We start from the raw sequence: 134,979 nt of genomic DNA, 5'->3' as shown, positions 1-134,979 counted from the left end.
ACTGTATCTGTATCTTGCTGTTCTTCTTACCAAAGATTAGGGGCAGATCATACATGGTAAAGTAGTGCAATTTGATAGCCATTTACTTTAAAATAATGAGGTTGCAGCCACTTAAAAGTAAAGCAAGAAGAGATGAATTTCTGAATTTCCAGTGTACATGGTCTAATTATTTCAAAAATAGCTTGTAACATTCAACATCCTGAGGCTCTTAGGATGCTCAGATGCTTCTGAGAATAATGCAATAGACCTCATACAAAGTGGATAACAAAGGTTAGGATCTATTTCAGCAAATACATAAACTACTGCAAAAGTGAATGTGGGATGTGAGAAAGTATGTGTGTGTTATTGTATAGAAGGGAGGGTAGATAACTTAGAGAAATGGTTAAAAAAAAAAAACAACTGAAAAAACTGACATTCCATTTCAGCTGACTGAAGAACTATTAGAGTAAATGGGTCATTAAAGAAAATATACGAAAACAATGTATTATGTCATGGCAGTTAATATGTTGATGGCAAAAGAATCTCCAGACACGTAGTATCACAGAAAGGAGTAGGTTTATTAAGAATAAAGGGTAGAGAGAATGTGGACGCTGCAAGCACAGAGGGCTGACCTCCTGACAGGCTAGCGAGAGTTGATTCTTTTAGTGGGTTAGGAGCCAATTTTTATAGCCTCAAGATAAAGAAAATTCCTGCAGAAGGTTGGGTGATTGATTAGGGTGTTATAAGGTGAGTACCAGAGTGAGCATTTTTGCCTAATATGGGTCAGGAAGCTTGCTGGTGATGTTCAGCACAGCTTTGGCCATGGTTCCAAAGGGGCTCAGTCAGTTCGAGAAATGACTCTGGATATGGCTCAGCCTCTGTGGCCTTGGTGAAGGCCTTGTGGCTTTGGGGAAGGATTCCACAAGATGTGGGGATGGGAGTACGACATTCCATAAAAGTTTTTGTTCCAGAAAGACACAACTGAGATTTGGTAGCAGAGTTTTCCTTATGTAACACTGGCATTCAGATTTTGCTGCATAGGATTGGGGTTGTGGAAGTTGTGTTAGAGTCACTGTCATCTAGCCAGTATGATAGCACCTCTCCTAGCATTTTGAACAACCAGTTACAGGGAGGCTCTTTCAGCCAAGACACACTTATGGGCAACTAACTGCAAAAGATATACTAGAATAGCTGCTATGCTTTTAGAAATAAAAACAGGAAGTATGCAGAGGATATATTTAGCTCTCCTTATCTGATGAACACACAAAGCTGAACGGTTTCTTCATGATTTTCTTGAATTTAAACAACAAAATATTTCTATTATTGAGATATTCTTAGCATATCTTATGGTAAAGATAGCATTAATGATGATTGCCACTTTAAAGGATTTATACTTATATTTGTACCATGCTACCCAAACCACAAATCATTTACATTTTTTATTCCTTCTTAATAAAATGTGTCAGAGTTATATATGTCCCCAATAAATCTATTTCAGTATTATCTACATGGTTTATATCATTAATAAAATATGAAAAATGTAGTAATTTCATGAATATTAAACTTGCTGATTATTCCCAATAAGAAGATAAAGTTATTAAAAACATTTGGAATCAATTTGGTATTGCTTTATATACAAAAGAAGTGTGGAAATGAAAGAGAAGAATGATTCTCCAACTTTATGTAATATAAAACAACTTGAAAAACTTTCAAAACTGCAGATTACCAGCTCCCAGCACTAAGAAATTCTGATTCAGGAAATCTAGGATATGACTCCATAATCTTCACCGTTAAAGGACACCCCAGGTAATTTTAATGTAGGTTTCCCAGTGGATAGGCTAATTTGTTTTATGCGGTTAATTTGACAGCTTTGCCCACTAATTGAAACTTTATAGGCCCCAGAATGGATTATCTGGCCTGATTACACTTACAAACACACACATACGCACACACGCACATATATATACCCTTCTTTAAAGAGCAATTTTAGGGTCAGGGAAATTGAGTGGAGAGTACAGAAAGTTCCCATATGTCCCCTGCCCTCAAACAGGCACAGCCTCTTACATCATCAACATCCTGGTCTAGAGCAGTACATTTATTATAATCAATGAATCAACCCTGATACATCAACCAAATTCCATAGTTTACATTAGTGTTTCTTGGTGTTGTAACTCTTCGTGTCTGACAAATGTATAGTGAAGTATCAGTCAGTTCAGTTGCTCAGGCGTGTCTGACTCTTTCAGACTCCATGGACTGCAGCATGCCAGGCTTCCCTGTCCATCACCAACTCCCAGAGATAACTCAAACTCATATCCATTGAGTCAGTAATGCCATATAACCATCTCATCCTCTGTCATCCACTTCTCCTGCCTTCAATCTTTCCCAGCATCAGGGTCTTTTCATATGAGTTAGTTCTTTGCATCAGGTGGCCAAAACATTGGAGTCAGCATCAGTCCTTCTAATGAATATTCAGGACTGATTTCCTTTAGGATGGACTGGTTGGATCTCCTTGCAGTCCAAGAGACTCTCAAGAGTCTCCTCCAACACCACAGTCAAAAGCATCAATTCTTTAGCACACAGCTGTCTTTATAGTCCAATTCTCACATCCATACAAGACTAATGGAAAAACCGTAGCTTTCACTAGATGGACCTTTGTTGTCACAGTAATGTCTCTGCTTTTTAATATGCTGTCTAGGTTGGTCATAACTTTCCTTTCAAGGAGTAAGCATCTTTTAATTTCATGGCTGCAGTCACCATCTGCTGTGATTTTGGAGCCCCCCAAAATAAAGTCTGTCACTGTTTCCACTGTTTCCCCATCTCTTTGCCGTGAAATGATGGGACCAGATGCCATGATCTTAGTTTTCTGAATGTTGAATTTTAAGCCAACTTTTTCACTCTCCTCTTTCACTTTCATCAAGAGGCTCTTTAGTTCTTTGCTTTCTGCCATAAGGGTGGTATCATCTGCATATCTGAGGTTACTGATATTTCTCCCGAGAAACTTGATTTCAGTTTGTGTGTCATCCAGCCCAGCGTTTCTCATGATGTACTCTGCATAAAGTTAAATAAGCAAGGTGACAATATACAGCCTTGAAGTACTCCTTTCCTGATTTGGAACCGTCTGTTGTTTGTTCCAAGTTTAGTTCTAACTGTTGCTTCCTGACCTGCATACAAATTTCTCAAAAAGCAGGTCAGGTGACTAGGTATTTCCATCTCTCTCTCTCTCTTTTTTAGTATAGATTTATTTATTTTAATTGGAGGTTAATTACTTTACAATATTGTATTGTATTCATCAACATGAATCCACCACAAGTATACACGTGCTCCCCATCCTTAACCCCCCACCTGCCTCCCTCCCCATACCATCCCTCTGAGTTGTCCCAGTGCACCAGCCCCAAGCATCCAGTATCATGCATCAAACCTGGACTGGTGATTCATTTCATATATGATATTATACATGTTTCAATGCCATTCTCCCAAATCATCCCACCCTCTCCCTCTCCCAGAATCCAAATGACTGTTCTATACATCTGTGTCTCTTTTACTGTCTCACATACAGGGTTATTGTTTCCATCTTTCTAAATTACATATATATGCATTAGTATACTGTATTAGTGTTTTTCTTTCTGGCTTACTTCACTCTGTATAATCAGCTCCAGTTTCATCCACCTCATTAGAACTGATTCAAATGTATTCTTTTTTAATGGCTGAGTAATAATCTATTGCATATATGTACCCACAGCTTTCTTATCCATTCATCTGCTGATGGACATCTAGGTTGCTTCCATGTCCTGGCTATTATAAACAGTGCTGCGATGAACATTGGGGTACACGTGTTTCTTTCAATTCTGGTTTCCTCGGTGTGTATGCTCAGCAGTGGGATTGCTGGGTCATAAGACTTCACTTTCACTTTTTCACTTTCATGCATTGGAGAAGGAAATGGCAACCCACTCCAGTGTTCTTGCCTGGAAAATCCCAGGGACGGCGGAGCCTGGTGGGCTGCCGTCTATGGGGTCGCACAGAGTCGGACGCGACTGAAGCGACTTAGCAGCAGCAGCAAGGCAGTTCTATTTCCAGTTTTTTAAGGAATCTCCACACTGTTCTCCATAGTGGCTGTACTAGTTTGCATTCCCACCAACAGTGTAAGCGGGTTCCCTTTTCTCCACAGCTTCTCCAACATTTATTGCTTGTAGACTTTTGAATCGCAGCCATTCTGACTGGCATGAAATGGTACCTCATTGTGGTTTTGATTTGCATTTCTCTGATAATGAGTGATGTTGAGCATCTTTTCATGTGTTTGTTAGCCATCTGTATGTCTTCTTTGGAGAAATGTCTATTTAGTTCTTTAGCCCATTTTTTGATTGGGTCGTTTATTTTCCTGGAATTGAGCTGCAGGAGTTGCATGTATATTTTTGAGATTAGTTGTTTGTCAGTTGCTTCATTTGCTATTATTTTCTCGCATTCTGCAGGCTGTCTTTTCACTTTGCTTATAGTTTTCTTTGTTGTGCAGAAGCTTTTAATTTTAATTAGGCCCCATTTGTTTATTTTTGTTTTTATTTCCATTACTCTGGAAGATGGGTCATAGAGGATCCTGCTGTGATGTATGTTGGAGAGTGTTTTGCCTATGTTCTCCTCTAGAAGTTTTATAGTTTCTGGCCTTATGTTTAGATTTTTAATCCATTTTAAGTTTATTTTTGTGTATAGTGTTAGAAAGTGTTCTAGTTTCATTCTTTTACAAGTGGTTGACCAGTTTTCGCAGCACCACTTGTTAAAGAGATTGTCTTTAATCCATTGTATATTCTTGCCTCCTTTGTCAAAGATAAGGTGTCCATAGGTACATGGCTTTATCTCTGGGCTTTCTATTTTGTTCCATTGATCTATATTTCTGTCTTTGTGCCAGTACCGTACTGTCTTGATGACTGTGGCTTTGTAGTAGAGCCTGAGGTCAAGGCAGGTTGATTCCTCCAGTTCCATTCTTCTTTCTCAAGATTGCTTTGGCTATTCGAGGTTTTTTGTATTTCCATACAAATTGTGAAATTATTTGTTCTAGCTCTGTGAAAAATATCGTTGGTAGCTTGATAGGGATTGCATTGAATCTATAGATTGCTTTGGGTAGTATACTCATTTTCACTATATTGATTCTTCCAATCCATGACCACGGTATATTTCTCCATTAGTGGCCTCTTTGATTTCTTTCACCAGTGTTTTATAGTTTTCTACATATAGGTCTTTAGTTTCTTTAGGTAGATATATTCATAAGTATTTTATTCTTTTCGTTGCAATGGTGAATGGAATTTTTCCTTAATTTCTCTTTCTATTTTCTCATTATTAGTGTATAGGAATGCAAGGGATTTCTGTGTGTTGATTTTATATCCTGCGATTTTACTATATTCATTGATTAGCTTTAGCAATTTTCTGGTGGAGTCTTTAGAGTTTTCTATGTAGAGGATCATGTCATCTGCAAACAGTGAGAGTTTTACTTCTTTTCAAATTTAGATTCCTTTTATTTCTTTTTCTGCTCCGATTGCTGCGGCAAAAACTTCCAGAACTATGTTGAATAGTAGTGGTGAAAGTGGGCACCCTTGTCTTGTTCCTGACTTTAGGGGAAATGCTGTCAATTTTTCACCATTGAGGATAATGTTTGCTGTGGGTTTGTCATATATAGCTTTTATTATGTTGAGGTATGTTCCTTCTATCCCTGCTTTCTGGAGAGTTTTTTTTATCATAAATGGATGTTAAATTTTGTCAAAGGCCTTCTCTGCATCTACTGAGATAATCATATGGCTTTTATTTTTCAATTTGTTAATGTGGTGTATTACACTGATTGACTTGTGGATATTGAAGAATCCTTGCATCCCTGGGATAAAGCCCACTTGGTCATGGTGTATGGTCTTTTTAATGTGTTGTTGGATTCTGATTGCTAGAATTTTGTTAAGGATTTTTGCATCCATGTTCATCAGTGATATTGGCCTGTAGTTTTCTTTTTTTGTGTGGCATCTTTGTCAGGTTTTGGTATTAGGGTGATGGTGATTAGAATGAGTTTGGAAGTTTACCTTCCTCTGCAATTTTCTGGAAGAGTTTGAGTAGGATAGGTGTTAGCTTTTTTCTAAATATTTGGTAGAATTTAGCTGTGAAGCCATCTGGACCTGGGCTTTTGTTTGCTGGAAGATTTCTGATTACAGTTTCAATTTTCATGCTTGTGATGGGTCTGTTAAGATTTTCTATTTCTTCCTGGTTCAGTTTTGGAAAGTTGTACTTTTCTAAGAATTTGTCCATTTCTTCCACGTTGTCCATTTTATTGGCATTAATTGCTGATATTAGTCCCTTATGATCCTTTGTATTTCTATGTTGTCTGCTGTGATCTCTCCATTTTCATTTCTAATTTTATTGATTTGTTTTTTCTCCCTTTGTTTCTTGAGGAGTCTGGTTAATGGTTTGTCAATTTTGTTTATCCTTTCAAAGAACCAGCTTTTGGCTTTGTTGATTTTTGCTATGGTCTCTTTTGTTTCTTTTGCATTTATTTCTGCTCTAAGTTTTAAGATTTCTTTCCTTCTGCTAACCCTGGGGTTCTTCATTTCTTCCTTTTCTAGTTGCTTCAGATGTAGAGTTAGGTTATTTATTTGACTTTTTTCTTGTTTCTTGAGGTATGCCTGTATTGCTATGAACTTTCCCCTTAGCACTGCTTTTACAATGTCCCACAGGTTTTGGGTTGTTGTGTTTTCATTTTCATTCATTTCTATGCATATTTTGATTTCTTTTTTTATTTCTTCTGTGATTTGTTGGTTATTCAGCAGCGTGTTGTTCAGCCTCCATATGTTGGCATTTTTAATGGTTTTTCTTCTATAATTGACATCTAATCTTACTGCATTGTGGTCAGAAAAGATGCTTGGAATGATAATTCAGTTTTTTTGAATTTACCAAGGCTAGATTTATGGCCCAGGATGTGATCTATCCTGGAGAAGGTTCCACGTGCGCTTGAGAAAAAGGTGAAATTCATTGTTTTGGGGTGAAATGTCCTATAGATATCAATTAGGTCTAACTGGTCTATTGTATCATTTAAAGCTTGTGTTTCCTTGTTAATTTTCTGTTTAGTTGATTTATCCATAGGTGTGAGTGGGGTACTAAAGTCTCCCACTATTATTGTGTTATTGTTAATTTCCCCTTTCATACTTGTTAGCGTTTGTCTTACATATTGTTGTGCTCCTATGTTGGGTGCATATATATTAATTGTTATATCTTCTTCTTGGATTGATCCTTTAATCATTATGTAGGGTCCTTCTTTGTCTCTTTTTACAGCCTTTGTTTTAAAGTCTATTTTATCTGATATGAGTATTGCTACTCTTGCTTTCTTTTGGTCTCTATTTGCATGGAATATCTTTTTCCAGCCCTTCACTTTCAGTCTGTATGTGTCCCCTGTTTTGAGGTGGGTCTCTTGTAGACAAATATATAGGGGTCTTGTTTTTGTATCCATTCAGCCAGTCTTTGTCTTTTGGTTGGGGCATCAACCCATTTATGTTTAAGGTAATTATTGATAAGTATGATCCCGTTGCCATTTACTTCATTGTTTTGTGTTCGAGTTTATACACCCTTTTTGCGTTTCCTGTCTAGAGAATATCCTTTAGCATTTGCTGGAGAACTGATTTGGTGGTGCTGAATTCTCTCAGCTTTTGCTTGTCTGTAACGTTTTTTATTTCCCCTTCATATTTGAATGAGATCCTTGCTGCGTACAGTAATCTGGGCTATAGGTTATTTTCTTTTATCACTTTGAGTATGTCTTGCCATTCCCTCCTGGCCTGAAGAGTTTCTATTGAAAGATCAACTGTTATCCTTATGGGAATCCCCTTGTGTGTTATTTGTTGTTTTTCCTTGCTGCTTTTAATATTTGTTCTTTGTGTTTGATCTTTGTTAACTTGATTATATGTGTCTTGGGGTGTTTCGCCTTGGGTTTATCCTGTTTGGGACTCTCTGGGTTTCTTGGACTTGGGTGACTATTTTCTTCCCCATTTTAGGGAAATTTTCAACTTTTATCTCCTCAAGTATTTTCTCATGGGCTTTCTTTTTGTCTTCTTCTTCTGGGACTCCTATGATTCGAATATTGGGGCATTTAACACTGTCCTGGAGGTCTCTGAGATTGTCCTCATTTCTTTTAATTCGTTTTTCTTTTTTCCTCTCTGATTCATTTATTTCTACCATTCTGTCTTCTAATTCACTAATCCTATCTTCTGCCTCTGTTATTCTACTATTTGTTGCCTCCAGAGTGTTTTTTATCTAATTTATTGCATTATTCATTATATATTGACTCTTTTTTATTTCTTCTAGGTCCTTGTTGACCGTCTGGTGATGTCCATGTGTAGAGTCTTCTCTTGTGTTGTTGGAAGAGGGTGTTTGCTATGACCAGTGCATTTTCTTGGCAAAACTCTATTAGTCTTTGCTCTGCTTCATTCCGCATTCCAAGGCCAAATTTGCCTGTTACTCCAGGTGTTTCTTGACTTCCTATTTTTGCATTCCAGTCCCCTATAATGAAAAGGACATCTTTGGGGGCTGTTAGTTCTAAAAGGTCTTGTAGGTCTTCATAGAACCATTCAACATCAGCTTCTTCAGCGTTACTGGTTGGGGCATAGACTTGGATAACTGTGATGTTGAATGGTTTGCCTTGGAGACGAACAGAGATCATTCTGTCATTTTTGAGATTGCATCCAAGTACGGCATTTCAGACTCTTTTGTTGACCATGATGGCTACTCCATTTCTTCTGAGAGATTCCTGCCCGCAGTGGTAGATATAATGGTCATCTGAGTTAAATTCACCCATTCCAGTCCATTTTAGTTCACTGATTCCTAGAATGTCGATGTCCACTCTTGTCATCTCTTGTTTGACCACTTCCAATTTGCCTTGATTAATGGACCTGGCATTCCAGGTTCCTATGCAATATTGCTCTTTACAGCATCAGCTCTTGCTTCTATCACCAGTCACATCCACATCTTGGTATTGTTTTTGCTTTGGCTCCATCCCCTCATTCTTTCTGGAGTGATTTCTCCACTGATCTCCAGTAGCATATTGGGCACCTACTGACCTAGGGAGTTCCTCTTTCAGTATCCTATCATTTTGCCTTTTCATACTGTTCATGAGGTTCTCAAGGCAAGAATACTGAAGTGGTTTGCAATTCCCTTCTCCAGTGGACTACATTCTGTTAGACCTCTCCACATGAACATCACCAGATGGTCCACACCAAAATCAGATTGATTATATACTTTGCAGCCAAATGGAGAAGCTCTATACAGTCAGAAAAAACAAGACCAGGAGCTGACTGTGGCTCAGATCATGAACTCCTTATTACCAAATTCAGACTGAAATTGAAGAAAGTAGAGAAAACCGCTAGACCATTCATGTACGACCTAAATCAAATCCCTTATGATTATACAGTGGTAGTGAGAAATAGATTTAAGGGCCTAGATCTGATAGATAGAGTGCCTGATGAACTGTGGAATGAGGTTCGTGACATTGTACAGGAGACAGGGATCAAGACCATCTCCATGGAAAAGAAATGCAAAAAAGCAAAATGGCGGTCTAGGGAGGCCTTACAAATAGCTGTGAAAAGAAGAGAAGCGAAAAGCAAAGGAGATAAAGAAAGATATAAGCATCTGAATGCAGAGTTCCAGAGAATAGCAAGAAGAGATAAGAAAGCCTTCTTCAGCGATCAATGCAAAGAAATAGAGGGAAAAAACAGAATGGGGAAGACTAGAGATCTCTTCAAGAAAGTTAGAGATACCAAGGGAATATTTCATGCAAAGATGGGCTGGATAAAGGACAGAAATGGTATGGACCTAACAGAAGCAGAAGATATCAAGAAGAGGTAGCGAGAATACACAGAAGAACTGTACAAAAAGGATCTTTATGACCCAGATAATCATGATGGTGGATCACGCATCTAGAGCCAGACATCCTGGAATGTGAAGTCAAGTGGGCCTTGGAAAGCATTGCTACGACCAAAGCTAGTGGAGGTGATGGGATTCCAGTTGAGCTATTTCAAATCCTGAAAGATGATGCTGTGAAAGTGCTGCACTCAATATGCCAGCAAATTTAGAAAACTCAGCAGTGGCCACAGGACTGGAAAAGGTCAGTTTTCATCCCAATCCCAAAGAAAGGCAATGCCAAAGAATGCTCAAACTACCATACAATTGCACTCATCTCACACACTAGTAACATAATGCTCAAAATTCTCCAAGCCAGGTTTCAGCAATACATAAACCGTGAAATTCCAGATGTTCAAGCTGGTTTTAGAAAAGGCAGAGGAACCAGAGATCAAATTGCCAACATCCCCTGGATCATGGAAAAAGCAAGAGAGTTCCAGAAAAACATCTATTTCTGCTTTATTGACTATGCCAAAGCCTTTGACTGTGTGGATCACAATAAACTGGAAAACTCTGAAAGAGATGGGAATACCAGACCACCTGCCTGCCTCTTGAAAAATCTGTATGTAGGTCAGGAAGCAGCAGTTAGAACTGGACATGGAACAACAGACTGGTTCCAAATAGGAAAAGGAGTACATCAAGGCTGTATATTGTCACCCTGCTTATTTAACTTATATGCAAAGTACATCATGAGAAACGCGTGGACTGGAAGAAACACAAGCTGGAATCAAGATTGCCGGGAGAAATATCAATAACCTCAGATATATAGATGACTCCACCCTTATGGCAGAAAGTGAAGAGGAACTAAAAAGCCTCTTGATGAAAGTGAAAGTGGAGAATGAAAAATTTGGCCTAAAGCTCAACATTCAGAAAATGAAGCTCATGGCATCCGGTCCCATCACTTCATGGGAAATAGATGGGGAAACAGTGGAAAAGTGTCAGACTTTATTTTGGGGGGCTCCAAAATCACTGCAGATGGTGACTGTAGCCATGAAATTAAAAGACGCTTACTCCTTGGAAGAAAAGTTATGACCAACCTAGATAGTATATTCCAAAGCAGAGACATTACTTTGCCGACTAAGGTCTGTCTAGTCAAGGCTGTGGTTCTCCCTGTGGTCATGTATGGATGTGAGAGTTGTACTGTGAAGAAAGCTGAGTGCCGAAGAATTGATGCTTTTGAACTGTGGTGTTGGAGAAGACTCTTGAGAGTCCCTTGGACTGCAAGGAGATCCAACCAGTCCATTCTGAAGGACATCAGCCCTGGGATTTTTTTTGGAAGGAATGATGCTAAAGCTGAAACTCTAGTACTTTGGCCACCTCATGCGAAGAGTTGACTCATTGGAAAAGACTCTGATGCTGGGAGGGATTGGGGGCAGGAGGAGACGGGGACGACAAAAGATGAGATGGCTGGATGGCATCACTGACTCGATGGACATGAGTCTGAGTGAACTCTGGCAGTTGGTGATGGACAGGGAGACCTGGCATGCTGCGATTCATGGGGTCGCAAGGTGTTGGACACGACTGAGCGTCTGAACTGTACTAGGTCCTTGTTAAACCTTTCTTGCATCCTCTCAGTCCTTGTCTCCAGGCTATTTATCTGAGATTCCATTTTGTGTTCAAGATTTTGGATCATTTTCACTATCATTATTTGGAATTCTTTATCGGGTAGATTCCCTATCTCTTTGTCTTTTGTTTGGTTTGGTGGGCATTTATCCTGTTCCTTTACCTGCTGGGTATTCCTCTGTCTCTTCATCTTGTTTATATTGCTGAGTTTGGGTTAGCCTTTCTGTATTCTGGCAGTTTGTGGAGTTCTATTTATTGTGGAGTTTCCTCACTGTGGGTGGGGTTGTACAGGTGGCTTGTCAAGGTTTCTTGGTTAAGGAAGCTTGTGTCGGTGTTCTGGTGGGTGGAGCTGGATTTCTTCTCTCTGGAGTGCAATGAAGTGTCCAGTAATGAGTTATGAGATGTTAATGGTTTTGGAATAACTTTGGGCAGCCTGTATATTGGAGCTCAGGGCTATGTTCCTGTGTTGCTGGAGAATTTGCGTGGTATTTCTTGTTCTGGAACTTGTTGGCCCTTGGGTGGTGCTTGGTTTCAGTGTAGGTATTCAGGCATTTGATGAGCTCCTGTCAATTAATGTTCCCTGAAGTCAGGAGTTCTCTGGTGTTCTCAGGGTTTGGACTTAAGCCTCCTGCTTCTGGTTGTCAGTCTTAATTTTACAGTAGCCTCAAGACTTCTCCTTCTATACAGCACTGTTGATAGAACATCTAGGTTAAAGATGAGAAGTTTCTCCACAGCGAGGGACACCCAGAGAGGTTCACAGAGTTACATGGAGAAGAGAACAGGGAGGAGGGAGTTAGAGGTACCCGAATGAGATAAGGTGGAATCAATAGAGGAGAGAGCAAGCTAGACAGTAATCACTTCCTTATGTGCACTCCACAACTGGACTGCTCAGAGACGTTCACAGAGTTATACAGAGAAGAGAAGAGGGAGGAAGGAGACAGAGGTGGCCAGGAGGATAAAACCGGGGGGGGGTGGCAGGGGAGGAATCAAAAGGAGAGAGACAGATCCAGCCAGTGATTAGTCCCCTAAGTGTTCTCCACTGTCTGCAACACACAGAGATTCACAGAATTGGGTAGAGAAGAGAGGGGGTAGGAAGGAGACAGAGGCAACCTGGTGGAGAAAAAGGAGAGTCCAAAGAGGGAGAGAGCAGTCAAGCCAGTAATCTCGCTCCCAAGTAAAAATGGGTACTGAAGACTGGGTTCTTAAAGGTACAAAATTGATAACAAATACCAAAAAGCAAAGATTAAAAATCTAGAGTAGAGTTCGGAATTTCAAAAATACAATATTAAAGAAAAGAAGAGAAAAAAGAAAGAGAAAAAACGAAGTCACAAACATTGTAAAAAAAAAAAAGTATACATATATGAAGACTGTTTTTAAAAAATAGGGTGGTTTTTTTTTGCACAGTAATAGTAGGTTATAAAAGTGAAAATTAAAGGAGTAATAGAGGACTTAAAATTTTTTTAATTAAAAAAAGAATGATCATAAAAATAGTAAAAATATATCTAGAACTTTCTCTGGTGTTGTTGTGGGTATTGTGGGGTCAGTTCATTTTCAGATAGTTCCTTGGTCCGGCTTATATTTCTCAAGATCTATAGGCCCCTTCCTATGTAGTCAGTACTAACAACAGGGTTTTAATCTATTGCACCTGCCACTTCCAAGACGGTTCCCTCTGTTTTAGCTTCTTCTGTTTGCTGGTCTCTTCAGTGTCTGATTTCTGCCCTGACACAAGTGGGGCGGTGGTGGACACTTTTTTTAGGCTCACTTGTTCAGTTGAGCTGTGGGGAGGGAGGGACGCTGCAAACAAATAACACTGGTGTGTGCTCGCAGTGCCTCAGCCACACTGGGCCTGCTCCTGCTCAGGGTGTGTGTGCCCTCCCTGCCCACACTGCTCAGGCTCTAGGTTGCTCCACCGGGAACCATCCAAACTGGCCCTGGGCTGACACTGGGCCTGCCCCTGCTCATGGTGCGTGTACCCTCCCTGCCCACATTGCTCAGGTTCTAGGTTGCTCCACCAGGAACCATCCAAACTGGCCCTGGGCTGACACTGGGCCTGCCCCTGCTCACGGTGCGTGTACCCTCCCTGCCCACATTGCTCAGGTTTTAGGTTGCTCCACTGGGAACCATCCGAACCGGCCCTGGGCTGCAGGCACCTCCCAGGTCTAAGCTGCTCAGGTTCAGGCACTCGGGTAGTCCTCAGAGGTGCAGACTCGGTTGGGCCTGTGTTTTGTGCCCTTCCCAGGTCCGAGCAGCTCAGGTGATGAGGTGTTTGGTGAGTGCAGTCGCTGTGACTTATCACCTCCCCCGTCCATGCCGCTCAGTTTTCTGGGTGTACAACCAGTGCACCCTCTCAGGCAGATGTTAACTGTCCAGAACCCCAAGAAGTCTTAGTTAGCAAAGAAGCCTGCTTGCAGTTTGGTAGATAATGCCTCTCTGGGGCTGCAATTGCCCCCTTCTGGCTCTGGCTGCCTGTCACTGGAGGGGGATGGTCTGCAGCCGGCTTGTTCTGTTCAGTCCTTTGTTCTGCGTGCGGGCCTGGTGGTATCTTAGGGCTTTTTGTGTGGTAGTTATTCCACAGTCCGGTTTGCTAGCCCAAGTTAGTTCGCTCAGATTGCCTTCGGGGCATTCAGGCCAGATCCTTACTCTAAGCAATGCAGCCCACACCTCCCTGCCCAGACCCCGCTTGCTAGTGGTGGGTGCAGGCGTCTGTGCTGCTTCTCTGTTGGGGGAGTTACTGTTGGGCTTGTAACCTGTGGGGTTTAATTATTTATTTATTTTTACTCCCCTGTTATGTTGCCCTCTGTGCTTCGAAGGCTCGCCACAGACTCAGCAGTGAGAGTTTCCTGGTGTTTGGGAACTTCTCTCTTTTTAAGACTCCCTTCCTGGGACGGAGCTCCATCCCTACCTCTTTTGTCTCTTTTTTTTGTCTTTTATATGTTTTCCTACCTCCTTTTGAAGACAATGGGCTGCTTTTCTGGGTGCCTGATGTCCTCTGCCAGCATTCAGAAGTTGTTTTGTGGAATTTACTCAGCGTTTAAATGTTCTTTTGATGAATTTGTGGGGGAGAAAGTGGTCTCTCCATCCTATTCCTCCTCCATCTTAGGACCGCCAGACTATTCCCATCTCTTTAAGAGTTTTTCCACAGTTTGTTGTGATGCACACAGTCCAAGGCTTTGGCATAGTCAATAAAGCAGAAGTAGATGTATTTCTGGAACTCTCTTGCTTTTTCCATGATCCAGCAGATGTTGGCAATTTGATCTCTGGTTCCTCTGCCTTTCATAAATCCAGCTTGAACATTTGGAAGTTCATGGTTCATGTACTGTTGAAGCCTGGCTTGGAGAATTTTGAGCATTACTTTGCTAGTGTGTGAGATGAGTGCAATTGTGAGGTAGTTTGAGCCTTCTTTGCCATTGCCTTTCATTGGGATTGGAATGAAAACTGACTGCTTCCAGTCCTGTGGCCACTGCTGAGTTTATATATCTATATCTATATAGATAGATAGACGTATATATATATAGTGATGTATATACTTTATTATAACAATGCACAGAATAGTTTCACTGCCCTAAAAATCTCTTTGCTCTACTGCTTCATCCTTCCCTCTCCCCAAACTCCTGGCAACCATTGGCACTTCCCATAGTTTTGCCTTTTCCAAATTGTTGCTTAGTTGGAACCATATAGCATGTAGCCATTTCAGGCTGGCTTCTTTCACTTAATCATATGCATTTAATGTTCTCCCAGGTTTTATTTCTTGTGTGTGTGTGTCTTAATAGCTCAGTTCTTTTTAGCACTAAATAATATTTCATTATCTGGAAGTACCAAAGTTTATTTATTTAATCACCTATTGTAGGACATCTTGGTTGTTCCCAAATGTTGGCAATTTTGAATAAGGTTGTTGTAATCATCTGTATACGGGTTTTTGTGCAGAAATCAGTTTTCAGTTTATTTAAGCCAATACTAAGGAACTTGATTGCTACATCATTCAGTTTGTTTCAGGCTTCCCAGGTGGTGCTAGTGGTAAAGAACCTGCATGCCAATACAGGAGACATAAGAGATTCATGTTTGATCCCTGGGTTGGGAGGATCCCCTGGAGGAGGGCATGGCAACCCAGTCTTCTTGCCTGGAGAATCCCATGGACAGAGGAGCTTGGCAGGCTACAGTCCATAGGGTCACAGAGAGTCAGACATGACTAAAGCGACTTAGCACACGCATAGTATGTCTAGTTTTGTAAGAAAATTTCTTCTGCCTTCCAAAGTGGCTATGTCATTGTGCATGCCCATCAGCAATGAATGAGAGTTCCTGTTGCTCCACATCCTCACCAGCATTTGGTGTTTTCAGTGTTCTGGATTTTGTCCATTCTAATAGATGTGCAGTGACATTTTATTGTCTTGGTTTGCTTGGTTGCATCTGACGATGTGATGTTGATCACCTTTTCCTATGCTTATTTGTCATCTGTGTATCTTCTAGGTAAGGTATCTGCTAAGGTCTATGGCCCATTTCTTAACTGGGTTGTTTCTCTTCTTACTGTTGAATTTTAAGAGTTCTTTGTATAGTTTGGATAACAATTCTTTATCAAATATGGCATTTGCAAATATTTTCTCCTGGTCTGGTCTATGGCTTGTCTTCTCATTCTGTTAATGATCTTATCATTTATAGAACTTATATGTTACTATGCTTGCTGCCACATTAGGCTATATGTTTCTTATGAGTGAGGATTATGCACATTCCTCTTTCATTTCTTGGCTCAGTGTTTGACACATAGTAGAATGTTTAAGGAATAAATGATTGTGTTTGTGTGGTGTCATCTATACTCTCACTACTCAAAATCTGACCAAGTCAAACAGTTGGATAGGCATTCTACCACACAAAGCTGTGCATCAAGAGAGCCTCAAGCATCTTCACGGTGCATCATTTGTCTGGTTTAAGTGAATTATTTGGTGAAAGAGAAACATTTATTTCCTAAGTAACTCATTTTCTTTATATTATATCTTTTTTAAAACCTCCAAACCATTAAACCAACACAATCCACTCAAGTTACACTCTTAGGATAATGAAAAAATTGAAATTATATACCAAAGAATTTTCTGACCACGTCTCTTGATTAGTGGTGTGTGGTAACCTGTGATATGAGCTTTACCCTGTGAATCATTTATTTGCAATGTCAGATGAGTTGATGACTACTCATTCATTGTTAATTTTTATCGCTATGACTTTAACCTCAGAATTCTTGAAACACAATACCTCAAAGAGCTATGTGTCAACTATAGAGAGGGCAAAAAGCAGAAATTTTTACTTTTCAGCTATTCAGGAGAAGATTTGATTGACATGTGAAATGCACTAAGTAACTAAAAATTAAATGGTGACTTGATGAATAAATGCACAAGGCTCAGAATAAGAGAAACTACACTATGAAATATGGGAGAAAAAAAGAAGCAGAATACTTGACAGATTTATAAAGGATTAGAACAATATGATAATTAATTTCATTTATCAATTTGTCTAGGCCATGATATTCAGAAGTTTTGTCAAACATTGTTTTAGAAGTTTCTGTGAAGGTCTTTCCTAGATGAAATTAATGTTTAAGTCAGTAGACTTTGCATTAAGCAAACTGCCCTAATAATTTGAGGATAGGTCTCATCCAGTCAGTTGAAGGCATTACTCAAAAAGACTGACCTCCCTAGAAGAAGGATTCCAATGGCCTTTGGACAAAATTTCAATGTCAATTCTGGGTCTGCAGCCTACCAACTCACCCTGAAGATTTTGGACTTGTCAGCCTCCACAATCATGTCACACATATGTGTGTGTGTGTGTGTGTGTTTATATATAGTACTGGAGTGGGGTGTCATTGCCTTCTCCATATAGATATACAGATATATGGATTTATAAATATATATAGATACATGTATGGCTTCCCAGGTGGCTCAGTGGTAAAGAATACACCTGCCAATGCAGGAGATGCAGGAGATTCAAGTTTGATCCCTGGGTCAGGAAAATCCCCTGGAGGAGGAAATGACAATGCACTCTAGTATTCTTGCCTGGAAAACCCCATGGCCAGAGGAGCCTAGTAGGCTACAGCCCAGACAGTTGCAAAGTGTCATACACTACTGAGTGACTGAGCATACACACGTAGATATATGTATATCGTCTATTGGTCTGTTTCTCTGGTGAACACTGAATAATACAGGCGAGTTTCCAAGAATAAATTACTTTTTCATTGTAACAGAGCTTCTGCTTCACTGAAGGAAAAACTTGTTCATAGTTTATTGTTAAAAAGAACACTCAATATTGTTACTTAATTTCTGTTGCTCAACAATTAAAATCCTTGCTTTTTTAGGTCTACTCAACTATAATGCAGTGTCAATAACCCTAAAAGCTTTTCTGTCATAATTATATAAATTATAATTTTTCATTATTTTTTATTTAAAGAATAAATAAATTACTGTTTATATTTTCAAAGTATTTATTTTTGCCTGGACTGAGTCTCATTGACATATTTCCAGATTTACCTTTTTCCCTTTGCATTTGAGAATCAAACCATCCTAAGAACTCAACTTTGCCCTAATAATTTTTTAAAATTATTTATTTGGCTGCACTGGCTTTTAGTTGCAACACTCAAGATCTTCAATTTTCATTGTGACATTTGGACTCTTAGTTGTGGCAAGTGGAATTTTAGTTTCCTGACCTGCTGAGTTCTCTGCTTAGTTCCCTGAGCAAACCAGGGCCCCTTGCATTGAGAGTTTTAGCCACTGGACTACCAGGGAAGTCCTGCCCTAATAATCTTGAGGAAGTGAAAATAGGATAAATTACAAAAACTGAAACTCCCTCTGTGAATAATGATGCATAGTTACTAAAAGAGAAGCAATCACTCCCTGAGAAATTGTACCCTATTGATCCCTATTGTACCCTGGGATCCCACACACATCTCCATAGTAACAAAGACTCTTTGCTGGCGGAACTAAGGATCCATAGAACATTTCCTCAGTATTCTATTCATCTCTTCATTTATGCAACAAAAGTATACTGACTTTCACCTGGCAACTGGAAATAAAGTAGGAAGACGTGTAAGACACCGTCTACCTTTAAGGAGATTAAAGACCTAGAGAGGAGAGATATGCAGACAAATTAGTACAGAGTCTTAGAGGTATAGTGATGGAAGTATTTGTAATATATAATAAATGTGTATATTGGAGGTCAATGAAATGCTGGCCCCAGATTTTATTCCTGTGCCTTTATACCTGTGTCTAGGAAATGGCAACCCACTCCAGTATTCTTGCCTGGAAAATCCCGTGGACAGAGGAGCCTGGCAGGCTACAGTACATGGGGTCACAAAGAGTCAGACACAACTAAGCGACTTCACTTCACTTCACTTCAGGCACAGGGAGGAGAAGGGGACGACAGAGGATGAGACGGCAGATGGCGTCACTGACTCGATGGACGTGAATCTGAGTGAACTCTGGGAGTTGGTGATGGACAGGGAGGCCTGGCGTGCTGCGATTCATGGGGTCGCAAAGAGTTGGACACGACTGAGCGACTGAACTGAACTGAACTGAACTGAACTGAATGATTATTCAAAAGGAATTGCTGCTAAAAAATTCAAATAATATGTTTCCTGTGACTTTTTTTGCCACTAGAACTTTAAAAATTCTGCTCTAACTGGTGAGCACCCATACTTACCCTTACTAAATCTGTGTAACTCACTCATCTGAAAAGACTCAGACTGTAGTCTATTTCATTTTACAAAGTACGCCATCAACTTCCCTCATGTTATATACCCATCACCTCAATGACATTTATAGACTATTTTCAGTTTTGTTTTTAATACATTTTTAGGATTCTCAAGCCAATTATATGTGAGAAATTATCAGAATAGAGATGGTGTTGCCACCCCTCCCAAATTGTCTCTGCCAGCAGTTTCATCCCAGGCTGTTTTAAGCATGGCCTGTTAATGGCTCACAGCTGCCTACCCGCCCACTTCCTTGGACAACTGCCCTCAGATGAACGCCTGTCACCTGTTGGGGGGACTACCAACTTCACCACTGCCTACAGCCAATGACGCACTGACTAGTCAACATTGGGTATGATAGAACCGCCCCTTATGTCAACAGGGAACAGCTCTGTGGTGCATTTATGTTCCTGTGCACCCCCATCCCGAGAGATCCAACCGCCTGAGATTTATGCTCCTGGGCACCCCCATCCTGAGAGATCCAGCCGCCTGAGATCCTGTTCACTTCTTTCCACTTCCCTCTTCTGCTTCACACTCCTCTTAGAGAATTCATCCTGAAGAGCACTCTCTCAATAAAACTTGGGCATAAGAATCCCTTTCTTAGGCTCAGTATTAGGAAATCTAACCTAACCTTGTTAATCTCATAATGGATGGCTATGTTTTATCTTATACAGTAGCAGCCTGTGGGAGTGGGCGGGAGGGAGGGAGTGGAGAGCAGCTCATGATTTCAGTTTAGGAAGGAAATGATTAAGCAGTGGAGCTATAATCCATATTCTCTTTTTACTAGTGGACCCCTAAGAAAGATGGTAGGCACAACAAATCCTCTGACAGTCATAGGAGACAGAAAAGGTGCACTAAAGGTCCTGAAGATAAAATTGGGAGGGTATAAAAGGGCCACAGATGGAGGGAACCAGCGCGGGGGGGGGGGGGGGGAGGGGGGCGGGGGGAAGTTGCGCAGTGACTGGAGAGATTGTTTGGTGCTTATCACCCCAACCTGAGTGCCTCAATGCATGATACCACTGGAATTCTCTTAGCTGTCCTTCCTAGTAAATATTAAGTAACACAGAATTGCAAGAAGCAAGAGATAACTGATAAAGAAAATAATTGAGGAGGCAGTTTTGATTTCTATTAACTCCCTTAAGAGTCCTGCCTAGCTTCAGAGCATAAGGCAGACGGTTCTTGAAGGTTGATAGTAGACTACAGAAAATTAAAAAAATGGTTTGTCTGATAGCTTTAGCAATGTCTGATGTGGTAAAGGCTAAGTATAAAGGCTAAAGGAGATTGTTGTGCCATTTTAGGCCTTGTTAATGATTTCTTTTCAGTAAATTTCTGGGTCCAGCCAAACACAGTGGCGTTCTCATGGAATGAAATCCAGAATGCCTTTACTATTTTTGGCACAAAAATATTTGAATTTGCTTACAGATCGTCAGTCTAATAAGATGAGATTAGATTTGGTAACCATTAAGAGCAAGTTTGGAGAAGGCAATGGCAACCCACTCCAGTACTCTTGCCTGGAAAATCCCATGGATGGAAATGCCTGGTAGGCTGCAGCCCATGGGATCGTGAAGAGTCGACACTACTGAGCACCTTCACTTTTCACTTTCATGAATTGGAGAAGGAAATGGCAACCCACTCCAGTGTTCTTGCCTGGGGAATCCCAGGGACGGGGGAGGCTGGTAGGTTGCTGTCTATGGGGTAGCACAGAGTCGGACACGACTGAAGTGACTTAGCAGCAGCAGCAGCAAGAGCAAGTTGGACCACCATGGGGCTTACCAGGTGCTTCAATGGATGAAGAATCCACCTGTAGTGGAGGAGACCCAGGTGATGCTGGTTCAATCCCAGGATCAGGAAGATCCCCTGGAGAAGATCATTACAACCCACTCCAATATTCTTGCCTGGAGAATCCCATGGACAGAGGAGCCTGGTGGACTACAGTCCATAGGGTGGCAGAAAGTTGGACATGACTGAGCAACTAAGCACAGCACAGGCAGTTGTTTGGATACTTACTGTGTGGCTGCAGTTAGTAGCCTTACTATGTGGTCAAGGCAGATGAAACATAGATGAACACAAGGAAAATCCCTGTATGAGGAACTTGGTTTTTGAATTCCCTGTAGAAACTTGGATCAAAAATTAAAGTGACTCACTATGCCCAACAAAAAACCCCAGTTGCTTGCTCACAAGGGGATTGGAAGACCAAGGTGATTGCCTTAATCATATCACTAGCTAGAAGTTATTAATATCTTGAAATGAATAGGTGTGAATGAACTCAGGTCATGTGTTAATGGGCTTAAGGATTTCCTTTGTACCTGCTGACTAATGTGGTAAGAAACTATACCTTTGTCTACAAAAAAAGAAATTCCTTGAAATGGCTCAAGTAAGATTAAGGTCAAGGACCTCTACACAGCTGGCATGTGGATTGCATTCTACCATTACTGGCAGTCCTGGGGAGCTACAAGTGGGTTTTAAATGGGATTCAGACTATACTATAATAGGTTTGCTTATCTTGTTCAGTTCAGTTCCGTCACTCAGTCGTGTCCAACTCTTTGCAACTCCATGAATTGCAGCACACCAGGCCTCCCTGTCCATCACCATCTCCCGGAGTTCACTCAGACTCATGTCCATCGAGTCAGTGATGCCATCCAGCCATCTCATCCTCTGTTGTCCCCTTCTCCTCCTGCCCCCAATCCCTCCCAGCATCAGAGTCTTTTCCAATGAGTCAACTCTTCACATGAGGTGGCCAAAGTACTGGAGTTTCAGCTTTAGCATCATTGCTTCCAAAGAAATCCCAGGGCTGATCTCCTTCAGAATGGACCGGTTGGATCTCCTTGCAGTCCAAGGGACTCTCAATAATCTTCTCCAACACCACAGTTCAAAAGCATCAATTCTTCAGCACTCAGCCTTCTTCACGGTCCAACTCTCACATCCATACATGACCATAGGAAAAACCATAGCCTTGACTAGACAGACCTTTGTTGACAAAGTAATGTCTCTGCTTTTGAATATGCTATCTAGGTTGGTCATAACTTTTCTTCCAAGGAGCAAAAGTCTTTCAATTTCATGGCTGCAGTCACCATCTGCAGTGATTTTGGAGCCCCAAAATTAAAGTCTGACAGTTTTCCCATCTCTTCGCCATGAAAAGATGGGACCAGATGCCATAATCTTAGTTTTCTGAATGTTGAGTTTTAAGCCAACTTTTTCACTTTCCTCTTTCATGTTCATCAAGAGGCTCATTAGTTCTTCTTTGCTTTCTGCCATAAGGGTGGTGTCATCTGCATATCTGAGGTTATTGATATTTCTCCCATCAAACTTGATTCCAGTTTGTGCTTCACCCAGCCCAGAGTTTTTCATGATGTACACTGCATATAAGTTAAATAAACAGGGTGACAATATACAGCCTTGACATACTCCTTTCCTGATTTGAAACCATCTGTTGTTCCGAGTTTAGTTCTAACTGTTGCTTCCTGACCTGCATACAGATTTATCAAAAAGCAGGTCAGGTGACCAGGTATTCCCGTCTCTTTAAGAATTTTCCACAGTTTGTTGTGATGCACACAGTCCAAGGCTTTGGCATAGTCAATAAAGTAGAAGTAGATGTATTTCTGGAACTCTCTTGCTTTTTCCATGATCCAACAGATGTTGGCAATTTCATCTCTGGTTCCTCTGCCTTTTCTAAATTCAGCTTGAACATCTGGAAGTTCACAGTTCATGTACTGTTGAAGCGTGCCTTGGAGAATTTTGAGCATTACTTTGCTAGCATGTGAGATGAGTGCAATTGTGCAGTAGTTTGAGCCTTCTTTGCCATTGCCTTTCATTGGGATTGGAATGAAAACTGACCTTTTCCAGTCCTGTGGCCATTGCTAAGTTTTCCAAATTTGCTGGCATATTGAGTGCAGCACTTTCACAGCATCATCTTTTAGGATTTGAAATAGCTCAACTGGAATTCCATCATCTCCACTAGCTTTGTTCATAGTGATGCGACCTAAGGCTCACTTGACTTTGCATTCCAGGATTTCTGGCTCTAAGTGAGTGATCATACCATTGTGATTATCTGGGTCATGAAGATCTTTTTTGTATAGTTCTGTGTATTCTTGCCACCTCTTCTTAATATCTTCTGCTTCTGTTAGGTCCATACCATTTCTGTCCTTTATTGAGCCCATCTTTGCATGAAATGTTCCCTTGGTATCTCTAATTTTCTTGAAAAGATCTCTAGTCTTTCCCATTCTATTGTTTTCTTCTATTTCTTTGCATTGATCGCTGAGGAAGACTTTCTCTCCTTGCAAAGGAGGAAAGGAAAGATATATACCCATTTGAATGCAGAGTACCAAAGAATAGCAAGGAGAGATAACAAAGCCTTTCTCAGTGATCAACCCAAAGAAATAGAGGGAAAATTGTGATGTAATCTGAAATCGTTGTTTCTCAAAAACTGCTGAAAAAATGTTTAAGGGGTGGATTTTTTTTTTTTTTGATGTGGACCATGTTATCAAATTTACAATATTGTTTCTGTTTTATGTTTTTTTTGTTTTTGTTTTTTTGGCCCTGAGGGATGTGGAATCTTAGCAGCCTGACCAGAGATTGAACCTATACCCCCTGCATTGGAAGAAGGGAAAGTCTTAACCAATGGATCACCAGGGAAGTCCCAAGGGTAGGATTATTCAAATGATTGAATATGAGGGAAACGAAAGTGAGGACTCCATTGGAACTCTCTCTATAATTTGGAGATGGGAATAGTGGGTGGGGGAGAATATAATTATAGTACTTTATAAATTTCCCATCTTACATTTTTCCATTTTGTTTATCTAGTGGTACCAGGCTTGGGTTTAAATATACATGTGCCCAAGAAAGGTGATATAAATGAACAAGATACAATATCTATGCTATTAAATTTGACAGTACTTTTGGGGAGGTCATAACTTCACCCCATATAACAAAATTGTGGCTAACTGTAAATATGATTCATTTCTAATCAGCAGGGCATATTATCTTACCCCTTAAATACTATGAAGTAGGAAACAGATGTTAAAAAGCTGGTTTCATAGGTTGTTCCCAACTTCAGTCCCCCTCGCAAGAAGACCAACTAGCTGCTATCCACAGACAAGATATCAAGAGAAAATTCCAGCACACGGAGATGAGACTGAAGCATCTCCCTGAATCATAGGAACCTAGAAGGCCCACATTAGAAGGGCAAGGGAAGTGGCTACATCTCTCCTCCCGGTGGCTGGCACTGAATCTCTGGCCCCTCTGAGTCTACAGTCTATGCAGTGGGAAAAAGAAAACCCAAGTTTGCATTGCTCCTCCAGTGTTGTAGGACATGTCCTGGGAGTCCTACAACTCCCTAAAGTCTCATCTCAGACACCACTGAGGGAATCTATGGAACTTGGTCACTGGGAATCAGATAGACACAGAGAAGGAGGACAAGGCTTATAGTAACCAGTGCTCAGATCTTAGGGGACAACATTCTTACCTGTGGTGGTGCCCAAGCAGAGATACCAGCCAGTGGCTCTGCCCATCTGCAGAGCTGAGCCAGTGATCCTGTCTAGCCAGGGAGCTTGGTAGGCAGTTCTGTCTAATTTAGGTCCCCAGCTTCTGAACAGTGGTGTTGGAGAAGACTCTTGAGAGTCCCTTGGACTGCAAGGAGATCAAACCAGTCCATCCTAAAGGGAATCAGCCCTGACTGTTCTTTGGAAGGACTGGTGATAAAGCTGAAACTCCAATATTTTGGCCACCTGATGCAAAGAACTGACTCATTGGAAAAGACTCTGATGCTGGGAAAGACTGAAGGCAGGAGGAGAAGGAGATGACAGAGGATGAGATGGTTGGATGGCATCACTGACTCAATGGACATGAGTTTGAGAAAGCTCTAGAAGATGGTGAAGGACAAGGAAGCCTGGTGTGCTGCAGTCCATGGGGTCGCAGAGTCAGACACAACAGAACAACTGAACAACAGCAACCAGCCAAAAAGCCACAAGGGCAGTGGAGCCTTTTATACTGTCCTTCCCAGGCAGATAAGAAAATTTGCAGCCCTACCACCTGCTGAGTGTAGCCTCTAGTCCCATTTAATCAGGAAGCCTGACTAGAGAATCTGGGCAGCTGCAGAGTCCATCCTACAGCTATGCTCAGGCAGGAAGCCAGGAATAGTGGGTGGGGGAGTACCGCCCAACTATTAAGCCCAGCCACTGGCTCTGCATAATGAGGGAGCCTGAGCAGTGATCGCTGTACCTAAAATTGATAAGAAACTCATACAGCTTAATAGCAAAACAACCAAATAATCAGATTTTTTAAGCGGGCAAAGGACCTGAATAGACATTTTTTCCCAAAGACATAGAAACAGCCAAGTACACAAAAATGTGCTCAGTGTCATTTGTCATCAGAGAAATGCAAATCAAAACCACAATCAGATACTCCTTACACTTGTCAGAAAAAGACAAGAGTAACAGGTGTTGACATTAGTGCAGAGAAAAGGGAACCCATGTGAACTGCTGGTGGGAATGAAAATTGGTGCTTTCGCTATGAAAAACAGTATGGAGGTTGCTCAAAATGTTTTTTAAAAATATAAATAACATATGATCCAACAATTTAACTTCTGGATATATAATGGAAGGCAACCAAATCAGTATCTCAAAGAGATGTCTGCAACCCCATCTTCAATGCAGTATTATTCATAGTAGCCAAGATACCTAAGGAAACAGCCTAATTTTCCACCAATGGGTGAATGGATAAAGAAAATGTAGTTTACATATACAGTGGAAAGTGACATAGCCATAAAAGATGGAAATCTTGCCATTTATGGTGATATGTTTGAAACAGCAAATGTGAAGTGAAATGTCAGACAAAGAAAGATAATGCTGTATGATCTTACTTATGTGTGGAACCTAACAAAAACAAACTCATAGAAATCCAGGGCAGATTGATGGCTGCCACGGGCAAGAGGGCAGGATTGGGGAAATGAGTGAAGATAGTCAAGGTGGCTTGGTAGTAAAGAATCTGCCTGCCAAGCAGGAGATGTGAATTCGGTCCCTGAGTTGGGAAGATGTCCTGGAGAAGGAAATGGCAACCCATTCCAGAATTCTTGCCTGGGAAATCTCATGGACAGAGGATCCTGGTGGGCTACAGTCCATGGGGTTGCAAAATATCAGACATGAGTTAGCAACTAAATTTAAAAAAAAAGACAAAAATCAAAGTATACAAATACCAGGGGAGAGTGCAATCATGCCGTTTCTATTATAACCTTTCAGAGCAATAAAATAATATTCTTAGCTATCTCTCCAGCTATCTCTCCCATTGCTGCTAGCCCTGGCTGGTGCTGGGAGGATAAATTCCTGCATAGATCTATTTATTAAAAAAGGAAAAAATTTCCTGGAAGCCACTCAACACAATTTCTAATAGCTGGTGCCACAAATAAGCAACAGAGTTGAGGGAATTCAACTCTGTCTTTAGAGTGTTAAGGAAAAATGGAGTTGAAAACGGCTGTGGGTTTGCCTTATTAACAGTGTGTTCCACCAGGAGTGATAGGGTGGTGACCAGATTTATATTTTTGAAATGTCATTATACCTATAGAGTAGAATCTGGGCAAAAAGGGCAGGGCTCTGGAGCTAGAAAAATTAGGATATTGAGAAAATAGAGGGGATGAAGGCTGACACTAAACTTGTGATTTAGGCCCTGAGAAGGAGGCACTATATGAGAGATAAAATGGTATACATGTCAGCACTCAATCACTGGATGGGAGAGATTAGGAAGCAAGACAAATGACTCCCAGGATCTGACCAGGGTGAGGACTGATGCTAAGGCAAGAGGTGAATGTCAAGGATAGAGAGGATTCATTTACTTAATTGTGTCTACCCATTTCCACTTATTGTTCATCATCTACTTTTCATGTGTCTTTTTATTTTTTGAACCATACTGTCCAAAAGTGAAATGGCTCTGGAATGTTATGACAGTTGTGACATTTATTGAATCCTAAATCTTTTAATAGTTGTGTCATGGGAATCTGTGTTTAGATTTTAGAATTACAAGGCTCATAGTTTTTTATGGAATTCTTGTTTCAAGTCCTCAACTTGCTGCTTTCCAGAACTCTACAAGGGCCAAATGAGATAATTATGAGAAAAATCCTTTTTTTGTAAACTGTAAAATGTCATGAACATGCACACTGTTGTAAGAAATCATTTTGGATATGCTGGTTATCAATGGGAAGATAATCTCTGGTTCTTATATTTATGAAAATGGAAATGAATTTTGACTCCATTCAACAGGGAGCCTTATGTAAAACGCTTGTAATTCTCTACCTCTTCCTCAGACCTTCCTACAAGAAGAGGGGTGATATATCCACCTGCTGGATTTGTGAGAAGAAATTGAACTACGTTTGCTCTCACTGTGGCTCTGCCTGGCTGCAGATAGCCTCATTCGAATCTGCTCTTCTACTCCTTGCGGAGGGGCAGGTCTGGGCACTATGAGAGAAGCTGACTCTTTTTATGACTGCATCAGCTTCTTTTAATCTTCATTAAGGGTATTCAGTTCAGTTCAATTTAGTTGCTCAGTCGTGTCCGACTCTTCGCCACCCCAGGCCTCCTTGACCATCACCAACTCCCGGAGCCTACTTAAAATCATGTCCATTTAGTCAGTGATCCAACCATCTCATCCTCTGGCATCCCCTTGTCCTCCAGCCTTCACTCTTTCCCAGCGTCAGGGTCTTTTAAAATGAGTCAGTTCTTCGCATCAGGTGGCCAAAGTATTCGAGTTTCAGCCTTAGCATCAGTCCTTCCAATGAATATTCAGGACTGATTTCCTTTAGGTTGGATCTCCTTGCAGTCCAAGGGACTCTCAAGAGCCTTCTCCAACACCACAGTTCAAAAGCATCAATTCTGTATGCGCGTTTTTTGCATATGTATTTATATGTTTCCCATTTCTCCTATAGTAAATAACCACAAACTTGGCAGCTTAAAACAATAGAAATTTATTCTCTTACATCTGGAAATCAATTTTAGTGGATCAATATCAAGATATTGGAAAAGATGTGATTCCTCTGGAAGCTCCAGGGGCAATTTGGTTCTTGCTTCTTCCAGATTCTGTTGGCTCCCAGCAATTCTCAGCTTGTGGCTATATCACTTCAGTTTCTACTCCCATGGTTTAGCTTGTCTCTTCCTCTTCTGTAGGTGTCAAATCTCCTCTTGCCTCCATCTTACAAGGATATGTGGGATTGCATTTAGGGTCTACCTGGATAATCCAGAATATAACCACATTTCAAGATCCTTAACTTAATCACCTGCACAAAGATTATTTTTTCAAACAAAGCAATAAAGATAATTTTTCCAAATATAATATTTATAGGTTCTAGGGATGAATGAAGTGACTTAGCAGCAGCAGCAGCAGCAGGGATGAATATTTGATAATTTCAGGAACCATTTTTAGACTATCACTATACACGTGTCAGTCAGTTCAGTCGCTCAGTTGTGTCCTACTCTTTGCGACCCCATGAATCATAGCACGCCAGGCCTCTCTGTCCATCACCAACTCCCGGAGTTCACGCAAACTCATGTCCATCGAGTCCGTGATGCCATCCAGCCATCTCATCCCCTGTCGTCCCCTTCTCCTCCTGCCCCAATCCCTCCCAGCATCAGAGAGAGTCTTTTCCGATGAGTCAACTCTTCACATGAGGTGGCCAAAGTACTGGAGCTTCAGCTTCATTCCTTCCAAAGAAATCCCAGGGCTGATCTCCTTCAGAATGGACTGGTTGGATCTCCTTGCAGTCCAAGGGACTCTCAAGAGTCTTCTCCAACACCACAGTTCAAAAGCATAAATTCTTAGGCGCTCAACCTTCTTCACAGTCCAACTCTCACATCCATACGTGACCACTGGAAAAACCATAGCCTTGGCTAGACGGACCTTAGTTGGCAAAGTAATGTCTCTGCTTTTGAATATGCTATCTAGGTTGGTCATAACTTGCCTTCCAAGGAGTAAGTGTACCCCGCCCCAATTTATCCCCAGAAAGATAAAAAAATATATATGTGTGTGCGTGCACTATATGGATTATATCATTTACGTAGATATATGCGTATATTTATCTGAACATTTACGAAAAGTTTTCCAGAGTTTATAGCTTTTATCCCAAAGGTACCAAACTCAATTCATATTCAACAAGAGAGCTTTGAAAATGCTGAAATCTACTGATACTACCTGAAGGATGTAATACGATTGATAAATCCAGACCATGTTTCTTTTCAGTTATCTTAGAAATAGCATATGTTGTGAAAGTTTGGAATTCGAAGAATCCCTAGTAGCAGTTTATGCTAATCAATACACAAAAAACCAAGCATGGAGTGGAAAGAGTATCACATTCTTTGGCAAAGGCAAGAGAAAGAAGGGGAAAAACAACTTATAATGAAGAGGGCAGGGACCCAAAGCACACATGAAAGCGTGGACCTTTGGCAAAGCCCTGAAATAATTCTTTTAACAGATGGTCTGTTTTGCATTTAGAAACAAAATAGTGATCAACAAGTCTGAATGTAGTCTATGCATATATGTGTACATAGGTGCTTACATATGTACATATTTTAGTCTTTTTTCTAAGAAGCTAATTTGAAAATAAAGTTTATTAAACTTCCAGTTATAAGATGAATAAGTTCTGACAACCTAATATACACCATGGGGATTATAGTTAACAAAGCTATATTTTATACTTGAAAATTCCTAATGTTCTCACCACAAAAAAGAAATTTTAATTATATGATGTGACGGAGGTGTTAACTAACCTTGCTATGGTAATCATTTCATACACAAGATAAACATATACCAAATCATCACACTGTATACCTTAAACTTGCTCAATGTTACGTCAATTGTATCTCAAAAACACTGGAAAAAAATAAAATTAATTGTAAATCTAATAATATATAATGAAAATGATCCTTACAAAAATACAACTTAAAAGACTTAAAATAGGTCACCAACGCATAAACCTTTGGTCTTTAATGATGGTGGTGTTTTCCCCTTTTCTTTCTTCAAATAACATCTTTTTCAAGTTTATAAATTACTGTTTCCCCTCACTTTCCTTAGGTTCCATGTCTGTGGAGTCAACAAACTGAGACTGTGTAGTACTATATTAACAATCCATGCAATGTAATGTTAATTGCAGCACTATTTAGGATAGCCAAGACATGGAAGCAACCTAAGTGTCCATCAACAGATGAATGGATAAAGGAGATGCAGTATATATATGTATATATATTCCATTTTGTATATATATATATATAATACAGAATATTAGCCATAAAAAGAATGAAATAATGTCATTTGCAGCAACATGAATGGACCTAGTGATTATTATGCTAAGGAAAGCAACCCAGAAAAAGCAAATAAATGATATTGCTTATACGTGGAATCCCCCCCCCCCACAAAAAGAATAAAATGAATAAAAATGAACTTATTTACAAAACAGAAAGAGATTCACAGACTCAGAAAACAAACTCATCATTAGCAAAGGAGAAAGGGAGTGTGTGGAGGGGGGAATAAATTAAGAGATTGATATTAACATATTTACCCTGCTATGTGTAAACAGGTAACCAAAAAGGACCTACTGTATAGCACAGGAAACTATACTCAATGTTTTTTAAATTAAAAAAAAAAATTTAGTTTGTATTGGAATACAGTTGATTAAAGATATGTTGTTGGTAACTATACTTAATATTATATAATAATCTACAAGGGAAAAATAACATATATATGTGTATATATATACACCTGAAACATATGCTATTATAAATCAATTATATTTCAGTTAAAAAATTAAAAAGAAAAATTATAGTCGAAAGACTCTTGCTCTTCTAAGAAAGTTAAATGAATTATTTGCTTTCTCATTTATTCAACACACTTTCTCCTGTGCTAATCTCTGTGTAGGGCTTCCCTGGTGGCTCAAATGGTAAAGAATCTGCCTGCAATGTGGGAGGATCTGGGTTTGATCCCTGGTTTGGAACGATCCCCTGGAGAAGGGAATGACAACCCAATACAGTATTCTTGCCTGGAAGAATCCATGGACAGAGGAGCCTGGTAGGCTACAGTTCATGACATCTCAAAAAGTCAGACATGACTGAGTAGCCTTAGTCTCTGTGTATGTGCCAGGCGGTGAGTACAATAAGCAAGTCTTTGCCCTTGTAGAATTTAAAGTCTAGTTTGGCAAGGAAGCTTCCCTTGTGGCTTAGGTGGTAAAGAATCCGCCTGCAATGTGGGAGACCAGGGTTCAATCCTTGGGTTGGGAAGATCCCCTGGAGAAGGAAAGGCTGCCAGTTCCAGTATTCTGGCCTGGAGAGTTTCATGGACTGTATAGTCCATGGGGTCGCAAAGAGTAGGACACGAATGAGCACTTTTCACTTGGTCAAGAAAAAACGTTTTTAGTTCTACCATATTGTACATCTTGGAGAAAGCAAAAAGCAGAAGATATCAATATAGAAAAGTCTAGTCTTTAAGTATTCATCCATTTTCCAGCCCATTTTTATTAAAAAGCAGATTTTATTCCAAGTATGTTACTCTAAGTTGTTATAGCTTCAGTTAGGTTCAATCCAGACCGGTGAGTGAAAGATGTATTCATTTTTTCCCTCAAGAATGAGGTACAATTCACAAGCCATAATATTCACCATTTAAAAATGGGCAGTTCAGTGGTTTCTAGTATTTTCACAAAGTTGTACACTCATCACCACTGTTATCACCACTATTTCCATCACCCCAAGAAGAAACTCTGTACCAATTTGCAGTCACTTTTCCTATTTCCTACTCAGTGCCTGGCAGCCACTAATGAGCTTTCTAGGGATATGCTTATCTTGAATATTTTATATCAGTAGAATAGTTACAATGTGTCTGGCTTCTTTTGAACCCATGGGTGAAATCCATTTCACCTGCTTTTGCTAATGGAGGTTTTAAGACTTTCATGTCCTCCAAAGACCTGGTAGCCTGAACAACACGATTTTGCCTGAGTTGTTTTCCAAGAACTTGGAGTCGGCTGCATCTAGTTCAAGCAGAGCGAAGTCAGCTGTGTCTAGTTGAAGTTGAGCTCATCAGGACTAGAAAGAACCATTGACTCTTGAACTGGGCATGCATGTGCAGGCAAGTACATCCGTGACCTTTAGATGTGCAGAAGCCTGTAGCTTTGTTATGTGCTGTGCTCAGTTGTGTCCAACTCTTTGTGACCCCCTGGACTAGGGTCCTCTCTCCATTCAATTTCTCAGGTAAGAATGCTGGAGTGGGTTGCCATTTCTTCCTCCAGAGGATCTTCCCCACCCATGAATCAACCTGTGTCTCCTACATTGGCAAGAGGCCCACCTGCACCACCTGGGAGGCCCGTCACTTAGATGCCTGCGTAGAAAAATGAGTATCTTGCCTTCTCGGAGCAGATGAGACCTGTTTTCCTTGCTTCACTGCTCACATCAGTGACTGATCATTTTGGCCTGCTGTAGGCACACTGGGCAAAACAAACCCGGTGAATAACACCTTCACTTAGCATAAAGTTTTCCAGATTGATATATGTTGTGCTTGCTGTGCTTAATTGCTAAGTCGTGTCTGATTCTTTGCGACCCTGTGGACTGTATTGCAGCCTGCCAGATTCCTCTGTTCATAGAATTTTTCATAGTCTCTGGCATTAGCAGGCGGATTCTTTACTACTGACATATGTCGGATCATGGAAAAGCACTTCATTCTTTTTGTGGCTGAATAATCCATTATATGGATATATTATACTACATTTATTTATCCTTTTAATTTTTTGGCTATTATGAATAACGTTGCCATAAAAACTTACCTACAAGTGTTTGTGTGGAGCCATGTTTTGTTTGTTTGAACTGGTACCAAATAAAGCCCATAAATGTGGTTAGTTGAGAAATCTTTTTTTTTTTTTTTTTTTTAAATCTTTTAAGTCTCTATGGCTTCTCCTCTACAGCTTTTTCAAATTTGTTGAAGAAACTGAGTCATTTGTCCTGTACAGTTTTACAAAATCTGAATTTTACTGATTGCATTCTTTTGACATAATTTAACATGTTTTTCTAACATCTGCAGTTTCATTAATTGATAGCTGGATGTAGAGATTTGATTGGATTCAGACTTGATGGGAGAAGGAGAGCTGACAGATTATACTATACTCTTGTTATTCTACAAGGGGAATGCCTGGTTGTCTGTGTTAGCAGCCATTGATGATCTTTGCCTAGATCCATTATGGAACGAGAAGTAGAGACAGTTTGGTTTTGTCACTTCTTCTTTATTCATTAGCTAGAATATAGTATATAGGGAAAAAAATGCCCTCAGATATTTTGTTTTAAAAGAGATTCTTTTTAACTTTCCCTTTTCAATATTTCATTGAAATATTGAACTCTAATAATGCAATGGATTTCTATATGATAATCTTGTTTCCTGCTACCTCACTGAATCTGTTTAGCAGTTCTAGTAGTTTTATATTAAATATATATTTAATTTTTAATTGGAAGATAATTGCTTTACTTTGTTGCGTTGGTTTCTGCCATACAACAACATGAATCAGCCACAAGTATACATATGTTCCGGAGCAGGCAACAGCACCCCACTCCAGTACTTTTGCCTGGAAAATCCCATGGACAGAGGAGCCTGGAAGGCTGCAGCCCATGGGGTCGCTGAGGGTCACACACGACTGAGCGACTTCACTTTCACTTTCATGCATTGGAAAAGGAAATGGCAACCCACTCCAGTGTTCTTGCCTGGAGAATCCCAGGGACGGGGGAGCCTGGTGGGCTGCTGTCTATGGGGTCGCACAGAGTCGGACACAACTGAAGTGACTTAGCAGCAGCATACGTATGTTCGCCCTTTCTTGAAACTTCCTCCCACCCCACTAGGTAGTTACGGAGCACCAAGTTAAGTTCCCCATGTCACACAGCAACTTCCCACTAGTTATCTATTTTACATGTAGTAATATATGTGTCAATGCTACTCTCTCAGTTCATCCCACCCTCTGCTTCCCCTGCTGTGTCCACAAATCTGTTCTCTATTCCTGCCCTGAAAATAGATTCATTAGTACCATTGTTCTAGATTCCATATATGTGTTATTATATGATATTTGTTTTTCTCTTTCTGACTTACTCTGTTTTTCTCTTTCTGACTTACTCTTTCTCTCACTCTATTTTTAACAGGCTCCAGGTTCATCCACATCACTAGAACTGACTCAATTTCATTCCTTCTATGGCTGAGTAATATTCCATTGTATATGTGTACCATAACCTCTTTATCCATTCATTTATTGATGGACATATAGGTTGGTTCCACGTTCTAGCTATTGTAAATAGTGTTGCAATAAATTTGGGGGTACATATGTCTTTTGAACTGTGGTGTTGGAGAAGACTCTTGAGAGTCCCTTGGACTGCAAGGAGATCCAACCAGTCCATTCTAAAGGAGATCAGCCCTGGGATTTCTTTGGAAGGAATGATGCTAAAGCTGAAGCTCCAGTACTTTGGCCACCACATGCGAAGAGTTGACTCATTGGAAAAGACTCTGATGCTGGGAGGGATTGGGGGCAGGAGGAGAAGGGGACAACAGAGGATGAGATGGCTGGGTGGTATCATGGACTCAATGGATGTGAGTCTAAGTGAACTCCGGGAGATGGTGATGGACAGGGAGGCCTGGTGTGCTGCGATTCATGACGTCACAAAGAGTCAGACACGACTGGGCTACTGAAATGAACTGAACTGAATGTCTTTTGAATTATGGTTTTCTCAGGGTATATGCCCAGTAGTGGGATTGCTGGGTCATATGGTAGTTTTATTCCTAGTGTTTTTTTTTTTATTAAAGAAATCTCCAATAAATTTCAATAAGATCTCTATGTTTCACCTCCTAGAGTAATGGAAATAAAAGCAAAGGTGTATTCATTTTAATGTCTTCCTTTTATTGGGGAAACTTAATCATTCAGCTAGATTATGTTGGAACTTAATAAGAAAGAAGGGCATTAGGGTGATTTCTCTCAGTTCAGTTCAGTCGCTCAGTCGTGTCCGACTCTTTGTGACCCCGTGAATCGCAGCATGCCAGGCCTCCATGTCCGTCACCAACTCCCGGAGTTCACTCAGACTCACGTCCATCGAGTCTGTGATGCCATCCAGCCATCTCATCCTCTATCGTCCCCTTCTCCTCCTGCCCCCAATCCCTCCCAGCATCAGAGTCTTTTCCAATGAGTCAACTCTTCACATGAGGTGGCCAAAGTACTGGAGTTTCAGCTTTAGCATCGGTCCTTCCAAAGAAACCCCAGGGCTAATCTCCTTCAGAATGGACTGGTTGGATCTCCTTGCAGTCCAAGGGACTCTCAAGAGTCTTCTCCAAAACCACAGTTCAAAAGCATCCATTCTTTGGTGCTCTGCCTTCTTCACAGTCCAACTCACATCCATACATGACCATAGGAAAAACCATAGCCTTGACTAGACGGACCTTGGTCGGCAAAGTAATGTCTCTGCTTTTGAATATGCTATCTAGGTTGGTCATAACTTTTCTTCCAAGGACTAAGCGTCTTTTAATTTCATGGCTGCAGTCACCATCTGCAGTGATTTTGGAGCCCCAAAAAATAAAGTCTGACACTGTTTGCACTGTTTCCCCATCTATTTCCCATGAAGTGATGGGACCGGATGCCATGATCTTCGTTTTCTGAATGTTGAGCTTTAAGCCAACCTTTTCACTCTCCTCTTTCACTTTCATCAAGAGGCTTTTTAGTTCCTCTTCACTTTCTGCCATAAGGGTGGTGTCATCTGCATATCTGAGGTTATTGATATTTCTCCCGGCAATCTTGATTCCCACTTGTGTTTCTTCCAGTCCAGCATTTCTCATGATGTACTCTGCATATAAGTTAAATAAGCAGGGTGACAATATACAGCCTTGACGTACTCCTTTTCCTATTTGGAACCAGTCTGTTGTTCCATGTCCAGTTCTAACTGCTGCTTCCTGACCTGCATACAGATTTCTCAAGAGGCAGGTCAGGTGGTCTGGTATTCCCATCTCTTTCAGAATTTTCCACAGTTTATTGTGATCCACACAGTCAAAGGCTTGGCATAGTCAAGAAAGCAGAAATAGATGTTTTTTTCTGGAACTCTCTTGCCTTTTCCATGATCCAGCAGATGTTGGCAATTTGATCTCTGGTTCCTCTGCCTTTTCTAAAACCAGCTTGAACATCAGGAAATTCTCTGCTCATGTATTGCTGAAGCCTGGCTTGGAGTATTTTAAGCATTACTTCACTAGTTTGTGAAATGAGAGCAATTTTGCGGTAATTTGAGCATTCTTTGGCAGTGCCTTTCTTTGGGATTGGAATGAAAACTGACTTTTTCCAGTCCTGTGGCCACTGCTGAGTTTTCCAAATTTGCTGGCATATTGAGTGCAGCACTTACACGGCATCATCTTTCAGGATTTGAAACAGCTCCACTGGAATTCCATCACCTCTACTAGCTTTGTTTGTAGTGATGCTTTCTAAGGCCCACTTGACTTCACACTCCAAGATGCCTGGCTCTAGATGAGTGATCACACCATCGTGATTATCTAGGTTGTGAAGCTCTTTTTTGTATAGTTTTCTGTGTATTCTTGCCACATCTTCTTAATATCCTCTGCTTCTGTTAGGTCCATACCATTTCTGTCCTTTATCAAGCCCATCTTTGCATGAAATGTTCCCTTGATATCTCTAATTTTCTTGAAGAGATCTCTAGTCTTTCCCATTCTGTTCTTTTCCTCTATTTCTTTGCATTAATCGCTGAGGAAGGCTTTCTTATCTCTTCTTGCTATTCTTTGGAACTCTGCATTCAGATGCTTGTATCTTTCCTTTTCTACTTTGCTTTTCACCTCTCTTCTTTTCACAGCTATTTGTAAGGCCTCCCCAGACAGCCATTTTGCTTTTTTGCATTCATTTTCCATGGAGATGGTCTTGATCCCTTTCTCCTGTACAATGTCACGAACCTCATTCCATAGTTCATCTGGCACTCTATCTATCAGATCTAGGCCCTTAAATCTATTTCTCACTTCCACTGTATAATCATAAGGGATTTGATTTAGGTCGTGCCTGAATGGTCTAGTGGTTTTCCCTACTTTCTTCAATTTAAGTCTGAATTTGGCAATAAGGAGTTTATGATCTGAGCCACAGTCAGCTCCTGGTCTTGTTTTTGTTGACTGTATACAGCTTCTCCATCTTTGGCTGCAAAGAATATAATCTATCTGATATCGGTGTTGACCATCTTGGGATGTCCATGTGTAGAGTCTTCTCTTGTGTTGTTGGAAGAGGGTGTTTGCTATGACCAGCGCATTTTCTTGGCAAAACTCTATTAGTCTTTGCCCTGCTTCATTCCGCATTCCAAGGCCAAATTTGCCTGTTACTCCAGGTGTTTCTTAACTTCCTACTTTTGCATTCCAGTCCCCTATAATGAAAAGGACATCTTTTGGGGGTGTTAGTTTTAAAAGGTCTTGTAGGTCTTCATAGAACTGTTCAACTTCAGCTTCTTCAGTGTTACTGGTTGGGACATAGACTTGGATAACTGTGATATTGAATGGTTTGCCTTGGAGACCAACAGAGATCATTCTGTCATTTTTGAGATTGCATCCAAGTACTGCATTTCAGACTCTTTTCTTGACCATGATGGTTACTCCATTTCTTCTGAGGGATTCCTGCCCACAGTAGTAGATATAATGGTCATCTGAGTTAAATTCACCCATTCCAGTCCATTTTAGTTCACTGGTTCCTAGAATGTCGATGTTCACTCTTGACATCTCTTGTTTGACCACTTCCAATTTGCCTTGATTAATGGACCTGGCATTCCAGGTTCCTATGCAATATTGCTCTTTACAGCATCGGCTCTTGCTTCTATCACCAGTCACATCCATAGCTGGGTATTGCTTTTGCTTTCTCTAATGGTAAGCAATCCACCTCAGCACTCTCTACCAGCCACTTTGTTATTGGAATCACGGGATCTTTTTAAGATCCTTGTAAATAATGAGCAATTGTTGTCTCTTGGGGCCATCAGCTTTCTTATCTAATTTTTACTCCATCCACCATTTTTATTTCAGAGACATTGGAATAACATTTGAATGTTTGGTAAGGAGAATTTTTATATTTGCCTCCAAAACATTTTGAATCGGAAATAAGTAGCCTTTAAAAAATTTTTATTTGAGTATAACTGATTTACAATTTTGTGGTAGAGAAATAGTCTTTTAAAGTCAGTGATTAGTCTGAAAGTCCAATTGTGAGCAACTGAAGAGCAGTAACTGGTGAAGTTCAGACCATCATTGTTTATTCTTTATACTAGAGGAGGCTGAGAAAAGTGTTTTGTTTTGGTGTACACCACAAGAATGTCAAGGATGAAAAATGCTTTATTCTCTATTGTTGTCACAGGACTTAGCACACATTTTGTCAACTCAACAAGTTCAACAAACTTTTGTTGGAGAAATAAAGCAAGTGAATATATAGAGCTCCAAGGAGATCCGTGATGAGGGTCCTTTGAGGGCAGGAACCACTTCTCTTTTATCTCAATATTTCTAGTTTCTACCACAGTAGATTCTTAAAAGATGGTTGCAGATTTCGATTCAATATAATTGAGTGGGTCCATTATTTTTCATTGTAGATAGCAGGCCATTTACACGACAAATGGTCTCAAGGAAGCTTGTAGATTAGATCTAAGTAATTTTCTCTTTACTGTCCATGTGTCTGTGTTTGTGTTCCTACACAAAGACCACACTGACAATGCATGGAAACCGATTATCTGTAGTGTCTACTGGTTGTGTTTTTCTGTGCATATTCTCATTGAATTATTGTAACAATCATGTAGATAGGAATCCTGATCTCCTTCTTATAGGTAACTAATCTGAGACTTAGAGGGGACTGGTATAAGAGCATATTCTGGAAAGCAACAGATGGGCACAAGTCTTTGGTGACAAATCAAGTACGCCATTTCTATATGAAGCTGTAAACATACTTTCTTAGTCCTGAAATACACCAGTCTAGGGCAGATAGTCAGTAGACTTTTATTAAAAAGTTAAAAACCAAATTCCCTCAATTTTAGAGTGAGAGAAAAGAAATAGGAAAATGAACAAAATCAAGTATAATACATAAAGCAATTTTAGATTTTTTGTGGGTGTTTTTACATATATATCTGATTATATGTACTTCATGATCCAGTCTCTTCAAAATGTTGCTTTGTTACTGAGTGAAAACTTTTTCTCTTATTTAAAATTTCCTGTGGAAACTGTTTTGATTATTAGTATGTTACGCCCTTGACTGCCGGTCCCAGGTGTCAAGGGAAAATATTACTAAATGGAATAAAAATTCTTCTCAGTTCAATCAAGTTTCCATGACTATCCACTTATGTCAGTATTTTCACTCTTTTAGAAATGGTATACCAAGTATGTTGGAACCATTTCTAATCTTAACACTTATAAAAAACTTTTCATTTTATATTGGAGCATACTTGATTAGGGGAAAGATTGAAGGCAAAATGAGAAGAAGACAGCAGAGGATAGGATGGTTAGATAGCATCACCAACTCAGTAGACATGAACTTGTGCAAACTCCAGGAGATAATGGAGGACCGGGAAGCCTTGCGTACCATAGTTCATGGGTCACAAAGAGTCAGACACAACTTAGCGAGGGAACAGCAACAGCAACATAGATTAACAATGTTGAGTTAGTTTCAGATATGCAGTAAAGTGATTCAGTTATGCATATACATGTCTATATATATTTTCAAATTATTTTCTCATTTAAGTTGTTACATAACATTGAGCAGAGTTCCCTGTGCTATGCAGTAGGTTCTTGTTGCTTATCCACTTTAAATATAGCAGTGTGTATAGGTAAATCCCAAACTCCTTCACTATCTCTCCCCTGTTCCCACTGTTCCTCTCTGGTAACCATAAATTTGTTTTCTAAGTCAATGAGTTTGTTTCTATTTTGTAAATAAGTTTATTTGTATGTTTTTTTAGATTCCACATATAAGTGATATCACACAGTATTTCTCTCTCTCTCTGACTTACTTCACTCTATGACAATCTCTAGATCTGTCTGCATAGTTCCAAGTAGCATTATTTCATGCTTTTTAATGGCTGAGTAACATTCCATTGGATATATGAACCGCATCTTTTTTATCTATTCATCTATCAGTGGACCTTTAGGTTGTTTCCAAGTCTTGGCTATTGTAAACAGTGCTGTGATGAACATGGAGGTGCACGTATCCTTGCGGACATGTATATTTTTTTTTCTCCAGATATATGCCTTGGAGTAGGATTTCTGGATCATATGGTAGCTCCATTTTTAGTTTTTTAAGGAACCTCCATACTGTTCTCCACAGCGGCTATACCAATTTACATTCTCACCAACAGTGTTGGAGGGTTCCCTTTTGTCCACACCCTCTCCAGCATTTATTTTTTGTGGATTTTTCCATGATAGCCACTCTGACTAATGTGAGGTGATGTCCTACTGTAGTTTCGATTTGCATTTTTCTAATAAGAAGCAATGTTGACATTCATGTGCCTCTTGACAATCTGTATGTCTTTTTTGGAGAAATGTCTATTTGGGTCTTCTGCTCATTTTTTGCTTGGGTTTTTGTTTTTATGATATTAAGCCACATGAATTTTACTATTTGTAAATTTCAGAGACTAATCTCTTGTTGGGCTTCCCTGGTGATGCCAGTGGTAAAGAATCCACCTGCCAGTGCATGAGATGCAAGAGATGTGGGTTCAGTCCTTGGATTGGGATGATCCCCTGGAGAGGGAATGAAACCCGCTCCAGTGTTCTTGCCTAGGAAATGCTATTGACAGAGCAGCCTGGCAGGCTACAGTCCATGAGGTCATAAAGAGTCAGACATGGCTGAGCACGCATACACTTAATCCCTTGTTGGTCACATCATTTGTAAATATATTCTATGGTTTATCTTTTCATTTTGTTTATGGTTTCCTTTGCTGTGCAAAAGCTTTTGAGTTGAGTTAGGCCACACTTGTTAATTTTTGTTTTTATTTCCGTTATTCTGGAAGACATAATAGAAAAAGATACTGCTGTGATTTATGTCAAAGAGTGTTCTGTTTTCCTTTAAGAGTTTTATACTGTCTGTTCTTACATTTTGGAGAAGGCAATGACAACCCACTCCAGTACTCTTGCCTGGAAAATCCCATGGATGGAGGAGCCTGGTAGGCTGTAGTCCATGGGGTCACAAAGAGTCGGACACTTACTGAGCAACTTCACTTTCACTTTTCACTTTCATGCATTGGAGAAGGAAATGGCAACCCACTCCAGTGTTCTTGCCTGAAGAATCCCAGGGATGGTGGAGCCTGGTGGGCTGCCATCTGTGGGGTCCCACAGAGTCGGACACAACTGAAGCGACTTAGCAGTTCTTACATTTAGGTCTTTAATCCATCTAGAGTTTATTTTGTGTGTAGTATTAAAGTGTGTTCTAATTTCATTTTTTAACATGTAGCTGTCCAGTTTTTTCAGCACCATTATTGAAAAGACTGTCTTTTTTTTCATTGTGTAGTCTTGATTCCTTTTTTGTAGTTTTATTGACCATAGGTGTATGGGTATATATCTGGGCTTTCTGTCCTATCTCATTATATATTCTTCCATTTTGTGCCAGTAATGTACTGTTTTGATGCCTATAGCTTTGTAGCATATGGTAGTCTGAAGTCAGGGAGCCTGATTCCTCCAGCTCCATTTTTCATTCTCAAGGTTACTTTGGCTATTTGGAGTCATTTGTTTGTCTCCACACAAATTTTAAGATTTTTTTGTTCTAGTTCTGTGAAAAAATGCCATTGATAATTTGGTAGGGATTGCACTGAATCTGTAGATTGCCTGGGGTAGTATAGTCATTTTGCCCTCATTGATTCTTCCAATTCAAGAACATGGTATCTCTTTCCACCTTCTTTGTCATTTTCTGTTTCTTCCATCAGTATTTATAGTTTTCAGAATACAGCAGAGGTCTTTTATTTCCTTCAGTTCAGTCGCTCAGTCGTGTCCAACTCTTTGCGACCCCATGAATCGCAGCAAGCCAGGCCTCCCTGTCCATCACCAACTCCCGGAGTTCACTCAGATTCATGTCCATCGAGTTAGTGATGCCATCCAGCCATCACATCCTTGGTCATCCCCTTCTCCTCCTGCCCCCAATCCCTCCCAGCATCAGAGTCTTTTCCAATGAGTCAACTCTTCACATGAGGTGGCCAAAGTACTGGAGTTTCGGCTTTAGCATCATTCCTTCCAAAGAAATCCCAGGGCTGATCTCCTTCAGAATGGACTGGTTGGATCTCCTTGCAGTCCAAGGGACTCTCAAGAGTCCTTTCCAACACCACAGTTCAAAAGCATCAATTCTTCAGTGCTCAGCCTTCTTCACAGTCCAACTCTCACATCCATACGTGACCACAGGAAAAACCATAGCCTTGACTAGATGGACCTTAGTCGGCAAAGTAATGTCTCTGCTTTGGAATATGCTATCTAGGTTGGTCATAATTTTTCTTCCAAGGACTAAGCGTCTTTTAATTTCATGGCTACAATCACCATCTGCAGTGATTTTGGAGTCCCCAAAATTAAAGTCTGACACTGTTTGCACTGTTTCCCCATCTATTTCCCATGAAGTGATGGGACTGGATGCCATGATCTTCGTTTTCTGAATGTTGAGCTTTAAGCCAACCTTTTCACTCTCCTCTTTCACTTTCATCAAGAGGCTTTTTAGTTCCTCTTCACTTTCTGCCATAAGGGTGGTGTCATCTGCATATCTGAGGTTATTGATATGTCTCCCAGCAATCTTGATTCCAGCTTGTGTTTCTTCCAGTCCAGCATTTCTCATGATGTACTCTGCATAGAAGTTAAATAAGCAGGGTGACAATATACAGCCTTGACGTACTCCTTTTCCTCTTTGGAACCAGTCTGTTGTTCCATGTCCAGTTCTAACTGCTGCTTCCTGACCTGCATACAGATTTCTCAAGAGGCAGGTCAGGTGGTCTGGTATTCCCATCTCTTTCAGAATTTTCCACAGTTTATTGTGATCCACACAGTCAAAGGCTTGGCATAGTCAAGAAAGCAGAAATAGATGTTTTTCTGGAACTCTCTTGCTTTTTCCATGATGCAGCAGATGTTGGCAATTTGATCTCTGGTTCCTCTGCCTTTTCTAAAACCAGCTTGAACGTCAGGAAGTTCACAGTTCACGTATTGCTGAAGCCTGGCTTGGAGAATTTTGAGCATTACTTTACTAGCATGTGAGATGAGTGCAATTGTGTGGTAGTTTGAAGATTCTTTGGCATTGCCTTTCTTTGGGATTGGAATGAAAACTGACCTTTTCCAGTCCTGTGGCCACTGCCGAGTTTTCCAAATTTGTTGGCATATTGAATGCAGCACTTTCACAGCATCATCTTTCAGGATTTGAAACAAGGTTATTTTGTTCCTGGTATTTTATTGTTTTTGATATGATGATAAATGGGATTCTTTAATTTCTCTTCTTGATCTTTCATTGTTAATATATAGAAATGCAATAGATTTATGTATATTAATTTTGTAACCTGCAACCTTACCAAATTCATTGATCAGCTCTAGTAGTTGGCTGATAGCACTCTTAGGATTTTCTATGTATATTATCATGTCATCTGCAAACAGTGACTGTTTAACATCTTTTCCAATTTTGATTTCATTTATTTCTTTTTCTTCTCTGATTGCCATAGCTAGTACTTCTAAAACTATGTTGAATAAAAGTGGTGACAGTGGACATCCTTGTCTTATTCTGTTCTTAGAGGAAATGCTTTTGATTTTTCATCATTAAGTATGTTACCAGTAGGTTTGTTGTATATGGTCTTTATTATGTTGAGGTATGTGCCCTTTTAAGATAAATGGGTGTTGAATTACATCAAAAGCACTGGAAAAACCCAAAGGGATGGGATGGGTAGGGAAGTGGGTGGGGGATTTGGGATGGGGAGACACATGTACACCCATGGCTGATTCATGTCAATGTATGGCAAAACCCACCACGATATTGTAATTAGTCTCCAATTAAAATAAATAAAATTAATTTTTAAAAAGTTTTTTCTCCATTTATTGAGATAATCATATGGTTTTTATTCTTCAATTTGTTGATGTGGTGTATCACACTGATTTGTGGATATTGAAAAATCCTTGCATCTCTGGGACAAATCTCACTTGATCATGGCGCATGCATGCTCAAACATATCTGACTCTTTGCAGCCCTATGGACTGTAGCCCACCAGGCTCCTCTGTCTATGGAATTCTCCAGGCAAGAATACTGGAGTAGGTTGCCATTTCCTCCTCTAGAGGATCTTCCAGACCCAGGGACTGAACCCACCTCTCTTGCATTGGTAGGTGGATTCTTTAACGCTGAGCCACTTGAGAAGCCCATGATCATGGTGCATAATAATCCTTTTAACGTATTGTTGGATTCAGATTGCAAGTATTTTGTTGGGTATTTTTGTATCTATGTTCATCAGTGATATTAGCCTGTAATTTTCTTTTTTTGTGGTATCTTTGTCTGGTTTTGGTGTCAGGGTGATGATAGCCTCATAGAATGAGTTTGGAGTGTTCCTTCTTCTGCAATTTTTTTTTTTTTTTTGGAGCAGTTTCAGAAGGATAGATGTTAACTCTTATCTAAATATTTGATAGAATGCACCTGTGAAATGATCTAGTCCTGGACTTTTTGTTGGAGGTTTCCTAATCACTTTCAATTTAGGTAATTATGACTGGTCTGTTCTTATTTTCTATTTCTTCCTGTTTCATTCTTGGGAGATTGTGCTTTTCTAAGAATTTGTCTGTATTTTCCAGGTTGTCCATTTTATTGATATATAGTTACTTGTATAGTCACTTATGATTCTTTGTATTTCTGTGGTGTCTGTTGTACCTTTTCCTTTTTCTTTTCTAATTTTATTGATTTGAGTCCTCTTTCATTTTTTGTTGATTAGTCTGGCTAAAGGTTTATCAATTTTTCTTATCTTCAAATAACCAGCTTTTAGTCTAGTTTCTTTTAATTTCAAGTTGAATGGAATAGCTTTTCCCATTTCTTCACTTTCAGTCTGCAAGTGTCCTTAAATCTGAAGTGAATCTCTTGTAGACAGCATATCAGTTCAGTTCAGGTCAGTCACTCAGTCATGTCTGACTCCTTGCAACCCCATGAATCACAGCATGCCAGGCCTCCCTGTCCATCACCAACCCCCAGAGTTCACTCAAACTCATGTCCATCAAGTCGGTTATGCCATCCAGCCATCTCATCCTCGGTCGTCCCCTTCTCCTCCTGCCCTCAATCCCTCCCAGCATCAGGGTCTTTTCCAGTGAGTCAACTCTTTGCATGAGGTGGCCAAAATATTGGAGTTTCAGCTTCAGCATCAGTCCTTCCAACAAACACCCAGAACTGATCTCCTTTAGGATGAACTGGTTGGATCTCCTTGCAGTCCAAGGGACTCTCAAGAGTCTTCCCCAACACCACAGTTCAAAAGCATCAATTCTTCAGCGCTCAGCCTTCTTCACAGTCCAACTCTCACATCCATACATGACCACTGGAAAAACCATAGCCTTGACTAGACGGACCTTTCTTGGCAAAGTAATATCTCCGCTTTTCAATATGCTATCTAGGTTGGTCATAACTTTCCTTCCAAGGAGTAAGCATCTTTTAATTTCATGGCTGCAATCACCATCTGCAGTGATTTTGGAGCCCCCCAAAATAAAGTCTGACACAGTTTCCACTGTTTCCCCATCTATTTCCCATGAAGTGATGGGACCAGATGCCATGAACTTCATTTTCTGAATGTTGAGCTTTAAGCCAACTTTTTCTTTCTCCTCTTTCACTTTCATCAAGAGGCTTTTTAGTTCCTCTTCACTTTCTGCCATAAGGGTGGTGTCATCTGCATATCTGAGGTTATTGATATATCTCCCGGCAATCTTGATTCCAGCTTTTGCTTCTTCCAACCCAGCGTTTCTCATATAGTTGAGTCTTTTTTTTTTTTTAAATCCATGTAGCCACTCTATGCCTTTTGGTTAGTGTATGCAATTTACTTTCACTTAGAGTAATTACTGATATGTTAGGACTTGCTAATCTGTTCAGTCGCTCAGTCGTGTCTGACTCTTTGTGACCCCATGGACTGCAGCACACCAGGCCTCCATGTCCATCACCAACTCCTGGAGTTCACTCAAACTCATATCCATCGCGTCGGTGATGCCATCCAACCATCTCATCCTCTGTCTTCCCCTTCTCCTCCTGCCTTCAACCTTTCCCAGCATCAGGGTCTTTTTCAAATGAGTCAGCTCTTCACATCAGGTGGCCAAAGTATTGGGGTTTCAGCTTCAGCGTCAGTTCTTCCAATGAATATTCAGGACTGATTTCCTTTAGGATGGACTGGTTGGATCTTCCTGAAGTCCAAAGGACTCTTAAGAGTCTTCTCCAACACCACCGTTCACAAGACTTGCTAATCCTGTCTTATTAATTGCTCTGTGACTCTTTTGTAGTTCCGATCTAGATTTGTGCTTTGTGATTACCATGAGGCTGACATAAAACATCTAATAGATAAAACAGTCCATTTTAACTTTGAAGGCATACAAAAGCTCCACCCTTGTACTTCCTTCCCCCTTTTATTTTTCTGATGTAACAATTTACCTTTTTCCATATTATATGTTTATTAACCAATTAAATTAGCTTCAATTATTTTAAATACTCTTTTTCTTTAACCTTTAGACTACAGTTAGGTGGTTACCACACCGTTCTAATAATTCGAATTTTCTAAATCTGACTGTGTATTTAACTTTACCCATGTGTTGTATGTTTTTGTACATTTTCATGTCACTAATTATCACTTTTTTATTTTAGCTTGAAAAACCCCTTTTGGCATTTCTTGCAAGGCAGGTTTAGTGGTGATGAACCCCCTCAGTTTTTCTGGGAAGGTCTTTATTTCCCCTTCATGTTGGAATGATAACTTTGTTGGATAGAATATTCTTGTTGTGGCAGTTTTTTCCTTTCTTCGCTTTGAATATGCATTCCACTCTTCTGGCCTAAAGGGTTTCTGCTAAGAAAACTGATGATAGCTTGAAAGGAATTCTTTTGTGGGTTACAATATTTTTTTCTCTGACTGCTTTTAGGATTTGTCTTTGTCTTCGATTTTTAACAGTTTCATGATACTGTTTTGGAGAAGATCTTTAGCACTGAGCTAAAAAAATGATCTATAATTTTATGAACTAGAATGCCCAAGTCTCTCCCTAGGTTTGGAAAGTTCTCAGATATTTTCTTTAAATAAAATTTCCTCTCCTCTCCTCCTTTTGGAGTCCAAATTATTCTAATACTTGCGTGCTTGATGGAGTTCTATAAATCACATACACTTTCTTTACTTTTTTAAATTTTTTATTTTGTTCTCCTCTGGGTTATTTCAAAGCTGTTATCCTCTAGATCATTGTTTCTATCTTCCATTTATCTACTCTGCTATAGATACTCTCTGGTACATTTTTTACTTTACTCGAACTCTTCAGTTCTGAATTTCCTTTTAGTTCATTTTTATGACTGTTATCTCTTTGTTAAATTTCTCATTTTGTTCACATATTGTTTTCCTAATTTTGTTGGATTATCTTTTGGTATCTTCTTATAGATTGCTAAGTTTTCTCCTTAAAAGCTATTTTGAACTCTTTATCAGCTAGTTGGCAAAATTCCGTATCATTGAATTCAGTTATTGGAGAATTATTGTCATCTTTTGATGATGACATATTTTCTTAATTCTTCATGTTTCTTGGAGTTTTTCGTTACTGATTTCACATTTGAAATAGCAGCCACCTCCTCAAAGCTTTACTGATTGCCTTTGGGTGGAATGTACAGTTGGTCCTGGTATAGATGATAATTTCTCTGACCTGTATGAATACACCTATTTCACACTTCTTTCTCCCTCTCAAGGCAGAATTCTTAAGTGTTTATATCTCTTGTTCTTACATCTCAAAATGTTGGCAGCTGAAAACTCTTTTATTTTCCAGGGAGTAGTGCTATAATTCAAGTTTGTGATTTCTCCCTTATCACAGATCCTGATCCGATTTTCTGAGAACACTCTGTTTATCGGAGTTCACGTTTGTCCCCACACTCGGTAGCCTGCAGAAGAGTTGGCCACAGAGTAGCAGAAGTTTGGATTTGGCACTTGGGACATTTGGGGTGTCCATAGGCCTGGGGGTGAAATCCTAGAGTGAAGTGCTCCCAGAAGCTCACAGGTAGATCTTCTGCTGAAGTTCTGAGCACAGTCAGGAGGAACCATATCCTTTAATGCCCTCTTATATTCTTCTCTCTCTCTTTCCCAGTCTACCCTTTGCTGTAGTCATGGATGTCCCACCTCAGTACTTTGGGCGCTGCTTGAGAGAAATGGGTTTCTTCTGCAGTGTCCCACAGCTGGGATAGCCAAACACTCCCTCACCCTCTTCCTTTTCCCGTCAGTGATGTCTCCAGCAGCTAGTTTAGTCCTGTGCTGTGTAGCCTTGGGGAAGGGATGGCCTTTAGCAATGTTTCTTTTACCCTAGCCAGTGCATTCTTTTGCTCCAATGGCATGCTGTAATTTTCCCTTGGGAAGGCTGGAGTTCCACAGACTCTTTGTTGCCCATGAGTGTCTGCCAGTCGGCACTCTCCGGGTTTTCCCTGTTCATGGCCAAGAGGGGTTGGTGTAGCTTTGCAGGCTCCTGCTAATTCTGCAGACTCTACTGATGTTTATCTGCTTATTTCCAAATGCCCCGGTGGGAGAGACTCTTCCTCGGGCTCTTGGAACATAATATTGGATCCACAACTTCCACAGAGGTGCTTTTGTTTGGGGATGGATGCCTATTTGGTTGTTTAAAAGGTAGAAAAGAAAAGAGGATATCTATGCCATGATGTTGCTGACATCACTGATATTTATAGTCTTATAGGCAGACTTAACATGAGGAAAAGAAGCCAGTAGAGAGACTGATACAAAATTCAGGAGAAGAAATAATGAGTGGTGTGAAGTCCTGGATAATGGAGACAAGGAGTGAGGAACAAAAAAAGAAGGAGCATCCTTTTGAGTCATGAGGGAAAGAAGAGGGGATGGAACAGGGACAAGGGAAAAAATGGGAAACTGGATCTGGGCTTGAATATTTCTACTGTGGTTTCCTCCTGTGTCATAAATATAAACACTCTGTTCTTCATTCCCCTCTGTGACTGATAGTGTCAGAGAAAAATAAAACCATGCTGCAAGACATATAGATGCCTCTATAGTTAGATCCTGAGCTGTGAAATCATTATATCCTTGAAAGTTCCAGTCAGAAATGTTTGGAATACATACCTGTTTCTGCAGGCACCTCTTGCAGAAATGTAGCTAAGAGGAACTATGGATCGTGAACCTGAAGGGGGGTACAGCAGTTGGTTTAATATCCCTCAAGTTTTGCAGCTTTGGGAGCAGCAGGAGATAGGACCCAAGGCAGGGGGCACTGTTCTCACATGGAGGATTGGCAAAAGTGGTCATGGGAAATGTCTCCCACAAGCGAATCTTGGGCATTAGTCTCAAAGGACATGCGCTCCTGAGCACATCTGAGAAACTTCCTAGAAATGCTTCAAGAAATAACTAGAAGATATTTTAACTGATGAGACACAGAAACAGGGCCTGCCAAAGGTCCTGATTCAAGCACCAGGAAATGAGTTGACAGAATCTAGACTGTCGTTGTTAATGTTACATTTTTTGTACCCATAGGTTCATTAGATTAGAAGACATTTAGACAGCATGAATTTCAGCAAGTCATTTTTATTTCTTTCTTAAATATGTAAGAAGTTAATCAACAGAAACTTCAATTAATTAAAATTGGGAGATGGGAGCTCTCATACCCTGAGATCTCCTTATCTTTCCTGACAATAATTCAACCACTGACAAGCCATGGGCTCTTTATTTATTATTGTCCTCCCAACTTCCTTTCCTGCCCTATAAAACAGTTCTCCTTCCCTTGCTGTGCAAGGACTTGCATGTGGTTTGCCATGTGCAAACCAATTAAAAAGTATTTTAATTGGAGGATAGTTAACTTCATAATATTGTGATAGCTTCTGCCATACATCAACATGAATCAGCCATAGGCATACATATGAACCCCTCCCTCCTGAATCCCCCTCCCACATCCCTCCCTACATCATCCCTCCAGGTTGTCACAGAGTACCAGCTTTGGGTTCCCTGCATTATACATCAAACTCCCACTGGCTGTTGTACATATGATATTGTATACGTTTCAATGCTATTCTCTCAAATCATCCCACCCTCTCCTTCTCCCACTGAGTCCAAAAGTCTGTTCTTTATGTCTGTGTCTCCTTTGCTGCCCTGCATGCAGGATCATTGGTACTATCTTTTGATTCCATATAACTGAACTGAACTGATATGTGCTAATATATGATATTTGTCTTTCTCTTCCTGACTTACTTCACTCTGTGTAATAGGCTCTAGGTTCATCCACCTCATTAGAATGGACTCAAATGCATTCCTTTTTATCACTAAATAATATTCCATTGTGTATATATACCACACTTCCTGACCCATTCATCTGCCAATGGACATCTGCTTGCTTCCATGTCCTAGCTATTGTAAACAGTGCTTCAATGAACACTGAGGTACACGTGTCTTTTTAAAGTATGGTTTCCTCAGGGTATACGTCCAGTAGTGGCACATACCCAGATTGCTGGGTTGTATGGTAGTTTTATTCCTAGTTTTTAAAGGAATCTCCATACATTTCTCCATGGTGGTTGTATCAGTTTACATTCCCACCAACAGTGGAAGAGGGTTTCCTTTCCTCACACCCTCTCCGTAATTTATCGTTTTGTAGACTTTTTGACTATGGCCATTTGGACCAGCATGAGATGATATCTCATTGTACTTTTGATTTGCATTTCTCTAATAATGAGCAATGTTGAGCATCTTTCCACGTGTTTATTAGCCATCTGTATGTCTTTGGAGAAATGTCTGTTTTGGTCTTCTGCCCACTTTTTGCTTGAGTTGTCTGCTTTTCTGGTATTGAGGGGCATGAACTGCTTGTGTATTTTGGAGATTAATTCTTAGTTGTTCCATTGGCTATTATTTTCTCCCATTCTGAGGGTTGTCTATTCACCTCACTTATAATGTCCTTCATTGTGAAAAGGCTTTTAAGTTTAATTAGATCCTGTTTGTTTATTTTTGCAAAACACTAGTTTGCCAGGAAAACAGCTAGCAATCTATTTGTTTTAGGTCAACAATAGAAATCACCCTCAGTAGTATCAGCATTTAGCTACAGGGGTTTAAATCCTAAATTAGAAACTGGAGCACAGATAGCACAGCTCATGTGATAGCCATGTATAAGATATGAAGACATTTCATTTTCCTGAAGAGATGCTATCTCAGTTCATGGTCTGGGGACATGTGTGCTCTCTGGACTAGGGAGAGATGAGTATCACTGAATGTGCAAGACAGTGCCATTGTTCAGATCATACACATCTGTGTATGTGTTTATTCCTGTCAAAATTATCCATACACTCTTATCTTTCACTTCCTCCTAAATTACAGTGCTCAAGTATTCCTCCTGTTGTCATTATATTGTCAAAAAATATAGCAAGTTGAAAGATAACATTCTTATTTCTTTTTAAAAAGCGGCCCAACATATCTTTTTATTTGTGTTGCTTCACATGATATAACTTCAAGCATGAAATGTGTTCATTATTGCAGCATTCCAAGAATTCAATTTATAAGTTGTCCTTCTAAAGGCATACCCTTCATATGCCAATAATTCCCCAGCTTATATCTCTAGTCTTCATCTAAACCCCACACTCACACATCTAACTCTGTAACTGATAGCTCCACTTACATATCTGATATAAATGTCAAACTTGGCATGTCTGACACAAAACTCTTAACTTCCTTCCTCTTCCAAGCCTGCTTCTGATGCCTTTTTATCTTAAGTGAATATCGCCTTACCCTTTTAGTTATGCCAAAACCTTAGAATCACCCATGACTTCTGTTTCATTCTTTCTGTTACATCAGTCCATCAGCTCCCTCAAAAATGTGTCCTTATTATACCCATTCATCACCATACCCTTTGAAAAAAGTGAAAGTGTTAGTTGCTCAGTCATGTCTGACTCCTTGCAACCCCACAAACTGTAGCCTGCTAGTTTCTACTGTCCATGGAATTCTCCAGGCAAGCATGGTGGAGTGGGTAGCCATTCTCTTCTACAGGGGATCTTCCTGATACTCTTTACTCTTGACCCTATTTATTTATTTTTAACTTTTTGTTTTATATTGGAGTATAGTCAATTAACAATGATGTGATAATTTCAGGTGGGAAGGATGGGGGGAAGGGATAGTTAGGAAGTTTGGGAGTACACGGGAGGTACATGGGAAACACATGTACACAGTGCTATATTTAAAATGGATAGCCAACAAGGACCTACTATATAGCAGAGGAAACTCTACTCAATGTTATGTGGCAATCTGGATACAAGGGGAATTAGGGGAGAAGGGTATATCTGTGGCTGAGTCTCTTTGCTGTCAACTACCACCCTATTTAAAACCACTGTAGTAAGCTCTCTCCAGACTCTCTCACCTTCCCCCTTGACTATCTAAGACATGTCTTCACTCAGCCGCCAGAGTTACCTTTTAAAAACAACCTTCCTTATGTCACTTCTCTATGTAAAATCCTCCTATTGGGAGTTTAGGGAGATAAGAAACTACTCTTCCTTTTCAATCCCTAAGTCTGGATTCAATTGAGAGACAGACATATTTGGACAGATGAGATGGAAATACTAGTTTCATAATTGATAAATTCTTCCTTCCCACTTCCTTCTCTCTCTCTCTAGCTCTCGCTCGCTATTTCCCTTTCTTTGTCTTTTTCCTTTTTAAATCATCTAAATATTTTTTATGTAGTGGGTATTTTCTTAAAAAACACATATACATGCTGCTATAGACTGAATGATTATGTCTTTCCCCCGCCCCAGTTCACATGTTAAAATCTAACTCGCAGTGTGATGGTATTAGAAGTTGAGGCCTTTGGAAGGTGATTAGATCGTGAAGGTGGAGCACTCATTAAATGGAATAAAGTGTTAGTTGCTCAGTATTGTCTAACTCTTTGCGACCCCGTGGACTGTAACCCTGTAGGCTCCTCTGCCCATGGAATTCTCCAGGCAAGAATACTGGAGCCATTTTCTTCTCCAGGGGATCTTCCTGACTTAGAGACTAAACCTAGGTCTCCTGCATTGGGCGTGGATTCTTTACCATCTGATCCACCAGGGATGCCCATGAAATGGAATGAGTGCCCTTATAAAAGAGATCCCAGACAGGTGGCCAACAGTCACATGAGAAAAAATGCTCAATATTGCTAATTATTAGAGAAATGCAAATTAAAACTATAATGAGATATCACCTCACACCAGTAAGAATGGTCATCATTAAAATGTCTACAAATAATAAATGCTGGACAGGGTGTGGAGGAAAAGGAACCTCCATACAGTGTTGGTGGGAATATAAATTGGTGCAGCTATGATGGAGACCAGTATGAAGGTTCCTTAAAGAACTAAAATAGTTGTCATATGATTCTGCAATCCCACTCCTGGCATATATCCAGAGAAAACTCTAAATCGAAGGGATATATGCACCCCTATATTCATAGAAGCACTATCTATAATAGTCAATACATGAAAGCAACCTAAGTGTTCATTTTGATAGATGAATAGATAGTAACAATGTGGTATACATATATGCAATAGAACATTACTTAGCCATGAAAAAGAATGAAATAATGCCATTTGCAGCAACATGAATGGCCCTAGAGATAGGTTGTATTAAGTGAAGAAGTTGGGGAGAAAAAAACAAATATCACTTACATGTGGAATTTAAAAAATGACGCTAATGAACTTATTTACAAAACAGAAAAAGACTCACAGACATAAAACAAACTTACCAAAAGGAATAGTGGGGGTAGGAGGATATAAATTAGGAGACTGGGATTAACAAATACACATTACTATACATAAAATAGATCAACAAGGGCCTACAATATATAACACAGGGAACTATATTAAAATCTTATAATAACTTACAATGGAAAATAATCTGAAACTTAACAGATTCACCTTGCTGTACACCTAAAACTCACACAACATTGTAAATTAACTACAAGAAAAAGGGACCCCAAAGACCTCCCTTACCCTTTACACCACATGAAAACGTATGAAGACAAACAAGAAGACAGCTGTATATGAAGCAGGAAGCCAGATACTGAATCTGCAGGTACCTTGAACTTGAACTTCCAGCCCTCAGAACTATGAGAAATGTTGTTTAAGCCACCCAGTCTATGGTATGTTTGTAATAGCATCATGAAAGAACTAAGACACATATATTGTTAATATTATGGTTTATTATTAATAGACTTTTTTAAAGTCTTATTTATTATTTTTATTTAATTATAGTTGATTTTACCATATTAATTAGTCTTAAAACACCAAACTAGATTTTAAGAGGGGTTTAAGCTAAATAAAGGTATCTGTAATTACTCTATTATGTAATAATATCAACTAACAATCTATTATATTCACCTGTTTGTCAACTTTTTGGACAGTCTATATTTTGATATGTTTACCATCTTTTGAATCTTGCAAAGCACATTTTAAGTATAAACAAGTGACTGATAAAAGCACATCTTATCTCAGTACCTAACCACTATTTCTTCTAATCTATGTGACCAAAGTATACTTTCTGCCTCTCATCTATTCATGTTCATCAGTTTATATCTGAAAAGAGCTGGACAGGTTTTCACCAAGATTGAAAATTGCATTTAACGTGGTGAATTGATTCATCAGTAAATGAATTTATAAGCTCACATAATTGAAAAGCCTAGAATAGATCATCCTTGGAGAAGCTTGATGAGAAGCTGATATTAAACGTACCAGAATCTGTATATTTTTATCTATCTCCTGGTTCTTCTCAGTCTATTTTGGGTCAGGCTCTGACTGCAGCAGCTCCAGTCACCAGGGGCAGCAAAGGAGAAAGTCCTGGTCTCGGGAACCTCATAGACTGATAGTCCAGACTTACTGTATCATTGTCTATATCTGATTGTCTCATGTCCCTATGCACATTTGTGAATCAAGCTATGACCAGACCAGACTGTGATGCTCAAATGTATTGTCTGATTTAGGATTTGGCTATAAGCAGATCCCCAGAGCCAGGTATAGAGTCAACTTCACTCCAAACATATGGACAGAAGCTTGGCAGAAGGGTGACTTTCCAAAACCAAACCAGGGTTCTGTGCCCACAGGCTTAGGAGTCTTGACTTTGATAACAAAACCAGCAAAGACCCATTATAGATGTTCTGCTACATGATACAGTCTCTATAGTACATGCAAACATTTCTTTGAGGGCTTCACAGAAAGAGGCAGTCACTTTTCAGCAAACAATACATTGATGTTTGGAAAGATACCCGTAATCTCTGATCTGGAAAGACCATTCCTATCAAAAGGCAATTAACAAATAAAGAAAACACTGCTTCCAATAGGAGCCAAAAATAACAAATCATAAAAGCAGATGCTTCAGCTTTCCATTCATGGTACTGCCTCTTAAGAGAGCTATTTCCTGACTGAGCAGCAACAGAATTTATTTAATTTCACAACTGTTAACATTCTGAAAAGCAATGCCTGGGGGTCAGCTAGGGATCAGATCAAATTATGCATCCTGAAATTGTTCGCTTAAACTCTCTGCAAAAGTTTTCCAGTTCACATATCCTGGCTGTGTTCCACATTACAGAGAGCCTGACAGGAAAGAAGGGAACCTCTCTAGTCATCAGTCTGAGGAGACTGATGGGATATGAATGACTTTCTTTTTTTTTTTTTTTTTTGACTTCTATTTTCATTTATTTTCTTATACATTTAATATATTTTCTGGTTTTTTTTTAGTTTTTTATTTTTTAAATTTTAAAATCTTTAATTCTTACATGCGTTCCCAAACATGAACCCCCCTCCCACCTCCCTCCCCATAACATCTCTCTGGGTCATCCCCATGCACCAGCCCCAAGCATGCTGCACCCTGCGTCAGACATAGACTGGCGATTCAATTCTTACATGATAGTATACATGTTAGAATGTCATTCTCCCAAATCAATGCATGACTTTCTGAAGCACTTCTCTGTCATGGTACAAGGGACTGCTGTCCAAATGTAGGAGGAAATATGCTTTCTTTGCCACCATAATAAAGTATTTATTGAACACTTAACATTGTTTTAGTCCTGCTAGAGCAAACTTAGTAAGAGAGTGCCTGCATGCTTGCTCAGCCATGTCCAACTCTTTGCGACCCCATGGACTGTAGCCTGTCAGGCTCCCCTGTCCATGGGGTTTTTCCAGGCAAGGATACTGGAGTGGGTTGCCGTTTCCTACTCCAGGGGATCTTCCCAACCCAGAGCAGGGGTTGCTGCTCAGGGGTCAAACCTGCAACTCCTTCATCTCCTGCATTGGCAGGTGGATTCTTTGCCGCTGAGCACCTGGGAAACCCTAGTAAGAGAGTGACACCTGTTCAAATTCATACTTCTTGTTTATGTCATTCATAGTTACTTTGAGTTTTTAAATTCTTTCATTAATAAAATTTACATACATACATAATATACATTTTTTATTTTTTTTAATTTTTTTATTTTTTTTGTTTGTTTGTTTTTGGTTTGTTTTTGTTTTTTTGTTTTTTTTTTATTTTTTAAATTTTAATATCTTTAATTCTTACATGCGTTCCCAAACATGAACCCCCCTCCCACAAAGCCTGCTATGTTGTACCAGTCATTGTTTTACATGTCAGGAATCTGAGAAAGACATTTTTCCTGTCTTCATTGACCTTCCAGGTTAGTAATGAAGATATTAAGAAAATAACCACACAATCATTAGTCATCTTTGTAACCGTTACAAACCAAAAAAATAAGTATCTGTGGTATGCAGTGAGAGCTAATTATTATGACGAGCTCACTTCGTATGGAGAAAATGAGATTAGGAATATGAGCTGCTATAGGAAAAGGGAGGGCATTGTCTGCGTCCCATCAGGAGACAGTCATTTAGACAGGGAAAGTGTAATATAAAAAATTATCAAGCTGATTTAGGAGACTATGTACATGGAAAGAGAACTCTAAAAGGTACCCGAGGGTTGGGTGCCATACCTAAGGAAGGACAAACTTGCAAGAAAGGTTCAGCTTTCATGGAAAGAGGTGGTTGAAGGAGATGCAGTTGTAGCTCCCTGGAGGGTGGAGAAGATTGCCAGATTGCCTGGGCCAGAGTTGGTCCACAGTCTCTGTGCAGGGGGTGAGCAGACTGGTAGGCGGCCGTGAGGAAAGAGCAGGGTGCACAGTGCAGGTGCCCCTGGAATGGAGAGGATCCCTCTATACAAACCTAGTACACCCCCATGCACAGCTCAGGCTAGGCAGCTCAGAGCAGCGTGTGCACACATAGGGTTGAAGAAAACAGTGATCGGAACTGGGGACAGGCTCACACTATCTGAGCCACTACTCAGCCAAGAATTGAAGAAAACATGTGGCCAAATGCTGGAGAAATCTATGCCAGGCAGGCACCTCTCACAGATGAAAACTATGTGCGCTAAGCACTGAAGAAAAAAACATGCTCTCCAGAAACTTAACAAATGAGACACTGGGAACAGGAAAGGAAACTCTTGTTCTCACAATACCTGTCCAGTGCTCTCAACTGATTATGCTTACCATCGTGTCAGCTGCCAAAAGGGAAATATTTAAAGGGCCCAGATCCATTTTCACAGATCAGGCAAAGAGGCGAATTTGGAGCTGAAAGACAGTACATTGATCGTGGTCCATGGTCCATTGATCTCAAAGCTGTCAGTTTTCCTAGAGGTTCTGACCTCTAGGAAATATTAAAAGATTAAATAACAAAAAATAAATCTCACCCAGTTCTCTGCTGAAACAGTCGAATGCTGCTTTTCCCTAAGGCTCTAGTAAACACTTCCTCCAGTCTCTTTTTCTCAAATAGGTATGTGTTTCCTGAATCAGACAAATACTGTGCTTACCGGCTGAAACCAATGAAGGCCTGCACATCATAAGGACAATTTAGATTATAGGTGAGATCACCTTCCTCAAAAATACATAAAAATTGGGGTTATCTTTCAGGCAAGGATAGGGAATTAAGTCTGACTGGCCAGCAGACTGACTAACAAAAATGTACACCTTATGTGAGGATTCTATTCTAACCGGAAAATCAGTAGCTCATGTATGGTTAATTAATTGGGGTGGTGGGGGAAGGGATGAAGGGAGACAAATCTTAAATCTCTGGAGGTCATCTAGGTGAGGGAGAACTTTGCCAGCAGAAAATGGAGAGGTGGAAGTGGATTCCAGAAATATCTAACAAGTAGAATTTTGGGTGCTTGGTACCAAGTTGGATTTGGAGACTGAGTGAGAAGGAGGCATCATATCATAATACCCTGGATTTGAATGCCTAGGAAGAAATGGAGGTTCCTTTCACTGCGGATTCCAAGGCAGGGGAAGTAGCTGGAGGTCAAGTATCACTTCAGTTTTAGACATGTTGAGTAAGTGAACACAATACTATAGAAAAATGACAAGGACAGTATTCAGGGATTGGTTTCACTATTTCCAAATTCAGGAGCTTTATTTAAAACCGTGATCAGAACTCATAGAATTTAAAAAACACACGAAACTAAATATGCAATACATTTCAAATGCAAAAAATGTATTTATTACAAAACATCAATGTATTTTTATTACAAAAGATCAAATAAAAGTAAAAAGTGAACTTATAAACGAAGGTAAATTATCCTTCTTGCTAGCTCTGCTCTTCTTTTCAACATCAATTCCTTTAGCCCCAGAGCACCTTTCTCTGATGGAGCTGGTCCCTCTGAGCACTAGTATTAGCATTCTGTGCTTAACTTCCAGAGTTTTCCTCTGCCCTGACCCTGGTCTGCAGGGATTTTCTTTCAGCCTTGTCCTGGCCAGTTTCTAAAACCTTCCCTTCCTTAGGGGAGAGATCCTCCCACTTCAGATGGCATCTTCCTCAGACATTTCTAAGTCTTTTTTCCCCCCAAGTGGAGATGGGATAGGGAGAGCAAAAGGAAGATGAAGAATGGGGTGAGATGAAGGATGGGGACTGCAGGATCTGGCCAGGCTTGTGGTCAGGGTGTTAGGGGTGAGAGCCAGGGGACTGATGTGGAGGATTTGTCTGAGGAGAATCCATCCTCTTCTCTTCTTCAGCACTCTGTTAGTCTTAACCATTTGAGATTTCTGGAATTCATTTTGTGCCTTGAATCACATTTTCTAAAAGTTATTTTTCCTGTTTCAATGGAAGTGTGAATGCAGTGTTAACAGACTTCTTTCAGTAAATTAAAAAAAAGTGTTTTAAGAAATTTCCTTTAATAAGAATTCTGGGTCAGTATGAAAGATGAACTTTAACAGGAAGAAATTGCCTTTTATTGCTATCAATAGCATCATTATTCACTGGATTTTCCATGAGTCTCTTGTAATATTTTCTCCAGAAAAGTAACTCAGTGAATTAAATGAAGGAAATACCCAACCATAAAGAAGTTACAAAGATTGCATAATACTTCTTAGATACAAAAATAAACTTTTAATGTGGAGTCCAAAGGAAGATTTTACAAAATACTGTTCAAACAAAGGGAAAGTGCAGTTCAATGAGAAACAGTGAGAAATAGAGTAAGACAGAGAAAGAGAAAGGATGGGATTCTACATGAATCACATGTGTTTTATAGACAAGCTACTTGGTATCAGGAGATGTTGCTGTTGTTTAATCACTAAGTCGTGTCCAACTCTTTGTGACCCCATGGACTGTAGTTCACCAGACTCCTCTGTCTGTGGGATTTCCTAGGTGGGTAATATGGGTTGCCATCTCCTTCTTCAGGGGATTGTCCTGCCCCAGGGATCAAACTTGCACCCGCTGCATTCTTAGGTGGATTCTTTACCACCGAGCCAGCAGGGAAGTCCATCAGGAGATAGCCCCTGCTATCAGAATGGACTGTGTTCCAGTGTCCATATGTGGTCTTTGGTTTAGGTCTTAGAACAATGTTGAGAGAGTAATGTCCTAACACATCGGTAATAACCTATTTAACCTTCAATATTCTTAAAGTTCTGCAACAGCAGTGACTTACCAGCCCATAGGATTGTGATACCAAACAAAAATGCACTCAAATCCACAGTGTCAGATATGGAAACGTATCTCCACATTCAGGAAAGAGATCAAGTTCCCCATATTCTATATACCAGTAACAGTGACAATCTCCTGGTGGTGACCTCATGGTCTAGGCAGTCTTTGGAGTGAGAATGGGAAAGGAACTGGAGAAAGGTGAGGCTGCCATAAGAACAGAGAATGGCTAAGAAGGGCTCCAGGAGACCGAAGTGAGAGGAGGTGTGGGGCTGGCTAACTCTACAAAGATGGCTTTAGTTTTGATTGCTTTTTAAAAATTTTTGTTGGACTAAAGTTGATTAATAATGTGTGTTAACTTCAGGTGTATAGCAAAGTGATTCAGTTATACATTTATAACTGCACGAGCCCCAAGCATGCTGTATCCTGCGTCAGACATAGACTGGCGATTCAATTCTTACATGATAGTATACATGATAGAATGATATTCAGTTTTACCATTAGATTGTTTTCTAAACACTTCACAACCTACTGAGACCATTTGCCCAATCTTATTATCAGTCATATTCAGGTGAGATGTCAGTGATTTCTTAACATGGTTAATTTGAAATTCTGAATGATGAAAAGTGTCATGATAACAAGAATGACTAATCAGAATATCTCACATCAATAGTCTGGCAGGGTGACCTAAGTATAACTGGTGTTACAGGAAGGATGAATGATCAATCCACAATTTCACCTAAGGGACATGGCAGATCTTTAAATTTGACGGGCTTCCCTGGTGGCTCAGAGGTTAAAGCGTCTGCCTGCAATGTAGGAGACCTGGATTCAATCCCTGGGTCGGGAAGATCACCTGGAGAAGGAAATGGCAACCCACTCCAGTACTCTTGCCTGGAGAAACCCATGGACAGAGGAGCTTGGTGGGCTACAGTCCACGGGGTCGAAAAAAGTCGGACACGACTGAGCAACTTCACTTTCATAAATAGTGAAATGGTAAGGTTTAGCAAAGATGAAGGAAAATATGGGAATTCGCCTCCCTCAAACTAAGCAAAACATACGCTAACTCATAGTGTAACCTGTGGGTCAGGAGTGTTGGCAGCATGTGGGGACTGTTAGCTGTGCAGCATCTCAGGACCCACTATAGACTCATTCAGTCAAATATATAAATACTATATTTTCCTAAGTTCTCCAGGTGGTTCATATGCACATAAGAGTTTGAGAAGCACTAGAATGATTCAAGAACAATGTTGTCTGAAAAGTACATCATTTCCTTACTGTTTTTGCTTTTGATATACGATGTCTTTATGGGTTCCATTACTAACACACACTCGAACACATAAGGAAATTAAATTCAATAAACTTTGTTCTCTAATTTCCTTGGAAATGAAGCATCCTAATTTTGAAATAACAGCAAATATCCTAATCAACTTTCTGCTGTTGCCAAAGTTGAGTAACATCCAACTGTCAACTAAAAAATATAGTCACAGCCTGAAAGTAGAGAGTTATATTATTTGGTGGGAATATTTAGGACTCCGAGCCCAGGAGACAACATTTCAGTAGTTCTGAGAAAACTGTTCCAAGGAGTCAGGAGGGGAAGTCAGGCTAGGTACAAGTTTGCAACAAAGGGAGCAGGCAGTCTGAACATCGAAGATCAACTATGAAGTTAAGGGATTTACTAGGTGTGGGAAGATGCAAGCCGCTGGGCTCACTGAATTCATGCCTTTCATATGCACCTCACATATTTGGGGCCAATCCTGTTTCTACTTCACCTTAAGGAGTAGCAGATGGCTGCTTCTTGCATTCTCCCAGCTCTACAGCAGTCGCTGTGGGGGTGGCAGCATCCCCTGGATCACATTTTTGGGAGCCCTCCTTCACCTTTGGAGGCCAGGGATCACTGATGCCTGTGACGTTTCTTGTTCATTGGTACAACAGGCAATAGTTTCATTTCACAGAACTTGGATGCCACTGTCCAGGCAGATAAATGAAGGAAGCTCATGTCTGTGATATACAATTCTTTCCTTTTTTCTTTCATTACTCCTTCTCAGCCTCCCATCACCACTGCTTGGTTTGTACTTTTACTCATTCAACAAATACCTTTTAAGCATCAAATGTGTGCCAGGGTCTGTTCTAAGTGTTGGTGGTTTATGGAATGAAAAACATAGCTCATGACTTTCTTTAAGGGCATAATTTCTAATAAACTATATACAAATGAGATAAAGGACAGGCTCTCAATTTTTTTTTTTCAAGTGTCAAATAAATTTGATACAAGTTTAAAACATTAAATGAAGTAAGTGACAGATTTATGGTCTAATGTTTTTTGATTGGACTTCCCTGGTGGCTCAGACAGTAAAGAATCTGCCTGCAATGCAGGAGACCCAAGTATTTGGCATGTGTTTTACAAATATTTTCCTTTATGAACCTTCTATTGTAGTAATTTCTTTCCATGTCTTAATCTTTGGGATGGATGACAACTGAAATGAGCAAGGATAAAGCAATAGAAAGAAGTCTTGGATGAGGGACATCTCCATTTGGGCCCCTAGCTCAGTCTGTTTGCCTTGGATTAAAGTCAATTTCTGTTATATCATTCAGCCAGTGAATTAGTATGTCTCCTCCCATACTAAAGTGGGGAAAAATGTACTTTAATTTTTTTCATATATTTGACACTCTTTTGGGCAAAGTACACTGGAAAGGATGCTGTACTGTGTGTTGGAAGAAGACAATTTGAGTTCTGGCTTTGTCCCTAACTAGTTACAAGACTGAGTCCATATTGTCACATTTCTGAACTTCAGTTTCCTAAAATGCAAAATGATAATAAATGTAGTAAAATTTATGAAAGTACTTTGATATAAGGATATCATTAATCATGTAAGAAAGAATTACTGTGTTTTGGGTCTTGCATTGTTTCAGGAATAATGCTTAGTCAGGGTTGTTATCATGAAATGAGGAAGTAAGCTGCAGTTGATGGAATTCTGCACAATTCCACGTGAAACATGTTTGAATTTGTTTACAATAGCCTCCCAAAGACCCAGAATTACTTTTGCCTAATCCTGTTCAGAATTTCCAACAACTGATCTCCTGAGTATATTTACACATCTAACTTTACCATCAGATGACTCTAATGGAGGTCACTTGTAAGTCCAGCTTGAGGTACTGTTAAAGAGAAGAGGTTATCAATATTCAGTCCCTGCTGCACACTTTTGCAATGATTTTCTATTAACATACCAGGTAGGTATGAGTGAATAGTCAAAAAAGCAACATTTAAGGTGGCTATTCTCTTTTAGATGAGCAAAATACATCTTCTTTACTAATAAATGAAAATTATTGATTAGAATTGTTCCACTGTGCATATATAATTAAGTAAAACCAATTATTATAATCTTTTAAATTTCATAATCTTGATAAAAGGGGGAAAGTACACATAAAATGAGATATTCTTCTATTTTTATCATTAAAACTCACATTTTTGTTTGTTTTTCTCCCTGTTTGTATTCTCTCAACATTATGCTAGATTGAATTGATTGACCCTTTAGGAGAGACTGGCTTAGGAATTTATTTCCAGTCTTTGCCCAATTTTACTCTTTTTTTTAATAAAAAAATTAATATACATGACACTGCAGTCTCTGTCTCCTCAGCTCCCTCTTTCTTCATGTCTAGCCAGTCAGAACACTTCCCTGTGTTCTGTTGCTCATCTATGCAAAAAAGAAAGAAAACTAACATTATGTTTTGTTGTGCTTTTTCATTTAATCTTCAAAGCAATGCCCAGAATTATTCATAGATGAAGACATGTGAGCATGAAAAGTGAGTCTGTGATTATGTAGTTAGTGTATTCCAGACCTTGGGTTTGCCCTGAGGTTTGACTCTTGACTCCCATCATACTCCTACACTACTTATTTCTATCCTGCTGGTCCCTTTTAAAACTAACATGTTTTTGAACAGGAAAGTCTATCATTTAAATCACAATTACTAGGAACACCACAAGTTCTAAAATGTTAAAAGTCATAATGCAAATCCCAATCAATAAGGTACTTTAGTATTTGGTAGTTATACATTACCTCTTATACATTACCTCTTGTATTTCTCTCAACAGTAGTACAAGATGAATCTCTTTTTAAAATTTTTATTTGGAGGATAATTGATTTGCAGTGTTGTGTTGGTTTCTGCCATACAACAACGTGAATCAGTGATAAGTATACATATATCCCCACCCTCTTCAGCCTCCCTCCTATCACCCCCCTACATCCCGCTTCTCTAGGTTCTCACAAAGCACTGAGCTGAGCTTCCTGTACTATACAGCAGCTTCTCAATAGCTATCTGTTTTACATACGGTAGTGTATACTCTCAGTTTGCCCCACCCACTCCTTCCCCCCAAGAATATATTTTTAAATGGGAACCAAGGTTTAGGGGGGTAACTGACTTGTGGGAGATGGAACAGTGGTGATTTTGACAGTTGTGAACCTTGGTTTTCTGGCTCCAAATCCACAATAGCTGCACGACTCTACTATGTTCAGAGTGTTTTGTTGAGGAAACATCTGTAGCTTTCTTTCCGGGGAAGAGACCATCAGAGGAAAGACAACAAAGATCTCAGTGGTCTTAACCTTGGTTTCCTTCACTAACAATTTCAAGAGTGGTCCCTCCCCCATTTCCTTTCTATTCTCCAGTGAGGGTCTAGAGTGGTAGGTAGTCACTATGGCTGATATTTGAGGTGTTTTGTTTTGTTTTGTTTTTGTCTTGGAGATATGCTTCTTCTCTCCCCTTATTTCCTTATGACCATTCATTGAGAGGTTCAAACACAGTTTGCAGTGTGGGTATAAGAGTTTTAGTAAGTAAGTGTTAGATGCCCAGTCATGCCTGACTATTTGCAACACCATAGACTGCAGCCCACTAGGCTCTTCTATCCATGAGATTTTCCAGGCAAGGATACTGGAGTGGGTTGCCATTTCCTTCTCCAGTGGGTGTAAGAACTTGTTACTAACTGGGGAATGGCTGAGCCAAACTATTGCAAAAACCAGTCCCACTGGCTGCCATCATTGCCAAAGTGAGAAGGCTCTTTGTCCACTCATCCACCATTACGGGAGTTCTTGCTCTTCTTGGGTAACCTTTTCTCTCAATTTCTTTAGTTTTCTTGCAACATTATCCATGTTTGAATTCCTTTCCTTAGTACGTGGTGACCTGAGGGCTGTGTTCTTGGCTGGGTTTCTGAAGCCTGACACTGAGTTTGATAAGAACGTGAAGTTTCACAAAGGAAAAGATTGTTGGGTAAAGGGGAAATAAAACAGAATCTTTGATAAAGTGAAGTTGTGAGTCAAGTAAACCAAACAAAATATGCATTAAAAAAGGTGAGAATGTATGTCATGGGATAAGAGGCCAGGATAATGGTGAGGAGAAAGGCAAGGGCTAGCTTAGAAGTGCCTATACAGACAAAGTATGAGGAGTTTTACTGAAGCACCCAAGGTAGAGATAAAACACTTTTAATATAGGCCAGTGTCACAGCTTCTTTACCAACTGAGCTATCAGGGAAGCACTCAATATGTTAGCAAATTTGGAGAACTCAGCAGTGGCCACAGGACTGGAAAAGGTCAGTTTTCATTCCAATCTCAAAGAAAGGCAATGCCAAAGAAAGCTCAAACTACCACACAATTGCACTCATCTCACACATTAGTAAAGTAATGCTCAAAATTCTCCAAGCCAGACTTCAGCAATACCTGAACTGTGAAATTCCAGATGTTCAAGGTGGTTTTAGAAAAGGCAGAGGAACCAGAGATCAAATTGTGAACATCTGCTAGATCATCAAAAAGCAAGAGAGTTCCAGAAAAACATCCATCTCTGCTTTCTTGACTATGTCAAGCCTTTGACTGTGTGGATCACAATAAACTGTGGAAAATTCTGAAAGACCTGGGAATACCAGACCACCTGACCTGCCTCTTGAGAAACCTGTATGCAGGTCAAAAAGCAACAGTTAGAACTGGACATGGAACAACAGACTAGTTCCAAATAGGAAAAAGAATATGACAAGGCTGTATATTGTCACCCTGCTTATTTAACTTATATGCAGAGTACATCATGAGAAACGCTGGGCTGGAAGAAGCACAAGCTGGAACCAAGATTGCTGGGAGAAATATCAATAACTTCAGACATGCAGATGATACGACTTTATGGCAGAAAGTGAAGAACTAAAGAGCCTCTTAATGAAAGTGAAAGAGGAGAGTGAAAGAGTTGGCTTAAAGCTCAACATTCAGAAAACGAAGATCATGGCATCCGGTCCCATCACTTCATGGGAAATAGATGGGGAAACAGTGGAAACAGTAGCTGACTTTATTTTGGGGGCTCCAAAATCACTGCAGATGGTGACTGCAGCCATGAAATTAAAAGACGGTTACTCCTTGGAAGGAAAGTTATGACCAATCTAGAGAGCATAATAAAAAGCAGAGACCTTACTTTATCAACAAAAATCCATCTAGTCAAGGCTATAGTTTTTCCAGTAGTCATGTATGGATGTGAGAGTTGGACTATAAAGAAAGCTGAGCACTGAAGAATTGATGCCTTTGAACTGTGGCGTTGGAGAAGACTCTTGAGAGTCCCTTGGACTGCAAGGAGATCCAACCAGTCCATCCTAAAGGAGATCAGTCCTGAGTGTTCATTGGAAGGACTGATGTTGAAACTGAAACTCCAATACTTTGGCCACCTGATGTGAAGAGCTGACTCATTGGAAAAGACTCTGATGCTGGGAAAGATTGAGGGCAGGAGGAGAAGGGGACAACAGAGGATGAGATGGTTGGATGGCATCACCGTCTCAATGGACATAAGTTTGTGTAAACTCCAGGAGTTGGTGATGGACAGGGAGGCCTGGCATGCTGCAGTTCATGGGGTCACAGAGTCAGACACGACTGAGCAACTGAACTGATCTGAACTGGGTCACAACTTACGTCATAATTCCTTTGCTCTTCACTTGAGAATGGCAATTCCAAGTGAAACGGAGAGGATGGAGCTTCAAGTCAGGTCAGATGCTCCATTGAGAAACTAGAGAAAAATCACCCATGGCTTAGTCAGAAGACATTTTGTGACATTTAAACAATGACACCAGGATTTACACTTAAGAATATTTATTCTCTGGGGCTTCCTTAGTGGCACAGTGGTAAAGAATCCTCCTACCAATGCAGGAGACATGGGTTTGATCACTGATCCAGGAAGCTCCCACATGCTGTGAAGCAACCAAGTCTGTACACCACAGCTGTTGAGCTTGTGCCCTGCAATAACAGAAGCCACCCCAGTGAGAAGTCTGGACCCTGCAGCTGGAGAGTAGCCCCCTGCTTGCCACAACTAGAGAAAGCCCACACAGCAACGAAGACCCAGCATGGCCGAAAATAAATAAATAAAAATTATTTTAAAAATTTGAACACAGAACTTGAAAATCCAGAGCAGACAGTTATAAGTATAACAGATATTCAGGTTTAGACAAAAATGAGAAGGATCTGTTTACCTCAGAGAAGGATGGAGTTGCATCAAGCTTCCCTCCAAGATGGTGTTGAAAGAACCATAAGACTAACAATATGGCAGAAAGAAAAAGTTACAGAAATCATTTCACTTAAAAACACTATCATCAGATGCTAAGTAGAATGCAGGAACTTGTCATATAGTAGAAGCTCAATAAACATCTATTGAGTTGATAAATAAATGAATCAAAGTCATTATCATACACGCAACAGGTGTTTGGCTTTAGCAGTGAATATAACATTTGATAGTATCAAGAAAATGGGCATCTTCTTCCTATATCAAATATTATTATTTCCAAAAAGTTAGCTGTATCTCCAGTAATTTGGCCACCTGATGCGAAGAGCCAACTCATTGAAAAAGACCCTAATGCTGGAAAAAATTGAGGGCAGGAGGAGAAGGGGATGGCAGAGGATGAGATGGTTGGATGGCATCACTGACTCAATAGACATGAATTTGAGCAAACTCTGGGAGATGGTGGAGGACAGAGAAGCTTGGTGTGCAGCAGTCCATGGATTCACAAAGAATTGGACACGGCTTAATGATTGAAACAACAATCAAGAAAAAACAAAAGTCTTAACAACTGAGCAAAAGAAATAAATGTTAAGATTGCCCTAAGAGTTTAAACAACATTGGTAGTTGACAATGATTTATTTCTTAAATTTTGTGGGGTGGATTGCGTTTTAAATATATTACTCTTTATTCTTATAAAGCCTTTCTTAATATCTTAGTTTAAAATAAATTACAAATTTCATGAATTGAAGTAAAGCTCATTATTTTGTACCCTGCCAAAATGTAGGGTCTGCAGGGTCAGGGAGGAATTGAAGCTGAAACTGACAAGGAGTGAGCAGACAAACCCCCAGAAATCTTCCCATGCTGAGGATCTAAGATTATCATGGAGTCCATTCTGCTGGCATTTGTGAGGATTTTTATAACCAGCTCATTTCTCTATTTTTCTATCCATCATGAAGTTTTGTTTAAAAAAAAAGTCTTAATATACATAAAATATTTTTCTGAATGCCCCTTAGGATCCAAAACACTAATATGACTCTATGAAAGTTACTATGGAGCCCTTTAAACTGACTTTCTGCTGCCACTGAACTCAGTACTGAGAAGTACAGTCTACAGTAAGGAAACCATCCTTTCTCAACGTTTAAACCAGCCAGTTAGTGAACTAGATCTGAGTTCCATGTCCAAATTTCCTATTGTTTGATCAGAGTTTGACTGAGTCAGCTATAGTCCATTAATCTGCTGGCACCTCATCTAGAAGCAATGGTGAGGAAGTTCAGCATTGTCTTCCAAGGAATAAAAAACTACTCCAAACCTACATTGTTTCTAATCAATGACAAATTTATACGAATTTCAGGGATGCAGAAATTCTTGGCCTTTATTCCAAGATTGCTCAGAAGTCAACCTGGAAGAAAAATATTGTACCTTAATTGTTTACCCTTATTTAAAATTAGGCATGCAAACATTCTTGAATGTTATTTTCTATTTAAATTTATAATCACCTACACATATTCTTAAAAACAGAATTCAGCTAACATGATAATAGTGAGAAACAAAACTTTCCTGAAAAGATCAGGAACAAAGCAAGAATGTCCCCTCTAACCACTCCTTTTCAAAATTTTACTGCAAGCCCTAGCTAATGCAATAAGACAAAAAACAAACAAACAAAACAATATATATTGAGAAGGAAAAAATAAAACTGTCTTTTTTAGAAGATACCATATGTAGGCAATCAGACAGAACTGGTAAAAATTTTCCTGGGACTAAGAAGTGATAATTACTATGTTGCAGGATTCAAGATTCATATGCAAAAGTTAATCACTTTCCTATATGCCAGCAATGAACAAGCAGAATTTGAAAATTTTAAAAAATGCCATTTCCATTATTTCCTCCCAAAGTGAAATACCTACATATAAATATAACAAAATATGTACAAGATCTATGTGAGGAAAACTACAAAACTCTGATGAAAGAGATAAAAGAACTAAATAAATGGAGAGATACTCCATGTGCATGGATAGAGCCATTAATGTTAAGTTGATCTATAGATTCGGCATAATTCCAGTCAAAATTCCATGAAGTTATTTTGTAGATAGAAACAAATGGATTCTCAAGTTTATATATTCACTAGCAAAAGACCCAGAATAGTGAAGACAATACGGCCAGAGAAGAACAAAGAAGACCAACACTATCCAACTTCAAGACTTACTACAAAGCTACCACAATCAATACACTGTGGCAGTGGCAAAAGAATAGACAAATAGATCAGTGGAACAGAATAGAGATCCCCCAAACTGGCCCCATAAACAGATTCAGGTGATCTTTGACTGAGGAGCATAGGTAACACAATAGAGCAAAGAATATAGACACAGATCTTTCACCCTTCACAGAAATGAGCTAAAAATGAACCTTGAACTTAAATATAAAATGGAAAGCTATAAAAACCCAAGAAGACAACATAGAAGAAAAATCCAGGTGATCATGAGTTTGGTGATGACTTTTCAGACACAACACAAAAGGCATGGCCCTAAAGAAATAATTGATAAGCTGGTCTTCATGAAGATAAAAAATCTTCTGCTCTTCATTGAACACAGTCAAGAGAAAGAGAAATCAAGCCACAGACTGAGAGAAAATATTTACAAAATGCATTGCTAATAAAGGACTGTTACCCAAAATATAAGATGAACTCTCAAAACTCAACAGTCAGACTATAAACAACCCAGTTCTTTAAAAAGTCCAAAGATTTGGACTCTCAAAGACAACTCACCCAAGAGGACACACAGGTGGCAAATAAGCACCTTTATAAACAATGAGCTACCACTATACACTTATTAGAATGGCCAGAATCTGTATACAAACAACACAGATGCTGGCAAAGACGGAGCAACAAGGGCTGTCATTCATTTCCGGTGGGAATGTAAAATGCTACAGCCCCTTTGATTTCCTAAGGGAAATCAGTCCTGAAAATTCACTGGAAGGACTGATGCTGAAGCTGAAGCTCCAATGCTTTGGCCACCTGGTGCAAAGAACTGACTTATTAGAAAAGACCCTGATGCTGGGAAAGATTGAAGGCAGGAGGAGAAGGGACAACAGAGGATGAGATGGTTGAGTGGCATCACCGACTCAGTGGACATGAATTTGGGCAAACTTTGGGAGTTGGTGATGGACAGGGAAGCCTGGCTTGCTGCAGTCCATGGGGTCACAGAGTCAGACACGATTGAGCGACTGAACTGACTAACAGCCACTTGGAAAGACAGTTTGAAAGTTCCTTACAAAGTTAAACATTTTGTTAACCATACGATCCAGCAGTGGCACTCATTCATGTTTACCCCAAGGAGCTGAAAACTTAGGTCCACAGAGAAACTTGCACACGGATGTTTACAGAAGCTCTGTTTATAATTGATAAAACTTGGAAGCAATCGTGACGTCTTTGGTGAATGGAAAAACAAACTGAGGTCCACCTAGATGATGGAATATCATGCAATGCTAAAAAGAAATGAGCTATCAAGACACGAAAAGACACAGAAGACACTTAAATGTATGTTGCTAAGTAAAAGAAGTCAATATGAAAAAAGCAACACATTGTATGGTTTAAATTATATGACATTCTGGAAAAAGCAAATGTATGAAGAGAATAAAGAATCAGTGATTGCCAGGGGCTGAGGGGAAACAGGGATGAAATGGTAGAGTACATAGGATTTTTGGGATGTGAAACTATTCTATATGATGTATACTATATATAGTGTATACAGGACATTGTACATCTATTGAAACCCACGGAAGGTACAGCACCAGTGAAGCCTAATGTGGACTTCGGGTGATAACGATGTTTCAGTGTAGATTCTTCAACTGCAACAGATGTACCACTATAGTGCAGAATGTTGATCGTTAGGGAGGCTGTATCTGGGGAGCAGGCAAGAATGGGAAACCTCATACCTTCTGCTCAATTTTACTGTGAACCTAAAACCAAAGTCTGTTTAAAACAACAACTACACTAAAATATAAAATCTAGAGACGGTTTCATCCCTGGGTCAGGAAGATTCCCTGGAGAAGGAAATGGCAACCCACTCCAGTATTCTTGCCTGGAAAATCCCATAGACAGAAGAGCCTGGCAGGTTATAGTCCATGGGGTCACAAAGAATTGGACATACTGAGCAACTAACAGGTTTTCACGGGACACTAGTATGAAGGAAAAAAAAAAAAAGGACTGCGAACACATCTGTGCCTTTAAAAAGATTTGCTTTACGAGTTTTCCAGAAAGCTGCCTGTTCCTCTTTTGAGTCCCTAAGGACGATCATAGGGACTTCCTTGTGCAGAAGGTGGAAAAAAAACAGTCTTCTCTGTCCCTTGGATGAACTAAAGCAGAAAATGCTGAAGAGGCCACTGAAAGAGCGTTTCACATTTCCTGTTCTCCACTCAGGCACCCACTCATATTCTCTGAGTGACTCTTATATGAAGATACTGTTCTGGACACTGAAAATATTGGAGTGGACAAAACAGAGAGTTCACACTTGATGTAGGGGAAACAGCAAATACAGACAAAAACCCTAATCTGTAAACCAACAGATGCCTGCCAGCAGCCAAGCTCCATGTGGTTCAACCCTGGTGGCAGGAGGAGGAGGTGGGGCTTCCAGGGAGGGCCAGCAGCAGGATACACCTCTGCCTGGTTTACATTTATTCCATCTGAACATGTTTCTCCTGATCTGCTTCCTCCCATTCATGCTCTGACCCTGACCTCAGTGCAGATGGACATTCTCTGCCTATAAGGGGAAGAGGTCTGACTTGGTAGTGCTGCCTGCCAGGAAAGTTTACTAGGTTCAAAAGAGTGGAAAGGGGAAAGAGGGACAATTGAACTCTATTTACTGAGTCACAGAACTGGCACCAGGCTCTGCTGAAAGAAGCACAAATCATATTCTTATTTTCCAAAAAGGCGCTGCCCACCAAAACCCCATCAGGGAAAAGAGTCTGGAAGAAGCCAGCCAGATTCATTTTTACCATAGCAAGTATGTGAAGGTGCTTTGAAAGTGGGAAGCATATTGAAGAGGGGTTTCTTCTTCTTCTTCTTCTTAGCTGCCTCTTGCATGAGAGTGTGTGAGTGAAGTTGCTCAGTCATGTCCGATTCTTTGCGATCCCATGGGCTGTAGCCCACCAAGCTTCCCCGTCCATGGGATTCTCCAGGCAAGAATACTGGAGTGGGTTGCCATTTCCTTCTCCAGGGGATCTGCTCAACCCAAGGATCAAACCCAGGTCTCCCGCATTGCAGGCAGAAGCTTTAACCTCTGAGCCACCAGGGAAGCATAGTTTTTCCAATTAAGGGATTTTGGCATCTACCTTCCTTGGGATCCCTAATTTATTCTCTCTGCTCCATTGAGAGTGAAGTTCCACCGTCCTCTGCACACTGTTTCTCTCTCTAGCTCAGCCCCTTTCTGTCCTGGCTTTCTCTCAGCCTCACTTTCATGAAAAAGATTTTTTTTTTTTAGATCCATCTCAGACTGACAACAGTTGGCTTCTCTTTTTGATTGCATAGAGGCTTTTGTGGACAGGAAACAATACTTACAGTAGCCTGTGTTATCACTGATGTTCTATCTACTATAGTTTTAAACTGAAAACCTTGTTCTTCTTAAACTATTAAACACAATTGCAAAAACCTTGTAAATTAAGAATTTTAGATTGGAGTTAAGCACAGTATGTACTTTATTGTTAGATTAGCTTATACATTTCATGAACAAACAGTGCATAATCTTTCAGACACAACATACAAATTTATTACTTTATTTAAACATGTAATTCAACAAATGGATGCATAAAGCCATTGATTTGAATGTTTCTATATATTTGAATACATTTTAGAGACCTGGTTACTTACATTCCTATAAATATTTCCATCTATATTCACATTTCATATAGTGAATTTCCTTGTGAGCAGCTAAGAATGCAGACATGCAAATCCCATAAACAAACCCTTCCTAAACACATACACAACTATAGTAAACCTAATTATAACAAAAACTTATGCAAATAATCCTTGAATAACACAGGCTTGCCCTTCATGAGTCTATTTAGTGTGGATTTTTCTCAGTAAATACACACTGTAATACTACATGGCTGGTTGAACTATGGATTCAGAACTGAGGATAAAGTGAGTGGGGGAGGGGGTCAGCTCCCCTAATCTTGTTGTTCAGTGGCCAACTATATATTTACATGTGATTCTCACAAGCACTTCAAAATCTTAAAGCCTAATTTAGTAAACTTCTAATTTAGTAGATCAGATTATCTCAAGTATTGAAAATTGACTATAAATATAAATGGGTAAAATACTTTAAGTGTCTCAGTAAAAATCATTTTTCTACTATGTTCAGTTCAGTTGCTCAGTCGTGTCCAACTTTTTGAGACCCCATGGACTACAGCACGCTAGGCTTCCCTGTCCAACACCAACTCCCAGAGCTTGTTCAAACTCATCTCCATTAAGCCAGTGATGCCATCTAACCATCTTATCCTCTGTCATCTCCTTTTCCTCCCACCTTCCATCTTTCCCAGCATGAAGGTCTTTTCTAATGAGTCAGTTCTTTGCACCAGGTGGCCAAAGTATTGGAGCTTCAGCTTCAGCATCAGTCCTTCCAGTGAATTTTCAGGACTGATTTCCTTTATGATTGACTGGTTGGATCTCCTTGAAGTCCAAAGGACTCTCAAGAGTAGAGAGTCCCTTTTCTCTTCTCCAACACCACAGTTCAAAATCATAGTCTACTATGTTAGTTTCCTATAAACATCTTTAATATAAGTACATGCAAAACAGTAAAATGATTTTTAAAACTTGATATATTTGCATTAAAATAAAATTTTGCAGAAACAATGTCATATCTAGTTTTTCAGCATCCATGTGTTTATTTCTCGGTACAGTCCTAGATTTGCAAATCATTTATTTAAGTAGAACAGAATCATGATTCAAGGCCCATCATAGTAGCTGAAATTATTTACTCAGAGTCCTTGATCAGACATTTTCTACCATAGCTCAGTTGATAAAGAATCTGCCTGCAATGCTGGAGACCCAGGTTTGATTCCTGGGTTGGAAAGATCCCCTGGAGAAGGAAATGGCAGCCCACTCCAGTATTCTTGCCTAAAGAATCCCCATGGACAGAGGAGCCTGGCAGGCTACAGTCCATGGGGTTGCAAGAGTCAGACATGACTTAGCAACTAAACCACCACCACTATGGGTAGGGGGTTATTGGTCATTGGTCAAAGAATTAAAACCTGGAAGGTATAAGCCAATATAAAACACATACCAAAAAAAGATTCAATTCAGGTATATAGGGTAAGACTCTTTCCATGGCTTCTGCTATGTCAATGGAGAATCCATTGCATCAGTTTCATGTATTTTGTAAGTCCTGGTCCTCTTTTAAGTATCATCACCCTTACTCAGACTTTATCATGTTTACTTACAACATTTTATCACATTATTTAAATAAATGAATAATGTAACACATATCCAAATTTCAATCTCTCTGCTTCCTGATGGGAATAAATACAGTTGTGCAATATTGTACATTTTATTGCTTTAGCAACCACTATTATTTAAGTTGGGCAAGGCAAGAAATGAGGACATAAATGGAGTAAAGTTCAATGAAATTATGCATATTGGCTCCCTGTAGCTACTGTAACAAAGTGCTGCAAAGTGAATTGCTTATTCTCTCAAGTTCTGGAGGTTAGCAACCCAAATTTCAGTCAGCAAGGCCATACTTTCTCTGACCCCTGTAAGGAATAAGCTTTGCTGCTGCTTCTCATCTAGCTTCTGGTGGTTTGCTAGCAATCTTTGGCACTCCATGACTTGCAGATGGATCACTCTAATCCTTTGTCTTCACAGGAGGTTCTCCCTGTGGCTCTGTCTCTTCTTGGTATTCTTTTTATAAGGACACTAGTCATATTAAAATAGAGGTGCACCCTACTTCAGCATGACCCTGTCTTAACTAGTTGTATCTTTAAGGACCCTATGTCCAAATAAATTCACTTTCTGAAGGACCAGGGGTTAGGACTTTAACATACAAATTTTTTTTGGAGGACACAGTTCTTTATATCACACCATGGTAGAACCAATGGCTTGTAGATTCTGGTCATGTGAAGCAGAGTCTCTCAGTCCTGGCACTGTTGACAGTTGAACTGGATAATCCTTTGCTGTGGAGGGCCGTCTTGTGCATTATATGCTGTTTAGCAGAAGACCTCTACCTGCTAGATGCTGGTAACACTCTCCTAGCTGTGAGAACCATAAACGTTTCCAGACATTTCCAACGTCTCCTGGAGGTTGGATGGTAGAGGTCAAATTGCCTCAGTTGAAAACCACAGATAAAGGATAATTAATGTTGGACTACTGAGAGGAAAAAGAAAAAACAGGAACAATAGGAGGCTGTCTTATGGCAGTGGGAAGTGTGAAATGGGAAAAGGAAGTCATGAAGGGTAGCAGTTTTGTGATAACAGAGATTAGGATGTGATCATAGGAGTGTGTGCCTTAAGTAGGAATGAGAACTAGGTTAGTAGAGGAGAAAAGGCCAGGGAATGAAAGAATCATCTATACATATATTGATATAATCAATAATTATGACAGAAGTAGTTTTGGAGACCAATGACTGAAACTAAAATCTTTAAAGAATGAAGGGTAGTTACTTGATAAAGGTAATGATTATATAAAAAAGAAGAGAGGTTCATAAATTATCTGATGATTTGAGACCTAATGAAGGGGTTTTTAATGGAGCCAAAAAGGAAAGCAACTTGGAAGTGGCAACAAGGAGCAAAAACAATACCTCCCCACATCACAGCCCAGTCCAGGGATACAAGGAGAGCAAAACCAAGGCAGAGGGCTTCAAGGAAATGCTGTTCTCAAAAGGGCACCAGGTTCAATAAGTGCAGAAGATAAAAAGAAACTTTAAAAAAACAAAGGTTGAGGATGTAGGGAAGTTTGCTGGTTATTAGTCGTATGTTCCAGGGAACAGAGTTGAAGGCTTTCAGGAGTGGGTCATTGGTAGGAGGCATGGCCAGGAAAGGGAATTCACAGAACCAGAATTTAAAGGTTAGGTACAGGCGGATGTGCTGGAAAGATAAGAGAAAATATCAAGAGCACATAGCATTATAGATGATAATAGGAGAGAAATTTTAAAGAAAAGAGAATCTAATGTGAGATACTGTGAGAAGAGGTAAAAGATATTCATTGAACTTGATGATATGAGGGTCACCAGAGTCCTTCCAGAAAGGAAAAATTTGCTGACAATTTTAGAGGATGGTAGAGTTATCTCACCATCTACCCATGAAGCCCAGGTTAAAAACGTCTACTGTTACAGAAACCAGTAATTGAGAAACCAAGCACCACACTCAGAGAGTTGGAGAACTCAGGTTTATTACACCAGTGGGCCCAGAGGAGTAGCACTCTAAGCTCTGAGCCCCGAACAAAAGAGTTAGAATTTTTATACAAAGACAGGCATGATTAAGTGGGTTTGCAGGTTTGCAGGGGCTGGGCGGGCGATTGCAAAGAGCAGGACAAGGATGAGTGAGATAAGCTCCAGTTCCTAGCATTCTGAGTCCCCACTTTCTGAGACCTATGTGATCCAGACTTTGCAAGGAGCAAGCTGAGTTACAGAGGCAGAAGGAGCAGGAGGTTATGTAAAATTTTAACTTTTCCTCTTCACTATGTGGCTTCCAAAAAGTCATCTAATCAGTAATCTACATGGGCTCAAATTGTCCATGTTAATTCTTTACTATCTCAAAAATAAGGAAAATTTTTTAGTGACTTTAAGGCTAACTGTGGGGCTTCCCAGGGGGCTCAGTGGTAAAGAAACCACTTGCCAATGCAAGAGGTAAGGGTTTGATCCCTGGGTCAGGAAGTTCCCCTGGAGAAGGAAATGGCAACCCACTGTAGTATTCTTGCCTAGAGAATTCCATGGACAGAGGAGACTGGCAGGGCTATACAGTCCATGCGGTCGCAAAAGAGTTGGACCTGACTTAGTGGCTAAACAACAAGGCTAATTGCAATTATGTGAGTTTTGTGTCCTCGGGTAGGCCCGTGGCCCAAAATAAGAGGTCATCAGAAAATAAAGAAGGCGTATTTGCCTGTAAGAAAGTCTTTTCCTCTACAAGTGTAGAAAGCATCAGATGAATCAGCTTTAGGGAGATGCTTGCATAGTTATGTTGTCTGCCAGATAGTCTCAATCTATTTTCCAAGCATGATCAACATTGACTTCCTCTGGCCCTAGAAACTAATCTTCCTGTTTGGACTTAACTATATTATTCTTAACCCAAACAGAGACAATAGACAATGATCTGAATAAAAGCTGGGTATTCCTGAGAAGTGATTCCAGCAAACTGTAGTGAGAAATATGTAAATCTGACTCCCAGTTCCATTTAGTGGACTCTCTTCCTCTTGACCCTTCACCTGCTGAACCATTATTTGAATTGACTGAGGTTAAGAATTTTTTCACCCTTGATACTCTTGAGCAATTCCAACACTTACGAAGTTCATTCTTTTACTTTCTCCAAGTTGGTTCTAGCTCTCTTCTTGGGATTTTTGTATTCTTTTCCTGCTATCACAAATGACCATAAATTCTGTAGCTTAAAACAACATAAAATTGATTTTTTTGCAGTTCTGGAGGCTAAAAGTCCAAAAGCAAGTTTGCCCACAAGGCTACACTCCCTCCAAAGTGTTTGTGGGCTATATGTTATTTACCTATTCTAGCTTTTGGTGGTTCCAGGCATTCCTGGGCTTACCGCCACATTGCTCGTCTCTGCTTCCATGGCACACTGCCTTCTCTTCCCTTCTATACATATGTCTTGTGAAGGTACTTTTCATGAGATTTAGGGCATGCTGAGATAATCCAGGATGATCTCATCTCAAGGTCCTTATCTGAAATCACACTGGCACAGACTTATTTTCCAAATAATATCACATTCTTAGGTTCTAGGGACTATGATGTGAACCTTATTATCTTACAGAAGAGTGAAGCGGACTCTTTCAGAACACCAAAGGCTGGATTTAAGTAGTAATTCCTGGAGAATTTCTCCAAGTTTTGATCAAAGTGAAGTGAAGTCGCTCAGTCATGCCCAACTCTTTGTGACCACATGGACCGTAGCCTACTAGGCTTTTCCGTCCATGGGATTTTCCAGGCAAGAGTACTGGAGTGGGTTGCCATTTCCTTCTCCATTACATCAAAAATTTATATCACATCATGCTTTTTTTTCCATGTAGTTATATCTAGTTTTGCCAGTTTCTAATTGGAAAAATTACTTAGTCTTCCCAAACCTCCAGGATTTTTGTTGTAGTTGTTATTATTGTTTTTGTGATTGTTGTCATATAGAATAATGATACCCTTGCTTCCCTGGTGGCTCAGAGGTTAAAGCGTCTGCCTCCAATGCAGGAGACCCGGGTTCGATCCCTGGGTTGGGAAGATCCCCTGGAGAAGGAAATGGCAACCCACTCCAGTATTCTTGTCTGGTGAATCCCATGGACTGAGGAGCCTGGTGGGCTGCAGTCCACGGGGTCACAAAGAGTTGGACACGACTGAGTGACTTTACTTTATAAGGTTATTGTGAATATTAAATGACATAATGTATGAACATCAATCAGCACTATGCCTGGCAAAATATCACACTACTCAATGTTAATTATTATTATTATTCTTTTATAGTACTTTGAAGTTTTTAATGTGCAACCAGTGATTCTTCTGACTTAATATTATAATCCCACAGTTGGGTAGGTATTATATCAGGAGACCTAGTCGTGGCAAGATACTACCACATTAGTTTAAATATTGATTTTTACTTGTCCCTTCTCTTCCCTAAAGTGACTTGAAGCAGTTTCAAAATATATACACTTAAAAAGTAAATTGGGAAAATCAACCAAGTGAAAGGTAAGTATTCATATCAACCATGATGATAAATTCAAATTCCATCAATTGAGTGTCATAGTTGGCTCTTATAGGAATATTAGCAGGGGCTCTGGCTCTGATGGATGGCGGAATAATGGGTTAATTATTTTTTATGTCTCTCCTTCCCCTGTTTTTACTCTTCTTTCTGTACTTTATAATTTGCTATAATGAATATGTTTTTATTATTTTCATAAACAGAAAGAAGTTCTTAACTGAACTGCTTGACAGTCAAGGAAAGAGGGCACATATATAGTAAAATCAGAAAGGAGGGAGTGTGTCATTTCCTTTGGGAAAATCAGTTTTTCTAGTATTGTTTTTACTTGGAGTACTACTCAGTATAATGTACTTTTAACTCAGAATCATTTCTCAGCATCATGCCCACAGATGCTTCTTGCAGCATTGATCAAAAAGAACAAAAGGCATACATGATTCTGTAATGAAGTAAGATTATTCAGTCCTTAGATAATCACTCCTAAAGATCACTGTGAAGAGAGCCCAAGAGTAAGTGAGAAAAGTAGGTCTGGTTCATTGCTACTGAGTCTGAAAATGTGTCCAGAGCTGGCTATAACAGTTTGGAGTATCTGGGGATGATAAGTATGTGTTTAAAGTTTTGCAATAATATTGTGTGTAGTATAATTCCAGAGATGATGAAGTACCTGGTCTAGATGGGTGGCCTTTAGCCTGTAGCCACTTTAAGAGCTGGAATACTATAGTCATTGAGGGACGCTCTAGTCATTGGAAGATTAAAAGCAGAGCACTTGAGATTATATTTCCATTGATAAAGATCTAGAGTAATTCAGTGTTGTTGATTGAGGAAGATTTTATTTGGAAAATAGATGAAAATTCAGCAGAGATGAATAAACTGTGAAAATACAGATGATGATATTATTCTTGTTCAGAGGAAAGTCTTCCCTCAAGTAGCCCATTAATAGCAAAGTTGGAATCCAGTTCTTTTTAAAATTTGATTTATGAGTTTTTCAAACATATACAAAAGTAGAGAGAAGAGTATGAATAATCTCAATTTCAACAGTTTCTACATATGGCCAATCTTATTCCCTATCATCCATATCCAAGATATCATTACATATGTAATGATGTGGAATCAAAATATAAAATTGAATTATAATAAGTACATTTATAAATTTTATTTCCAATTCATGACATCATGAATTTTCATAAGTTATTTTAAATACATGCAGGAAGGTTTATTTTGTCTATCCTTAAGTTTTAAATTTCTCCAGGAAAAGAATTTTCCCCATGCTTTCCTCGGCAACTATCTCTCAGGACCCGGGATAGCTGGTTGGTTGAAACAGCGCTTAGTAAATGCTACCCACTGAAAGATACATAGTGCTGTTCTGATCACCATAAATATAACTAGCAGAATATGGATCAAATAGCAAAGATAAATGCAGTGTTTCTAACAGCTCTATGGTTAGAAAACTATACATACTTTATCAGTACAAAAGCCAATTATCACAATTGCATGTAATGACATCATCACCTTTATTCCATCTCTTTGTTCAAGAAACCAAGTCAAACACAAATCCCGAAATTGTGAAATCACTTGTTTTCTTTCTCTTCATCTTTTTACCATTTTTTGTAATGTTCTCTCTTAACATGTTTTGCTTTTGAAAATTGATGACTGGAAATTCATTCAAGTCTGACTTTATGAGTGTTAGTTTTACATGTGATTTTTGGGGCCTTTTTATTTTAAACCTGATATATCTCAAAAATTGCCCCTCCTTAGCCAAGAATTTGCATGCTTGCCCTCCATCTCTTTGTCTGTCTTTCTCTCTTATCAACATTCACCTCCAAAATTACCTTAGCTGAAAATAATCAAAACTCTTCTAGTCAGGGGAAAAAATTTTCCAGAATTTAAGCATCAGGTCAAAACTACATATTATCTATCAAACCAGATGTTTACCTGTTCACTGCCAAAGAAGTTGGAGGAACATCAAACACCGGTGATGGGAATAGCTTCAACTCTCACGCAGATGGAGGCAATGCAGGAAAGTTTGGGTTTCCAGTAAGCTCCGCAAGCCAGCAAATATCTTTAAACTTAGGAAATGGTTTTTCTTGGATAAGCAGATTGCCTCAGGCTGTGTAAGAGCCTTTAGTCTGTAATTATAGGAGTTCCAGCTCCTGGTTCTTTCAGGTGTCCCAGTAAAGGAGTGAAACTTAGTGATTTTAGTGAATCAGGCGGCATTCTGAGGCCTGTTTCCTTATCTCTAAAAGCTCTTTTAATTCTGACTTTCCGTGATTGTCACACAATTTCTTTCAATGCCTTTTGGCATGCATCAGGAAATGCCATCTTACCCAGGGCATGTCAGTCAGTTCTTGAGGTCTCAGGAATGGTTGCTGACCTTTGTTTACACAAGACGGCGGCTACTCATGACACTTTGGGGATAGGAGCCTGTCAAATCAAATACAACTTGGTGGGCCTGGAGTTCCCTTGAGGAATACATTCTCTCTTTCCAAGGGATTTGTAGATTAAAGTTAGCTCTAAGACAAAGTAGAGAAAAGTATCTCCTCCCAAGTGGTTCCAACCAAGCCTGGGCAGCTGCAAAACTAGCTGCGTCTCTCAGCAACTCACTGGGACAAGGGAAAAGGGAGATAAAATTTTAAGCCATCTTTGAGCTGTATGCTGTATTTCATGAACACTGGCCTGGGCCAATGCTACCCACCCCTAAAGATATCAATATGTTTCCACCTAACTGATCACTGTTTCTGAAATTGTAGTGCTTCCTGATGTTTCTTAACTAGAAACCACATGTTTATTAATCAATATACTACTTAAAAGCACTTAATTAAACCCATTGATACCTACAATATTGTCAATATTTACAATATTACAATAAGAAGGGAAACCAAGGTGAATACAAGTTTAGGGGATTATTACATACAAAGCTAAATAGCAACAGCAGATCCAGAATCACATGGTATCTGAAGTGCATCATCAGGGCAGCTAGGCTTCACTGACTTTTGCCCTTGAATTACAAAGTGAAAGCTACTTTCAGGAAAACCCAACTTGCTTTTTGAGTTCCGACTCTTGGATTTGAGCACTCCCCTCTCTAGGCTCACATGATTTAGGTGAAAAGCATCTAAATATTTGTTGAATTCTCTGGAACCTTTCAAATCCTAGAAAGGTCTTTCCATCAAATCTGGTGAAGCAACATAATTCTATGGAAAGCTTTCAGGCGTATCAATTTTTGTATCCTTTTTAAGTGTTGGAGGGCTGTTAATACTCTGGAGCAATGTGGCAAAACTGTATCCAGAAAGCTGATGCCCAGTAGTAAAGAGTTTAACTTTTGTGGGTTTTTATTCTTTTGGGTTTTGTTTTGTTTTAATAGAGTGCCAACATGATCAAGGGCTGGGAGGGCTTTCTCCCTGGCTTACAGAAAACCACCTTCTTACTGACCAGATGCGCTTTGCCTGAAACGCAACAAGTCAAAATGCTAAGACACTGACTTTTGTGTGTTCTATTCTTTTGGTCTCATCCTCAGCACAAAGAAAGGCCATGTCATCCTGGATGATGTATTAGGATCCCTGCTTCTCTTGAAACAAAGCCCAGTAGGTTTTCTCTCTGCTGAGCCAGCTTCTACTGCCAGCACTCCTATCCTACCCCACATCCAATTCCAGACAAGGGTGGAGCTGACTATGAGAAGGAACTAGGAGCAACTAAGGACATGAGACATGTGGTGTTTTAGTGTGGGTTTTGAGGTCACAGAGCAGACATGCTTCAGCAGTAAGCTTGCACATGTTGAGAGCCTCAGGTGAGCCTTCTCACCTGAACCTTTATAGATACTCCATAAGACAAACTTGGTGCACTCCCAATTTATAGTTGAGGACATGTAAATTCAGAGATATTAAGTGACTGGTCAAAGATCACACATTATTGACTATCAGGGATGAAATTTAAACACCATCCTTTTGGTTCTAAATCCATTATACTTGTCTCTATGCTTCATGACCATCAATTTCTTAAAGTCCTCTTCTATTCTCTAGTTCAATTGTATTCTCTCATAGGGCAGGAGGGATGCTCCAGTGCAAAGTTGTTTAAACTACTCCTCCCTCCCTCCCCTAATGTATTGTCACAAAATTGATTTGCTCAAGAAATATTCCTTGGCTGCTTATACTAAGTGCTAGGGAAAAGCAAGCCAACAGATTGAAACCTCTGCCCTCATGAAGCTTATGATCTATTGGAAGGTGACAGATAATAAAATAAATGAGGAAAGCAGGTAGCATGCTAGATAGTGATGGGTGCAAGGGAGAAAAATGAGGCAGAAGAGGGAGAGAGAAAGGACTTGTTGGGGAAAAGGCTTATGTGGCCACCTTCAGCAAGAACATTCTAGGCAGAGAGGAGAGTTAAGTGCCAAGGTTTTCTGGTGGAAATCTGTCTAAATATTGGTGAAATAGCAAGAAAAGGGTAGTGTGGCTGGCAGAGTATAAACAGGAGAAAGAGCAGTAGAAGGTGATTTTAGAGTATCAGGGAGCCCAGTCGTGAAGGGCCATAAAGCCCATGTAAAGACTTTGTCTTCTCTAAATAAGATGGGAAGCACTTGGAGATTTTATGCAGAATGACAAGATCTGTCTTGACCTATATTTTAAGACAGATATGAGAATAGTCTAAAAGGGGAAAAAAGCAGAAGCAGGGAGATTAATTAGAAAGCTATGTCAATATATACACTACCATGCGTAAAATAGCTAGCTAGTGGGAAGCTGTTGTATAGCACAGCTCAGTGGTCTAGGATGACTGAGAGGGGTGGGATGTGGGGGGAGAGGAGTTGGGAGGGAGGCTTAAGAAGGAGGGGATATATGTATACTTATGGCTGAGTCACATCGTGGTACAACAGAAACCAACACAACAAAGCAGTTATCCTCCAATTAAAATAAATTTTAAATTTTAAAAAAAGGAAAAAAAAAGCTATTAATATGTAAACAGTCTATGAGAACGAGAATGACACTTTGGGCCAGGTGGTAAGATTAGAGGTAAGCGTTAAATTCTAAGTATACTGATAGAGCTAATAGGAATATACTGACAAATAGGATATCGGGTGAATGAAAGTGTAAGTGGAGGGAAGAGAGAGGGCATTGGGCAGGAAGTCTGGGATTCTGAGTTGGAGTTTTAGTACCATCTTATGTCCATAGGGTCACAAAGAATTGGACATGATTTAGTGACTGAACAGCAATAACGTGTCTTCAGTGTTACCCAAAGAAAGTTACTGAAAAACTTAGGGCTTCATTTTTCATGCTTATAAAAATAGGCTTGAAAACCTTCCCCGCTTCACAAGGTTCAAATGTATATGATGTCTATGCAACAGCTGGCTTGCTTACAACTGAATCACAGCGCTGTGTGACCTTATCCAAGTTCATTAGCCTAAGTGACTGTGGTGGGGAGACTGAAGTCAAACCTGGAGCATTTTGAGAGCAAATGGAAAAAAAATTACGGTTGTCAAGAATTACTTTCAGTTAAGTTCAGTCGCTCAGTCATGTCCGACTCTTTGCGACCCCATGAATCGCAGCACGCCAGGCCTCCCTGTCCGTCACCAACTCCCGGAGTTCACTCAGACTCACGTTCATCGTGATGCCATCCAGCCATCTCATCCTCTGTCATCTTCTTCTCCTCTGTCATCTTCTTCTCCTCCTGCCCTCAATCCCTCCCAGCATCAGAGTCTTTTCCAATGAGTCAACTCTTACGCATGAGGTAGCCAAATTACTGGAGTTTCAGTTTTAGTGTCATTCCTTCCAAAGAAATCCCAGGGCTGATCTCCTTTAGGATGGACTGGTTAGATCTCCTTGCAGTCCAAGGAACTCTCAAGAGTCTTCTCCAACACCACAGTTCAAAAGCATCAATTCTTAGGAAGCTTTATTTTTAGAAAGTTATATCTCTTTCTCGATGAGCTAAATAACCATAGAAGAAAGTCGGTCTAAGAAAACTCTTTTAGCCAAAGCCTCATAGTCCCTGGACATGAGGATTTTGTATTTTTTGTATTCTTTGAACTTGTATGTGTGAAATGTTATCTAGTTGGTAGTGAAAAAGTTCCAACCCCTCCCCCTACATTCTCATCTTGAGGTTTAGTTCTATTTAAGCACAGAAAACTTCTTTTGCTTTCCCTTATCTCTGAGCTCATTTACCATCACCCTGGAAAGTTTATAAATTTTCACTGCCAAGAAAATTTTGTGATTGAGTTATTCTAAGTGACTCAAATGTTTACAACTTTCCCAACCTTGATTAAATATACAAAGCCCAAACGGTCTTTTTCTAATTCACAAATTCAGAAAAAGCTCTCCTAATTGAAAGGGTCAGGATGAGTTAAGGGGGACCTGGTGAGCCCCTCCCAAGAGCAAGAGGACAGCACTCACAGGGAAACACTGGGACTCCACTCGGACCTGCCTTCTCGGAATCAGGCACTCTGAGCTATGCCTTCCACTGTCTCTCTTCATTCTCTATGACCCTCCCAAGTCTTTCCCATCAAAGTCTATCAATTCTAAGTCCAAGTCTCTCAGTATCCTCCAAGATAACTGATTAGCCATTTAATACATGAATTTAATTATTAGGAAGAAGGGTTAGACCAAGGCTTCTTTGCAGGGGAATTCCCAGAAAGGTAATGGCCTAAATAAAATTATGTTGGAATGCTTAGGCACTGTGAAGATAGCTATTTCATAAAGGAGTGCCTTTGGGCACTCACGAAATCTCATAAGATGGTCTCCTTCTTTGCCTATCCTTTAAGTGCACAGTTCTTAAAATTGCCCTTGATACCATTTCAGGGGCTCCACAAAGTCAAAACTACTGTCATAATCACACCAATTTCTTATTCTTGATTCTCTTACAAATGTGTTGTGGAGCTTTCCAGAAGTTACCTGATGTATAATGTTAGCATCACTCTGATGACCCAATGAAATGTATGGTTGTAGGTTTTTGTTTTGAAAATGTATTGGTTTTAATATCAAATATGGTAAATATCAACAGACATAATTTGCTATATAAGAAAGCTCTTTGGGGTCCTCAATGATATTTTTACATTGTAAAGGGGCCCTGGGACCTTTAAATGTTTGGAGCTACTGCTTTAAGTTACACGATCTGATCTGGCAACTGAGATGCCAGAATATAGCAAAATCAGAAGCAGGATATTAAATCCTACCAAATTCAAAGCTGTGTGAGCTAATTCATTTGAAAAGGTTAGTATCTGAAAGCAAAATCAAAACAGCATATATAAGGAAGTGCTCCCAAACTGACTGGGTCATATCACCAAGATGAAGGAGCTCTCACTGGTCAGAAAAGGACATCTGACTTGTGATGTTGTGAGAAATTAGAAATGTCAACAGCATCTTTTAAAAGACTAAGAGAGAGAGGGGAGGGCTTCACACACAGAGGGAAAATATAAGTATTATCATTAATCTCCACATTTTCCACATTCCCCAAGAGAATATCATGAACCAAATAGTTAAACACTTTAAATTATTTAGTATGTTAATACAAATATATGAAATAATACATAATTAAATAACATACAAAAAGCTTACTAAATATATAAATATTCAATACAACAATAAAGACAACTTAAGGTTTAGTTCCTAGGTCACTGGATACAGACAAGAAAGCAAAAGATACTGAAAAAGTCACCAGCTTGGCCCAATGATGATTTAAGAGTTCAAAACTGTTCCACTAGTTAGAACAATATGTTTATGACAAAGGAGTTTGTACAGCCATACATGCTTCCTCTGCTATTGTGACAAGTTACCTTGTGAGAAAAAAAGTTGGGGGAGGCAAAGCATTTGAATTAACTGACTGCTATTCAGAAAACTTTCTAAACACTTCTTTTCATAATATATTTCATCACACTAGGTTGAATTTAGAATGATTAAAATAGGGCTGGGTCATATTATGAGACAAATGGATGAGAAATGCATGCTTTTTAAAAAATGCAAGCTGCTGTCTAAGACTAACAATATTTAGTCTGCTATAAAAGCAGATAAGCAAAGTTAAAGCTGCCAATGTTACTTCACAATAAGTTGAGTTCCACTGCCATTGTAGTAAACATCACAGAAGTACATGAGGAACAGCAGTGAAACAGACTGCTGGAAAGACCAGTTAATAGCAAAATCAGTGAGCAGGCAGTGGACAAGATACCCAGTGATGAGGAAATAGACTTATGGACCACACAAGAAGGGGAGACGAGATGGCATATCCACAGAAAGGCAAAAGGCAGTCTCAGGAAAGTTCTTTGGTCCCTACCTTCCTGTATTCTTCTTTCTTTCCTTTTTATCATTTTTTTTTTCCCCCTGGAATTGCATCTTTTTTTAGAGCAGAATGGAAAATTATTTGGTCTAACTTCTTAACTTTCTGGATGCGAATGTGAAAGTTCATTGAGATATGATTAACACAGAGTTGCCACCAGTTGGAGTCAAAGTCAACCTCCGAGCAGTGGCTCCTGGCTCCAAGTCCAGCATCCTTTCAACAGCACAATACTACATCATATTACAAAACCAAGTCCTACAACAGACCTGAGAGGTAAAATGACTTCCTCTGGGAACTCACAGAAGCACTGGGTGGCCTATGTGGCAGTGGAAAGTCTTGAAATTCTTAGGCCTTTGACTCCTGGTTTTTTTTTTTTTTCTTTTTTTTTGCTCTTTTAGGTTCCTTAGAGAATGATCCTCTTTCTTCTGCTTGCCTCCTGAGTCAGATTCAAGTAGACCAGGAAATAACTTTCAGGGTTCTGTGTGACTCCTCTAGGGCTCTGGGTAAAAGAAAGATCAAGATACGAACTTTGAACATCTATAATTTCTATTCTAATAGATTTTCAGAAGATCAATAAACACAGAATTCTCCAGTGCACACTTCATCAGCAAAGAGGAGGAAGTAGATACCGCTGACCCAGTGTGCTGTGAGGCACTGTGACTCTCTTTAAAAGGATATGAGTAGTTCTAGGAAATAATAGCTTACTATTCTTAAGCAATGGAGAAGGAAATGGCACCCCACTCCAGTATTCTTGCCTGGAGAATCCTGTGGATGGAGGACCCTGGTGGGCTGCCGTCTATGGGGTCGCACAGAGTCGGACACAACTGAAGCAACTTAGCATGCGTTCTTAAGCAAGATTGTACTTGCTTAATAATACATGTAAGACTACAAGTAAAAGAGCAGGCTCAAGAATTCCAAATGATCCACATGTATTTTATTTATAAGACCTTGAGCTTTGTTTCCTGTGGATACTCACTTATTGGACATCAAGGTGGGAATGGTCAGAAACTAGACAGATAGAGGCCCTTACAAGACTACTAGCTTTCTAGCCCTTAGATTGGGAGAATGTGGGCCTCCCTACAAGGCAGATAAACAGTGAAGCAAAAGATCTGGGATTTTATCTTGGCTCCAAATCTCAAATCTCACTCTCTGTGTAATCTTAAGTAATTCTTCACTGGAACCTGAAGTTTTGCATGTTTTAACTGTGTCAACATTTCTAATACCAGTAATCTGTTCCATGGTGAAAGACACAGAACAGCTCAGGCAAGAATGCCCAGACTTGCAAGTCTGTTAACCAACTACATTATGACTGGATTTTGTTATGACATTTTGATATGATGGGGGCATTGGTACCTATTCAAGCATAAAATTTTATAGACAGATAACCTTGGGATGCAAGATTTCTCCCAGGAGTTCTAACCTAGGTTGTTCAATAATAACTGCTTCACACTTTTCTCATTTAAAGCATCCCTTCTTCTGCTTGAAACTATAATTACACTGGGATGGGCTGAGAGTTACCACTCAGCCAGCCTTCATCTGGGAAGCTTAAGTACAATTATTAGTAAAGCAAAGATTTTTATTCTTTTGGAAACATGTATCTTTTATATTATTCTTGCAATTAATCTCCAATTTCAGCATCACCAATTATTTAGTGAGTACTGCTGTTATTTGATAGAGTTCTAATCTTAAAATAGGAGAAAATGACTTGATTCTACCCAGGATATAGTGTTTTGCTAACATTGCCATTATCATCATTGCAGAGAACCCATTTATAAGGTTAGGTTATTGTGAAGCAAAGCGGGGAAAATCAAGGTAATTATATAGATATGAGTTTAAATAAATCACTTTTATCTGACATAGTTAGATATTTTGAAGAAAAATGAAGTTTGGAATATGCATTTCACATGATTGTCTAAGTCTTCTATTGGTTTCCAATTCAACCATGACCTAAACAATAGAAGACTGCTACTCACAATAAAAATTTCTAAAAATTAGGTGATTATCCATGATAATATGCCCCAAAGTGAAGTTGTTTCTGAGAAGCTTGTAATCATTGGTGGTTTGGCTAATGAGAAATAAAACATTATTCTTGACCTCAAATTTAATGTTTTTGTAGTATATGTAAGGGGCAAATTTATGACATCAACTGGGCTTTAATAGAAAAAAATTATCAAGAAATTTCCCTGGGAAATTTTTTTTTTTTTCACTTTCTATTTAGTAATACAGTCCTGATTCATAAAAGAAAAAAAAAGTTCTTTGAAAACCTATTAATCTATTATCATATTGTAGTAGTCTCATGAGAAGCAACTGTGATGATATCACTAGAAATGGTACAAAGAGAAACTGCCTCTAACTCATCACACCTTCCTCAGACAACAGCTTTACTGTTGGAAAAAAACCCAGCATAACACTCTCTGGCACTACACCAAATCACAGGAAAAGGGGCCTGACTTCTCTACGAAAATAACATCTGTCATTAGAGATTACCCCTCTGTCTACAACCTATAAATTTGCTAATGCTTTTGTGAGCAATAAATCAGTGATTTTCATCTACAATAAATACTTTAGTCATTTATGTAACAAAGATTTGAACTGAACTTAACAGACTTTTCTTACCAGATTTGTCTTACTACCGGCAGCTCCATGGAGATGATTCTTTGTCTACTCATATTCAATAAGCTTGAAAACTAATTCACCTCTACTTTTTCTTTCCCCACAAACTGATCTCTCTCTTTCTCTCTCTCTCTCTCTCTCTCTCTCTCTCACACACACACACACACACACACACACACACACACTCACTCACTCACTCACTCACTCACTCACTCACTCTCAGTTCCCCCTTTCCACTTTCATTTCTGTTCACATGACCATTTTTTCAGGTCACTGAGGTCCAGAATCTTGGGGTCATTTTGACTGATCATGTTTCCCTGTCCATCTGAAAGTTTTATGTTTCAGAAGATAATAGAAAGAAAAAGAGAGGAGGAAAAAAACACAAAGTAAGGGTAAAGAAAGATATTTTGTAATAACCTAAATGGGAAAAGAATTTGAAAAAGAATAGATATATATATAACTGAATCACTTTGCTATACGCCTGAAACTAACACAACATTGTAAATCAACTATAATCCAATATTAAATAAAAATTAAAGATGACAAGCAAATGTAGTAGGACTATTCACTTCCATCACAAATTAACAATCAAAATTTTTTACTTAAAGAAATTTTAAAAAGCCACTATATTTGATGATTTTCTTCCTTTTCTTCCAAATTTCTGGGTTACTTAAGTTTTGGTCTTAACAAACCAGTATTTTCTCAGCCTTGAGAGTTTGTCTCCAGCATAGCTAACACTTGATTTTACTAGCTATTTAAGTATATGGGGCCAAATAACCTTAAGCTGACTCTTTTTACTTCAGCAACTGAATAAGGCATTGAACAATTCTATTTCCCAGAAAATAAGAGACTTAATAAACAAAAGACAATTATTTTGCAAAAGTCCCTTTCTAGTGAAATTTACCTTGGGCTTGAATGGACTATATTATGAGATTCTTGTTCAAGGGGACATTTTAAAATGAATGTGAACATGTCCTACATTTCTGCTTATACATTTACAGAAGTATAGAGCAATATCAGCAAACACAGGTTGAAATAAACACAATTGACAACTGTGCCTTTCAAGTCTGGAAACTATAACTGGAAGAATATTCCAGCAGAGGTCAGAAGACCAGGATTTTAATTTTAGGCCTGCTGTTAACTGTGTTAGGGGAAGGAAGTCAACTTCAGTTCTTAACTGGAAAAGCAAAATGTTTGAAAAAAGTAGAGTCAACTGGCTTTCTGCCTTTGACATTTTGCAGAGAGCTAAGGGCTTCCCAGGTGGCTCAGTGGTAAAGAATCCATCTGCCAATGCAGAAGCCTCAGGAGACTGGATTCAATCCCTGATCTCTGGGTTGGGAAGATCCTCAGGGGAAAGAAATGGTAATCTACTCCACTATTCTTGCCAGGATAATCCCATGGACAGAGGAGCCTGGCAGGCTACAGTCCATGGGGTTACAAAGAGTCAGAGCTGAGTGACTGAGCACAGGGAGGTCTGTGGGCTTAAATTTATGTGCAGTAAGATTATCTGATTTGCAATCTCCTGTTCCCTACAGAACAAATTCTTTTATCTACATCTGCAAAAGGTCATTGATGGTGGTGATCTGTTGTTTTTCTTACAAAATCACAAGAATTCATCTAGTGTTTATATAAGGCTTATGCAAAATTAAATGTTCTAAAAGCTTAGAACATGAAAGATATTAGTCTATGAGATATAAAGAGAGGGAAAAAGGTAGCACATGAGTGATACGTTTAATAGAAATATAAATAACACTCAAAGTGAACATTTTTCCTCCCCTTTCTGTCAGTCATGTGAGCAGGAGAAAACTCTCACAGCACCACTTCATCCTAAAAAATTCCCACTGCATACAACATAAACTGCACCTTTTCATTAGCTTTAATAAATTATGCAGTGTCTTCAGAAACCAAAGAAATTTAATTCTTCCCCTCTGGCTGACTCCTCTTGTTTGATAGTGTCTCTTGTTTTCTATTCTTTTACAATGTTTAGACTCAGCATCTACGAGGTACTGAATTTGCAGTTTAAAAAGTGGAATAGAAAAAATCCCTTTGAAAATCCACCCTTCCATTCAGTCATTCATTCTTGTAATGAACATTTAGTGAGTATACATAAGATACTGTGATAGATGTTGTAGGAGATGGAAAGAAATTAACAGTGTATAAGGGCAGGATGACATGATGCAGTTATTATCCCCTGTGTATTGCCTAGAGTGTCTGAGCCATAGTGAGCATACAACATAGAAAACACTATTCAGTTGGTGATCACATTGGACAAGTTCACAGTCTCTTCAGTGGGATAGCTGACCTGTTGTTCAGTCGCTCAGTCATGTCTGACTCTTTATGATCCCTTGGACTGCAGCACTCCAGGCTTCCCTACCCTTCACTCTCCTGGAGTTTGCTCAAACTCATATCCATTAAGTCAGCGATGCCAACCAACCATCTCATTCTTTGTTATCCCTGTCCCTTGCCCTCAATCTTTCCCAGCATCAGGTTCTTTTCCAGTGAGCTGACTCTTCACATCAGATGGCCAAAGTATTGGGTCTTCAGCTTCAGCATCAGTCCTTGTAATGAATATTCAGGGTTGATTTCCTTTAGGAAATTGCCTGGTTTGATCTCCTTGCAATCCAAGGGACTCTCAAGCATTTTCTCCAGCACCACAGTTTGAAAGCATCAGTTCTTTGGTGCTCAGTCTTCTTTATGGTCCAAATCTCACATCCATACATGACTACTAGAAAAATCATAACTTTGACTATACAGACCTTTGTCAGCAAAGTGATGTCTCTGCTTTTTAATACATTGTCTAGGTTCATCACAGTTTTTCTTCCAAGGAAAAAGTGTCTTTTAATTTCATGGTTATCACCCCTTATTTAGGAATTCCCTGGTGGCTCAGATGGTAAAGAATCTGCTTGCAATGCAAGAGACCCAGGTTCAGTCCCTGGGTTGGGAAGATGCCCTGGAGAAGGAAATGGCAACCCACTCTAGTATTCTTGCCTTGGAGAATCCCACGGACAAAGGAGCCTGGCGGGCTACAATTCACAGGGTCACAAAGAGTTAGACATGACTAAGCACTCATCCCTTATTTATATCTTCATTTGAACCCCAGATTGTCATTAAACAATAATTTTTTCCTTCTTTTTACTTCCCATGGGACTCACCTCGATCTTGGTTCCGATGACGTTTCCAGTAGAGTAGAATTGAGATTAAGACCAGAAGAATTACCAAGGAGACGATGCTTAACAGCAGTGGAACTGAAAACCAAAAGCCTGTGGATATTGATAGGAGAAAAGGAAAAACTAGTGATAAGGGGAAGCTGTAGAGGCAAAAAAGTAATAAAGAGATAGTTGTAATGAGTTTTTACTAGAGTTGTGCTTTTGATGAAAATTATTCTTATGTATATAAAGGTCTACATTCATGACCTTATATTATTTTAATAGCATTTACATAATAATAATTAACATGTTTTATGTGGTTAATATGTAGTAAGAGCTTTGAATGTGTTACCTCCTTTAATCCTCAAAATAGCTTGAGTTAGGTATTATTAATACTATCATCTAACAGATTAAAACAACAATTGAGGCTCAGAGAAGTTGGGTAAGCCCCAAATCAGTGTAGTAATTGGTAGAACAAGGCTTGGTCAGAGGTCTGTTTGCCTTCAAAGCACATAATCTTTGCCATACTGTCCATTAAAGTAATGTGTTTATTTAGGAATTTTTGGAAAATATAGAAAAATATAAAGGAAAAATAATGAATCTCATGATTCTAGCCTCCAGGAATAATTCATCTCCATGTTTTAATTGTGTTCCTTCTAATCAATGTCTTTGTTATTCAACTTCTTTCTAGTAGTCAGTAAATGCAACTTAGCCTAAATATCAGTTCCTCAGTGTCACTGTGTAATACAAAGTCAGAAAAAGCACTGATTTGGGAGTCTCTGGCATCTTCTCCATACCTTTATAATGGGATCTGTCATGTCATAATTTAACTGAGCACCTTCAGATTGGTCTCACTAGTGCTAGACACTAGTTAAGAGTTCAGATTTGTCTTCAATAGATCTAGTACTTGACATAATGGTTTAACTGTGAAAGATTTTTAGTAAATGCTTGCAGAATAAACAAATATACAAATGACATATAAATGTTATAAATGATAATAAGTCCATTTTTCTTGGCACTCTTGGAAAAGAAGACATGTTCCTTTTCAGATTCTTGCTTTTTAGGGAAATTTACCCTTCACCTTGGCAAAATCTGAGGATCTTGTCATAAATGTCCAAATCTAACACCACAAACATCTTGACCAAATTTACTTAACGTTTACTTTTTGATTAGTTTGCTTTTTCAAGGACCCCAGAAATGACTATAGGACATGTTCATTAGAGACTATCTGGGCTTCCCAGGTGGCGCAGTGGTAAAGAATCCTCCTGCCAATGCAAGAGACATGGGTTTGATCCCTGAGTTGGAAAGATCCCCTGTAGCAGGAAATGACAACCTGCGCCAATATTCTTGGCTGGAAAATTCCATGGACAGAGGACCCTGGTGGGCTACAGTCCATGGGGTCGCAAAGAGTTGGACATGACTGAGCAACTGAGCACGTGACAATGAGGCATGAACTTTTCGGGGTTCACAATGTACCCTGAAAAAAGCAGCAATATCTTTCTATAGGAGGCTTGTTAACGGAGCGCCTCATCCAGAGTCAGTGCTTCAAAACTACGCAGAGAAAAGTGACTCTGGCTGCTGTCCCTGAAGTGTCTTGCCTCTAAGACCACTCCTTTTCTTATTCTCTCTCCCATCAGCTTTACCTCTTGTATCAATGAGACTCAGAGATAGCAGTTTAGATGGAAATACAAGACAGCAAAAGAGGTCCTGAGCGGGAGGCAATTTATTTTAAAATGGGGTTGGGAAAATTCAGATTGGCCTCTTTCCTGAAAGATCTATTGCCCCTTTCCCATAGTGTAGATTATGCAAAGGTTTTGCCCCAGATGTGACTGCTTCCAGGAAAACATTGTAATCCCTCTAGACTGAGCTGATGCTCCTTCTCTGCATTCTCAATCTTCCCATGTTATACCACAGAGTTCTTTTTTTTTTTCCCTTTTATCAGTGAATGGTTTGTTGCAGGGTCAAGTGAGGAGAATGGGTGGCCCCTGCTCAAAAACCCCAAACTCCTACCATAGCTTTCTTATTGAAGCATTTAACCTGCATTTTTACAACTACCCAGCTCCTTCTGCATTCCTTCCTGGGCTAGAAGCTTCCTGTGTTTGGGGACTGAGTCCTTGCTGTCACATTTCTGGCATAACAAATACTCAGGAGCACAGAAGAATTAATCAATGGATGGATCTCAGTAAAAGCATTCAGTGTGTGAGCAACAGACCACAATTGCCAAAGCAATAAAATAGGCTATACTAGCTTCCTCAACTCTGTTTTTCTTTCCCTACTTATCCAATTCTCTGCCTTATCAGCTTCTCTGCTAAGAGGCCAACAAGCTCTGCAGAGCATGCACCACCTTGCAGGTGTATGTCCACAAACGTACCACAGAAAACCTCTCTTACCTTTGTTCACAGTTTCCCTGTAGTCGGTCACAGTCCCCAGGTGTAGCACCTGGCAGATCACATCCTTCCCCACCTGCCTCTTGGGGTCTTTGATCTGGAGGATGCTGATGACAGATGTTGTTCCATTGGGGTGTGAGACGATCTTGGTACTGTTCTCAATCCCTGACCCAGAGACTTTCCAGGAGATCATAGGGGCTGGGCGAGCATTGGCAGAGCAAGTGATATTTAGGTGATCTTCAGATAATTTATAGTGAAGAAATACTGTGGGCTGTACTGGGACAAAAAAAAAAAAATGATCTGCCATCAGTTATAAAATCCGGTGTGAGTCCCACACTCTCCTCAGAGAGATGAGAGAAAGATCTTTACAGAAACACAATGGGCTAGAGAGCTAATGTGGCACATCCAGTCCAAACTAGGGCTTTCTCTTCCCGTCTAATTCTCTGAACAGCAGGGTGGAGACTGGCCTATACAACCCTGTGACAAGAATGATCCTCTATGGAGTCTGTCTCTAAGAGAATTAGCTAGATGGACAGAGGGTACATTTCCTCCCAAACAGTGCAGAGAATAATTTTCTTTTCTCTTTTGTGGGCAATGCAGTATCTCTGCCTTCTTCTGGGTATCCCTCTCAAGTAGCTGGACAACATCTATCAATCAGCACCTCCACCCAGGTGGTCTGCACTCCTCAGAAAAGCAGAGCAGTTTCAGAACAGAGAGCCTGTAGAGGGGCTGCCACTTATAAAAAGCCTTTTTCTGTTCGGAACTGGGCCTTAGAGATGATCTATTTCACACTTATGGTGCAGATAGACAAACTCTGGCACAACATGGACAGGACTCTTCTAGGGTCACATGACTCCTAATGGCAATGCCAGGTCTGAACCATGGCACTGCTTAGGGAGAATTTATCCTCACTATGGTCCTTAGTTTACTCTTGATGACAACAGTATTCTTCAGGGCAAAGATAAGAATAAGAGGCATATATAGTATTGTAAAGTAAAATAAAGTAAAAATAAAAATTAAAAAAAAAAAAGAATAAGAGGCATGGAGAAGACTTAGAAAGTCCCTGTTTGAAATATCTATACAAAATGCAAATTATATATTCACAGTCAGTAGTCAGAAAAATTACAGAATGACAGTTGTAAGGACCTTGGAGATCACCTTACAGAGTTAACAGAAAATAAACAGCTTATGAAAAAAGGACATTTTTAGGTCAGCTGTACCCTGTTCCCTTTCAAAAGTCCCTTGACTAATGAGTTCATTTTCTTTGGAATATACAGTTTATCTCTGCTGAGCAAATGCAAACGTCTTTCTATGGCTGGCTTTGAAGCCCACAAGATAATTAAAGGACAGTGCTAAATAAAAGCTTGTCTGTGTTTAGAAGTTCAAGAGGTGGATGGGTGGGAGTAGGCTGGAGGAAATGAGCCTATAGGAGGACTATGGCTCTGTCCAAAGTGCTCAGATTACTAACATCAGTGAGCCCTGGGGGAAGAGAAATAAAAGTAAAGGAGGGCCAGTATGGCTGAAATGGCTAGCCTGGCTAGCAGGGTTCTCTGGTGTCTCAAAGAATTACTTGGATGAAAGCTATTCCTTATGGTGAGAAAGTGTCATTGAGGAAAAGAACTACAGAATTACCAGCTAGAAGACACAGAGGAGTCTGCGTTTCAGGCATACAAATTATTCAAAGATAAATGAGTAAAGGAAGAGAGCAAGAGAGAAAGATGAACAAAAAAGAGAAAGGAAACAACAGAAATGAGAAAAATATGACACAAGAAGGAAAAGGAAGAAAATGATGGAAAGAAGGAAATAAGGGACCGTGAAAGGAAATGAGGGAGGGAGGGAGGGAAGGAAAAAGAGCAAAAGAGGAAAAAAATGAAGAGGGAGGAAGGATTGGAGGAAGGAAGAGACACAGAAAAACAGGGAGACAGGAGACAAAGGAATGGGAGAAATAGAAATCAAGAAGAAAAGCCTGATGCAAGATCCTACAGAGACGACTCACGGACAAAATAAGTGAAAGAAACGTGTTATCTGGTGTTGTCCTACCTCCTCTGCATTCTTATTTACTGAGCCTCTCCTTATCTCTTGTCCAATATTCTTGGTGTGTTCAAACTCTCCTTTCAACATTCCCAATAACCCTAAGTTTGGCTTTTCCCTTCTAAAACCACCACCAAGTGTGCATCCTCCAAAGCTACCCCTTATTCCTAGTTCTCAGTTCTTGATCCCAGCTAAGCATCAGTTAACAGGAAAGGAATCCTGTCAAACTAAGCCTCTTAGATTTTAGAAGAATGCTTATTTTTCAGTTAAATCACTAGCAGGCATTGGATATGAAGAACCTCTCTGCTACTTGGCTGCTTATCAATTTTGCGAAAGCTCCGCTGAAGCAAAATGAAAGGGACCCCCATAACTGGCTCCAGTTTAGCCCAATCTGGCTTTGTCCTTAGGTTAAAAAATATGAAAGCTCTTAGGGACCTTAGAGATGATCTATTTCACACTTATGGTGCAGTACACCATGGACAGGACTCTTCTAGGGTCATATGACTCCTAATGGCAATGCCAGGTCTGAACCATGGCACTGCTTAGGGAGAAATTATCCTCACTATGGTCCTTAGTTTACTCTTGATGACAACAGCATTCTTCAGGGCAAAGATAACTTCAGGCAAAGGTTCAACATAGTTCTATGAACTCTCCAAATAACCATAACCACAGTTACATAATCGGCATGAAAGGCCAAGAGTCTTCCAATGAACCTTTCTGGGGCTAGGATCCTGAAAGACTAGGTACTACTATCACTACATTTCAAACATTCTTCAAAATAACATTTCAAGCTAGAGACAATGTATTCTCAAAGACTCTCACCAAAGAGAGTGAGGCAGGCTATTCCTGAGATCTTTCCAGAACCAAAGGTATTAAAGAGGCACTTGTAACACGCCTCATCTTCCAAGGTGGTATTCCAGAAAGTAATGGTTGAGTTCATGAGTCCCAGCTGGGTGATGTTTATCTTGTCCTTGTAGGCAGGCTGGACTACAACCCCATGGTTCTCGCTGTAGGTGATCATGTTTTCTGGGCTTACAGCCTTGATTTTTTGCCATGTCACAATCAAAACTTCCTGGGGATTTTGCAGAGAGCATCTTAAAGAAGCAGGTGTGTTCAGCAGCCCTCTTACATCCTGGGTCACCACTTTCATCATGGAATCATAAAAGAACATTTATATTTTATATTTTAATACATACACAAATATACATTTTTGATTTAAAAAATGCATGTTCAAAGTCAAATTTAGAAAGAAAGAAAAATACAAAAAATAAAACATTTACCTACCTTCCTGATGTTGCTAGAGAAATATAAGTTCAAATATGTTTGTTCAGTCTTTAAGAGTAGCAGAGTAGAAAAATAAGAAAGCAAACTCCCAGTGACCAGAATTTACATGAAGAATCCCTGTAGGCTGGAAATTAGGTGAAATGAGGTTGATGATGGAAACTGCCAGCTAGGACAGAAGTATCACCAAGTGAGTTTATGCCTGGAACAGTAACAGTTAGGAATAAGAAAGGGCCAATGGACAATATGCAGTGATTAGTTTAAGTGAAGAAGTTACAGCAGCCCTATACATTCCACACACACATCTGAAAAGGAAGGGGCAACAGTAGTGATGTCTGCCGTGAGTAAGCAGCGGTAAATATAGGCACATGGACAGAGAGATGTACAAGACAATGCTCCAGGAGGCTGATAGCACCAGAGAGCTTTGACAACCAAATTACAATCTATACAGTCCCCCATTTTTACTGAATGTAGTACAGAATATTAGGTATGGCAATAATTTCTTCCCCCTCCAATGCTGGCTACTCATATTGATAACGATGGATGACTCAATGGGAAATCTCAATACAATAATAGACAAACACTTGAGTATGCTAACACAATGACAGAGGAATAACAAATTCTACAAATGAATAAATAAGCATTTTTACATGAACAAATGTGATGTCTTAAATGTGAAAAGAAACCAGCACTGTAAACAGGAGAATCCCAGGGGCGGCAGAGCCTGGTGGGCTGCCGTCTATGGGGTCGCACAGAGTCGGACACGACTGAAGCGACTTAGCAGCAGCAGCAGCAGAGATGTATAAAATGAGAAATATAACCTCTTTTCACAATCTGGCTGCCTTAGCAGAATGAGTATCACTGAAGACTAAATGAGTAAGTAGGAAGACCAGATCATAGAATTCTTCCAGAATTGGAAGGGTTAAAAATACAGAAAAGATTAAAGAAATATTGAAAGACTGATATTTCAATATTAGTCCAAGTAAGATTTTTAAAAGGAAAGAGAAGGGGAAATGGAAGACAAAAACACTGTAAGAAACAAAAATGTATTTTTCAAAATGATAAAAGGAGGAATCTGGAATAAGATATATCCCTCATGAACCTTCATGTGCCTAACAACATAACTCTGAAATATATCAAAAGCTAATAGAACTACAAAGGAAAATGCATAAATCTGTAATCATAATGGGAGAATTTTTCACTGTTCTCTCAGAATTTTCACTTCCATCTATTAAAAAATAAGTAAAGAAATAAAATCAAATACAAGGATATAGAAGACTTTAAAAACAAATATTTGTACATGTAATATGTGCATATGAGTATGTATTTATAAAACTTTACCCAAAAGAAAACATACATGTTTTTCAAACCACATGTGAAACATACCCTCAAATTAAACTTGAAGTAGTATACCAAAAAAATGACCTTGAACTCAGTCCATAATGCAATAAAATTAGAAATTTACATACTTTTGTCTCCTTAATTATACCAGAAATCATAACAAAAGTTATAAATCACTATAAATGATAATAAGAATATAATATATTAAAATCTGTAGAGGCTTATAAAGCAGTTCTCAGGGGGAAATATTTAATCCTAACTTAATTTGTTGGGAAACAGGAAAGATTGAAAAATGAATACCTACATGCAATCAAAATTCCCAAACACCAAAAGTTGATAAAAGGAGTGAATTAATAAAGTTAAAAGCACAAATTAATAGTACACAAAATACTGACTTAATCAAAACACCAAAATCTTGCTTTTTTTTAAGACTAATAACACAGATAAAATGACTAGAGTAATTAGAAAAAAAGAATATATGCTCTACAACATCAAGAATGAAGATGGGCATAGCAACAAATACAAACTGACACCGCCATTCCCATTTTAGTGAGGTACACTCTTGATAGTTACAAAATATTCTAGGGGAATAGCTGTTGTTATGTGGGATTTCCTAAAGGTTTGCTAAGTGCAGAGCATAGATTTGAATAAATTGCTGCTTTTAGAATAGAGGGTAAAAAGGGGATCAAAACTAGAGTTTTAACTTCTAGGGTGATTTTTCTCTTTGACTATGCAAGACATAATTTAATGGAAAGTTTACAATTATTTGCTGCTTATATGAAATTCCATTTAGGGTACCCCAGTTGGTAAATTCTGAGCTACACATGGTGTGAAGCATCCCTTTTGTACCCCTGTGAAGGCTGATGACTATAGTACACACCACATTGTTGTGAAAGTTGCTCAGTCATATCCGACTCTTTGCAACCCCATGGAATATACAGTTCATGGACTTCTCCAGGCCTGAATACTGGAGTGGGTAGCCTTGCCCTTCTCCAGAGGATCTTCCCAACCCAGGGATTGAACCCAGGTCTCCCGCATTGCAGGCGGATTCTTTACCAGCTGAGTCACGAGGGAAGTCCAAGAATACTGGAGTGGGTAGCCTATCCCTTCTGCAGCAGATCTTCCCAACCCAGGAGTTGAACTGGGGTCTCCTGCATCGCAGGCGGATTCTTTACCAACTGAGCTATCAGAGAAGCCCATAGTACACACCACGCAAAAGGTAATAAAAGGCCAGCAGTAAGTGAGGTGTGGTCTCCTATGGAACCAAGGAGAAAGGTCTGGCAGAAGTAGGAAATTCAGCAGATAAGTGGACAGCACAGGTGTGTTTTATATAATAGACTATGTGAACCCATGTAGCTTTCATATTTCACTATTTTTAATATTTTGCTGTAAGAGGGATACACCCAGTTTTAAGGCTTATTGCCAGATTACTTGCCCTAGAGGCCAAGTTCATTCTTGCTCCACCACGCATTCCCATGTCTTCACACACATAAGGAATTATTATTTTAAACATTATGCACTTTAGTAGGTGAAAAATGATGTCTTAATTCAGAAAGAATTTTTTTTTCATGTCTGGTTTTATCTGTGAAAAGTTTCTTAATATTAAAGTTTTTGAAAACAAAAATTTGGAAAGCAGAAAGAACCACTCCCAGTCTTCCAAACAAATTACACGGTTAAATAATTCATGCAGACAAATGAACACAGCATAGATAAGAGTGGTCAGGTGTCCACTCCAGAAACTGTGTTTCCTGGATTCCACGCAGGGGAATTGAGTATCTTTACCTTGTGCCCTGCATAACATCAGTGCTGCCAAGAACCAAATCAGTTGGAAGGTAGACAGATGACAGACGAGCCTTCTGAACACCTGAAGACAGAGAGCAAGTACAGAAATGGGCATTTGAATGCGGACAAGCTAAGGGGGCTTCAGTCTAATTGCTGTATCAGGAAAAATAGCAGCTCAAGTTTTAACCGCTGGAAGCCTTTGGTTTTGTGGAAGCAGAACCAGGGACTATAAATAGAAGAAATAACAGAGGGTGCTTAGGATGGGACCGGAAAAGCAGCCATGCGGTTCTTTCGTTATGGCCATTCCTAGCAATTTAGGGCTGTGCTCCCAAAGCCACCACTGTCAAGACTGCTGAGAAAACAAACTGCCAAAAATATACCCAGAAAACACAGACTGCAAATGTTGAAGAACATTTACTCCCCAAATAATCCAAATAATATTAAAAACGTAACTCAGGTGTAACCACTTTGCAGAACATGCCTTGATATTTGCTGAGGGAGATTTTCCTGCAAATTCTGCACAATTTCTATAAATTGTACCTTTTAAAACCAGTATTTGGCTTTTTTTCTTCCCCCTTGCTTTATTTTCATGTGTCTGGGCAGAAACCCTTGGCCTTGTGTGTGTGTGTTTTTCTTTTTTTAACAAATCATTGTAGTATTTAAGAGAGTATTACTCTGGGAATCATTTTGCTATGAAATGAAGAGTGGAATGGAGACAGATTACTCCACAGCAGTCCCACAGTCTTGGTCTACATTAGCGTGTTCATTGTAAGGTAAATTTTCCCTATATTTCTATATTTTTCTATAACTGAGGTGTTTAAGAAATGTAGATTTCCCTGTATCTTTCTTTAACTGAACTTCAGTTTTATTTCATGTTACTATTCTACTAGAGGTAGAGACTAAATTTCAGTGAATGTTACATAATCTCTGTCTGATAGTTCAATTCACTGTCACTTCAGAATTGTCCCAGTCTCTGGCACTGCATCCAGTCTTGGGACAGGACTATTAACCCTTGGTTACAACCATCTATTCATCTTGGCATTGTGCTCCCCTCAAGTCATCCTCTGGATAATCAGTTTGTGCAATTAAATCCTGCGCTTACAGGGTGTTCTCTCATGCTTCCCAATTCTCTGGATTCTGTGCCCCTGGATCCTTCCTATGCGGAACAAAGGAGAATTATACAAGGGTCTCCGCCTAGACTCCCGTGTATCTATCCGTCTCTGTTTTACTGTTCCCTTGCCATGGTGGATAGGCTTGCCTCTTCCCACAGTTGCCTCTAGGAAAGCAAGGAACAGCTATTTTCTGTTCTTTGATTTCAACACCTACCTGTAAGTTCTGTTCACCATCCTCCTAAACTCCCCACTCCTGGAGCCAGGCACAGAGTATCCTTCTCAGGACACAAACCAATGCTAATCAGTCTCTCTTTGCTCTCCCAGCCTAGGGTCAGAAAAGCTGCCTCCTCCATCACCTTGTATTCTGCCCATCAGCTTTTTCTTGGATGAATGCCTGTCCTTGGTCTTTCATCATTTAGGCTTTTAAAACTCAAATGCTTAGGCTCTTGTTATTTCAAAACCTTGGCTTCTGAAACCAGAAGTTTTCTTTGGCATTCTGATTCCACACCATCACGCTACATGGAAATCCAGGTTCTAGTAAAGGCTGTGATGAGGAATGCAAATAGTTTAGCTCTCAGAGTAAAAATCTGTATTTTAGGATAAGAGAAAAAGCAGACACACACCAAAACACAAGATGTGGGAATTGGGAGACAGTAACATTTAAGAAACAGAAGCACAGTGATTGAGGTGAAAAGAATTAGAAAGAAAGCCTTGCTATTAATTAGGCACACATTTCTTCTGGCTAATTTGAATTCAGGCTAGCACAAATACTAGGTGTGTAAGCTTAGACAAATCATTTTACCTCTTGGAGATACAGAAAAAAAATAGTACCAATCTTCTCTGTTAACAAGGTTAAATGAGATGGTATATGTAAAGTTCCTATAAAGTGACTGATACAAATAAACACTAAATCAATGTAGCCGTTATCTCATTAGGTTACTGTCTGTATCTCACTATTTGCTAAACCCAGAGTAGGCAAGACGTGAGTGGGGAAGCTGGAAGAAGATACAAAGACCATAGGAACTGCAGACATTCTTTATTCAGCATGGCAAGGCAGACGGGCTTTACTCTACTGGCTGACACAGCAGCAATGACCATGCAGCTCAATGCAACTCGCTTCAACTTGATTCTCCTCGAGCTTTTTAGGTGGGACTTATATAGGGCCACACCATGATGCCTGAGTGCAGCGCCACAAACAATCCCAGCTGCAGGATTTGAGCGGAGTGAGGCGAAAGCCTGATCACTGACACCTGGCCAATTGTTCACTCCCTACATTCCACCCCTTCAGGGTCTCTCGCCACACAATCTACGTGCCCATCTTCCACGATATTCCCTTGGCGAGTAACCTCCACAGGGGCGACTCTACCCCTGAGGAGTCTCTCATTTAGGACCCACAAAACCTCCCGACAGGTGCTGGGCCCACCCCTTCAAAGAGGGGATCTTTGGGATCTTCACTGCCCACCAACATGATTACACTTTCCTAAATCTGAGGACATAACCTTTACAGTACGCTGTTAGCACATCATAGGACACAGCCTTTATAGTACACTGTTCTCTGTATCTCAAGGTCATAAGCCATATCATCAGCTCATGTAACCACCCATATCTCTTGCTATCGGTGCTTAAACTGCTGCTCTGGTTTCAGTTGCCAATGGCCTTGCTAGTAAGTGGGGATAGGCAGTCTCATCAAGGCCATGCTTCTCTTACTCCAGCATATGCAGACACTGCTCTAGCTCTTCTCCTCTCTTTGAAACTTACACACTTGCATGGCATCGTGGCACTATCCATATTCGCCTTCGGGGCAGTCAGGAAAAGGCACCCCACGGTGCCAGCGGCAGTCCATGCCACCTTGTCTGGCAAGTGGGAACTCATCTCCTGTAACACCTTTTCAGTGCTAGCAGGTGAACCATCCACCGCTTCCCTGCTGACTCTCCTGTGGAGCCTCAGGATCCTCTACCTGCTGGGTATCCTGCCAACTATGCCAGTTGTCTCACTGTATCTCACTATTCATTGAACCCAGGGTAGGCAAGGCATAAGTGCAGAAGCTGGAAGAAGCTGCAAGGAGTCATAGGAACTGCAGACATTCTTTATTCACCATGGCAAGGCAGACACGCTTTACTCTCTGATGGCTGACACAGCAGCAACAACCAACATTTGACTCAGTTTTACTCTCCTAGAACCTTTTAGGCGGTGCTTATATGGGGCTACACCATGAGGTATGTGTGCGGTACCACAAATGATCCCAGCTGTAGGACGCGAGTGGAGTGGGATGAGAGAGCCTGACCACCACAACCTGGCCAATTGCTCTCTCCCTAAAGCTACTCTGAGAATTAATTAAGCATTTAAAGTACTTAATACAGTGCTTAAGATATGGTAAATGCCAGTATGTGTTACATAGCTTAAAAAATTCATTAATTAGATCACACGATAATGGAAGTAGAGAAGTCCACTTATAACCCTTGACAAGAGGGCCAGAGTCTAGAGACCTGGGTCTTACCTGACAGCTGTCCATCTGGCAGCTACACTGCCCCTGCCCTGAAAATTGTAGGTTCAAATCCTGAAGCTGCCACAGTCATATGGACTTGGAAAAATTCACCTGTCTGCCTGTTTATTTGTAAAACTGGGTAATAACTCCTTTGAAGGACAGTGGTGAAGATTAAGAGTACCTGGCACTCAGTAAACACTAGCTTAGAGGCCACCATTCTTTGTTAAGGAAGACAATAACTGTGTAGTCTAGCCAATAAACCATACGCAAAAAAAATTACCTTGAGGCATTACTTGTATTTAGATTTTTTAATTATTATATCAGTTACCAGTGTAAATGAAAATCCTCTCCTTCCTTCATTTTGTCATATACCTAGATCCTGGATAACAAAATGCGTTTCTCACGGATACCCTGGGTTTTAACTCTGATTTATCCGATCCTTTTGACTTCCCACGGCAAAGGCCCAGAGGATGCAGAAAGAGGCTGAAGCATCACAGGGGAGCCAGCCTGATCCTGAAATTCTGCAACCCCAGCCCAGATTTCGGGACCAAAATGGAGCCAATACAGCACCCTCTATCCACGCAGCCAGCGTCCGCCTCCAGGCCCATTTCCTCTCCAAGGATGTCAGTGATCGATCGGAAAAGCGTCTCCGGAGCCTGCACCTGGCAGCATCCTGTTTCCAGTTTACCGCGACAGAATCGCACCCCTAGGAATGGAAGTATGGCCTATAAAGCCCGCTTTGGAAGGCAAGATCCGCTTCTCTGCAAGGTTCAGAACTGAGAGGAAAGCGCAAGCGGGAATCCCAGCTCTGAATCAGAGAGGGGAAAGCCGCAGCCTAGCAGTTCGCAGCCTAACATCGCCCCCAGGGCCACCGGAGAGGAGTCGCCCAACCTGCCCCTGTTTCCCTCGCCTGGCCCAGCTCACCAGACACTCCATCCTCGCTCCTGGCCGCGCAGGTTATTTGATAGCTGCTGGGAAGCCTGGAGGGATCTCACACCGGACCAGGCAGAGCCCTTCCAGTTTCGCGGAGCGACGACGCCTTGCTCCCCACGGATTCGCTGCTTAACTCCTCCTCCGCCCCGGCTCCGGCCCCGCCCCCGCTGGGCGCCTACCTCTACCCGCCCACCCCTAGTCCCCAACGCAGAGGTATAAAGGGAGATTAAATAGTACTCATCTTTTCCGATCTTCAATGAATTTCCCCATTTTTATAGGCTGCAACTGGTAAGACTGAGCAAGTGTTTGGGAAAAGATAGTTTCCATTTTCATTATACAGACAAAGAAAGGGAAAGGAGGGGGTGGGAAGACATGAATTGCCTCACTGCGTGGTGCTTGAAGGAATGACAGGCTGCATTGTGGACCACGCAAGTATGAAATGATTTTTGAGAAATGTTACAGTTTCCCCAGTTACCATCTCGGAAAACTCAAATATTTTGAAGCTAAATTTAACCAATAGAAAGTTTGCAAAGCAAATGTGTATTTATTTGTATCCAGAATCAAATTATGTATTTAAACCATCAATGCTGTAATGATCGCTCCTTTATTAATGTGACTTTTTTTTTTTTTCTCTGCTGTGAGAAATTTTCTTCCACTTGCATTGATGACGACGATTTTTCTTATTTTAACAAGCTCCGGAGTTCTTGGCTCTTAAACAAAAGACAAATCAATGAAGTGTTCAATTTCTATAGCCTTTTCTGTGTTCCCGACCACCACCCCTGACCACCACACCTACGACAAGGTATTGGGACAGAGCTTCTATTATACTTAAGGCTGCAAATTCCAGGGCAGTAAATAAAATAATAACTGATTTTTTTTTCCCAGAAAAACAAACAGTGAAAGGACTAAAATATTCATGGAGTGGCAAACAAGATACATAAGAGAAAGATACATATATAGCGAAATTAAAGGTCAAATTAAGGAAACTAAAAGAAAACTCTTAAAGCTTCAAACATGACAAGTAGAGACACCAACAAAAAGAATCAAAGTGACTTTAAATGTCACAAAGCAGCGCTGGATGCAAGAAGGCAATGAGTTAACTTTCAAAATATGGAAGAAAAAATAACTTTGAACTCTACTTTGTCTTTTATAACAACTACCACAAAAGTATCATTTTTTTAAATACTTAAAATTTTTTTATTAAATGTGTTGTTCACAAGGTGAAATGCATACATCATGAGCACCCAATTGTCATAGAGTGAATACACGTGCATAGCCAGAAGCAGATAAAAAGTTACCATTCCCTGTTCATCAGAGCCTGCCCTCTCTTTGACTACCCTTTTCGTCACTGCCACCTTTCCACCACTCTCTTACTTTCAACACCATAGGCTAGACTTATCTGTTTGTGAACTTCATATAAATAGCGTCATAGACAATGTCCTCATTTGTATCTTCGTTCTTTTACTCAACAGTAGATTTGAACATTTTATCCATGTTATTGCATGTAATTGTGGCTCACTCATTCTCATTGCTGTATATGATCCCATTCTTTAAATGCCACATTTATTTATCTATACTATTGTTACTAGACATTTGTTTGTTTTCCATTTTAGGGAGGGTTATTTTTAATAGTGTGCTATAAACATTCTTATATGTGACTTTTCCTAAACATATATGTACACCATTTTTAGATTATTCTTTGACGTTGCCAGTTTTATCTTTTTCTATCTCTTTATTTTTAAACTTTATTTATTCTTTTTTCCTCCCAAGTACATAGATGATATTTTGTGGGTGATATTTTGCTGGACCTCAATTCTTAAAATCTACTGAAGAACTCTGTCCTAAATTTTATTAGCAAAATATTATAAAATGACAGGATGAAAACAATATTTTGTTAAGCATAGAAATTTCAGAAATTATATTGAGATTCTCCTTTAAAATATTTTCAAAAGAAGTATTCTATAAAAAAGAAAAAATTAGTCCAGGCAGATGCTTTATGGAAAGATAAGCAGAAAGGATAACTCATCAAAACTTATAACTGCCCAAAAAAAAAAAAGCAAATTCCCCAAAATTGTATGTTTATAATTAGATAATTTAATAATTCACATCTTCATGGAAGGGATTAAGAAGATAATGAGATTTTGAGAGATAAGTGAGAATTTTGCCAAGATGTATATGTTTAGGAAATAGACATAAAAATGTAATACAAGATGGAAAAAATTCTGAAAATGACAGATTGGTCATAAGAATTTTAAAATTGACATTTTAACAATGTAAAGCCTTTCAATTCATAAACATGGAATGTTTCATTTGTTGTGTTTTCTCTAATTTCTTTCATTAATGTTTTATACTTTTCACTTTAACTTTCAACCAATGAAGATCTACCATATAGCACACGGAGCTACACTCAGTGTTCTGTAATGAACTCTGCATATGTGCTAAGTCAATTCAGTTGTATCTGACTCTGTGACCTCATAGACTATAGCTCACCAGGCTCCTCTGTCCACAGGATTCTTCAGGCAAGAATACTGGAGTGGGTTGTCATGCCCTCCTCCAGTAATGACCTATATGAGAATCTAAAAATGAGTGGGTATGTGTATATGTATGATTTATCCACTTTGCTGAACAGCCAAAACTAATACAACAGTATTTCCAATAAAATTTTTAAAAAATTATAGTTAATTTACAGTGTTGTGTTAGTTCAGGTGTCCAGCAAAGTGATTCATTTATATATACTATACTATACATACATACATACATATGTGTGGGCTTTCATAGTGGCTCAGATGGTAAAGAATCTGCCTGCATTGCAGACCAGGGTTGGATCCCTGGGTTGGAAAGATCTCCTGGAGAAGGGAATGGCAACCCACTCCAGTATCTTGCCTGGAGAATTACAAGGACAGAGAAGCCTGGAGGGCTATAGACAATGAGGGTCACAAAAAGTTGGACACAACTGAGTAACTAACATTTTCAACTTTCATACATATATGTGTGTGTGTATTTATATATACTTTTTCACATTCTTCTCCATTATAGGTTATTACAGGATTCTGAATACAGTTCCCTGAGTTACACAGTAGGTCCTTATTGTTAATCTATTTTAAACATAGTAGTGAATATATGGTAACCCCAAACTTCTAGTTTATCTCTCCCTCTCTGTCCCCGCCGTCACCTTTGGTAACCATAAGTTTGTTTTCCATGTCTGTGAGTCTAACTCTGTTTTGTAAATAAATTTACTTATATTACTTTTTTAGATTCCACATATAAGTGATCTTATATAATACCTGTTTTTCTCTGACTTAATTCACTTAATATGATAACCTACAATTCTTTAACCTCTTTAGTTAGATATATTTCTAAGAATTTTATTCCTTTTGATGCTATTGTAAATGGGATTGTTTTTCCTAATTTTCTTTTTGGAAAATAAAATAATTTGTTGTATAAATTATATGTAGAAACACCAAATTTTTTTTTGTCTATTAATTTCATATCCTATAACTATTGAATTTGTTTGTTCCAAACAGGTTTTTTTTAGGCGGGGGTGGTTTCTATATGTAAGATCATGCTATCTGCAAAAGGGACCGTTTTACTTCTTCCTTATTGATTGTTATGCTTTTTATTTCTTGCCTAACTGCTCTGGCTAGGACTTCCAGTACTATAGAAGAGACATGCATGGGTCTCCTTGCTTTGTTCCTTATTTTGGAGGTAAATATTTCATTTTTTCATTGTCGAGTGGGATGTTGTCTATGGGCTTTTCACATATGCCTTTAATTATGTTGAGATACTTTCCTTCTATTCCTAGTTTGTTAAGAGTTTTTATCATGAAAGGATGATGAATTTTGTCAAATGTTTTTTCTAGTGTGTTGAGATGATCATGTGATTTTTATCCTTTATTCTGTTAATGTGAAGTATCACATTAGGGTATGTATTACATCCCTGTTATTTATCTTATAACTGAAAATTTGTACCTTTTGACCAGCTTCATCTAATTCCCTCTTCCCCCACCTTCTTGCTGGTGGCAACCACAAATCTGATCTCTTTCACTATGAACTTGTTTGTTTGTTTTTGAAGTATAATCGACTTACAACACTATGCTGGTTCCTAGTGTGCGACATACTGATTCAATATTTCTATATATTACAAAATGTTCACCACAGTAAGTTTAGTTATCATCTAGACCATAAAAAGATTTTACATAATTATTGATTATATTCTCTACACTATACCTTTCATACCTGTGATTGATTCATTTATTGTGTAACTGGAAGCTTGTTTATCCTTATCTCCCTAATCTATGTCTTTCATCCTCCCACTGCATCCCCTCTGGCAACCTTCTGTATCTATCACTATTTTTATTTTGTTATGTTTGTTCCTTTTTTTTTTTCAGATTTCACATATAAATGAAATCATGTGGTATTGATATTTCTCTGTCTGACATGTCATTTAGCATAATACTATCTAAATTCACTCATGTTGTCACAGATGGAAATATTTAATTCTTTTTATGGTTGAGTAATAAATGGCAACCCACTCCAGTATTCTTGCCTGGAGAATTCAATCCAGGTTCCAGAGGAACCTGGCAGGCTAGGTCCATTGGGTTGCAAACAGTCAGACATGACTGAAGTGACTTAGCAATAGTGCATCTGTACAAATAGTACAGATTTGTACATAGTACAAAATCTGTTTTATCCATTCATCTATTAATGGGACCTTAGGTTGCTTTCATATCTTGGCTATTGTAAATAATGATGCAGTTAATGATGCAAGGAACATAGGGGCACATATCTTTTCAAATTTCTGTTTTCATTTTTTTATATATACCCATGAGTAGAATTTATGGATCATATGGTAGTTCTATTTTTAATATTTTGAGAGGAGCCTGGCTGTACATCTCCACAAGTGTCCTCTATTACCTACATCCTCACCAACATTTTTTTGTTGTTTTTTTTCATAATAGCCATTCTCTTGAGCCATTCTCAAGTGTGAGGTGATATTTTACTGTGGTTGTGAGTTGCATTTCCCTGATGATTAGTGATGTTGATCCCGATGTCATGTGCCTGTTGGCCATCTCTATGTCTTCTTTGGAAAAAATGTTTATTCTGGTCCTATTCTCAGTTTTAATTGTGTTGTTTTTGATGGTGAGTTACATGAGTTCTTTGTGTATTTTGGATATTTACCTCTTATCAGATATATTGTTTGAAAAGTCTTCTCCCAAACAGTAGAGAGCCTTTTCATTTGGTTAGTTTCCTTCACTGTACAAAAGCTTTTTAGTTTGATGTAGTTCCATTTGTTCATTTTTGTTTTTGTTCCTCTTGCCTGAAGAGACAGAGTCAAAAAAATATTGCTAAGACTAATGTCAAAGAGCTTACTGCCTATATATTCTTCTAGGAGTTTTATGCTGTCCAGTTTTACATTTACATCTTTAATTCATTTTGAGCTTATTTTTGTATGTGGTGTGAGAAAGTAGTCCAGTATGATTCTTTTGAATATAGCTGTCTAGCTTTTACTATCAACATAATTTATTGAAGATGCTGTCTTTTTTGCTATTGTATATTCTTGCCTCCTATGTTGTAGATTCACTGACCATACAAGTGTGAGCTCATTTCTGAATTCTGATTCTGTTCCATTAATCTATGTATCTCTTTGTACGGTAGTACCACATTGCATTCATGACTGTAGCTTCATAGTACTGTTTGAAATAAGGGAGTATGATACTTCTAGCTTTGTTCTACTTTTTAAAGATAGATGTGGCTCTTTGGGGGTTTTTTGTGTGTTTTCATACAAATTTTAGGAACATTTGTTCTAATTCTGTGAAAATGCCATTGGTATTTTGTTAGGGATTGTATTGAAACTATAGCACACCTTGGGTAGTATGGTCATTTTAACAATTTTAATTCTTCCAATCCACGAACATGGTATATCTTTCCATTTGTTTGTGTTGTTCCCAATTTCTTTATCATTGTCTTGTAATTTTCCAAGTACAGGTGTTTTGCCTCCTTCAGTTCAGTTCAGTCGCTCAGTCGTGTCCAACTCTTTGCGACCCCATGGACTGCAGCACGCCATGCCTCCCTGTTCATCACCAACTCCCGGAGTTTACCCAGACTCATGTCCATTGAGTTGGTGATACCATCCAACCATCTCATCCTCTGTTGTCCCATTCTCCTCCTGCCTTCAATCTTTCCCAGCATCAGGGTCTTTTCGAATGAGTCAGCTCTTCGCATCAGGTGGCCAAAGTATTGGAGTTTCAGCTTCAACATCAGTCCTTCCAATGAACACTTAGGACTGATCTCCTTTAGGATGGACTGGTTGGATCTCCTTGCAGTCCAAGGGACTCTTAAGAGTCTTCTCCAACACCACAGTTCAAAAGCATCAATTTGTTGACGCTCAGCATTCTTTATACTCCAACTCTCACATCCATACATGATTACTGGAAAAACCATAGCTTTGACTAGATGGACCTTTGTTAGCAAAGTAATGTCTCTGCTTTTTAATATGTTGTCTAGGTTGGTCATAACTTTCCTTCCAAGGAGTAAGCATCTTTTAATTTCATGGCTACAGTCACCATCTGTAGTGATTTTGGAGCTCAAAAAAATAGTCAGCCACTGTTTCCACTGTTTCCCCACCTATTTGCCATGAAGTGATGGGACCAGATGCCATGATCTTCATTTTTTGAATGTTGAGCTTTAAGCCAATTTTTTCACTCTCCTCTTTCACTTTTGTCAAGAGGCTTTTTAGTTCTTCTTCACTTTCTGCCATAAGGGTGATGACATCTGCATATCTGAGATTACTGATATTTCTCCTGGCAATCTTGATTCTAGCTTGTGCTTCCTCCAGCCCAGCATTTCTCATGAGGTACTCTGCAGGTGACAGGATATAGCCTTGACATACTCCTTTTCCTATTTGGAACCAGTCTGTTGTTCCATGTCCAGTTCTAACTGTTGCTTCCTGACCTGCATACAGATTTCTCAAGAGGCAGGTCAGGTGGTCTGGTATTCCCAGCTGTTTCAGAACAGTTTCCACAGTTCATTTGTGATCCACACAGTCAAAGGCTTTGGCATAGTCAATTAAGCAGAAATAGATGTTTTTCTGGAACTCTCTTGTTTTTTCTATAATCCAGTGGATGTTGGGAATTTGATCTCTGGTTCCTCTGCCTTTTCTAAAACCAACTTGAACATAGGAAGTTCACGGTTCACGTATTGCTGAAGTCTGATTTGGAGAATTTTGAGCATTACTTTACTAGTGTGTGAGATGAGTGCAATTGTGTGGTAGTTTGAGCTTTCTTTGGCATTGCCTTCCTTTGGGACTGGAATGAAAACTGACCTTTTCTATTCCTGTGGCCACTTCTGAGTTTTCCAAATTTGCCAGCATATTGAATACAGCACTTTCATAGCATCATCTTTTAGGATTTGAAATAGCAAACTGAAATTCCATCACCTCCACTAGCTTTTCTTCGTAGTGATGCTTCCTAAGGCCCACTTGACTTCACATTCCAGGATGTCTGGCTCTAGGTCTGGCCTCCTTAATTAGATTTATTTCTATGTATTGTATCCTTTCTAATGCAATTGTAAATAGGATTATGTCCTTAATTTTCTTTCCAATAATTCATTTTTAATGTATAGAAAAGGAACAGATTTCTATATATTAACTTTGTATACTGAAACTGTGCTGAATTCATTAATGAGTTCTAATAGTTTGTTGATGGCATCCTTAGCATTTTCTGTATAGTATCATGTCATCTGCAACAGTGACAAGTTTCCTACTTCCTTTCCAATCCAGATCTCTTTTTATGTCTTTTCTTATTTGGTTGCTGTGGCTAGGACTTCCAATAATGTGTTGAATACCAGTGGCAAGAGTGATCTTTCTTCTCTTGTTCCTCATCTTATAGAAAATGTTTTTAGCCTTTTATCATTAAGTATGATGTTAGCTGTGGGTTTGTCATATGACCTTTATTATTTGAGGTATGTTCTCTCTTTACTTACTTTGTTGAGAGTTTTTATCATAAAGGAAGGTTGAATTTTGTAAAAGCTTTTCTGCATCTATGAGATGATCACCTGATCTTTATTTTTCAATCTGTTAATGTGATGTATCGCATTTGATTGATTTGCAAATATTGTACCATCCTTATCTCCCTGGGATAAATCCACTTGATCATGTTATATGATTCTTTTAATGTATTGTTGAATTAGTTTGCTAATATTTTGTTGGGGAAATTTACATCTATGTTCATCAGTGATATTGACTTATAATTTCTTTTTTATGATGCTTTTGTATGCTTTAGGTATCCAAATGATGCTAGCTTCATAAATGAATTTAGAAGCATTTCTTCCTCTGAATTTTTTTGAAATAATTTGAGAAAGATATATATTAACTGTTCCCTGAATGTTTGTTAGAATTCACCTGTGATGCTACCTAGTTCTGGTCTTTTTTTGGCTGGGATTTTCTTTAATTACTGATTTAATTTCATGATTGGTAAATGGTCTGTTTATACTTTCAATTTCTTGTTTCGGTCTTAGGAGATTGTATTGATGCAGTGTCAGCTGTAACGTCTCTTTCATTTCTGATTTTATTCATTTGAACCCATCCTGTTTTTCTTATCAGTCTAATGGTTTAGTGATTTATCTTTTCAAAGAACCAGCTCTTAGTTTCATTGATCTTTTCTGTTATTTTTTAAATCTCTGTTTCATTTATTTCTGCTCTAATCTGTATGATTTATTTCCTCCTATTAACTTTGGCATTTATTTGTCCTTCTTTTCCTAGTTCCATTAAGTGTAAAGTTAGATCGTTAGCTGAGATTTTTTTTTTTTGCTTCCTGAGATAGACTTTTATCATGTAAATTTCCCTTTTAGAACAGATTTTGCTATGTCACATATATTTTTGGATTGTGTTTTTTGCCTCGGGTATTTTTTATTTCTTCTTTAATTTTTTCTGTGATTCATTTGTTGTCTAGTGACGTATTGTTCAGCCTCCACATGTTTGTGGCTTTTGCAGCTTTTTCTTATAGTTCATTTCTAGTCTCATAGCCTTGTGGATGGAAAAGTTGCTTGATAAACTTTCAATCTTCTTAAATTTCCTGAGATTTATTTTGTAGCCTAGCATGTGATCTATCCTGGAGAATGCTCTATGTGTATATGAAAAGAATGTGTATTCTGCTGCTTTAAATGGAATATTGTATATAGATCTCTTAAGTCCAATGTGTTGTTTAAGGCAATTGTTTCCTTGATGTTTTTGTCTGGATAATCTGTCCATTGGTATAAATGAGGTGTTAAAGTTCCTTACTATTATTATGTAATTATTATTATATTATTGTCAATTCCTCTCTTTATGTTTGTTAATATTTGTTTTATATATTTAGGTATTCCTATGTTGAATGTGTATGTTTATAATTGTTGTATGTTCTTGCTGTTTGATCTCTTTATTATTTTGTAATGTCTTTCTTTGTCTCTTATTATATCTTGGTTTTAAAATCCATTTTCTCTGATGTAAGTATTCCCTCCCCAGCTTTTTTTCTTTTGATTACCATTTGCATGGGATGCTATTTCTCTCCCCTTACTCTCAAGCTAGTGTAGATTTGGATTTGAAGTGAGTCTCTTATGGAGAGACTATATATAGGTCTTGTTTTCTTGTTTATTCAGTTACTCTTTATCTTTTGATTGGAGCATTTACTCCATTTACATTTAAAGTAATTATTGATAGGAGAGCATGGAAACCCACTCCACTACTCTTGCCTGGAGAACCTCATGGACAGAGAAGCCTGGCAGGCTACAGTCCATAGGGTCACAAAAAGTTGGACATGACTGAAGTGACCTAGCACAGACATAGACATGTGCTTACTGGGCTTCCCAGGTGACACTTGTGATAAAGAACCCACCTGCTAATGCAGGAAACGTAAGAGACATGGGTTTGATCCATGGGTCAGGAAGATCCCCTGGAGGAGGGCATGGCAACCCCCTGCAGTATACTTGTCTGGAGAATTCCCATGGACAGAGGAGCCTGGCAGGCTATACCCCATAAGGTCACAAAGAGCTAGACATGACTGAAGTGACTGAGCATGCACACATGCTCATGTACTTATTATCATTTTGTTAGTTGTTTTCAGGTTCTTTTATGGTCCTTTTTTATTCCTTTCTCTTTTTGCTCTGTTCCCTTGAGATATGGTAACTATCTTTAGTTTTATATTTGGATTCCTTTCTCCATTCTGTAAGCGTATCTATCATAAATTTTGGTTTTTGCTTACCATGAAGTTTATATATATATATATATATATATATATATATATATATAAATCTAAATATAGATTATTTATATATACACGATTACTTTAGGTTGCTGATCTCTTACGTTCAAATGCATTTTAACAACCTTGTATTTTTACTCCTCCAGGTTTACTGTTTTGACATTATATCACTTGTCTCTTGTGTATCCCTTTCCAATTTATTGTGAATATAGTTGATTTCAGTACCTTTGCCTTTTAGCCTGTCTACTAAGTTTATAGTTGATCTATTCCTTTACTGTATATTTGCCTTTACGGATGAGAGTTTTCCTTTTGTAATTTTTGAGCCTCTAGTTTTTGTTCCTTTCTTTTCTGCTTAGAAAAATTCCTGTTACATTTCTTGTGAAGCTGCTTTGGTGGTGAACTCTTTTAGCTTTTGCTTACATATAAAACTTTTGCTTTCTCCATCAAATCTGAATGAAAGCCTTGCCAGATAAAGTGTTCTTGTTTGTATATAGTACCACTCCCTCTGGCTTGCAGAGTTTTTTCTGAATAGTGAGCTGACAGTATTTTGGGAGTTCCCTTGTGTATAACTTGTTACTTTCTCCTTGATGCTTTTAATATTCTCTTTATTTTTATCATTTTAATTACAATATATCTCTTTGTGCTTCTATTTGGGTTGATTCTATTTGGGACTCTGTTCCCCGTGGACCTAGATGTCTGTTTTCTTTCTCAACTTAGGGAAGTTTTCAGCCAATATGTCTTCAAATATGTTCTCTGTCTTTTTCTCTCTTCTCCTTCTAGACCCTTATAATGACATTAGTGTATTTGATGTTGTCCCAGAAGTCTCTTAAACTGTCCTTATTTATTAAAATGCTTTTTTTCTGTTTAGCTTGAGTGATTTCCACACTCCTTTAAATTACTGCTTCTTCCCCAGGTCTCTGTTGAGTGAAATTTTGTGTGTACCTTTAGCAATGAAGTCTCTACTTCCTACAACCTTTAGGCTCTCCTGAAAGCACATCCCACTGGCCTTCAAATCCAGATTTTCTAGGGCTCATCTTCCTGGTGCAGGACCCCCACGGTGGATTGTTCAATATGGAACTTGTACCACCCACTCTTGGGGAGAACCTCTGAAATTGTGAGTCTCCTGCTGTTTGTGAGTCATCTACCTGGGATATGGGCCTTGATTATAGTGAGTCTCCACTTTCCCATCCATCTTCTTGTGGTTCCATTTTTATATCTTTAGCTGTAGAAGATCTTCTCTGCTAGTCTTTGGGTTGTCCTCATTGATAGTTGCTCTGAAGATTATAATTTTGGTGTGCTTATCAGAGGAGGTGAGCTCAGGGCCTTTCTCCTCTACTATATTGGCCAAGTTCAAGCCTGTGTGAGCCTTTTAATGTGCCATTGAGTTTAACTTTCTGGTATTTTATCAAGGTCTTTTCCATATATTTCTGCTGTTACTGGTCAGCTGTTCAGTCATGTCTGACTCTTTGCGACCTGATGGACTGTAGCCCACCAGGCTTTTCTGTCTATGGGATTCTCCAGGCAAAATACTGGAGTGAGTTGCCATTCCCTTCTCCAGGGGATCTTCCCTACCCAGGAATCAAACCCTGGTCTCCCACATTGCAGGCAGATTCTTTACCATCTGAGCCACCAGGGAAGCCCTTCCATATATTATGTTGGTGTAAAAGTAATTGTGGTTTTGCAATATTGAACTTTACTGTTTGATATTGGAATACATTCTTAAATAAATGTGGTTATATTACATATCATTTTAATGCACATTTCTCACTTTATGCTTTTTTTTTTGCTAATGACATTACTTGCTGTGTATTGTATATTTATTTTAGACTAGGGAAATGATGTTTTTTAGACAAACAGCAAATTTAAGTGATTTTCATACTCAAGTTCAAAATGGGTTGTAAAGCAGCAGAGACAACTCACAACATCAACAATGCATTTGTTCCAGAAACTGCTGGAGATAAGAACCTCGAAGATGATGAATGCAGTGGCTGGCCATTGGAAGTTGACAACAACAAATAGAGAGTGGTCATCGAAGCTGATCCTCTTACAACTGCATGAGAAGTTGCTGCACAACTCAACATCAACCATTCTATGGTCATTTGGCATTTGAAGCAAATTGGAAAGTTCAATAAGTGGATGCCTCATGAGCCCACTGAAAATAAAATAAACTGTCGTTTTTGAAATGTGATTATATGCAACAACAACAAAACATTTCTCAATCGGATTGTGATGTGCAATGAACAGTAGACTTTATATGACAACAGGTGATGGCCAGCTCAGTGGTTGGACCGAGAAGAAGCTCCAAAGCACTTTCCAACACCAAACTTGCACCAAAAACTGTTCATGGTCACCGTTGGGCAGTCTGCTGTCCATCTGATCCACTACAGCTTTCTAAATTCCAGTGGAAACTTTCCATCTGAGAAGTGTGATCAGAAAATCAATGAGATGCACCCAAACTGCAATGTGTGCAGCTGGCGTTGGTCAACAGAAAGGGCGCAATTCTCCTGTATGACAACACTCAACCACACATCTCACAACCAACGCTTCAAAAGTTGAACGAACTGGGCTATGAAGTTTGGCCTCATCTGCCATGTTCACCTCATCTCTCGCCAGCCGACTATCATTTCTTCAAGCATCTTGACAACTTTTTGCAGGGAAAACAGTTCCACAAACCAGCAGGAGGCAGAAACTGTTTTCCAAGAGTTCACTGAATCCTGAAGAATGGATTTTTACATTACAGGAATATTGGCTAAAATGTGTTGATTTTAATGGTTCCTATTTTGATTAATAAAGATGTGTTTGAGCCTAAAATTCGCAGTCCAAAACCATAATTACATTGCACCAACCTAATATATTTGTTATATAGTACATTTCTGTTCTTGTGTTGTCTTTACCTTTGGTATCAGGTAAATCTGGTCTAATAAAATGAGATTGGAACTGTTTTCTCCTTTTTAATTTCTTGAAAGAGTTTAAGAAACATTGGCATTGATGTTTAAATGTCTGGTAGAATTTGGTGCCTGTTTGGTAGAATTTAAATGTTTGGTATACTGAAGTCATTTCAGTCATGTTCAACTCTTTGCAACGCTATGGACCATGGCCTGCCAGGCTCCTATGTCCATGGGGTTCTCCAGGCAGGAAAGCTGGAATGGGTTGCTATGCCCTCCTCCTGGGAATCTTCCCAACCCAGGGATCAAACCGACCTCTCTTTCCTCTCCTGCATTGGCAGGTGAGTTCTTTACCACTAGCACCACCTGGGAAGCCCCAGGGAATGTACTGGAGGGGGTAGCTGGTCCCTTCTCCAGGGGATCTTCCTGACCCAGGGACTAAACCTGGGTCTTTCGCATTGCAGGCAGATTCTTTACCATCTGAGCCACCAGGGAAGTACTGAAGCCATCTTATCCAGAACTTTTCTTTATTAGAAAGTTTTTGGTTACTGATTCAATTTACATACTAGTTATAGATCTGTTCAGACTTTCTATTTCTTCTTAGTTTTGATAAGGTTGTGTTTTTAGGAATTTATTTCTTCTAGATTATCTAGTTTGTGGCATATAATATCTCACAGTGGTCTCTTATGATCCTTTTTATTTCTTTCATCAATCATAATGTTTCTTGCTTCATTTCTGATTTTATTTATTTGTCTTCTTTCTGTTTTTCTTCGTCTAATTAATGGCTTGTCAATATTTTTATCTCTTCAAGTCATTCTATGGGCAAGAACAAATTTTGAATTAAAAAAATCTTAATTAAATGTAGATGTACTGCTGCTGCTGCTGCTAAGTCGCTTCAGTTGTGTCCCACTCTGTGCGACCCCATAGATGGCAGCCCGCCAGGCTCCACCATCCCTGGGATTCTCCAGACAAGAACACTGGAGTGGGTTGCCATTTCCTCCTCCAATGCATGAAAGTGAACAGTGAAAGTGAAGTCACTGAGTCATGTCCAACTCTCAGCGACCCCATGGACTGCAGCCTACCAGGCTCCTCCGTCCATGGGATTTTCCAGGCAAGAGTACTGGAGTGGAGTGCCATTGCCTCCTCCAGTCACATTAGCTAACAGGCTTCAAAAGTCGGAGAGGGAGAGGGTGGGATGATTTGGGAGAATGGCATTCTAACATGTATACTATCATGTAAGAATTGAATCCCCAGTCTATGTCCAACGCAGGATACAGCATGCTTGGGGCTGGTGCATGGGGATGACCCACAGAGATGTTATGGGGAGGGAGGTGGGAGGAGGGTTCATGTTTGGGAACACATGTAAGAATTAAAGATTTTAAAATTAAAAAACTAAAAAAATTAAAAAAAAATATTTTTATCTCTTCAAAAACCAACTTATAGTTTTGTTGTTTTTTTATAAATGTTTTTCTATTTCTTCAGTCTTTGTAACTTCCTTCCTTGTGCTAACTTTAGGCTCAGTTTTTTCTTCTTTTCTAGCTCCTTAAGGAGTAGAATTAGGTTTTTTACATAATGACTATGAGAATTCCCATAGCATTTTTTACATAAACAGAAAAAAACAAATCTATAATTCATATGGAATACAAAAAGCCATAATAGCCAAATCAATCTTGAGAAAGAAGAATGAACCTGGAGGTATAGTAGTTCCTGATTTTAGAGTATAAGTACCAAAGTTACAGTAATTAAAACTTCAGAACTGTGGTAATGACAGACATATGAATAAATGAAATAGAGAACTCAGATATAAATCCATATATACACAGTTGATTGATTTTTGACAAGGGTACCAAGCATGCACGCTAGGGAAAGAATTGTCTCTTGAACCAATGATAATGTTAAAACTGGAGCTTCACATGCAAAAGACTGAAATTGAATCTTTACTTTATACCATATAGAAAAGTCAACTCAAAATCAACAAAAGACTTAAACGTAAGACTTGAAACTTAAAATCCTAGAAAAAATAGAGGTGAAAGACTTCATGACATTGGACTCAGCAATGATTTCAAGTATGTACACCAAAAGCACAGCCCTCAAAAGCAAAAGTAAGCACAAACAAAAGTTCAGTTCAGTTCAGTTCAGTCACTCAGTCGTGTCCGACTGTTTGAGACCCCATAAATCGCAGCACGCCAGGCCTCCCTGTCCATCACCAACTCCCGGAGTTCACTCAGACTCGCGTCCATCAAGTCAGTGATGCCATCCAGCCATCTCATCCTCTGCTGTCCCCTTTTCCTCCTGCCCCCAATCCCTCCCAGCATCAAAGTCTTTTCCAATGAGTCAGCTCTTCGCACGAGGTGGTCAAAGTACTGGAGTTTCAGCTTTAGTATCATTCCTTCCAAAGAAATCCCAGGGTTAGCACATGAAACTATATCAAGCTGAAAAGCTTTTGCACAACATTGGAAACAATGAACAGTGTGAAAGTGCAACCTAAAGAACCTGAGAAATACTTCCAGTAGTCTTTAACAGTCACAGAACCATCACAAGCATGCAAAGGTCTTCTGCGTCATTAACGACTTTTAAAACCATAACCCATTCATGAACGTTCCAGGTGTGGGAGAGGAAACAGTTACTCAGATACACAAGCAAATAGCTCCAGAATCAGTTCTGTTAAGTACAGTCACTCAGTCGTGTCCGACGCTTTGCGACCCCATGAATTACAGCATGCCAGACTTCCCTGTCCATCACCAACTCCCGGAGTTCACTCAGACTCACGTCCATCAAGTCAATGATGCCATCCAAATATCTCATCCTCTGTTGTCCCCTTCTCCTGCCCCCAATCCCTCCCACCATCAGAGTCTTTTCCAATCAGTCAACTCTTTCCATTGAGGTGGCCTAAATATTGGAGTTTCAGCTTCAGCATCAGTCCCTCCAAAGAACACCTAGGACTAATCTCCTTTAGAATGGACTGGTTGGATTTCCTTGCAGTCCAAGGGACTCTCAAGAGTCTTCTCCAACAACACAGTTCAAAAGCATCAGTTCTTCAGCATTCAGCTTTCTTCACAGTCCAACTCTCACATCCATACATGACCACTGGAAAAACCATAGCCTTGACTAGACAGATCTTTGTTGGCAAAGTAATGTCTCTGCTTTTGAATATGCTGTCTAAGTTGGTCACAACTTTCCTTCAAAGGAGTTCAGTTCAGTCACTCAGTCGTCCAACTCTTTGCATCCCCATGAATTGCAGCACGCCAGGCCTCCCTGTCCATCACCAACTCCCGGAGTTCACTCAGACTCATGTTCATCGAGTCAGTGATGCCATCCAGCCATCTCATCCTCTGTCATCCCCTTCCCCGACTGCCCCCAATCCCTCCCAACATCAGAGTCTTTACCAATGAGTCAACTCTTCTCATGAGGTGGCCAAAGTACTGAGCTTCAGCTTTAGCATCATTCCCTCCAAAGAAATCCCAGGGCTGATCTCCTTTAGAATGGACTGGTTGGATCTCCTTGCAGTCCAAGGGACTCTCAAGAGTCTTCTCCAACACCACAGTTCAAAAGCATCGATTCTTCGGTGCTCAGCCTTCTTCACAGTCCAACTCTCACATCCATACATGACCACTGGAAAAACCATCACCTTGACTAGACGGACCTTAGTCAGCAAAATAATGTCTCTGCTTTTGAATATACTATCTAGGTTGGTCATAACTTTCCTTCCAAGGAGTAAGCATCTTTTAATTTCATGGCTGCAGTCACCATCTGCAGTGACTTTGGACCCCCCAAAAATAAAGTCTGCCACTGTTTCCACTGTTTCCCTATCTGTTTGCCATGAAGTGATGGGACTGAATGCCATGATCTTCATTTTCCAAATGTTGAGCTTTAAGCCAACTTTTTCGCTCTCCTCTTTCACTTTCATCAAGAGGCTTTTTCATTCCTCTTCACTTTCTGCCATAAGGGTGATGTCATCTGCATATCTGAGGTTATTAATATTTCTCCTGGCAATCTTGATTCCAGCTTGTGCTTCTTCCAGCCCAGCGTTTCTTATGATGTACTCTGCATATAAGTTAAATAAGCAGGGTGACAATATACAGCCTTGACGTACTCCTTTTCCTGTTGGGAACCAGTCTGTTGTTCCATGTCCAGTTCTAACTCTTGCTTCCTGACCTGCATACAGGTTTCTCAAGAGGCAGGTCAGGTGGTCTGGTATTCCCATCTTTTTCAGAATTTCCCACAGTTTATTGTGATCCATACAGTCAAAGGCTTTGGCATAGTCAATAAAGCAGAAATAGATGTTTTTCTGGAACTCTCTTGCTTTTTGATAATCCAGCAGATGTTGGCAATTTGATCTCTGTTTCCTCTGCCTTTTCTAAAACCAGCTTGAACATCAGGGAGTTCGCGGTACACATATTGCTGAAGCTTAGCTTGGAGAATTTTGAGCATTACTTCACTAGTGTGTGAGATGAGTGCAATTGTGTGGTAGTTTGAGCATTCTTTGGCATTGCCTTTCTTTGGGATTGGAATGAAAACTGACCTTTTCCAGTCCTGTGGCCACTGCTGAGTTTTCCAAATTTGCTGGCATATTGAGTGCAGCACTTTCACAGCATCATCTTCCAGGATTTGAAATAGCTCAACTGGAATAAACATTGCTTATCAACAGGATAAGCATTGACACTTGCTCAGTGTCAGGGTTTATCATCCATTTCAATCTTAAAGCTCTTGCCTCAGAGCCAAAGTGCTTGTATAGGAAACTATCCTGAGCTTCTGCACCTTATTTCTTCCATTTATTGTCATATCACCTGGCCTAATGAGCTTCTAAAATGCGTTTTCACTTTATTTGGGATGTGTTTCTAAATGTGTATTTAATTAATCAGTGCTAGTAATAAAAGATAACATAACCCTGGAAAAAAATTTTGCAGACAATATATCCAACAAAGTTAATCTCCAAAATGTTTAAAGAGCTCCTACAACTCATAGCAACACACAACAACAATAACAAAAACCCCTAGTAACCCAATGGATAAATAGGCTGAGAATTTGAATAGATATTTCTCCAGAGAAGATACAAATGCCCAACAGGTATATGAAAAAATAGTCAGTATCACAAATTATCAGGGAAATGCAAATCAGTACCACAATGAGATATCACCTGACATCTCCCAGGATGGCTATTCTCAAAAAACAAAAGACAACACGTGTTGGTGAGAATATGGTGAAGCTGCACCCTTGCTTGTTATTAATAGGAATGCAAAATGATGCAACTGTTCTGGAAAACAGTAAAGAGGTTTCTCCAGAAATGTAAAATAGAACCATATATGATCCAGTCTCACTTCTGGGTTTTTATCTAAAACAATGGAAATCAGGATCTCAAAGTGATATTAGCACTGAAATATCAATAACCTCAGATATGCAGATGACACCACCCTTATGGCAGAAAGTGAAGAGGAACTAAAGAGCCTCTTGATGAAAATGAAAGAGGAGAGTGAAAAAGTTGGCTTAAAGCTCAACATTCAGAAAACAAAGATCATGGCATCTGGTCCCATCACTTAATGGCAAATAGATAGGGAAACAGTGGAAATGGTGTCAGACTTTATTTTTTGGGCTCCAAAACCACTGCAGATGGTGACTGCAGCCATGAAATTAAAAGATGCTTACTCCTTGGAAGAAAAGTTCTGACCAACCTAGATAATATATTCAAAAGCAGAGACATTACTTTGCCAACAAAGGTCCGTCTAGTCAAGGCTATGGTTTTTCCAGTGGTCATGTATGGATGTGAGAGTTGGACTGTGAAGAAGGCTGAGCACCGAAGAATTGATGCGTTTGAACTGTGGTGTTGGAGAAGACTCTTGAGAGTCCCTTGGACTGCAAGGAGATCCAACCAGCCCATTCTAAAGGAGATCAGCCCTGGGATTTCTTTGGAAGGAATGATGCTGAAGCTGAAACTCCAATACTTTGGCCACGTCATGTGAAGAGTTGACTCATTGGAAAAGACTCTGATGCTGGGAGGGATTAGGGGCAGTCGGGGAAGGGAATGACAGAGGATGAGATGGCTGGATGGCATCACCGACTCGAAGGACATGAGTTTGGGTAAACTCCAGGAGTTGGTGATGGACAGGGAGGCCTGGCGTGCTGCGATTCATGGGGTCGCCAAGAGTTGGACATGACTGAGCAAATGAACTGAACTGAACTGATATTAATTGTAGCATGATGCACATTAGCCAAGGTTCAGAAACAACCTAAATATTCATCTGCAGATCAATAGATAATGAAAATGTGTTATATACAGTGGAATACTATTCAGCCTTAAAAAGAAAAATTCTGCCATATATCACAATGTGGATGACCATCATGGGCATTGTTCTAAGGGAAATAAGCCAGTCACAAAAGATAAATCCTGTGTAAGTCCACTTATGTGAATGGTCTCACATAGCCAAATTCATAGAATCAGAGTGAAATGGTTGTTGCCAGGGGCTGGGGGGAAAGAAATGGGAAGTTACTGGTTAATTAGTCTAAGTTAAGCAACATGAACTAGTTCTACAGATCTGCTCTACAACATTGTAGTATTATATTGTATGCTTATAATTTTTATTAAGAGAGTCGACGTCATGTTAAATGTTCTTACCACAATGAAGTAAAATGTAAAAATAGAAATGAATTTATATGCATTATAAGAAATTTAAAATTGAATAATCCAGTAACTTTGAAAGGAATTCGACTGAAATCAAATAATTCCCCTGCCAAAAAAAACTATAAATCCAGATGGCTGTTAAGGAATAGAAATCTCTATCTTATACATGTTTTTAAAAGGAGAAATACTATATAACTAAGCTTTCTTTGAGTTTTAATTTCAAAACCTCAATTTGGAATTTTATTTCAAAGAAAGGAAAGATGATTTAAAAAAATAAAAGTATAGTCCAGCTTCATTTATAAAGCAGACAAAATTCCCCAAATGGTTTAACATTTCAAAATCTGTCAATGGAATTTATTGTATTCATGAACTACTTTGGAAAGTTCAAGTCACTATCTCAGCAAGTACAAAAACAATTACTTAAGTTCAACAACTTATATATGGTAAAACCACATAAAATGGAAATAATGAAACTTTTCCTTAAGTTGATAATAGGCTTAAAGGTCAAATACTGCAGCAGATAGTTTAGAGAAATTTTAGATGTTTTTAAACTCAGAAGTGTTTTAAAGCAAAAATGTCATTACAGGCAAGCAAGATGGTGATCTATGTGAAAAATCATTAGATCAACAGAAAAACTTTGAATAAATAAACAGTTTAGCAAGGTTTCCAGCTACAGGTTAACTCACAAAATCAATAACTGTTCCTAAACCAGTAAAACAAGCTAGAAATTTTCATTTAAAAATACGTTACTATTCATTATAGCAAACAAATGTAAAGTATCAAAGAATTAACTTAGAAAAGATCCACAAAACCTACTGAGAGAAAAATTTCAAACTTTCTTAAATAACATTCAGAAAGACTTGAATAAAGGGATAACATATTTGTAGATTGAGCAAATTACACCGTAAAGATACCAATACTTCCAAAAGTAATTAGTCTATAAATTCAATGTAGGACTAACCAAAATTCAAGCTGTATTTTTTAAAGAATTTAAACATTTCATAATACATTTATATGTTTGTGTATCCTTCCATTGAAATATCAAGTTTGAAAAGAAAAAAGGGAAACCTCTCCCTACCACATTTTAACACATAACAAAAGACCATAGTAATAAAAAGCAAGCATTCATGAAAAAAAAAAACAGTGGAACAAAAGTTCCACTTTTGAGAGAGCTGAAAATAAAGCTTATCTGTAAGGAAAGGAAAGATCATGTAGTAGATGATGTCAGGAAATGTGGATCATTATATGATGAAAATTAACCTATATTATCGAGTCTACATTAGGTATAAGTGTTTAAAGACCTAAATAGAAAATAGAAAAATAGAAAGCTAGTAAATATGATTATATTTGTGTGAGTTTAGGTAGATGAGGACTTCTTAAATAAGATTCCAAACTCAAGCTATTAGGTTAAAAAGTTATGAACTTAACAGCATTAAAGCATTAATATTTCTTTTATTTTAATTTGAGTGATGCCAAATAGGGAGAAGTAATCAATATCTTGTAGGGACAGAATCTAGGATATAAGGAATATCTATAGATGTAGACAACAAACCCGATGTCATATGAAGATGTAGACAATAACTTCTCAGATGGGGAAACCTATATGTTCATACTAAGCATGTTCATACTTATTAATACTCAGGAAAAAAGAAAACCCAAAATCAGATAAGCCATTCAGTTGGTGACAGTGGGAGGTGGGAATAGACTGTGAATCAGGGAATGAATTGAAACATTCAAAGACATGATTATTACTAATTTGAAATTACTAATTCATGAAACTATATATAAACAATTTTTTTCCATTTATTTGTAAAATAACAATTGCTGCAACTAAAGGCATGATTTAATATGGAAGGTTAAGTCTTAAATTTGAAGTATACACAATGACAGCAAAAGCCACACATTCGCCAATTACCTGTGTTCGTTAAGGAGTGTGGTTCATTAGGGGTGTCTCAGCTGGAGTGCCTGGAGAATCCCAGGGATGGAGGAGCCTGGTGGACTGCCATCTATGGGGTCGCACAGAGTCGGACACGACTGAGGCGACTTAGCAGCAGCAGCAGCAGTAGCTGGAGTGTGGTTTCAAGCACTTTCTCAGACCTACAGATCCAGACTATGATGATACATAAGATTAATACAACCCAAACACTCCCCCTAGTGTATTGTAAAGCATACTACGAATAGAAACTGCTGCTGTTGCTGCTAAGTCGCTTCAGTCATGTCCGACTCTGTGCGACCCCATAGACAGTAGACCACCAGGCTCCCCCATCCCTGGGATTCTCCAGGCAAGAACACTGGAGTGGGTTGCCATTTCCTTCGCCATTCAAACTCTCTTGACAGATCAAAATATCTTTTCAATAATGTTTTTTATCATTGATTTTTAATAATATATTGATATGGTCTCCTTGGAGAACATGTCCTGTATACTACCAAATTTATACCTCTGGTCTTACATGCTCTGCAAATTCCAGACTCATAAAGCTAGATCCTTCTACTCTTTTAACTACTTCGATGGATTGTTACTGCAGACACTTAAAAGCTCAAATGCCTTTCCAGGCCTGTGGGTCTCACCTGTTCTGACCCTCACTTCTATTTCTAAGTCATTGTTCTAGTCGCACTGACCTTCTCATTATTCTTTGAATACTTCAAACTCATTCCCACCTGAAGACCTATACTAATTCTTCCTTTTTTGTCTGGAACATTCTTTACTAGAACTTCACTCAACTATTTTCTTACCCAGTTCTCAGGTTAAAAGTCACCTCCTCAAAGAGACCACTCAACATAAACTGGCCCCAAGATTTCTTTCAATTTTATCATTCTGTTTATTTTCTAAATAGTACTTATCGCTACCCAGTATTTTCTTATTTCCTTGTATCTTTCCTTGACTCCCTCTCCCCACTGGGACACAAGCTTCTGAAAGGCAAAGAACTTGTAGGTTTTAGCTGTGACTCTGTCTCCCACACTGAGAACAATGCATAGCAATATATAGGCATTGAGGAAGTATTTGTTGAATAACTGAATCAATATTTTATTATATTAGTCTTGTAAAGCCACACCACTCTCACCTTACTGTGGCTTTGTCAGGTAGACTTACCTCAAGTTTCGTGTCCTCACCATTTTTACCACCCAGCGGTCATCCTCCCACCAGATGTCTGAAGTCCATATGATTCTCTCCCGTCAAAATCTGTCCTCAAGAATCTTAAACTCAATTTACCGTGTGTGCCAAGTCACTTCAGCTGGGTCTGACTCTTTGCAACTCCATGGACTATAGCCCACCAGGCTCCTCTGTCCATGGGATTCTCCAGACAAGAATACTGGAGTAGGTTGCCGTGCCTTCCTCCAGGGGATCTTCCCAACCCAGGGGCTGAACTCCATCTCTAGTGTCTCCTGCATTGGCAGATGGGTTCTTTACCACTAGTGCCACCTGGGAAACCTTCTATTTACTGTAAGCATGAAAGATCACTAACAGCCTGCCCTGTAACAATCCCAAGTAGCATGTCATTTTAATAAGGATAAATCCTTTGACTGCAAAAAATCACCAAGAATATACAAAAGTTTTCCATGATGATTCTTTCCATGATTAATTTCCCAGAGCCACTGGAATTTTTTTTTCAGATTTAAAACTAGCCCTTATTTAATCCACCTTTGCTATGAAAACAGGTAGTAATAATACAACTTACTTTTTCTTTCTCCGAGCAATACAGAAGATGAAAAATAAAATACATGAAACAGTAAAGAACGTACCAAATGTGCTTAGCCAATTATAAGAAAAACCAGCAGTACCTGGAAAACACAAACCAGAAACATATTCTTTGGGACTATATTTCTTTTTATGTACTATACTGACATTTTGGTACCTTTAATCTGTAATGCTCTTTTGGTTTACCATTGGTTTGTTGACATTCAAATTGATACTATAAGATTATCACATTTCATTTTGTAAAATAATATACTAATAGTATTCAAACTGAAGACAGACAATATTTACTATCATTCTATCACTCTCAAGAATTAAAAAAATATATATAGCCACCTATATATCCACTTAGATATAACTACTTTAAAAATTATTAAGCAAAATATAATATAGTCACCTAATGAAATATTATCCTGTTACTAAAATTGAATTTCCAAAGATTCTGTAATAACCTTAGAAAATAAATTTACAAAGATAATTAGTATTTAAATTAATGTACTTAGTGATGCAATAGATACTTTATAAGGATTATGTAAGGTAGTAGTATTTGCCACCCTGAAATACATCTCTTTCACCTAAGGATTATTTCAGGCTGATTTTTTTTAAGAAGCTGAAAACACAGGATATACAACTGAAAACCAAGTAGAAGTTACTCTTTTGTAAGAAAGATGTTTATAAGAAAAATAAATCTATAAGACAATCTGTAAGAGAAATCTTCATTTGTACCAGGAAGAAGAGGATGATGCTAAATGTGTAGATTCTTATCAATTGAGAAAGCAACAACTTAAATCTGCATAACAACCTTACCCATGTTTACAGTGCCTTTTCTGGTAACCTCCCATAACTGACTCCCCTAACATCTTTTTTTTTTAAAAAGCTGAAGATAGTGCTTAAGGTGATGGTGTCAGTCCTTTCAAAGGCTCTGTTTTCTTGGTTCTCTCCCATGTATACATCCACTGAAATTTGTTTGTTTTTCTCCTATTAATTTGAAATATCATTTTTTTTTACTAGACTAGACAAAGAACCTAAAAGGGAAGAAGGGAAAACTTTTCCATTCCTATAATTATTTACATCAACTGCTGCTGCTGCTGCTGCTGCTGCTGCTGCTATGTCACTTCAGTCGTGTCTGACTCTGTGTGACCCCATAGATGGCAGCCCACCAGCTCCCCCGTCCCTGGGATTCTCCAGGCAAGAACATTGGAGTGGGTTGCCATTTCCTTCTCCAATGCATGAAAATGAAAAATGAAACTGAAGTCGTTCAGTCCTGTCTGACTCTTAGCGACCCCACGGACTTCAACCTACCAGGCTCCTCCATCCATGGGATTCTCCAGGCAAGAGTACTGGAGTGGGGTGCTATTACCTTCTCCTTACATCAACTAGGTGAGCACAATTATTCGGTACAAAATGGAAAACAGAGGCCCTAAGATGTAATAAAATTGCCCAAAACTACACACTGATTAGGTGGCAAAACTGAGAAGCAAGTGTAGTTCTCTGTCTGACTCCAGGGCCTGCATACTTAAGAAAAACACAAATGGTAAAACTTTGAGTATCAACGCTTTCTACAATAGCTGTTTTGACTACAAAGTACATACGTTGTATTATAGACTTTCCTTCTTTCTATATAGCCTTCTGAATATAATTTATATTTTATATTCAGTTTAACAAAAGACCATCATTATGATTATCAATAATAGTTCTTAGGTGTAGCATAAAAGTGAACTTGTACTTCAAGGTGGATGGATCTTAAGGAAATTTTCACTTATGTTAAGTGGGATGAACCACTGTGTATTTCGCATCTTTGTTTCTGTCCTCTTCCTGTTTGTCAGATTGATGTCGTTTGTCTGCTTATTGTGACCTCTCATTCCTTTTTAATTTGCTGCTTTAGTTTTTTATTATCATTGAAAGAAAGATAAATTCTTGTTACAATTACTTCTTCCCTGAGATACTATTAGAAAATCATACATTTTAGTTGAAAAGCTTTGTGCCATTTGTTTTTGATTGGGCAAATATCACTCTGCCTCAGTTTCTATTTTTAACTCTGTTTTTTTTTTTTTTTTCAGTGAGATACCGCGTAGCTCATTCAAATGGGTGGAGGAAGCTGAATGGAAATAATCCGGCACAAAAATGTGAACACAGACCTGAAGTCAATGGCAACAAAAATGGGGTGGGGGGAGGAAACTCTTAATAAGATTTCAGCAAAATCAGGGATTTATATCCCAAATACGTTCTATAAAGCTAGTGCTACATCGCTTCAGTCATGTCCAACTCTTTGTGACCCCATGGACTGTGGCTCACTAGGCTCCTCTGTCCATGGGATTCTCCAAGAAAAAATACTAGAGTGAGTTGTCATGCCCTCCTCCAGGGGATCTTCCTGACTCAGGGATCAAATCTGAGCCTCTTATGTCTCCAGCATTGGCAGGTGGGTTCTTTTCCACTAGCCTCACCTTAAAGATAAACATGGAAAAATCCTTTTCTGAACTGACGTTATATCTTTGAACATATTTATATCTCAGTTCAGTTCAGTTCAGTCGCTCAGTCATGTCCGACTCTTTGTGACCCCATGAATCGCAGCACGCCAGGCCTCCCTGCCCATCACCAACTCCTGGAGTTTACTCAGACTCACGTCCATCGAGTTAGTGGTGCCATCCAGCCATCTCATCCTCTGTCGTCCCCTTCTCCTCCTGCCCCCAATCCCTCCCAGCATCAGAGTCTTTTCCAATGAGTCAACTCTTCGCATGAGGTGGCCAAGTACTGGAGTTTCAGCTTTAGCATCATTCCTTCCAAAGAACAGTGAGAAATAAAAATTTTTTTTAAAAAAAGAAGTGAAATTAACCATAATAATCTACTCAATAGATTGATGGGACATACATATGCCATTTAGTTGCCATAACTCAATCTCATGATTTGGGGAAAATTACCAGGAGAAAAAGGCTGATTTACTTCTGTTTGAAAGGATACATGTAACAGAAATGCTTATCTCTACTCTTTCCTGAGACTTCATTAAAATAATAGCAACAAAACTAAAATGACTAAATGAAAAATAACAAGTAGACAGAAGAGAGACCTCCATTAACAAGAAGTGTAAACAAGCATATGAAAGATGTAAAAAGTACAAAATGGCCTATGAAGGTGCAGGATGAAAGAAGCTGCAGGCTCATGTATGTACAAAGCAGACTATTCCTGCACAGAGAGCCCTGCAGGACTTGCGGGGAGAGGCTCAGGATTCAGAAGACAAAGGAAGGAATAGTGAATCACAGAATAAAGGTTAGAGTCAAAAGCCTCACTTCCATATCCCAAAGCACAGCTTTGGACAGCCAAGTGCTTACTCCTCAGGCAAAAAACATGGAGGTTCAAGTAATCATTAAACATGCGGAAATAGCCAAGGTAGAGGGGATCAGAGCAGCAGAGTAAAGGCTCTCCATTCTGGCTTTCAGAGTCTTCTGGTTAATTGCTGCCTGCTCTTTACAAATAAAAATTTAGCTCTTCACAAGATGCAAAAAAGCAAATGAAGATACTTTAAGCTCCCATTCAAGAATCTGTAAACTTTGAACAAAGCCTGCAATCAAAGTAGAAATTACTGAGTAAAAATAACATAAAATCATGGTAGTGGAGGTGAGGCAGGGACTGGTAGAGATAATTAAAGACAATTAAATCACCCCTAAATTATTATTCTTAGATAGATTTGAGAAGATATTATTTCTGTAAAGTAGGAAGATAATTTGTAAAATTAATTTTAAATTATAAAAGCAATTCAGAATTATAAACTTGATTGTCAAAAGAAGGAAACAGTTAATAAAGAGTTTGAAGACAAATTTTAGAAACTTTCTCAGTAGTCTGAAGAAAAGGAAAAGAGATGAATGTTAAAGAAAAAATAAAATCCAAACTAAACATTTAATGGCCACTTAATAAAGTTTATCAAAAGAGAATGTTATATGAATGGGAAAGTCTCAAAGAAATGAGAAGATTGTCAGAGTTGAAGGATTTGAGTCTCTGGATTGAATGAACCTACCAAATAAATGCTCATCACATTAAAGGATTTTTAAAAAGACAACTATTAAGAAAATAGCACTAGAAAGTTTCAAAAGTCGAATAGTAGAAGAGTCTATGTTACCAATGAGAAGTAATATTTACTATCACAATCATCAGATTGACATTTGGCTTCTTATCAATAACAATTGATAATCTGCCTGCAATGCAGGCAGACCCTGGTTCAATTCCCGAGTCAGGAAAATCCCCTGGAGGAGGGATAGGCTACCCACTCCAGAATTCTTGGGCTTCCCTTGTGGCTCAGCTGGTAAAGAGTCTGCCTGCAGTGCGGGAGATCTGGGTTCAATCCCTGTTTAATGGAGAAGGCAATTGCACCCCACTCCAGTACTCTTGAATGGAAAATCCGAGGAACCATGGGGTCACTAAGAGTCATACACGACTGAGCAACTTCACTTTCACTTTTCACTTTCATGCATTGGAGAAGGAAATGGCAACCCATTCCAGTGTTCTTGCCTGCAGAATCCCAGGGATGGGGGAGCCTGGTGGGCTGCCGTCAATGGGGTTGCACAGAGTTCGACACTACTGAAGCAACTTAGCAGCAGCA

General features: G+C 39.2%; 1 protein-coding gene and 1 non-coding gene across 15 annotated transcripts; one reads left to right on the top strand and one right to left on the bottom strand.

The window, feature by feature from the left end:
• Positions 1-28,091: 28,091 nt before the first annotated feature.
• CD200 (CD200 molecule) lies at positions 28,092-128,800 on the bottom strand. Of its 14 annotated transcripts, none has more exons than XM_069553287.1 (7): positions 106,951-107,102; positions 102,430-102,511; positions 98,848-99,168; positions 95,998-96,270; positions 93,614-93,721; positions 64,279-64,369; positions 58,679-59,387 (listed from the first exon to the last, which is right to left on the bottom strand). In XM_069553287.1, the coding sequence occupies exons 1-6, from the start codon at positions 106,960-106,962 to the stop codon at positions 64,293-64,295; spliced, it is 873 nt and encodes a 290-aa protein (XP_069409388.1). In that variant the 5' UTR covers positions 106,963-107,102; the 3' UTR covers positions 58,679-59,387; positions 64,279-64,292. The 14 variants fall into 14 exon arrangements, with proteins under 14 accessions (XP_069409391.1, XP_069409388.1, XP_069409362.1 ...); XM_069553276.1 differs by lacking the exon at positions 58,679-59,387 and adding an exon at positions 62,879-63,901; XM_069553282.1 differs by lacking the exon at positions 58,679-59,387 and adding an exon at positions 62,879-63,362.
• Positions 79,058-79,129, top strand: TRNAW-CCA (transfer RNA tryptophan (anticodon CCA)). The gene has a single exon. It is a non-coding gene; the product is annotated as a tRNA-Trp (tRNA).
• Positions 128,801-134,979: the final 6,179 nt, after the last annotated feature.

Source organism: Ovis canadensis, chromosome 1, assembly GCF_042477335.2.
Source record: "Ovis canadensis isolate MfBH-ARS-UI-01 breed Bighorn chromosome 1, ARS-UI_OviCan_v2, whole genome shotgun sequence".
Lineage (NCBI taxonomy): Eukaryota > Metazoa > Chordata > Mammalia > Artiodactyla > Bovidae > Ovis > Ovis canadensis.
Note: the sequence above shows the minus strand (reverse complement) of the source record. Positions and strands in the feature narration are given on the sequence as shown.

What these genes read in the sequence shown, in the direction of transcription:
- CD200 (XM_069553261.1), bottom strand. An exon ending in GATGTTATGCAGGGCACAAG is followed by an intron (nt 99,169 to 102,429) that starts GTAAAGATACTC and finishes CCATGATGAAAG; the next exon opens with TGGTGACCCAGGATGTAAGA. An exon ending in TCATCGGAACCAAGATCGAG is followed by an intron (nt 59,388 to 93,613) that starts GTGAGTCCCATG and finishes CCATTGAAACAG; the next exon opens with GAAAAATAACTTTTAGAAAA.